General features: G+C 42.3%; 2 protein-coding genes across 2 annotated transcripts in view; both read left to right on the plus strand.

Moving 5' to 3' along the window:
• Positions 1–16,414, plus strand: part of LOC307120795 (C-type mannose receptor 2-like) — a 313,286-nt gene extending 296,872 nt beyond the window's left edge. The window contains exons 4-5 of the mRNA XM_079807971.1: positions 14,977–15,333; positions 15,498–16,414. Of these exons, the coding sequence (XP_079664097.1) occupies positions 14,977–15,333; positions 15,498–15,853 (713 nt within the window). The 3' untranslated portion in view covers positions 15,854–16,414. The remainder of the gene's footprint in view (positions 1–14,976; positions 15,334–15,497) is intronic.
• A 33,390-nt stretch (positions 16,415–49,804) lies between these two features.
• LOC307120866 (C-type mannose receptor 2-like) lies at positions 49,805–112,448 on the plus strand. The gene is made up of 5 exons (XM_079808067.1): positions 49,805–49,848; positions 50,005–50,043; positions 50,136–50,480; positions 111,097–111,444; positions 111,609–112,448. Exons 2-5 carry the CDS (start codon positions 50,007–50,009, stop codon positions 111,962–111,964), a joined length of 1,086 nt encoding a protein of 361 aa, XP_079664193.1. The 5' UTR covers positions 49,805–49,848; positions 50,005–50,006; the 3' UTR covers positions 111,965–112,448.
• Positions 112,449–144,179: the final 31,731 nt, after the last annotated feature.

Consider the following 144,179-nt stretch of genomic DNA (forward strand, 5'->3'; position numbering starts at 1 on the left):
TCTCTCCACAAATCTTCCAGATTGTGCCTATTAATTAAAGATTTAAAAACCGCCGCTGAACCAAAATGAGGTTCCTCATGGTTTCTATCTAATTTATAATCTACAGTACAATTGAAATCGCCGCCTATCACAACAATGTTATTTTGAGGACATTTGAACAATTCTTCAGAAAGCTTCCCAAAAAAAACACTTCGTTCACTTCCTATATTAGGAGCATAAATGTTAAAAAATGAAAAACGTCTCGGTTACGGATTTAACCCTCGTTCCCTGAGGAGGGAATGGAGACGTAACGTTAGTGACTAACGAATGGGGGTTTCGCTTAGAAGTCTATCAACTTCGAGTTTTGAGAAAACGCCCAATGGCGTGCCAATGCCATGGGGCATGCGGAATTTGCATACGTAGCTCCGCCTCACTGCGTGAGTATATAAGGAAGTACGAGGCAATATCGCATTATGTTACCTGCTTGAGGAGCCAAGACTGAACTCCTGCATTCCAGGTAGCACAGCTCGAAGTGGCAAGGGGACGTTACGTCTCCGTTCCCTCCTCAGGGAACGAGGGTTACATCCGTAACCGAGACGTTCCCTTTCGTTCAGTCACTACGACGTAACGTTAGTGACTAACGAATGGGGGTCCCAATATAATCCCGCCACTCAGCTGTCTTCCAGTGCCCTGCGTAAGTGTGAGTACCCTGTCGTAAGACTAGTACGGACGAAGGACTCCCACTTAACACAGGAATACCAAGGTACACTGGGAAGCATATCCCAGTGAGGGAATGCCAAGATGCCTACCCGTGGGGAGGACTTAAGAGACACATATGACCCGGAGAGGGCTGCATATGGAAGATCTCTAGGGTACCAGCCGAAGGTGGATTTTTAACCCTAGGGGTGGCGGGGACACGCCAAGGGAAGAACCCGCTCACTGCGGAGACTTACGGTGAAATACACATGTGGGGGTCGCCGGAGGGAACCATGCACATGGGGCACCTGGCCGGACATGAGGGTCTGGGCTCGAAAGGGCAGACTGAACTGATGTCGGCGTCGACAGTGCTGGAGGAGCTCAGGGCTCTCGGGGAGCTCACCTGAGGAAAATAACGCACGTATCCAGTCCGTGGAGTGGAGTGGCGAGCAAGCGAAGACACCTGAGCCTGGCCCATTACCGGCCCCTCGGGGGGGCGAGTACATAGTCGGACACTGGCTCCACTCGGAGATTGTAGAATCTGGCGAATGTGTTGGGTGTCGCCCAGCCTGCAGCTCTGCAGATGTCTGCTAGCGAGGCGCCATGCGCTAGAGCCCAAGAGGAAGCCACACTCCGGGTGGAGTGTGCCCTCACACCAAGGGGACATGGTCGGCCTTGCTGCTGGTAAGCCAAAGCAATGGTGTCCACTATCCAGTGAGACAGCCTTTGCTTTGAGAGAGCACTTCCCTTCCGCTCTCCACCATAACAGACAAAGAGCTGGTCTGAGGTCCTGAAACACTGCGTCATGTCTACGTAGGCGCGAAGGGCGCGTACTGGACAGAGCAATGCCAAGGCTGGGTCTGCCTCCTCCAAAGGCAGCGCTTGCAGGTTCACCACCTGGTCCTTAAACGGAGTGGTGGGAACCTTGGGCACATATCCAAGCCGGGGTCTCAGGATCACGTGAGAGTTAGCCGGCCCGAATTCCAGGCACGCTTCGTCAACCGAAAATGCCTGCAGGTCCCCGACCCTCTTGACTGAGGCCAATGCGGTCAGCAGAGCCGTCTTCAGAGACAGAAACTTAATATCAACCGACCGCAAAGGCTCAAAGGGAGGTCTCTGCAGAGCAGTTAACACTACTGCGAGGTCCCAAGAGGGTACGAGAGGAGAGCGAGGAGGATTCAGTCTCCTAGCTCCCCTCAGGAACCTGATGACCAGGTCGTGCTGACTTACCTTTTTGTTCTCCAAGAGATCGTGGTGGGCAGATATTGCGGCCACATATACCTTGAGGGTGGAGGGAGACAGCCTTCGCTCCAGCCCCTCTTGGAGAAACTCAAGCACGGACCCGATCGGGCATTTCCAGCGGTCTTCTTGGCGGGAAGAGCACCAGTTGACGAAGAGCCTCCACTTCAACGCATAGGCATGCCGAGTGGACTCTGCCCTAGCGGAAGTGATGGTGGCGACCACCGTAGGTAGGCCACTCAAACCTGCCGGGTCCCGTCTAGGAGCCACACGTGGAGGTTCCAAAGGTCGGGACGCGGGTGCCAATGGGTGCCCCGTCTCTGAGTAAGGAGGTCCGGTCTCAGAGGAATAGGCCAGGGAGGGGCTGTCGCAAGGAGAATGAGTTCGGGGAACCAGGTCCGGCCGTGCCAGTACGGGGCGACCAAAAGGACCTGCTCCTTGTCCTCCCTGATCTTGCACAGAAGCTGTGCGAGTAGGCTCACTGGGGGGAACGCATATTTGCGTAGGCCCCGCGGCCAACTGTGCGCCAGTGCATCCGTGCCGAGCGTGCCCTCGGTCAGGGAATAATACAGGCTGCAGTGGGAAGAGTCGTGGGAGGCAAACAGGTCTACCTGTGCGTCGCCGAACTGTTCCCAAATCAGCTGAACCGTCCGGGGATGGAGTCTCCATTCTCCCGGGAGAGGCTGAAACCGCGAGAGCTCGTCGGCTGCGTGGTTCAGGACTCCCGGAATATGGACAGCACGAAGGGACCTCAGGCGCTTCTGACTCCATAGGATGAGATGACGGGCGAGTTGAGACATGCGGCGGGAGCGTAGACCGCCCTGGTGGTTGATGTACGCTACTACGGCCGTGTTGTCTGTCCGGACAAGCACATGTTGGCCCTTCAGCAACGCTCGGAAGCGGTGCAGGGCGAACCGTACTGCCAGCAACTCGAGGCAATTGACATGCAGGAGGCGCTGGGGTCCTGTCCAGGAGCCCGCGGCTGCTTGTCCATTGCACATCGCACCCCAGCCCGTGGCAGAGGCATCCGTCGATACGACAACATGCCTGGAAACTCGTTCTAAGGGCACACCGGCCCGTAGAAAGCTGAGGTTCGACCACGGGGTGAGTGTCTGTACGCAGCCCGAGTGACTTGGACCCGGAGCGTGCCAGACTGCCATGCCCATCTCGGGACTCGATCGCGAAGCCAGTGCTGAAGTGGTCTCATATGAAGCAATCCGAGCGGCGTTACCGCGGCTGCAGATGCCATATGCCTCAGGAGCCTCTGAAATAGTTTCAGTGGAACCGCATTCTTGCTCTCGATTTGTCGGAGGCAAGTCAGCAGAGACTGCGCGCGCTCGCTCGAAAGCTGCGCGTACATGGCGACCGAGTCGATCTCCATACCGAGAAAAGAGATCCTCTGCACGGGGCAAAGTTTGCTCTTCTCCCAGTTGACCCGAAGGCCCAGACGGGTTAAGTGGTGGAGAACCAGATCTCTGTGTCCGCAAACCTGCTCTCGAGAGTGGCCTAGTATGAGCCAGTCGTCGAGGTAGTTCAGGATGCGGACCCCGTGCTGCCAAAGGGGCGCAAGGGCTGCCTCGGCGATCTTCGTGAAGACGCGAGGGGACAGAGATAACCCGAATGGGAGAACTGCGTACTGGTATGCCCGCCCCTCGAAAGCAAACCGTAGGAACGGTCTGTGTCGAGGAAGGATGGAGACATGGAAGTAGGCGTCCTTCAGGTCCATCGCTGCAAACCAATCGTACGGACGAATGCATTCGAAAAGGCGTTTCGCAGTCAACATCTTGAACGGAAGCCGGTGAAGGGATCGGTTCAAGATGCGAAGGTCCAGGATTGGCCGTAACCCACCGGTTTTCTTGGGTACAATGAAGTAGGGGCTGTAGAACCCCGACCTCATTTCGGCTGGAGGGACAGGCTCGATCGCACCCTTCGCCAGTAGAGTGGCAATCTCTGCACGCATGACGGGGGCATGGGCCCCGGTCATGGTATAGCGGACTCCCCTGTAACGGGGAGGAGCCTGCGCGAACTGAATCGCGTAGCCGAGCCTGATGGTCCGGGCAACCCAGCGGGACAGCCCCGGAAGCTGAAGCCAGGCTTCCAGACACTGCACCAACGGGGTCATACGGACAACAGACGTACCCTGGGTGGGGCAGCGAGGCAGCGTTACCGGCGCGGACAGGGGAGGCTGTTGGGCGTCCCCGGGTCGGAGCACGGTTAACGGCTGCGCCCTGACAGAGGAGACCAGGTAAGGACTCGCGTTCCACTGGGGTCTGCTCTGCCAGGGGGCTGGCGACAGAGAGGGACGAGAGTGGCGAGACCCGAGGGTGGCGCGCACTGCCGTCACCGATCTCTGGGGGCTCAGGGATGGGGTTGTCAGTTCTTTCTTTAACCACATTAGGGTGCTGCTGACCCGGGGGCCAGCAGCTGAACAAAAGATTCTCCCCCGGCCCTCCACCGGGGGAAGGAGCGGCCCTGCCGCCGTCTCCTGGAAAGAACTGCCCATCCCTGAGCTGTCCGCATCAGGAGCGCCGCTTAGCCTGGTGTTTCTTCGCGGGCTGCGGGGCTGGAGCGGACTGGGACGCCTTCCTGCGGCTGCCTCTGCGCGGCCCGGGTGGAGGCTGCTGCTTGGGTGGCGCAGAGGCGGAGGAAGCCACGGGAGGGCGTCCTCGGCGGCAAGCAGGCTGAGGCACCTGCGCTGGCGGTGGGGTGGAGGCAGCAGCTGACCGCCGGGGCAGGATGTATTTTATAGCCTCAGTCTGCTTCTGAGCGGCCGAGAACTGTTGGGCGAAGCTCTCGACCGCTCCGCCGAATAGCCCATCCTGCGATATGGGGGCGTTGAGGAAACGTGTTCGCTCAGCGTCGCGCATATCAGACAGGGTGAGCCATAGGTGTCTCTCCTGGACCACATTTGTGGACATCACCTGACCCAGGGAGCGTGCGGTCACCTTCGTCGCCCGGAGAGCGTGGTCGGTGGCGGCACGCAACTCATTGCTGAGTCCTGGATCAGCCCCTCTCTCGTGCATATCACACAGCAACTTGGCTTGGTAAGCCTGAAGAGTTGCCATGGTATGCAAAGAAGCGACGGCCTGCCCCGCAGCTCTATAGGACTTCGCCACCAGGGATGACGAAAACCTACAGACTTTGGAGGGGTGCTTTGGGTCACCACGCCAGGACGAAGCGCTCTGAGGACACAGTTGCATCGCAACAGAACGTTCGACTGGGGGGACCCCAGTGTACCCATGAGCCGCAGCTCCATCAAGAGAGGTGAAGGCGGAAGAGGCCGCCAAACGTTCACGGGAAGACAACGGGGCCCTCCAGGAACGCGCGACCTCTTCATGCACCTCGGGGAAGAAAGGTATTGGAGGAGCGGCCGGACGGGTGTCCGAACGCGCCGCCCCCAAAAACCAATCACCCAACCGCGAACGCTCGGGCCGAGGCGGAGGGTTCCACTCCAGTCCAAGCGCTGCGGCGGCCCGAGATAGCATGGCTGTCAACTCTGGGTCCGACTCGGGCAATGCTGGCGCACCCGAAGGTGGCAGCACAGCCGAATCATCATCCTCAGATGACTCCAGCCCACCTTGTGATGCGGCGATAGACATCACTTCCTCTTCCGCCGCGCCAAACGCCACAGTCGGGACAGCAGGAGCCGGCCCCGATGTAGACGCTTGAGCGCGGACCGGGTCAAGTGCCTGAGAGGGGGGTGTGGGCCGAGGAACTAGCGTCGGAGCTTTGTTCCACACCGTCACCCTCAGATCACCCTGGTCACCAGCCAAAGTGCCGCCTCCAGAGGAGACCGCAGATTGGGGGGTGGCGGAGGGGACTCTCGTTCCGGCATCAGCACGGAACTCACGGAGTCTCGATCGAAGCACTGAGATGGCCAGGTTCCCGCAGAGGGAACATGAATCATCCACGAGCGCTGCCTGAGCGTGCTGAAAGCCCAAACACGTCACACAGCGCTCGTGCCCGTCAAAAGAAAAAAGCGATCTACCGCACCCAGAAGTGCACGGACGAAACATCCTGAAAAGGACGTGTCACGTGCAAGCTCTTTTATGAGAGGAAACTTTGCAGCCGATGCCGAAGCGCCCAGGGAAACACACACCAGCTGGATGCAGACCACTGCACAGATCAGCAGGCAGGAAGTATGCGATCACTGGAACGCGCCGTCACACCAACACCGACTGGAAAGCTGCTCGTCTCGAAGAAGCTGACAGAGTCTCAGAAGGCTGTAGGAGTGAAGAGGTAGGTACTCTTGGCTCCGAAAGCAGAAACATAATGCGATATTGCCTCGTACTTCCTTATATACTCACGCAGTGAGGCGGAGCTACGTATGCAAATTCCGCATGCCCCATGGCATTGGCACGCCATTGGGCGTTTTCTCAAAACTCGAAGTTGATAGGCTTCTAAGCGAAACCCCCATTCGTTAGTCACTAACGTTACGTCGTAGTGACTGAACGAAAGGGAACTATTATTGCCTATTGTCATCTCAGCGCGCAATAGGCGTCCAGGTATTATTTCTAAAAAGTCTGGATTATTTTTTACACGTTTTGAAATTAAAAATGCAACCCCAGCACTCAAATTTGTACCATGACTGTAAATCTCCATCCATTAGCCCAAAAACCGAAAACTAATGACGTGGTCAAAAGGAATTCTGTGTGTAAGCCTTTTCAGCCTTTCTGTGAAGTTCTCCTAATTTATTGATATCTCATTTTAAATCTGACTCCATTAATAATTTTATCTGACTCCAATTCTAAGTGACTCCATAAAGTGTGCTACATTTAGAGTTTATCAGCTGATTTTACGATTAGTTGCGATTTAATTTAGATCGTTGATTTTCTTTATATCTTCCTAGTTTTTATATTCGTTCATCGAGAGACCCTAAATCGCACAGAGACATGACGCGTCCGGATTTCGCGCGCTCACGGGCACAAAACGGTTACTTCTGTGATTAGTCAGAGGGTGTAGAGTGAATATTTTACCTTTAAGTGGTTGCACATGCTCACTCAACAAAAAGTGTAATTTTAGCAATATTCACGGACTACAACTTGCTAACCCAGCGATAGTCAGAAATCGGAATATCGCGCACGCTGCGCTCCATGCTTCAGTCGTGGCGTCATCGGTTTGATCTATCATAACCCTAGATTTTGCGGTAATAAAGGACTCTACATCGATCCATACTAGAATAACGATTTCGGAACCATACATGAGAAATCAAGGTTAACATTTATTTTGGCCAGACAGGAAAAGTAAATACGTAAACAAGAATCCATGGTACACAACTGATCAGCGTAAAAACATAAAACACAATTGCAAAGCAATATGAAAATAATTTAAAAGAGTCATCATGTCTGGCACATCTACATGCAGTTTGCACGGGGGGTCTGATTGCAGAATATTCCCCCAGAGAGTTAGAACATCCAGTCTTAAATACTCCAACTAGAACAAAAGGGCTGTAAATATTTGCAACACCCCCACCTGGTTTTGGGGGAGTGGATCAGATATCTTTGAAGAGACTACTCAAAGGAGAACTGAATTCTCATTAGTTTTCCAATCTTTCTAATACTACCAGTGACTGCAGTGAAACCGAGACCATTTTACCATTCGCACTGAGACCTTTAAAAAGACATCAAACATGAAAAGGATAAAACAATAAATTTACAAATAACATCATCACTGATATATCTGCATTTGGTGACTTGAAACCAGGACAAGGAGAGGGCAAAATGGGGAGGGGGGAGGAATGTTTGTCAGGGTGTTGTCACAGTTTCTGTGAGATCTTTTCCTCAAGATTAGTGACTTTATTGTTCAATTGCTGAGGTATGTATCTCAGCTTTTGTCATAGCACCAAAACCGACTCTTACATGACTAAGGCTACCCGACCATTCATTTTTCCAGTCAGCTTCATTACAGACATTGGTATGTGTCTCTTGTAACATAACTACATCAGATTTTTTAAGATGCAAATATTTAAATAAAGTAGTTCTCTTTTGTACATCCCTACAGCCATTTATGTTTAAAGATCCGATGTTAAAGGATGTCATCAGGATTAAAAAAAGGAGAAAAGATGCACAATCCATCATGTCTCTTTAGGGCTTTTTTTTTAGTCTTTTTCTGACAGCACTCACAAATTTTTTAAGTCTGTAGCGCCTAGCCTGATCAAATTCCTCTAAAGTGGCTTTCTTCATAGCGACTAAAGAGGACTCAATAAAGAGCTTTAAGTCAGAAAAGAACATTTCAATCTCTGGCTTCCTCTGATTTTTTGTAGCATTTAAGAAATCATTAAGTTGTTCCACAGTATAATAACGAGGCTTTGCCAGTCTCTCAACAGTACTTTCCTGTGAATTAGTTTCAGACAATCCATCAGCAATGGAATCTGAACAATCACTGTCCAAATCACTATCCATTGCTTGTGATTCAGGCACGATACTGCTTGATGCCTGCATCTCAGTCAAAACATCACTCACTATAGGTCGATCTTTTTCTCTGGATTTCTCCACCTCAACAATAGCCTCCTCCACAATATCATTTGTTTCACTCTGCGTCTGTCCAGCATCGGGTATTTCAGCAACAGTCTCAGTGTTATCAACACCAACTATATACAACGGCTCTACCACGTCAGTAAGCGCGGACCTTTCAGCGCTCGGATCGGGCGCTGCGTTTCCATGAGTCACCTCAGCCGGATTCTCTGGAGCATCCAAAATCCACTCTGGATTAGGTTCAACTTCATTCCTTGCCGTTTGAGCCTCTTTAACTAGGGGACAGGCTGTTTTAATGTGCCCATATTTCCCACAAAGAAAACATTTCATGGACTCAGTGCTGATAAAGATTGTGTAATCTTTTGCAAGCACCGTGAGTTTAACAGAAACCTCCAACGTTGCAAATTCAGCACTCAGTATCATAACAGCCTGACGTCTGAATGACATAACATGTTTTAACTCAGGGGTTTTCAAACCCAGAGGAATCATCTTAATAGGCCCAACCAATTTTCCGTAACGAGCTAAAATGCCCTCAAGCGCTTTATCAGAGACAAACGGAGGTACGTTTGACAACATCACCTTTTTCGAGAGGTTAGACAAGGGTAATACAGGAATAAAAACATCCTGAACAGTCAATCCACACTCCACTAAGTGATTAACCATTTCAACTTCTTTCAGAAAAACAACCATTGCTTTATTCATCCTAGAAGCAGACATGATGTTTTGTGCACCTACTTCTTTGCCAATTGCAACCAAAACGATCTCAATAGACACTGATCCATCCGCCGGCATGCACTTGCACGCATGCCGCGCGGACAAACAGGAAAAACCATCAGAGTTTGAACCCATCTCTATCAGCTATGCTGACAGAAAAGTCAACACTCTGATTCTCTATCCTTGATATTCAATATTCAAAAGGAATAAACCAGAAAAGGAAAAAGTTGGAAACTCACTCGAGCACGCCACACACCCTCCGCTCACACGCTCCCCACAGACACTCCGCACATGCGCACGAGAGAGAGAGAGAGAGAGAGAGAGAGAGAGAGAGAGAGAGAGAGAGTGTGTGTGTGTGTGTGTGTTGTAGTTCGTTTTTTTCGCTAGTGAGAGACCAACATGCATCTTATATTGCAGCCAATCAGCTTTCGTGTAATTGGCGCGAGGATCTCTCTGATTGTACAACGGACACATCAAACGGATTTTATTCTTCAGCTGACAGTTCTTCCAGCTCCGCGATCGTGAAAGCAAAGGCGAATCTTTCCTACCTGACATCTCGCATAATGACCAAATAAAAGTATGATATGCCCGATAGCACTAAAAAAAAGTTTAAAAAGCGATGTAAACCCCGAATTCATTCGCTACTGACACATGGACCGATGTCAGACTCGATGCCGGATTCTGCACGCGTTTGCAGCCTGTCAGCGCTCGCGCGAGTGTACATTACCGAATCTAGCCTCATTACTGTTGGTCTTAAAGTGAAAGCAACCCAATATAGCCTAGCCTATTATACCCACTCCTGCCTGTGTCGTTAATATTAATCAAACAACAACAACGGGGAAAAACAAACAGTAGCCTACCTAAACTAAAGCACTGTTTGTATCTGTATATATAAGTTGTATTTATTTGTCCTGTCAAACAAGATTCATGCATTTGTTTGTTTTATGTGTTGTTTTGCCATGTGTGACTATTGTGCATCTAACATAATGATATGGTAAATGTGGCATCGTAATTATGAAAAAACAAACAAAAAAACATGCACATTTCTGAAAATGACCACCACAAAATCAGTAATTTTGATCTCACAAAAAATACACACACACACACACACACACACACACACACACACACACACACACACACAACCGGTCAAAAGTTTGAGAACGGTAAGATTTTTAAAATGTTTTTAAAGAAGTCTCTTCTGCTCACCAAGGCTGCATTTATTTGATCCAAAATACAGCAAAACATTTTTTTTTACAATTTAAAATAACTATTTTATATTTCAATATATATTTTAAAATGTAATTTATTTCTGTGATTCAAAGCTGAATTTTCAGCATCATTACTCCAGACTTTAGAGTCACATAATCCTTCAGAAATATTTTTGTTTACTTTCTATTTCAGATAAATGCTGTCTTTAGAACTTTCTATCCATCAAATAATCCTAAAAATGTTTTACACAACTGTGCTCAACACTGATAATAATCATAAATGTTTGTTGATCATCAGATCCTCATATGAGAATGATTAATGAAGAGTCATGTGACACTGAAGACTGGAGTAATGATGATTTGATCACAGGAATAAATGACACTTTACTATATATTCACATAGAGAACCGTCACAACACAACTGTCACAATATTACAGCTTTTTTGTGTTTTTAATAACATAAATGCAGCATTGGTGAGCAGAAGAGACTTCTGTAAAAACATAAAAAAATCTTACCGTTCTCAAACTTTTGACCGGTAGTGTGTTTGTATATTAATCCTGATGGGATTGAGCTATGAGGAAGTGCAAGTTTACTAATACTTTGTTCAATTTGAATAAATTAATTTGCTTTGCAAGTAATTTTGTGATTCTGCATTTCATTTTGTAAGTTTTTTTTTTTTAATTGCGTGATATAGGTCTTAAATTTAATTCATAATAGTCTTGAAAAGGTCTTAAAAAGTCTTAAATTTGACTTGGTGAAACCTGCAGATACCCTGAAACATGTACGCGAGATTGGCTTAGGCCAGTAGTTTGCAACAGCCGCGAGGCTTATTGCCACGTCTGCAAGAAGACAATTAATATAACCTGGGTGGGTGTGAATGGCGTCAAATCGCATATGTAATCAAATAGCCACTAAGCTAGGATGCGCGGACGCAGCGAGCCGCTTCCCATATCAATGTGCTGCGCTACGGATGCATCAACGACCTCAACCTCCACTGCTTTGCCCTCAACCCTGACTGCTCTCCCGATTCAAACCACTGCCAGTAGCCTAACATTAGTCCATCAACAGGTGTGTGACAGACGTCAGACAGCAGACGCCATGCCCTATCACCAACGCTACGTTACTTTGCGAGCTGAGGTGCTGTGGTGTTTAGACCTTGCAACTAAACACCACTCTTTATATTTGAACCATGGCATTGAAGAGCTGTTTCGAAATATGCAAGTTGCTTAAAGCTGGGCATACACTGTGCGATTTCTGTGCGATTTCAGCAAGGTTATCTACTCACACTGTACGAGTAGATCGCATGCGATGTAAAGCCAAAGCTCACGGTTTATATGCTCACACCATGGCTCGGATCGTCGAGCGCGACTTGTCTGCTCACTGTACGAGTGAAGATTTAGCATTTACTATTTATGTATATAAATGATTATTATTATTATTAGGGTAGGCCTACTTTTATTATTAAATTGATAATACATTTAATTTGCCCCTTTGATAATTTCATAATGTATCAATGGATAACCGACACACGCTGCATAATAAAATAATAGATAGATTAGCTTACTCCTCATTATTTAAATACATTTTGCCCAATTAAACAAGGAATTATAGGCCTATAATTAAAATGATTATCAGTCTATAATATGTCAGAACACTACAATAATATCAGTATTATCAGAAAGTAAGAGCAGCTTTATTTCAAAAACAACTTGTTTAACACGAAATGGGCCTATACTTCTCTTCTAATTAGTTTCACAATATGGGCCTCAAGAGAAATATGAAGAATATAAATTCAGACAGTTATAGGCTATACGTTATCAGCATATGTTAAAGCAGATTTATATAAATAAAGAGATATCTCTTGTCTCTGTGAGAATATGCGCCGAAAGCTTGTCAGCTTGTTGGGAAATGTTTAGATGAAGTAATGGAGACGGTGTGAACATGGCCTTTTCATGTTCCAGCGTGAGCTGGAGGGAGGTGTCTTCCGTCAGTAGCTTGCTTTCTGATTGGGTATTGTTTCGTTTCACATGATAATCTCCAGAGCGCCCACGCTTGTCCTCGGGATAGAGATATATAATATAAGTATAACTATGAATAATAATCTTAAAACAAGTATAACTATGAATAACTGCTGTTGCACAAGTTGTTACCTCATCTGTCCATGAACAAATTTAGATGAGATAAACCATTTATCACACATTTTCCCTCTGTTTTGTTTCAGATCAGCCATCAGTAGTTTACCAGTATGGAGGCCAGCCAAGACCAACTGGGATATTTTGTTCATACTTTTTGTTGCCATATCGTCATGATCTCTGCTTTGATTTGTTGTTATGAATTCAGTTCTCTATTTTTTTTTTTTTTTTTGTAATTGATTGTGACGTTGAATAAAAAATATACTGATGTACATGGACTCAAGTCTCTTATTTGGAATTTATTAAATGTATGATTTATTTTATTGCATTCATGTAAAATATTCAAAATAAAGTAATAACATATTAACATATGCATATTTTGTAAAATAAAAAGTAAAATAAATTACAGTAAAATTACTGTAAAAATATAATACTGTCAAATTAAATTACGGTAAGGGCATCATACTGTAAAATTAATTTACGGTAAGGGCATCATACTGTAAAATTAAATTACGGTAAGGGCATCATACTGTAAAATTAAATTACGGTAAGGGCATCATACTGTAAAATTAAATTACGGTAAGGGCATCATACTGTAAAACACATTTACAGGTAAGCTACTGTAAAGGGGCAATTACAGTAACTTTACAGTAAGTTACCGCAGAAATACAATAAAATGTCTAACAGTGTATATTAATAATGTCAAATTAATAGAACATTAACTATATTAATATTGTCATATTAATAGAACATTAACTATATTAATAATGTCACATTAATAGAACATTAACTATATTAATAATGTCACATTAATAGAACATTAACTATATTAATAATGTCAAATTAATAGAACATTAACTATATTAATAATGTCAAATCATTAGAACATTAACTATATTAATAATGTCACATTAATAGAACATTAACTATATTAATAATGTCACATTAATAGAGCATTAACTATATTAATAATGTCACATTAATAGAACATTAACTATATTAATAATGTCACATTAATAGAACATTAACTATATTAATAATGTCAAATTAATAGAACATTAACTATATTAATAATGTCACATTAATAGAACATTAACTATATTAATAATGTCACATTAATAGAACATTAACTATATTAATAATGTCACATTAATAGAACATTAACTATATTAATAATGTCACATTAATAGAACATTAACTATATTAATAATGTCACATTAATAGAACATTAACTATATTAATAATGTCACATTAATAGAACATTAACTATATTAATAATGTCACATTAATAGAAAATTAACTATATTAATAATGTCACATTAATAGAACATTAACTATATTAATAATGTCACATTAATAGAAAATTAACTATATTAATAATGTCAAATTAATAGAACATTAACTATATTAATAATGTCACATTAATAGAACATTAACTATATTAATAATGTCACATTAATAGAACATTAACTATATTAATAATGTCACATTAATAGAAGATTAACTATATTAATAATGTCACATTAATAGAACATTAACTATATTAATAATGTCACATTAATAGAACATTAACTATATTAATAATGTCACATTAATAGAACATTAACTATATTAATAATGTCACATTAATAGAACATTAACTATATTAATAATGTCACATTAATAGAACATTAACTATATTAATAATGTCACATTAATAGAACATTAACTATATTAATAATGTCACATTAATAGAACATTAACTATATTAATAATGTCACATTAATAGAACATTAACTATATTAATAATGTCACATTAATAGAACATTATCTCTATTAATAATGTCACATTAATAGAACATTAACTATATTAATAATGTCACATTAATTGAACATTAACTATATTAATAATGCCAAATTAATAGAACATTAACTATATTAATAATGTCACATTAATAGAACATTAACTATATTAATAATGTCACATTAATAGAACATTAACTATATTAATAATGTCACATTAATAGAACATTAACTATATTAATAATGTCACATTAATAGAACATTAACTATATTAATAATGTCACATTAATAGAACATTAACTATATTAATAATGTCACATTAATAGAACATTAACTATATTAATAATGTCACATTAATAGAACATTAACTATATTAATAATGTCACATTAATAGAACATTAACTATATTAATAATGCCACATTATTAGAACATTAACTATATTAATAATGCTAGATGAACCAGTGAAACAGGTCATTACATGATTATAGTGTCATCATCAAAACTTAATTGTCATTACAGAGTCATCATAATTTATTTTGCCATAACATGTGTTTTTTTTTTAAAGACAAAGTTGCAGCAGCAAAAAAATGTCAATAATCACTTAATAATCTCATTCTCTTCTAAAGTCTCTGAATGACACGTGTTTCTGATGCTCCACCGCTGCTCTTATTCACATCCAAACCATAAATCAGTGTAAGAATAATGAACAAACTGACTCTGAATCTGTTTCCATGTGTTTTTCTTAAAGTGAGCACAGGACTCGTCTTTGTCAATCAGACGATGAAGTGGAGAGACGCTCAGAGTTACTGCAGACAGAATCACATTGATCTGGTCAGTGTGAGGAACCAGAATGAGAATCAACAGATTCAGAAGTTCATCAATGATAGTCGCATATCTAATGATGTCTGGATCTGGATCGGCCTGTTCAGAGTCAGAGACTCATGGCAGTGGTCAGATCAGAGTAACTCCTCATTCAGAGACTGGAAGTCTGGTCAACCTGATAATTATGGAGGTGTTGAAAACTGTGCAGTGATTCAATGGGCTGCTCAGAGACAATGGAATGACATCTCTTGCAGTAACCAATTTCCTTTTGTGTGTCATGAAGGTGAGCAGATCCTCTCAAAACACACACAGTCCATCATCAGCTCCAGATATCTTAAAGTTCACGCTACATGTCTGACATGACAGATTCCTCCACAGTGTTTGTTCTGCATGTTGTTTTTGATCAGTCTCTCTCTAGTTTTTGCTTGTGGTTTGTTTTGTGTCCAGATAAACTGATTCTGATCAGAGAGAACCGGACGTGGTCTGAAGCTCTGAGATACTGCAGACAGAATCATGTGGATCTGGTCTCGGTTCATTCAGTCGAGATGCAGCGTGAGGTGATGAATGTGGTTAAAGGGGCGTCTACTGAGGAGGTGTGGTTGGGTTTACGTCACTCCTGCACTGTGGGACTCTGGTTCTGGGTGAGCGGAGAGACCGTGTGCTATCAGAACTGGGCGATAGATGATTCAGATCAATGTGAGTCTGCAGGGAGATCTGGAGCAGTTCAGTCTGGAGGAAAGCAGCGCTGGATCAGCCGTCCTGAAAACAACAAACTCAACTTCATCTGCAGCAATTATGAGTGAAGGATATGTTTGTGTTGTTCTTTCATGACTGTCATATCTTTTTTAACACTTTTTCTACTGTTTTTTACTGTTTTCATCAGATAATGTGCTTGTATCAGTACAAAGAAATTAATTTATGTAATGTAAGAGTATAAAATACTAATATGCACTATATATATGTTTTAAAGATCCCATGAAATCAAAATGAGTTTTCATCTGTGGCTTTTAGTCGTTCTCTTCTGGAAAACACTCATTATTTTCAACACAGACTGTTCAATCAAACGCTCTACAACACCTGCAACTCTTTATGAAAGGGTTGAGTCATTATCACAGGGAGATTTTGCTTGCTTTGTTCTCTTTTACTCATTTACTAGAAGGAAATACCAAAAAAAAAAAAAAAAAACTGTTCTCCCTTTTATAATCTCCAACAAAATAGCCCCGATAATGAAAGTCCATGAATAGACTCACTGGACTCGACACATCAGTCCCTTAGTCCATAGAAATAAAAAATAATAGTAACAAAAAATAATATTCATCTATCTGACTCCCCCGAAAGTCCAGTTGGAAAAATCAAGTGTCCCCAAAAAGAAGAAAAAATTAATCCACAGTCCGAAAAATGTGTATTCCAGAGTAGAACCAATAAAACAGCTCAAAAGTCTAATACACCATGACTCTGATTTATTTTCAGAGATCATTTGGACCGATGCTCTGGAGTTAAGGTAGTAAACACATGCCACCTCTCTCCACACACACACACACACACACACACACATCCCCCTTCAAAATGGCCGCCTTCTCTTCTCATGGGCTGGCCCATCATAATAAAAGTCCTAAGCAAACAACAAATGTCCCCCTAATTCCCCCTCAAACAAAATCATACATGCACACATGCACACATGCGGATAAAACAATAAACATTTAGGAATGGCACATACACACATTCATTGACTTTTGTTGTTAAACTCCTTAGTGAGCATCCTGCAGGCTTTACTGTGGCAGTGTCACAGCACTCACAGTAAACTACTCCTGCTTCAAGGATGTGGTTTAAAGCATGGCTTAAATGGCTATTTAAAAGCAAATCAAAGCAAAGCACAAGCCACGGCTGCGTTTCTCTAAAGCATCGTGAGCTAAGTTGATGTTGGTGGCAATGGTCTACGATGCTTTTGGAAACGCAGCTGTTGATTTCATGGGATCTTAGTATTCTGGTGGTGTGGTTTCTTTCTTCTCACTGCTGTACTAGTCATATCTTTACAAATTACATGTGTAGAAAATGATTGTGAGCAACTATATGTGTCTCAGTGAAATGAAATATGATTTATTCTTAAAGATAAACTAAAAGTTGAGTATAAAGTATCTTGCAACCTGTAATTCAAAGGAGGGCAACACCAGCTAAAATAAACATATTTACCAACAGCATTCTTGTGTTGTGACGTTTATGAAACACAAATATATATATAACAGAAAATGACGTAACATTTCAACTCAATAGTTTTCTACACAGTAAAGTTCTCTGTGTTAAGTGAACACTAACACTCTGTAGATTGGACCCATAGACACTGAGTAAAGTAACAGCAGTTTAAAGCTTGACTTTATTTCTGTTATTGAGAATTAACAGAGGTTTAGATGTTAATGTTTTATAAAAAATAAAAAAAAAGTTCACATCACTTGCAACAATGCAGAGATCAGTGTGAGATGCTACATCTTTTGTGTAAAACTTGAGACACACTTAGACATCAACACTCACCGTCAAACCTCAACAATGGTGACAATCAAAACATATTCAAATATAAATAGAAAAAGATTCCAGCTGCATAATTTATTTGGGTCGCAATGCATGCTGGGAGCCATGAATGAGTTGTGTGTGCTGGCATGAAGAATATCTGTTGAGTTTCATATCTGGAAAATAAGAGGGTTTTTTTCTGTAAAACATTTAAGGAAATTTTCTGTAATTATTTTTTATTTTTATTTAAATTATGGTATTTTACCCGTTTAATTTTTAGTGTTTTGTTTGGCAGCATATCTGCAGTTAATTTTTTTTTAAATTCTTTTATAGATTTTTTTTTTACATTTTGAGCTGCCTTGTTTTTAATGGTATCATTGTATAGCAGATATAGTCACTGTAATATATGATAGAAACATATGCAGAAGTATTTCAGCATAAATATTATTAGACTTTTTTAAAGTTATTGAGTTCATCATTATAGGCTATTACACATAATATTTATCCAACATCAGCAGACTTATAACCTACACTTCAGATGTGCCCAAACGTCCACACAGGATAAACACTAGCTGCTGAAGGACAGAAAAAGCTTCACACAATATATGGATAAACATTAGAGTAAAATATGCATGAGACTTATGTGTTATACAACTGTAGTGTAAAAGGGTTCATCACGCAAAGGTTTTAACCCTTTATACATCAAGGCCATCTAGTGGTAAAAATCACGAATAAGCAAAAAGAAGCTTGAGATGATAATCATGAAGTATGAACTTCATTGTAATATAACTGTTGATATCAACATATTTTACAGCACACAAAGGCTTTGCATGATTGTAAAATAAAGTGATTTAGTCATGCTAAAAACAGTTTGAGTCATAATCTAAACATTTACACTTTTAACAAGACATCCAAAAATATAACACATTTAAATAAAAGGGTTTACATTGTATAAAGGAGAAAAAATACAATACAAAAATAAATAAATTAATAAATAAACAATAAGAAAGACAGCATATACCACTTCAATTTTCAAGTAACTTCAACTCTTTGGCGAATAAAAGTCTATCTTTCATTTTTTAGTTATCAATACATTTCAGAGACTCAAATGAAAATCAGTCATAAAGACCTTCAAACAGGGTTTAAAATTATTCCATTTACTTTTAGGAATATGACATTTACCAAATAAAATCATGAGATTCATCATAAAATTGACAGATGGCTTTTGTGATTCAAAACATAAGATAATGGGGGGGGGGGGGTATAACTTATGTTCAAAATCAAATCAAATCAAATCACTTTATTTGTCACTCTACATATGCACAAGTGCAACAGTAGGTGAAATTCTTAGGTGCAGTTCCGAGCAACATGGTAGTCATGACATGACATGTACAACATTTAAAGCAGCATCAGATTACACTGATGCGCCCACAATTACTCACAGCACAGTAAACTCTACAATAAACAATAAATAATTTACACAATGTGAGTGTAGTTCTCACAGCTTTAAACAATATACACATACTTACAATATACATATACTTTAAACAATATACACTAAACATACACTAAACAATATACATTACGCTATAATAGTAATAATAATATACAATGTACAGTATAAAATATTATTCACAGATTGAAAAATTGAAATCCAAAGTGCAATAGATGCTGTATGATAAATAAATGTGTATATAATGTGTGTTTATCTACAGTGGGTTGTGCTGAGTGATATTCTGTCCAGTGTGTGTTATGATCCTGATGGGTCAAGAGTTAAGGAGTCTGATTGTTTGTGGGAAGAAGCTGTTCTGGAGTCGGCTGGTGCGTGATCTGATGCTGCGGTACCGTCTGCCTGATGGCATCAGTGAGAGCAGCCCATGGTTCGGGTGGCTAGAGTCTCTGATGATCCTCTGAGCTCTCTTCACACACCGCCTGACATAAATGTCCTGGAGGGAGGGAAGCTCACCTCCGATGATGCAGCTGGCCGTGCGCACTACCCTTTGCAGGGCTTTGCGGCTGCGGGCGGTACTGTTGCCGTACCAGGTGGTGATGCAGCCAGTCAGCAGGCTCTCTATGGTGCAGGTGTAGAACCGTGTGAGGATGTGGCGGCTCATTCCAAACCTCCTCAGCCGTCGCAGGAAGAAAAGGCGCTGATGAGCCTTCTTCACAACGGCCTCGGTGTGGACGGACCATGAGAGTTCCTCTGTGATGTGGACACCGAGGAACTTGAAGCTGCTGACTCTCTCCACCGGTGCTCCATCGATGGTGATGGGGCGGTGTTCTCTCTCATTCCTCCTGAAGTCGACCACCAGCTCCTTGGTCTTGCTGACGTTGAGGGAGAGGTTGTGCTCCTGACACCACCGTGTCAGAGTGTGCACCTCCTCTCTGTAGGCCGTTTCATCATTGTCAGTGATGAGACCTACCACCGTCGTATCGTCAGCAAACTTGATGATGGTGTTGGAGCTGTGGGTTGCCACACAGTCATGTGTGTACAAAGAGTACAGGAGTGGGCTGAGAACACAGCCCTGAGGGGCTCCAGTGTTGAGAGTCAGTGGTGAGGAGATGTTACTGCCCATTCTGACCACCTGGCGTCTGTTTGACAGGAAGTCCAGGATCCAGCTGCATAACAAGCTGTTTAAGCCGAGAGCCCGGAGTTTAATGTCAAGTATGGAGGGCACAATGGTGTTGAATGCTGAGCTGTAGTCTACAAACAGCATTCTCACATATGTGTTCCTCTTTTCCAGGTGGGAGAGAGCAGTGTGAATAGTGGATGAAATGGCATCATCAGTGGAGCGGTTTTTGCGGTATGCAAACTGCAGTGGGTCCAGTGAGGGGGGGAGAACAGAGCAGATGTGGTTTCTGACTAGTCTCTCAAAGCATTTGCTGATGATGGGGGTCAGAGCAACAGGACGCCAGTCGTTTAAGCAGAGTGTTTTTGACTGCTTAGGTACAGGAACAATGGTGGACGTTTTGAAGCATGTGGGGACCACAGACAGGGAGAGGGACAGGTTAAAAATGTCCGTGAAAACTCCAGCCAGTTGGCGCGCGCACGCTCTGATGACGCGGCCGGGAATCCCGTCTGGACCCGCAGCTTTACGGACGTTCACCCGCCGGAAGGATCGGGTTACATCCGCTTCAGATACGGAGAGTGCACTAACCTCTGTATCTTCAGCCGCGAGCTCTCTCTCCGCGAGGGCGGTGTTATTTCCCTCAAAGCGAGCATAAAAGGTGTTGAGCTCGTCCGGGAGAGAGGCAGCGGTGTTCACGGTGGAGTTTGTGTTCCCTTTATAGTCTGTGATGGTGTTAATTCCCCTCCACATGCTTCTGGAGTCGGTGGTGTTGAACTGTCCTTCAATCTTGTCCCTGTACTGGCGTTTTGCTGCTTTGATTGTTTTCCGGAGGGCATAACTTGCTTGTTTATGCTCCTCCGCATTACCAGAGTTAAAAGTGAAGGTCCGCGCATTGAGTGCCGCGCGAACATCCCCATTTATCCACGGCTTCTGGTTTGGGTACAGCCGAATTGTTTTGGTCGGAACAACGTCATCTACGCACTTCCTGATGAAACACGTTACGCTATCAGCGTAGACCTCGATGTCGTCATCAGAGGCCGACCGGAACATCTCCCAGTCCGCGTGATCAAAACAGTCCTGTAGCATAGAGTCCGATTGGTCTGACCAGCACTGGATGGTTCTGAGGGCGGGTGCTTCCTGTTTCAGTCTCTGCCTGTAAGCGGGCAAAAGTAGAATGGACGCGTGATCTGATTTGCCGAATGGTGGGCGAGGGAGGGACTTGTAACCCTCCTTGAAGGGGGAGTAGCAGTGGTCTAAAACACGGTTCCCTCGCGTGTTGATGCTAACATGTTGGTGGTATTTGGGTGCGATGCGCTTGAAGTTGGCTTTGTTAAAGTCCCCGGTCACAATAAACGCAGCCTCAGGATGCGCGGTTTCCTGCTCACTCACTGACCTATACAGTTCCTTTAGTGCCCGGTCTGTGTCGGCTTGTGGGGGAATATACACCGCTGTGATGATGACCGCGGTGAATTCCCTCGGTAGCCAGAATGGTCGGCACAGAACCATGAGAAATTCCAGATCAGGAGAGCAGAAAGACTTGATAGAGTGTACGTTCCTCTGATCACACCAGGATCGGTTGATCATAAAACACACACCCCCGCCTTTGCTTTTCCCGGAGAGATCTTTTTCTCTGTCCATCCGATGCACGGAGAACCCCGTGGTTTCGATGGCTGAGTCTGGAATCTCAGCGGACATCCAAGTTTCTGTAAGGCAGATAATGCAGCAGTCCCTCGTGTCTCGTTGGAAAGAGATCCGCGCTCTCAGCTCGCAGAGTTTATTGTCCAGAGACTGAACATTTGCCAGTAAAATACTGGGAAGCGGGGGTCGGTTTGCGCGGCGTCTTAATCTGACGAGTACGCCAGCTCTACAGCCCCTTCTCCGGCCGCGTCTCCGCGGCCGGGCCACCCAGACAAAGGGTTCCGCTGCTGTGTTTGTAAACGGCGTGTCGTCGTTGATGAATTTAAAGTCCGGTTTTCGGTGTGCGATTGCCGAACCAATGTCCAAAAGTGTCTGTCTGTCGTACGTAGTAAGGCAGACAACATCCAAGACAAAAAACACAAAAACTATAAACAGAACAAACAAAAAACTACAATGCTTCAGCAGAGCTTGCGACGTTGCGGCCGTCCTCGGCGCCATCTTGACTCATCTCATGTTTTAAGTTATTAAAACATAACTTATATTTAAGTTATGTTTTCACAAAACATAACGTCTCGGTTACGGATGTAACCCTCGTTCCCTGAGGAGGGAACGGAGACGTAACGTTAGTGACTAACGAATGGGGGTTTCGCTTAGAAGCCTATCAACTTCGAGTTTTGAGAAAACGCCCAATGGCGTGCCAATGCCATGGGGCATGCGGAATTTGCATACGTAGCTCCGCCTCACTGCGTGAGTATATAAGGAAGTACGAGGCAATATCGCATTATGTTACCTGCTTGAGGAGCCAAGACTGAACTCCTGCGTTCCAGGCAACACAGCTCGATGTGGCAAGGGGACGTTACGTCTCCGTTCCCTCCTCAGGGAACGAGGGTTACATCCGTAACCGAGACGTTCCCTTTCGTTCAGTCACTACGACGTAACGTTAGTGACTAACGAATGGGGGTCCCAATATAATCCCGCCACTCAGCTGTCTTCCAGTGCCCTGCGTAAGTGTGAGTACCCTGTCGTAAGACTAGTACGGACGAAGGACTCCCACTTAACACAGGATTACCAAGGTACACTGGGAAGCATATCCCAGTGAGGGAATGCCAAAGATGCCTACCCGTGGGGAGGACTTAAGAGACACATATGACCCGGAGGGGGTTGCATATGGAAGATCTCTAGGGTACCAGCCGAAGGTGGATTTTTAACCCTAGGGGTGGCGGGGACACGCCAAGGGAAGAAACCCGCTCACTGCGGAGACTTACGGTGAAATACACATGTGGGGGTCGCCAGAGGGAACCATGCACATGGGGCACCTGGCCGGACATGAGGGTCTGGGCTCGAAAGGGCAGACTGAACTGATGTCGGCGTCGACAGTGCTGGAGGAGCTCAGGGCTCTCGGGGAACTCACCTGAGGAAATATCGCACGTATCCAGTCCGTGGAGTGGAGTGGCGAGCAAGCGAAGACACCTGAACCTGGTCCATCACCGGCCCCTCGGGGGGGCGAGTACATAGTCGGACACTGGCTCCACTCGGAGATTATAGAATCTGGCGAATGTGTTGGGTGTCGCCCAGCCTGCAGCTCTGCAGATGTCTGCTAGCGAGGCGCCATGCGCTAGAGCCCAAGAGGAAGCCACACTCCGGGTGGAGTGTGCCTTCACACCAAGGGGACATGGTCGGCCTTGCTGCTGGTAAGCCAAAGCAATGGTGTCCACTATCCAGTGAGACAGCCTTTGCTTTGAGAGAGCACTTCCCTTCCGCTCTCCACCATAACAGACAAAGAGCTGGTCTGAGGTCCTGAAACACTGCGTCATGTCTACGTAGGCGCGAAGGGCGCGTACTGGACAGAGCAATGCCAAGGCTGGGTCTGCCTCCTCCAAAGGCAGCGCTTGCAGGTTCACCACCTGGTCCTTAAACGGAGTGGTGGGAACCTTGGGCACATATCCAGGCCGGGGTCTCAGGATCACGTGAGAGTTAGCCGGCCCGAATTCCAGGCACGCTTCGTCAACCGAAAATGCCTGCAGGTCCCCGACCCTCTTAACGGAGGCCAATGCGGTCAGCAGAGCTGTCTTCATGGACAGAAACTTAATATCAACCGACCGCAAAGGCTCAAAGGGAGGTCTCTGCAGAGCAGTTAACACTACTGCGAGGTCCCAAGAGGGTACGAGAGGAGAGCGAGGAGGATTCAGTCTCCTAGCTCCCCTCAGGAACCTGATGACCAGGTCGTGCTGACTTACCTTTTTGTCCTCCAAGAGATCATGGTGGGCAGATATTGCAGCCACATAGACTTTGAGGGTGGAGGGAGACAGCCTTCGCTCCAGCCCCTCTTGGAGAAACTCAAGCACGGACCCGATCGGGCATTTCCAAGGGTCTTCTTGGCGGGAAGAGCACCAGGTGACGAAGAGGTTCCACTTCAACGCATAGGCATGCCGAGTGGACTCTGCCCTAGCGGAAGTGATGGTGGCGACCACAGTAGGTGGTAGGCCACTCAAACCTGCCGCGTCCCGTCTAGGAGCCACACGTGGAGGTTCCAGAGGTCGGGACGTGGGTGCCAATGGGTGCCCCGTCTCTGAGTAAGGAGGTCCGGTCTCAGAGGAATAGGCCAGGGAGGGGCTGTCGCAAGGAGTATGAGTTCGGGGAACCAAGTCCGGCCGTGCCAATACGGGGCGACCAAAAGGACCTGCTCCTTGTCCTCCCTGATCTTGCACAGGAGCTGTGCGAGTAGGCTCACTGGGGGGAAAGCATATTTGCGAAGGACCCGCGGCCAGCTGTGCGCCAGTGCATCCGTGCCGAGCGTGCCCTCGGTCAGGGAATAATACAGGGCGCAGTGGGAAGAGTCGTGGGAGGCAAACAGGTCTACCTGTGCGTCGCCGAACTGTTCCCAAATCAGCTGAACCGTCCGGGGATGGAGTCTCCATTCTCCCGGGAGAGGCTGAAACCGCGAGAGCTCGTCGGCTGCGTGGTTCAGGACTCCCGGAATATGGACAGCACGAAGGGACCTCAGGCGCTTCTGACTCCATAAAATGAGATGGCGGGCGAGTTGAGACATGCGGCGGGAGCGTAGACCGCCCTGGTGGTTGATGTACGCTACTACGGCCGTGTTGTCTGTCCGGACAAGCACATGTTGACCCTTCAGCAGTGCTCGGAAGCGGTGCAGGGCGAACCGTACTGCCAGCAACTCGAGGCAATTGACATGCAGGAGGCGCTGGGGTCCTGTCCAGGAGCCCGCGGCTGCTTGTCCATTGCACATGGCACCCCAGCCCGTGGCAGAGGCATCCGTCGATACGACAACATGCCTGGAAACTCGTTCTAAGGGCACACCTGCCCGTAGAAAGCTGAGGTTCGACCACGGGGTGAGCGTCTGTAGGCAGGCCCGAGTCACTTGGACCCGGAGCGTGCCAGACTGCCATGCCCATCTCGGGACTCGATCGCGAAGCCAGTGCTGAAGCGGTCTCATATGAAGCAATCCGAGCGGCGTTACCGCGGCTGCAGATGCCATATGCCCCAGGAGCCTCTGAAATAGTTTCAGTGGAACCGCATTCTTGCTCTCGATTTGTCGGAGGCAAGTCAGCAGAGACTGCGCGCGCTCGCTCGAAAGCTGCGCGTACATGGCGACCGAGTCGATCTCCATACCGAGAAAAGAGATCCTCTGCACTGGGCAAAGTTTGCTCTTCTCCCAGTTGACCCGAAGGCCCAGACGGGTTAAGTGGTGGAGAACCAGATCTCTGTGTCCGCAAACCTGCTCTCGAGAGTGGCCTAGTATGAGCCAGTCGTCGAGGTAGTTCAGGATGCGGACCCCGTGCTGCCAAAGGGGCGCAAGGGCTGCCTCGGCGATCTTCGTGAAGACGCGAGGGGACAGAGATAACCCGAATGGGAGAACTGCGTACTGGTATGCCCGCCCCTCGAAAGCAAACCGTAGGAACGGTCTGTGTCGAGGAAGGATGGAGACATGGAAGTAGGCGTCCTTCAGGTCGATCGCTGCAAACCAATCGTGAGGACGAACGCATTCGAAAAGGCGTTTCGCAGTCAACATCTTGAACGGAAGCCGGTGAAGGGATCGGTTCAAGATGCGAAGGTCCAGGATTGGCCGTAACCCACCGGTTTTCTTGGGTACAATGAAGTAGGGGCTGTAGAACCCCGACCTCATTTCGGCTGGAGGGACAGGCTCGATCGCACCCTTCGCCAGTAGAGTGGCAATCTCCGCACGCATGACGGGGGCATGGGCCCCCCAAAAACCAATCATCCAACCGCGAACGCTCGGGCTGAGGCGGAGGGTTCCACTCCAGTCCAAGCGCTGCGGCGGCCCGAGAGAGCATGGCTGTCAACTCTGGGTCCGACTCGGGCAATGCTGGCGCACCCGAAGGTGGCACAACAGCCGAATCATCATCCTCAGATGACTCCAGCCCATCTTGTGATGCGGCGATAGACATCACTTCCTCTTCCGCCACGCCAAACGCCACAGTCGGGACAGCAGGAGCCGGCCCCGATGTAGACGGTTGAGCGTGGACCGGGTCAAGTGCCTGAGAGGGGGGTGTGGGCCGAGGAACTAGCGTCGGAGCTTTGTTCCACACCGTCACCCTCAGATCACCCTGGTCACCAGCCAAAGTGCCGCCTCCAGAGGAGACCGCAGATTGGGGGGTGGCGGAGGGGACTCTCGTTCCGGCATCAGCACGGAACTCACGGAGTCTCGATCGAAGCACTGAGATGGCCAGGTTCCCGCAGAGAGAACATGAGTCATCCACGAGCGCTGCCTGAGCGTGCTGAAAGCCCAAACACGTCACACAGCGCTCGTGCCCGTCAAAAGAAAAAAGCGATCTACCGCACCCAGAAGTGCACGGACGAAACATCCTGAAAAGGACGTGTCACGTGCAAGCTCTTTTATGAGAGGAAACTTTGCAGCCGATGCCGAAGCGCCCAGGGAAACACACACCAGCTGGATGCAGACCACTGCACAGATCAGCAGGCAGGAAGTATGCGATCACTGGAACGCGCCGTCACACCAACACCGACTGGAAAGCTGCTCGTCTCGAAGAAGCTGACAGAGTCTCAGAAGGCTGTAGGAGTGAAGAGGTAGGTACTCTTGGCTCCGAAAGCAGAAACATAATGCGATATTGCCTCGTACTTCCTTATATACTCACGCAGTGAGGCGGAGCTACGTATGCAAATTCCGCATGCCCCATGGCATTGGCACACCATTGGGCGTTTTCTCAAAACTCGAAGTTGATAGGCTTCTAAGCGAAACCCCCATTCGTTAGTCACTAACGTTACGTCGTAGTGACTGAACGAAAGGGAACTTATATATAATATATCTTGAACTCTCGGTTGATTAACCCAAACCTTGCTTAATCAAGGTTTGCTGGTTCCAAAAACGAGCCCGGGAGTAAATTCAGACAACTCAGAGTATGTTAACCCTGATCACACAAGACATTCTCAACAGAGCGACAAATCGATGATTCACCTTAGACAAACGCTAAGAAAAAGTGTGCCATTCTACTTCCTCTTCTTCTTTTGTTTAATGGTGATTTATCTAACCTGTGCACATTTCACCTATTTGGTGGTTGTGCAATCATCTTTTCGTTTCATAAGTAATCTTTAGAAAATTATATTGTTTGTTTGATGCTAATTAATTGAATGCAGATCCATGAGTGAGATGACAATCAAATAAATAATATATTTTAATTGAATTAACATTTAATTTTTAATTTATTTTTTATTATTTTTTATTATCTTTAGAATTAATATATAATATTGTATATTATGAAACTGAAACAAATTTGGCTATATCAATAACTATATTAATTATATAAAACACATTCTTCTGAATATCTCTTAAGCAAACTAACCCTGGAGCTGCTCCAGAGCAGGTTATGTTCAGAGAGTGAGTTGCCATGGTTACTTACATACCCTGAAACCGTTTTTGGAACCGAAAGTTGAGGTTATCCACTTACTTACTCTTAAACATACCCGGGTATGTCACATAACCTGTTTTCTGGAATACCCCCCAGATTGTTGATAGAGATTGGATAATGCCACAGGCAGCTTGTTAGTAGAATAATCACACATTAACAAAAAGCATAAACCTCCAACCTTTTTAAAAAATATTGAATGCTATAAAAAAAAACATATTGAGTCTGATTTAAGACAATTCCTGAGCCATTTTACTTTGAAAATCAACAAAGTCTAAAAGCTCAAAACCACCTTCATTCCTTGGACCTTGCAGAATTTCTCTTAAATGATGATGTTTATTCCTCCAAACAAATTTAGTAAATAAATCATTAATTTTCTTACAGATTGAATCTTGAACACAGAGGGATAAAGCCGGATAAACAAACCTAGATACCCCTTCTACTTTGGTTAGAAGGACCAATAGTTAATAGTGGTATAATAGTTAAGTCTCTTTGAAGCCAGTTATTAAATGTTTTGAGCTTTTTTAGGTTTAGGGGACAAATGTAATTCTTGTCTCTCCACTATATACACTTATTCCTAAATACTTCATCTTATTTTTTACTGGGATGTTACATACATTTTCCTCATTTGATTATTTTGACAAATTAAGGGTTTTCAATAAAATCCCAAAAGCAGAGATAAAATTCAATTGAAAGACCATCTGTGCCTGGCTATTTATTTTTTCATTGAACGAATAGCTGTAACCATCTCTCGCTTCCTTAATTTTTCATCACAAAGGTCTCGAAATTTAATAGAAATAGAAGGGACCGATTGCTTAAACTGACTAAAAAAATTCGGAACATTTATCCATTTCAAATACAGATTCATATAACTGAGAGTAAAAAGATTCCAAATAATTTTTAATTAATTATGGATTTGAAGTGGGTACATCATCAATTTTTAAGAGAGGAGATCATTTGTCTTTTATAATTTTGTTCATATTTGTTCATAACATTCTGTCATAAGTGCCTTTTCCTTATCCAATTGATTCTTCTTTACTTGTTTACTAAAATACAGAAAACTCCCAAACTTTAAATTTTAAAAACATGTGTCGTTTGTTTACTCCCAAAAATCTGTTGAGCTTCTTCTCGAACCTGGGTAATAAAGGCCTTGCATACTATTATTTTTAATATCACAACCAGAGAGTACCAAAATAATTTTATGATCTGAAAGAGGTGCATGACAATAAGTAACTTCAGAAACATATTGGACACATCATGGGTCGATTAACCATAAATCAATCCTTTTCTGCAAAGATCTAGAGGAGTTACTCAAAGAATAACTATTTTCATTAAAATTCAGAAATCTCCAAATATCCACTACAGAAAGATTGGTACATAGAAAATTAGTATATTTAAATTTCGAAGAAGGAATCGTATGTGGAGGGAAACGATCCAAGAAATCATCTGGGGCATCATTAAAATCACCTCCCATTATCAAAAAGGCACCTTGATATTTCCCCTTCAATACTGACATAGAGTGTGTAACCTCTTTAGACATATTTTTAGCAAATGTCCTGAAACAAATACAGAATTATCCTGTTTAACAACTGTAAGTAACCGTCTACCTTCTTTTGACGAAACCAATTCCAGTACGTCACCTTTAAACTTATTCAGAAGATTAGCGACACCTGCCGAATGATGAGAAGCATGACAACAGAAGATTTGATCTCAACACTGAGAGAGCCACCATTTAACATCAGATTCGCATGAATGAGTCTCATTCAAAAAAATAACATTTGCATTTGTACGACTAAAAAAATTAAACATAGACTTCCTTTTAGTGCTGTCTCATAAACCCCTAACATTAAGAGAAATAATCTTTAAACAACTAAAAACTAAATCAGATATAAATTATCTTATTTGGATGTCTGAACAATGTTATATAAAGAACCCTGAAACAATGCAAATGACCAACCAGTAGGTAAAGATCCACTCTAAACTTAGAAGAGTTACATCATCTGGACGAATCCGGCTTGATCACACTTGCCTTGAACCATCCTGCTCAATTTGCGACACCTTGTTTTTGTTAGTCTTGATCCTTGCAGATAGCGTCTTCATTTCCACGAAATCAGCCGTCTTTGAAAGATTTACAATAGCGACCGAGTTCTGTGCGATTTGTTGTTCCATTGCTGAAAAGCGATCCGTGAGGGCATTGACAGCACGAAGTATATCGGCATTAGAGACGTTGGATTCCTGACAGGTTTTTTTTTGTAAGAGAACTGCCTGTTGGAGTATGTTTGGATGAATCAAAGTCTCCAGATGAACCAGATGTCTTTGTTCTTTGGCATTTTGAAAATCGCATTGTGGATTATCAATATACGTCACAGTCTGCTGTATAAGGTTTTAATTAATAAAATAAAACATGCTTCTTAAAAAAATAAAATCTCATTGCCCATCATATACACAATGCAAATTTGCCCAGAAAATGCAAAATCCTCAAAAACGCCCCAGAGCTCCTATCAACACAACCGTTCAGGTCGCCATCTTGTAAGCCTATGAGATCGCTTGAGTGACGTCATTACACGTCCGCTATTGCGGCATTTTGTAAAAGCAGTGCATTCTAGATCTCTCTTTTCCAGTGAACTTGAGATGAGATCATATGTCTGATATTGCTCCGGGAGATTTGGCGTTCAGAAATGGACAAAAATAACGTAAGAACAGTTTATTTAATTTCTAAATCATTATATATGTATGAATGACATAGAATTGAGCGCTGTGTAACAGTAGAGTTGATTTATATTCTCATGTAATGTAAATGAGCGTTACAATGCGATCTTAGCGTCTGTGTAACACGTGGTCCTTTGCTTGAAAAAGAACACAGAAAAGTATTCAACTCGTATGGAAAGAGTGAAATTGCAAATCATTTTCCCTGGATGGTATAGAATGGATTTCATCAACTCATGTATTCCTGGGACTGAGATTTTGAAAAGACTGAAACTTTAAAAAAGTTTCAACTGCTTGGGTTTTGGAAAAGAAAAGAAACTATTCTGAGTGTTTATGGGAAATATTAGATTTTTGAAAATTGAGTATTCAAAGTGAAATGTAATTTTGTTTTACTGATTGTTTATTGTTGTGATTTGTGTTAAATGTTTAATGGGAAAAGTGTTCAAAGGTTGAGCTAAACTAAGGTTGAAAAGAAAAGAGAAAAAAAGACAATCTAAAACAAACCAGTAGCCTAAAAGAAGAAAAAAAAAAGATTGTTTAATTAAAATACAACTTTCCTTTTCTTACCTCAAACCTGTCGTCGAGTATTCACTGCACAGCAAAAAGGCCAGTGTTAAATTAACACAAGTTTATTTGACTCCACACTCAAGAGGAGGGGTGTCCAATTCTGCTCCTGGAGGGCCACTGTCCTGCAGAGTTTAGCTCCAACCCCAATCAAACACACCTGAACCCGCTAATCAAGGTCTTATTAGGCATACTAGAAACTTCCAGACAGGTATTGAGGCAAGTTGGAGCTAAACTCTGCAGGACAGTGGCCCTCCAGGACTGACTTTGGACACCCCTGCTCAAGAGGGTTAAAAGCAGAGGTGGAAATTCCAGGAGTCAGAAAGTTAAAGTCCTGTCATAGTCATGAACTCAGTCAGCTGATTTCACTAATTAATTTTACCACCTGTCAGAAAACTGTGCTACTTAGCAAATCCAGACCCTGTCCACACGAACACGGGTATTTTCAAAACCGCAGCTTTTTCTACGCGGTTTGGCTGTTCATCCACACGCAAACGCAGTATCCGGTTACTGAAACCAGACTTTTTTGAAAATTCCGGCCAGGGTAAAGATTTTTAGAAACTCCGGTTACAGCGTTGTCATGTGGACGGTGAAACCGGAGACTTCGGCTTGTTAAGTTGAAGTGTGTGCCGTTCTCTCCTTTGTTTGACTTCAGGTTGTGCGCCGTTATCTCTTTTATTTAGCTACATGAGTCGAGTCAATGCAATGGTGGACGTAGCTTTTAATAACTCTGCTAACAGAGCTTATCACATGTATACAGATACATGCGCAGTTATCTCATTGTATTGCAGAACAGAAGTGCCATGATTCAATAATACAAAGTGACAAGTGTGTGAAGCTATTACAGTCCACTTGGGCCTGCCCCTGTGTATACAGTTACCTGTCACTGAGTCCAGTAAAGGAACTTGTAGAAGGGTTTCACTGAGCCCATAGCATCCCTCCGTGGATGGGACCCATGTGGAAATCAGGCAGCCAATCACAGCGTGGTTTTGCGTTTTCATGTGGACAGAGATTTTTTTTAAACCGTGCTTGTGTGGACACAATTGTTTTTTAAAACGGAGGAGGAAAAATTCTGGTTATAAAAATACCCGTGTACGTGTGGACTAGGCCCCAGTTGTTTGGAACAAAATACAGAGCAGTGTGTGTGCGTGTGTGTGGCTTACCTGGGGAACACATGGCACCTGGTGCACTATGGGAAGAAGGCAAGCTGGCGGAGGCAGTGATGCTTTGGGCAATGTTCTGCTGGGTAAACTTGAGTCCTGCCATCCATGTGGATGTTACTTTGACACGTCCCACCTACCTAAGCATTGTTGAGACTATGTACAGCCTTTCATGGAAACGGTATATGTTGACTTGGCCTCAAAAAAAAAAGAAGTTTTGACAGCAATGTTAGGAAGGTGGTCATAATGTTATGCCTGATTGTTGTATTGGTGTATATTTCCCTGGCCCCAAAACGTAACTATTATCTGCAATTCTCCAGAACTACAAGATTGTATCATCATCAATATATAATAATCATCTCATGATCGTTTCTCTCACTGCTTTTCATCTTTAATAAATGTGTTTTATAATCTCTGAGTTACAGCCAGAGAAAAACTCATGTTGAGAAGTGTAACTTTTACTGTTGCAAAAAACTAACAGATGAATAAGACTGAATGAAACATAATGAAATATGACTAGAACAATAACACTCACTGTTTCTCCTGTTTCACGTCAGAGATGTAAATATTGTTCATCCTGAACGTCTAAATGTGGCGTGACATAAACAAATGAGTGATGATGATGTGTTTACATGCAAATATGTTCATGTTTGTGCAGCAGTGGCTCAGTGGTTCATGTAGGTTGTCTACAAACCGGAAGGTTGGTGGTTCAATCCCCAGTTCCACCTGACCAAGTGTCGAGGTGTCCATGAGCCAGACACAGGGCCGGCCCGTGGCATAGGTGGAATAGGCAAATGCTAGGGGCGCCACTCATCCATAGGGGCGCCAAAATGTATTACTGATACTATTTTATTCATATTAATTTGAAATATGACCAAATAAAGCGCAAAAAACATTAACTAAGTCCCCCGACCTCTTCCTGGTCCGCCTCATCAATCTTCCCTGCCGAGCTACTTGAAGTGCGTCATATAATGCGCGATCAGTTTAACTTATGGAATTTGTTGTGTCGCGTCGCCTCTCGCCGCATCTAATGTAGACCGGATTGCTTTCATTTTTTAGGGTGCTTGGCCGCTCGCGCCAGGTGTAGACATGGTGAAAGTTGCCTGATAATTTATGACGGATGGGCGAATTGTAGTGTCATAAAAAACAGAAGCCCTCTGATGCAGGCAAGATAAGGGAAACACTGCAAAAATGCTCTTCTTATGTAGTATTTTTGTCTTGTTTCTAGTCTAAATATCTAAAAATTCTTAAACCAAGATTTACTAGATAAGTAAAATAATATTTTTTCTTAAGTGAGTTTATGCTTAAAACAAGCTAAATTATCTGCCAATGGGGTGAGAAAAATAATCTTGTTTCTGATTAAAATCTTATTTCTGTCCCAAACAGAAATAAGATAATTCTTCTCACCCCATTTGGCAGATAATTGTGCTAGTTTTAAGCTAAAACTCACTTCATTTAGATTTTCCCCCCCAGAAAACAAGGAAAAAATTATCTAATGTCATTTTACTAGTAAATACATCTTGATTTAAGAATTTTTTGATGTTTAGACTGGACACAAGAAAAAAAATAAAAATAAGAAGAGCATTTTTTGCAGTGTAAAGACAGAGGTAAAGTGGTGTAATGAATGAACAGTTTATTTAATTGCATAGTAGTAAAATACTAATGTACGCTAATTAATTCCAGTTTTACCTTAAACCATATGCAAGCAGCTGTTCCGGGTTCTCCAGTGGCCACAGATAGTGTATTTTGTCAAAAAAAAATCATATCTGATTTTTAAACGCATGTAATATCACTTTTTTAATAGCCTAATGTTTTTATTCTACAGTTGTGCAGTTTTAAGGGGACATATGGACATTTTACAAAGTATTTGCCGAAATTAGTAATAATATTTATATACAGGTTTATTTAAAATAGCAACATTTTATGTAAATTTCACAGTAATTTTTAATTACTCCTCTATGGAGCGAGTCCAGACCGAATTGCCCGAGCAAAAAAAATTGTGGGCGGGGCTAAATTCGGCTGGCATCCAGGCTAAGTTTGTGCATGAATGCTAGATGCAATTACTTGTTATTTGTGTTTAGGCTGTAATGTGGCGTAGGTGCTATTTTTGTATAGTTTAACTATCATCAGCCTTTTAAAAAAATTAAATAATAATAATATCATGAACATAATGACGGGGTAGAATGGACTGGACATCATATAAAACAACAACAATACAAATTAAAAAACATTAATGCATTAAAAAAATAAAAGTACCAGTGTTTCCACAACTTAGACTGAAAACATGTAGTGCTAAACCTTGATACAAGGGGCACCAAGTAAAATCTTGCCTAGGGCAGCAAATTGGTCAGGGCCGGCCCTGGCCAGACACCTAACCCCAGCTGCTCCCGATGAGCTGCGACTTGCATGGCTGACACCGCCGTCGGTGTATGAATGGGTGAATGTGTGGCAAGATGTAAAGCGCTCTGGATGGCCATGAATGCAGTCCATTTACCATGTTTTATAAAAAAAAAACAAACAGCAGGAGTATGAAACTAAACAAAATAAGCATTTCCACAAAAAGACTAATTCTTAAAAATGAAAACTCTCTCAAATCCCAAACTCTCTCAATAGTTGAACTCACACCTTCATCTCACACACATCTCTTTCTCTTTGACGGAGCTTCAGACGGAGGGTTTTTAAAGGCTCTCAGTGACCAGTATCACCGTCTCCACTAATGAACTAAACCCTCAGTTTAAACAGCAACAGATAAAAAGTGTCCCAGAACAGAGAAACACAAACACTGGGCCTGTCCAAACACACACACTCGCAGTCTTGGCCACAGGCTGGGACGAGCAGGAGCCGAAGCAGTGGCCGCAGTCACAGGCGTGTTGAGTGGACTCTTAGTCATACTTGATGTTGCCTTCATAGTGATCGTTTCTGTAGACATTCACCAGATGAGAAAGGGGGGAAATAGACAATCCAGAAAAGGTCAAATCCACTGTAATTGCTCAGATGAGGAAAACACATAATGAGCTTTGCTTTGTCTTACAGGAAATTAAAGAAACAAGAGAAGAACTAAACAAGTTTAAATGTCTATGTTGTACCGGGTCAAACAATAGAAGATGTGTGTGTGTGTGTGTGTGTGTGTGTGATGTAAGAGGTCAGACTTTTGTAATCATTCTATACTGTAAATATCAGCTACTATATTTCTACTATACATAAGTATAGATATCAGTCACTAATAATTGCATGAACTATTCATTTGTGACCAATCACCGAAAGTAGGGACACAAGTCGGTTCTGGGACATTTTGAGTTATTCACAGATTCTGAAAGTGTAGTCTCCAAGCTTTCCAACGATGTGTAACACATGGAAATCTGATAATATTTGGAGAAGTTGTGGCCATTTGAAAGTAGGCACTCAAAAAACCTTAATAGGGAGGAAAATGACCTCCTGAGATTGTGCAGTTCTCACCTGTTCTCACCTGCTGGGAGTGACAATAGGGCTCATTTACATCTCATTTAGATAAGCCATACCCCCTGTAATGCTGCATGCTTGCAATCGGACCGCATACTCTTAATAATAAAGGATAATGTCCATTGTAATTGTCAGTAATTTATCTTTTTTGACTAAAAATTATTTAGAGGCTGAAATATGTGAGTTTTATCTTTTTATAAAACCTTTTTTGTCAAAACTCTATTTGAACTTGTGCATTGTAGATAACATGTTGCAAGACACTCCTTTAAAATCTGGCCATCATTTTTAATGTTATTATTTTAATGTTTATGAAAACAAAAAGTACATATTGATGTTAATTTTATTTGTTATTTACTGGTTTTCTACATAAAACTTGCATTTATTTTTGGCCATATGACAGAGGTTTGATATTCTATTTGTGATATTTCTGTTTTGCATAAAACTGAAGAATATTCGGTATGGAATTTCTTCCAGAAAACTTCTTGCACAAAATAAATTCAAGCACTTTCAAGGACCTGTATGTATGTTTATTTTCAGTCATGTCATTGTACTCAGCCCTCTCTTTCTGCACAAGGGAAAGAGATCTTTTTGCTTCATTACTGCTTCAGACTTTCAATCATCTGGGAGGTTTGCACTTCGTATCAGCTGCCCGTTACTGCTTTAGCACTGCCAGCAGAGATCTATGCGCAGCCAGGGTTGCCAGGTTTTCACAACAAAACCCGCACAATTTCTACTCAAAACTAGCCCAAAACAAGCCCAACCGCGTTTCAGGGTGGCTTCTCCGGTAAAATGTGCATTCCCGGGGCTAAATATCACATAATTGGGGTCGCTTCAACCTGTGGACATGAAAAACAGCACGCGGCAACAGTGTTGAAGTAGCCCAATTCCGCGGGAAAACCGTGGACTTGGCAACACTGAGCCACGCTTCCCTTGGAGGGCGGGGGCAATAACAAAAGAAACAAACGCCCCTACTCATGCTAGAATCTCTGAAAAACAAGCCAATTTCAACCTCAAAATGTAAGCTTTTAAATATACCAATGCTGCTATCTCAAACACGGAGAGGCTTCTTTGTGATCTCAACTAACAGATTCTGCAAAAAAGCGAAAAATCACCATTTTTTTAAACGCTTCTTTCTCATTTCGCTCAAAAGTTGTGCTGCCGACTTGTGTCACTGGTTCCCGTGAAGGGTCACATATTTATATACACAAGGGAACTTCTCACAACACTGCAGCCTAATTTACAACATATGTTCTAATGTCAATGAATTTTTGTTTCTGAATGACAGCATTCCGGAGGTTAGTAATTTAATAAAACACGCCCAAACAACCTCCATATAAAGGCCTTCCATAACAGCCTTTCATCACTCTCAGCAAACATACAATGCTCTCTAAAGAGTTTCATGTTTTTTAACACATATGTAACCAATCACAGTCACCCCCCTAAACCTCACTCCCATCCGGGTCACAGCACCAATGTACCCTCCTATATGTACCCTCCAAGCGGGACTCGAACCCGGGTCCGCCGGCATGAGAGTCAGACGCTCTAACAAGGAGGCTAAAGGCTGCAACCCCTAGCGTCAGTCACTAGAGCGACTCTTGAGGTTTACTCGCACTTTACTCAACGACTAGCTGGCCTCAGTTACACACACATGGATTCAGTTTTTTCATGATTTATTTGTGAAGACATTTGCACTCAGATTTCACACACAAGTTCAAGAGAGCCAATGAGGAGCAGGTTTGTTTATAGATTAGTTTTCATGGTTTACTGTCATTTTTTTGTGTTTTAACCTGAATCCGAAGTATTCCAAATAAATACTGTACTCTCATTTTCTGAAATAGACAGGAAATTACAATATTCCTCTTACTTCAGATTAATGTCTATACAATACTTATGAAAATAATTATTCCTGTATTACTTTAATGTATTCGTATTTACAAATCATTTGGTGCATTTGTTGTTATATTTCACTGGATCACATTATTAATATAAAATGTGTCTTTAATAGGCTAAACATAAAGCAAATAAAAATAGTCTTTTTGTTTTGCAAAGGAATGAGTGATTGAATTGATGAAAAAGTACTAATCTACATTAAATGAGGGGTTACATGGGAAACTGTGGTCCTGAAGTGCTTGATGATGATCCAAGATATTGCAACCCTGACCAAAAACAGTTTCCAAGTGTTCAGAAGTCATACGATATCTTCATTTGAAGAACAGAGTTGATCCTAATGTTTTAATCGCTGAAATGATGATCCCGCCGCTCCGTGAACACACACACACACACACACACTCATATCTCATTCAAATAATATACACGACTCTTTACGACATACGAGAGCCAATGCAATTTCACTATGAAATCTGACGTAACGTTGTGTGTGGATGATCTTCGGTGGATGGAGACCCTGATCGCTTTTGGGGATTTCCTTCACACAAATCAATCGTTTGGCCTCGGGACACTTGGAATATTTGTACTTTCTGAATAAATTGTGCCTGCAGTCGTATCTGCCTGTTATACCCTGTATTTTATATCATATAATACACAAATGAATAGGTTTAGGGATGGGATGGGGTTGGGTTACATGTTCAAACGTGTCTAAATAGCATAAATAAAATAAATGTAAATAATAGTAATGTTATGCTGGCTGATTACATTGAGAATCACACTCCAACATGTCATAATGGAAAAATCATAACCCAATATAATTTCATCATGACGATAACATTCTCATGACACAACTTGTCTGTATATGATGCCAAAGGTTTCTCATTGAAATCAATGGAGTACCCTGTGCGTCGATATGGTGACACCTAGGGGTGCCTTTAGCGTCTTCATTGTGGTGCGGAAGGCACTTGACCATGCTTCAGATTTTGACACCTTGGGAGTCAGAACGGGTTGGATATTGATGCAAAATTGCACTTGGTTCTTCACCCCTAATGAAGACAAGCAGTGTATGCATAAACACTACTGTGTTTATGTGATGATCTCTGAAGGGAAGAAAACAGATGTAAAATTCACTAATGAAAAAAAAAAAAAACGTGTATCATTAATGAATTATACAAAAAAAGACAAGGAGAAGGAAGATAGAGTCAGGCGCATAAGACATTCTCCAGGAAGAAAATCCCAGAAGAGACCAGCAACAATGACAGAGGTCAGAGGTCATCTCGCCTGCTCTCAAGCATCATCTGGTGGTCAATGAATAGTGATTAAACATCCTGACTGGACTATCAAACTGTTTTAAGGCCCATTCACACCAATAATGATAACTATGACTAGTCTGCAAGGATAACTATATTCACATCCATACTAGCCTAACATCTGTTTATTCTAAATAATGGAAGTGGACGTACACAACCTGCTGCTTTATATGTTCTGCAAAGACACAGAAGAACAAGATTTTGGGTACATGAGATCATTCAAAGGCGAGAATTGGGAGAATCCATCACTCAGGAAATGTTGCCTTTCAACCTCTTAAAGGCATGGTAGTAGCCTGAGAAAACCCAGACAACTTCCAGCAAATTTAGATTTGCTCTGCAAGTAGTCTGGCAAAGAGCCCATTCAAGCCCATTTCTAATCAGTCAAAATCACGCCACCAATCAGAAACGTTGGGGCGGGCTTTACACGATGACGACAGCGCATCAACGGTGAAGCAGATTTTGTACATTACAAAGATGGATGCCGCGCCGTGGATCATCACTCATTCGAATCAGCTATCGCGTCTGTTTTAAGCGATTTAAACTTTTCCTTTTCGTTAAAACCGAGCAAAGAACAACACTCGAAGAACAACATCATACGTAATCTCCTTCATCGCTCTGATTGGTTTTAGGTCTATCCAATTGCACCCAGAGGCATTTGAGCGATGTCCGTTGGTGACGCCCCTTTGGAAATGATTTGTCTATGAAGCTCTGCCAGACCATAACTCAGTTACTACTGAGAATGGTCTGGTTTTAACCAGGCTAGCATGGTAGACGATTTGTTCCAGAAATCTTAGTTTTTTTGTCATGCTGGTTTCTTCTCATCCTGATTGCAGTCACTAAGTTAAGTGGTCTAAATGTATTTAGTTGAGTTCAAAATACTCAAAATTCTAATTGGCATCGTCGTCGTGTGTGGGTGCGTGCGGGAGGTATGTACCTAGCTGTTTGGCTAACGTTGTTGCCGGTGTTTAGGCACCAGTTAAATGTGTATACTTTGTTATAGCCAGGTTATGGCCAGGATGTGCTGCTGGGTACAGGCTGGCTTTCACCCGTCCGTTAGCGATCTAGCTCTGAATGTTAGCGTTCAGGGTATGTATATCTAGTCCCTTGAGTGTCATGGGGTTGGGTGTTTTTAACTGATTTTATGAACTATTTTAGTGGAGAGATTTCCTGTGAGCACTTTGTCACTGAGGACTGCAGAGCAAATGCTCCGTAGACCCCGTTAGGACCTGCACTGCTGTTTTCCCGTGGCCTCTGACCTCTGTGGCCAGAAAATTGTTCATTGTTGTCCTCCTTCATGGTTTGAACTTATTCCAATGCAAGTTGTGAATTGAGAGTGTGTCAGAGTAAATGTGTTTTTGTAAAAAAAAAAATCTTTCTTTGTTTATTTCAGGTGCTGAAGGCCCCAGTGAGGGAAGCGATCTGCTTTTGCCCTGTGGTGGTGTTTCTCTCAGAGTGTGTTTTGCCATGTTGATTCCCTCACTGAGAGTGTGTGTGCATGCAGTGTGAGTGTTTGTGCGGAGCATAATTGGGTGAGAGGTGTGTCTTAAGATACTCACTGTCCAGCTAGCCGCCCTACTTGTAAGCCTCAGCTTGAAAGTCTTTTATTTTATTTCTTTTCGCGTTTGGTCAACAGTTTTCCAAATTTTAACTAATTGTTGTGAATACCTTTTTGTATTCATATCCACGTCTCTTGATTATTAGTGGTAAAGAACCTGTGTGCCCTATCTTGGGTCTGAATTTCCCCGTTCACAGAAACGGGGTGGCGTCGTCTGCAATAGTGTCAATTCTTGCCCTTCACCGCCCCTCACCACACACTCATGAACTCAGTCAGCTGATTTCACTAATTAATTCTACCACCTGTCTGAAAACTGTGCTACTTAGCAAATCCAGATGTTTGTAACAAAATACAGAGCAGTGCGTGTTGCGTGGCTTACCTGGGGAACACATGGCACCAGGTGCACTATGGGAAGAAGGCGTGGCGGCGGAGGCAGTGATGCTTTGGGCAATGTTCTGCTGGGAAACCTTGGGTCCTCCATCCATGTGGATGTTACTTTGACACGTACCACCTACCTAAGCATTGTTGAGATCATGTCCAGCCTTTCATGGAAACGGTATTCCCTGGTGGCTGTGGCTCTTTCAGCAGATAATGCGCCGCCACAAAGCACAAATGCTTCAGGAATGGTTTGAGGAGAACAACGAGTATGAGGCGTTGACTTGACTTCCAAAAAGAAAAGTTTTGGCTGCAATTTTAGGAATTTTAGGTCATAATGTTATGCCTGATCGGTGTATTGTGTGTATTTCCCTGGCCCCAAAACGTAACTATTTCTCTAAGCACTACAAGATTTTATCATTATCAATACATAATAATCATCTCATGATCGTTTTTCTCACTGCTTTTCATCTTTTTATAATCTCAGCCAGAGAAAAACTAAAGTTGAGAAGTGTAACTTTTACTGTTGCAAAAAACTAACAGATGAATAATGTGATGGGAGTGAACTATTGATGAATATTGATGAATGCATTTTTTTTATCCACGTTTGAATGTTATGTGATTGACTCATTGATTAAGTGATGTTTGCATTGCTCATTTTCCTAACACCGCTGTTAATAGACTAATCAGTGACCTAGTGTCATAGGCTGGCTAGGAAAAAGGTGGAGACTGTTGCCCTTTAAGACCGTGTGCTTGAGAGACTGAGGTGTGCGTCGTCTGGACTGCGTCATTACGTGCAAGTCGACATCTGGTTGAGTGTTTTAACAGGTGCTGGCGTCTGAGAAGGAACATTGAACCGTGATAACTAAATGTCTTACGGCTGTGCGGGAACGAGTGCGGGAACGAGTGAGTATTAAGCAGACGGCGACGCGGAGCGATCACGGGTGCAGCTGTTGGAAATAAGTGACTCAGCGATCGTTTGGAGAAGGCAACAGTGGGCGGTGAGCACGACGTTGACGAAGGGCAATCACAGGCGCAGCTGTTCGAGTGTATCAGCGCGGTTGCTGTTTGGGGAGCGAACCAACGAGTGCTGGTTGGAAACGACTGAGCCAGCGCGTACAGAGTCGAGTGTATCAGCGGTTGCTGTTTGGAGGAGCGAATCCACGAGTGCTGGTCGGAGACGAGAGTCAACGGTTGGTGAGACGGCGACAGAGGATTGCACAACGCTGGAAATTAACTAGACTGGGTAGTAGGAACTGCTATCCAGTCATATCGTGAGTACAACCTCAAATGAAGATCGTCTGATGAATATTGTTGATCCGTTTGCATCTAATTCATAGAGACAATTCATAATACAGATAATTATTAATACGAGACTTAAGACTTAATTTCCAGTATAACCTACTATACATTGCTTTTCTTTTCCTTTTGCTGTGTTGTGATTTATTTGGGTTGCAGTGTGTATTACATGGTGTGGGGATTTGTGTGCACCAGTGAGTTGTAGTTAGCTTTTTCTTGCATTGGACTGGAGATACTGGTAGTTGTTTCTTATGTCTTCTAGTACAATATAACCTCTGGATCTGTGGAGGCCTACATGCTGGAGACCAACCCGGGACATTTGTTCATTCTCCATAAGGACATAATACCATCCTGTGCTGAGGACTGCATCCTTTTTGATAATTGCTTTTAAATATTGAGATCATTTTATAGTCTAATAAAGTGTTTTCTGTGCTTCAATCTACCTGTTGAGTGTCAATACTGTCCAGCCCTCAGTGAGCGATTAACTTGGGTCCTGGGTCCCACTACTACAACCTAGGTGGCGTAGTCGGCTACTTGTAATTGACCGGGGGTGAATATAGAGTGCTGGGTTGTGCATAAATTAATTTAAAAAGCCCCTTTTAAATTATTATTTTGCTGCGTTGGAGAGCGCCACATCTGGCGTAGTCGGCAGGATTAACTGAACCTGTGTGAGGGACTGAGGACGTTTTGACACTCACGTGGCATATTGAACTAGGGTGCTGCAAAAATGTTAATGCCAGTTTTCCCTGGGGCTCCCTGGGTTCCCAAATTTAGTGGGACGGGTAGTGATTTGAGTTATGGGGATTGGAAGGAGCAAATGCAAGGACTTTTAGAGGCTCAAGAAATTAATGAAGCAAAAAAAGTCAAGATTTTATTAGGCGCTTTGGGTGGGAATGCAAAACGAGAAATAAGTGTTTTAGCAGAGGAAGAACGTGATAAGTTGATTAAGATTTTTGACCAATTAGATGCTCTGTATGTTGGAGAAACCCCTTTGCCTGTTCTCCGGTCGCAATTTTTTAGTTGTAGGCAGAAGTCAGATGAGTCTTTTAAAGCTTTTGTTTTACGGTTGCGAGAACTCTTTCGTAGGTTACAGCGGCGCAGCCCAGAGGGAACCCTGGTGGAAGATCAGCTGAAGGAACAGCTATTGATGGGGATGGAGGATGGACCGATGCAGAGAGCCTTGAAGACGTATGCCCGCCATCACACAGAAGGGACCTTTGCTGAACTGCATTGAGAGGCGTTATTGTTGGAGGTGGAGTATGGGCACGAAAGGTATGAGACTGCGTGTGCTGCTATAAGTCAGCGTGATACACCGAATCCACGTCCATATAGACCTGACTGGAAAGCTGAGTTAAAGCGTGAGATTTTGGAGGAAGTCAAGGGCCAGATTAAAGAGTTGACCCAGGAAGTGGTGAGAGAGTTAAGAAATTCTAACTGTGCAGCCCCTGTAAATCCTGCATCCTCACATCAGCCAGCTTTTCCTCTGCCTAGGAGGAGGGAGTATCAGTCGCTGAACCGCTGGGACCCTGATGGTAGACCTATTTGTCGACGCTGCCAACAACCAGGTCATATGGCCCGTCATTGTAGAGAGAACAGAGAGCCCAGACAAGCTTTAAACGAGAATGCCCTGTTGTAGAGGTCCAGACGACAGGGTTACATGCTCCAACCAATAATCAAGGGACCCACTCTTTTATTGATAACCACTCCTTTATTGCTGACTGTCCTATGGTGGATGTCGTCATTCAGAATGTTCCCTGTAAAGGCCTACTAGACACGGGGTCGCAGGTAACTTTAATGCGGCAGAGTATGCTAGAAGAGACTTTTCCTAGCTATAGAATGGGTGATGCCCCTCTGTTGACACTGAGAGCTGCAAATGGCCTAGAAATCCCTTATGTGGGGTATGCATTATTGGACTTTGAAGTAGCAGGCATCCAACTTCAAGGAAGAGGCGTTGTGATCGTGAAGGATGAATTTTCCACTAATCCCTTAATTATTGGAATGAATGTTATTTCCTCATGTTGGAATGCTCTTTTCCAGGGCTCTTTGTCATTTCAGAACCCGACAGAACAGCAGGTGTGGAAACGGGCCATGGCAACATGTCAACGCATTGCTGCTTGGACTACAAATGATGGGTTCCTGGGCTATGTGTGGCCAGCCAGTCGTCGAAGGAGATGGATTCCACCCCAGAGCGAGGTCATCGTGTGGGGCCGTGTTCGAATGGGCCGACAGAACCACAGTTATTGTGGATTGGTGGAACCTCTGCTAGAGCCTGATGGACTGACCGCTGCCCGGACTGTGGCTATCGTTAAGGATGGTAGGATCCCTATCAGACTGTGTAATTTAAAGCCTTATAAAGTGTCTGTAGGCCGGTATCAGAAACTTGGTCGGCTGTATGAAACATCAGGCGTGGATATCTATGGCCAAAGAGATCTTGATTTGACTCTGAGTACAGATGGGGTTGTCGATATTAGTGTGGTGGAAGCTGGAAGCCCTGAAGAGGAGGTAACTGTTGATGGGGTGAGTTCATTGACGCTTGGATCTGATTTATATGACCAACAACGTCAAGCTTTTGACGCACTTATGAGAAAGTGGAGTGGAGTGTTTTCAAAGAATGAGGACGATCTGGGGTTTCATGAGGCGGTCCAGCATAGGATCTACACCGGCACTGCACCTCCTGTCCGAGAAAAGTTCCGCCCCCTACCCCCAATGATGTATAAGGAAATGAAACTGCTGCTGGCAGGTATGTTGGAAAGAGGAGTAATTTCTGAGAGTAAGAGTCCATGGGCAGCCCCAATAGTCATGGTCAAGAAGAAAGATGGAAGTTGGCGCTTCTGTGTTGACTACAGAAAGTTGAACGCCATTACCCATAAGGATGCATTCCCTCTTCCCCGGATAGAAGAAACATTGACCACCTTAACTCAAGCTGAATTGTTTAGTACACTTGATTTAGCAAGCGGCTATTGGCAAGTAGGGGTGCATGTGGACGATCGCCCAAAGACAGCGTTCACGACTCCTCTGGGCCTATTTGAATTCCAACGTATGCCTTTTGGTCTGTGCAATGGACCTGCTACATTCCAGCGATTAATGCAGCACTGTTTGAGTGACTATATTGTTGACTTTCTGTTGGTCTATTTAGACGATGTCATTGTATATTCCAAAGATTTTGACACCCATCTTCATCATTTGGAGCGAGTATTCCAGCGGCTGGCACAGTATGGACTGAAGTTGAGGCTGGACAAGTGTCAGTTCCTCCAGCAGCAAGTAAAATTCCTGGGGCATGTAGTGGACAAGACCGGCATCAGCCCAGATCCTGGTAAAACAGTGGCAGTACAAGAGTGGCCTGTTCCAACTACAATTCGAGAGGTGAGAGCATTCTTGGGCCTAGCTGGCTATTATAGACGATTTATCGCTAACTTTGCTCGGCTGGCACAGCCTTTAAATGCCCTTTTAGTAGGAGTTCCAGTCAACAAGAAGTCAAATAATCATAGGATTGAGTGGACTGCGGAGTGTCAAGCTGCATTTGAAAACCTAAAGAGCTGTCTCACTCAGGCTCCTATTCTGGCATTTGCTGATTTCTCCCTTCCGTTCGTTCTTTATACTGATGCTAGCCACCAGGGACTGGGAGCAGTATTATCGCAGGTCCAAGATGGGAAGGAACGTGTGGTCGCCTACGCAAGCCGCAGCCTCCACCCTGCAGAACGGAATGATGCTAATTATAGCTCTTTTAAGCTGGAGTTGCTAGATCTAAAATGGGCTATGACAGAGAAATTTAAAGACTATCTGACTGGGGCTAAATGTACTGTTGTTACAGATAACAACCCGGTGGCCCACTTACAGACAGCGAGACTGGGAGCGGTGGAACAGCGCTGGGCAGCCCAACTGGCAAACTTTGACTTCACAGTGAAATATCGAGCTGGGCGTGAAAATGCTAACGCTGATAGTCTTTCCAGGTTCCCAGTGGATCGAATGGCTCCTATGGAGGTACGACGAGTTGAGGCAACAGAAGATGCCTGTGAGCCAGTCATTGACCTCCCAGATGTTGAGGAGTGGCGGAAGAGCCAAAGTGAGGATGAGGAACTTCAGCGGGTATGGAAGTATGTGGAGTCAAGTAGTACACCCTCGATCATGGAGAGAGCCAATATGTCTCTGACGGTGAAACAACTCCTTCGACATAGTGTTAAGCTTGTGATTCAAGATGGTGTTCTGTATAAGAAGATGATTGACCCCAGTACCCATGAGTTGCACCTGCAGATTATCTGTCCGGCCTCTAGACGGGAAGAAGTATGGCGACGATACCATGATGCGTCTGCACACGCAGGAGTTTCACGGACGCTTTCCAGGGTCAGACTCCACTTTTTCTGGCCGAAGATGGAGGAGAGTGTCAAGGGGTACCATCTGGGTTGTGTCGCTTGTGGCCTACAGAAAGGTATGAATGAGAAGGCCCCCCTTAATCCAATCTGTGTATCATTCCCCTTAGAAGTAGTGTCATTAGATTTCTTGACATTAGGCCGTCCAGCTGATTCGTGTCAAAATATTTTAGTCATCGTTGATTTGTTTACTCGTTATGCATGGGCTGTCCCTACGAACGATCAAACTGCTAAGTCAACAGTCAGGGCGTTGTGGGAGCAGGTCGTCCAGACTTTTGGTTGTCCGTTGAGGTTTCATTCTGATATGGGCCCAAATTTTGAATCCGCAATGATGAAAGAGTTTTGCCACTTGTACGGTACAGCTAAGAGCCGAACAACCCCTTACCATCCGGCTGGGAATGGTAGAGTAGAGAGGGTGAATAAGACATTACTGGGAATGCTGCGTACTTTAGAGAGAGACAAGCAGGACAGGTGGCCAGAATTTCTCCTTGAGTTGATGCAGGCATATAATAATACCATACATGGGGCTACAGGGTTTACACCTTCATATTTGATGTTTGGCCGTTCCTTGCGGACACCAGTAGATATGAGCCTTGGAGTAGGAATAGGACAAACCAGAAAAGATTTGACTGGGTGGGTACAAGAGCACCATAAAAAATTGAGTTGGGCTTATGCGTCAGCAAAAAGAGCCATGGATAATACTGCAACACTATCTAAACAGACCTATGATCGTAGGGCCAAAGCTACCCCATTGTTGGCAGGTCAGCGTGTTTGGGTGCGGGATCGAAATAGGCAGGGACGTGGGAAGTTGTGCAGTTGGTGGGACCCTACGCCTTATGTTGTACTGGAGACGTTGGGAAATACTGGACTGGTTTACCGGGTGAGACCAGAACAAGGGGGGAAAGAGAGAAATTTACATCGAAATGCCCTTAAACTGTGTTCTGCTCCTGAAAAAAGACATCCGCAACCTATAGTGCCTGAAGAGACTATGCGACAGTTGAATCCCATGCCTTATAGCATCTGGGTTGCCTCAGGGCCTGATCATGTAAATGAAGAGAACCAAGTTAGACGTTCTGTACGTTCGAATTTAGGGCAACGTCCTGTGCGGTATAGATGATTTTAATTAATCACAGGGACTGCTGATATTTTAGTGTGGGGGGATGTGATGGGAGTGAACTATTGATGAATATTGATGAATGCATTTTTTTTATCCACGTTTGAATGTTATGTGATTGACTCATTGATTAAGTGATGTTTGCATTGCTCATTTTCCTAACACCGCTGTTAATAGACTAATCAGTGACCTAGTGTCATAGGCTGGCTAGGAAAAAGGTGGAGACTGTTGCCCTTTAAGACCGTGTGCTTGAGAGACTGAGGTGTGCGTCGTCTGGACTGCGTCATTACGTGCAAGTCGACATCTGGTTGAGTGTTTTAACAGGTGCTGGCGTCTGAGAAGGAACATTGAACCGTGATAACTAAATGTCTTACGGCTGTGCGGGAACGAGTGCGGGAACGAGTGAGTATTAAGCAGACGGCGACGCGGAGCGATCACGGGTGCAGCTGTTGGAAATAAGTGACTCAGCGATCGTTTGGAGAAGGCAACAGTGGGCGGTGAGCACGACGTTGACGCAGGGCAATCACAGGCGCAGCTGTTCGAGTGTATCAGCGCGGTTGCTGTTGGGGGAGCGAACCAACGAGTGCTGGTTGGAAACGACTGAGCCAGCGCGTACAGAGTCGAGTGTATCAGCGGTTGCTGTTTGGAGGAGCGAATCCACGAGTGCTGGTCGGAGACGAGAGTCAACGGTTGGTGAGACGGCGACAGAGGATTGCACAACGCTGGAAATTAACTAGACTGGGTAGTAGGAACTGCTATCCAGTCATATCGTGAGTACAACCTCAAATGAAGATCGTCTGATGAATATTGTTGATCCGTTTGCATCTAATTCATAGAGACAATTCATAATACAGATAATTATTAATACGAGACTTAAGACTTAATTTCCAGTATAACCTACTATACATTGCTTTTCTTTTCCTTTTGCTGTGTTGTGATTTATTTGGGTTGCAGTGTGTATTACATGGTGTGGGGATTTGTGTGCACCAGTGAGTTGTAGTTAGCTTTTTCTTGCATTGGACTGGAGATACTGGTAGTTGTTTCTTATGTCTTCTAGTACAATATAACCTCTGGATCTGTGGAGGCCTACATGCTGGAGACCAACCCGGGACATTTGTTCATTCTCCATAAGGACATAATACCATCCTGTGCTGAGGACTGCATCCTTTTTGATAATTGCTTTTAAATATTGAGATCATTTTATAGTCTAATAAAGTGTTTTCTGTGCTTCAATCTACCTGTTGAGTGTCAATACTGTCCAGCCCTCAGTGAGCGATTAACTTGGGTCCTGGGTCCCACTACTACAACCTAGGTGGCGTAGTCGGCTACTTGTAATTGACCGGGGGTGAATATAGAGTGCTGGGTTGTGCATAAATTAATTTAAAAAGCCCCTTTTAAATTATTATTTTGCTGCGTTGGAGAGCGCCACAATAAGACTGAATGAAACATGATGAAATATGACTAGAACAATAACACTCACTGTTCTCCAGTTTCACGTCAGAGATGTAAATATTGTTCATCCTGAACGTCTAAATGTGGCGTGACATAAACAAATGAGTGATGATGATGTGTTTACATGCAAATATGTTCATTTTTAACAAACAAACAGCAGGAGTATGAACCAAAAAAAACATTCTTAAAAATGAAAACTCTCTCAAACCCCAAACTCTCTCAATAGTTGAACTCACACCTTCATCTCACACACATCTCTTTCTCTTTGACGGAGCTTCAGACGGAGGGTTTTTAAAGGCTCTCAGTGACCAGTATCACCGTCTTCACTAATGAACTCAACCCTCAGTTTAAACAGCAACAGATAAAAAGTGTCCCAGAACAGAGAAACACAAACACTGGGCCTGTCCAAACACACACACTCGCAGTCTTGGCCACTAGAGAGTGTGTGTATGAACATGATGTGTGTCCCATTGGGTCATCAGAAGTTCTACACACTCTTGTGGTCTTCATGTCCACTTGAACACTTGGACCAAATACAAGGAAAAATGTCACGCAAGCAGACAAATGATGAAGTGCAAAGATCACAAGTGTGTGTGGACAGGCCCAGACATGTCCAGATGAAGGGACGTAACACGAGTTATGCAGTCCAGCAATATCATTAAAGCAGCTGTTTAGTTATTAAAGTTAAAATATAATACATAATTGTTTGATTATGGTCCATATATACTAATACTGACTGACACAGATGCAATATGCAAATATAGAGAAACAAAGGACAAACACAAATAAGGAGGAAGTGAATATGATATAGGGGTTTCTAGAGAAATACACAAATGATGTGCTGACTGAGGGATGAGAGCAGATATAATAATCTCGTAGTTTAAAGCTGCAGACAGAAACATCAGACTCAGGACAGAAACACACGACCTCTAAAGTAAGAACAACTCACATGTTCATTCTTCACACACAATTAGACTTTGAGATGTTAATATTGTCTGAATGATTGCTAAAACTGCCAATGTTATATTTATTTTTATTACATGATCATGTTTTACTCTAAGATGAGTTTTTCAATGTGTTTCTTCCTCAGAAATGGACCGGACTCTATATGTCGTTCTTCTTCTCATTGGTGAGTGTGTTTGTTGTTTTATTTATGGTTTATAGTTTCATCAGGTTTGACCCTGTTATGAAAAGCATTAAATCAAACCCTCTCTTTCACAGCTCTCTGCTCCGTATCTGAATGTGTTCAGCGTCAGTATCACTTTATAAACGTGTTGAAGAACTGGACTGAAGCTCAGAGATACTGCAGAGAGAATTACACAGATCTGGCCACCGTTGACAACATGAACGACATGAACGAGCTGAAGAAGAGTGTGAATGTTGGAGGTGTCTGGATTGGGCTGCAGAAGACGGGTGTTGATAAATGGCAGTGGTCTTCAGGTGAACCTGCGCTCGAGCTGAACTGGGCACCTGGACAACCTGAAGGCAGTTATTGTGGAATGATGAGGAATGGAAAATTGGAGGATTTGCCCTGTAATGATACTCGTCATTTCATCTGCAACAACAGTGAGTGCAGTTATTTAAAACTACAACAACCGTTCATTTATAGACGCACCATATACCAAATACAACACTATATTATTCAATTATAAATTAAAGGCAGGGTAGGCAATTTTTCTCAAAGTTTGAGTACCATTTTCTCAAGAAAAAAAAATGAGGTGGGGCAATTCTTAATTCTTTCACTCATGTCCTCCACATCTGCAGTTATTTTTCTCTCTTTGCATTCACTGATTTCCCAAAATCATCTTGAATGCTGAATTGTAAACACAACTGAACAACTGAGAGATCATCACATAAACTGACTTCATAAATTGATGTTGATTTTCCTAAAATGTTTTTGTTAGGGTTACTATGGAGATCAGTGTTCCCTTTGGTTTGGGCTCTTGAACTTCATTTATTTTATTGTTGTTGTAATTTTCTTCCTATTGATGCAACAATTAATCACAGTTATTTGATTTAAAGAAAGTGAAGGAATAAACAGGTTGCATTTAAAACGTGACTAACTTCTAACATTTCATCAACTGCTTCTAATGTTGAGTAATAATATTTTAAAATTATATTGCTAACAATCTCTTTATTTTTATGACAATATCTTGCAATTGATCATACTTGACTCTCACACACACACACACACACACACACACACACACACACACACACACACACACACACACACACACACACACACACACACACACATACAGGTTAGCATGACTTATAAGGACAATTTCTTCAAACCAGAAAAAAAGGTGGTTTAGGGGGACTATGACTTCCTTTAATGCTAGAGCTTTCAAATAAAAATGGAAATGCTTTTAAAAAATCCTGGGTTCAAAACACAAACTCTATTATTTATTTAAACTTTATAAAACATGATACATGGCACCCTGATTTTTTGCTGACTTACAAGGACGTGTGTCCTAGAAGACAAAAACCAGGATTATGAGGACAAATGGTTTACAAGGACTATGTGATGTCACAATGACATCACAGTTCATTAGCATATACAACGAAACATGACTACACACTGCACGGCAATGACAGATGGGTTTACTGTGACTGTGAGATGTCTTTGACATGAACGTTAATTATCACTACACAAAAACGAAGTCAGAAAGGTTTGTACTCTGATATCACCCATGAAACCAAAACAGACCTTTAGCTTTAAGGTTAATTGTTTGGATTATATTATATATGCTGGGTTTAGTCCTTTTTGTTGGGTGGTTTTCACTATGACAACTAGGTTTTGGGTCACTCATTGCCGAGTTCGCAGCTGGGTTACTCTCACTGACAGTAGTAATAGTGCTCCCCGTCACAAACATGTCCAGCTAATGGGTCACATAACCCATCCACTATCAAATCTTTACAGAGAGAAAAGAGAAGACTGCACCCATATCAACATCACCGAGTGTAGTGTCATGACGCATGCCTTCTACAGCTGCCACACTTTGTTTGTATGTATGTATGTACTGTATGTATGATTGGCAGCAGTAACATTGCAAACCTTTGCATTCTACTTGTTAAAGGTCCTGTTCTTCGTGATCCCATTTGTCAAACTTTAGTTAGTGTGTAATGTTGCTGTTAGAGCATAAATAATACCTGTAAAATTATAAAGCTCAAAGTTCAATGCCAAGCGAGATATTTTATTTAACAGAAGTTCCCTTTCAAAGCCTACAGCGAACGGCCGGTGTGGACTACATCCTGGTATTTCCTGCTTTAATGACGTCGGTAGAACAGTTTGTCGACTAACCTCCGCCCACAAGAATACGCGAAAAAGGGGGCGTGGTCTTGTTGCTCCCTCGTGGAGAAGAGGAAGTGTTGCGTTCGGTTCGGTTCGGTTGCGTTTGTCGCCATCAGACGCTGTTATTTTCATCCCGGAGTCAAATCACCTTTGTTTGGCCTTCAGGGGCTGTAGTTTGAGTGCGTTCATCTCCCCGTTATGGTAAGAGGCGTGACCTTCTCGGGCAACGTGAGCTCTGCGTGCGCTAAGCTGCTGTCCAATCACAACACGGGAACCGCTGGAACAATCAGAACTCGTTACGTATTTCTGAAGGAGGGACTTCATAGAACGAGGAAATTCTCAGGCCGTTTTGAGGACAGTGAAAACAGCGGTATACAGATCAGTAAATTGTGTGAAAAATACTGTGTTTTTTTACACATGAAACATGAACACATGTTATATTGCACACTGTAAACACAATCAAAGCTTAAAAAAAAAACACGAAAAACAGGACCTTTAAGTTTGTTGTAATATTAAGACGTATAAAGCACTATATAAATAAAGATGACTTGACCTGATTTGAGATTAATTTTCACATCCTATGGGTCTAACTTTACAATCAAGCTGTTCCCACATAATCTAGGATTTATGGGGTAGCTGCGTTTTCAAATAAAGTATTTTTTCCCCTTCTTCTGTAAATCAAGATTAACCATATCTATTTACTAGACATTTTCATCAATGTTTCCAAAACTGAATTAAATACCTCCTCATTATAGTAATTCCTAATTTGATCTGCAATGTTGCCTAATTAAGATTATTTAATGTAAAGCACTGACGAGTAGGAGGCAGAGAATATTTACCAAATTCACTAGAAAATGAACAAAATGCAGGTCTTTTTGTAACAGGAAGATTTCTCATTTTTGTTTAGTTCAAGTTGAAGTACTAAAATAAGAGGTTACTCTACAATAAAAAAAAACAAAATAAAATAAAAAACATAGCAGGTCTCATACCTCGAAACAAACTCGAAATGGGCACATCTGAGATGATTTCCTCAATGCAAACGAAGGTCTTGCAAGTTTAGAACGTCATGAGGGAGAGTAAATGACAATTTACATTTTTGGGTGAACTATCCCTTTAAAGATATTCATACTGTAGTAGTGCTAGAGTGGTTGGATTAGGGCTGGTGTCAGGAGCATGTAACTGCCTCTAGATCTTTGCACGTTTTCAACAGCTAGTATAGTAGGATTTTACTGAAACATCCTTGCTGGTAATAAAGAAACAATACCTCCCCTTCATTAAAGAGTTTTCTGAGTGGTGGCAAGACTGGCAACTAAACAGTTGAGCAAGTAAAAAAAAAAGTGACAAGCAACCACATTAATAATTTGTATTTAATATTGTGAAGTGCTTTAAAACAATGTACACAGCAATACATTTGTTATCTTGCCAACAATGCAGCAGACACTACAATTAATAGATCAGTTCACCCAAAAATGAATATTCTGTCATCACTTAAGTAGTTCCAAACCTGTATGAGTTTCTTTCCTCTGTTGAACACAAAAGAAGATAGAGTGAAGAATGTTGGAAACCAGTCAGCTAACCGTAGCCATTGACTTCCATGGTAGGAAAAAAATATACATCATAAAAAGTCAATGGCTACGGTTAGCTGACTGGTTTCCAACATTCTTCACTCTATCTTCTTTTGTGTTCAACAGAGGAAAGAAACTCATACAGGTTTGGAACTACTTAAGTGATGACAGAATATTCATTTTTGGGTGAACTATCCCTTTAAAATATATGTCATACTTGAACACTATGCTGCAGACAGAAAACCATCAAAAACATCTAAAAGTAGTCAGTCAGTTAAAAAAACTTTTCAATTTCATGACCTAATGGATCAGTTCACCCAAAAATGAAAAATGTGTCATCACTTACTCACCCTCAAGTAGTTCCAAACCTGTATGAGTTTCTTTCTTCTGATGAACACAAAAGAAGATAGAGTGAAGAATGTTGGAAACCAGACAGTTGACAACATCCATTGACTTCCATGGTAGGTTGGAAAAAATAATAATATGGAAGTCAGTGGCTACCGTCAACTGTTTGACTATCAACATTCTTCACTCTATCTTCTTTCGTGTTCATCAGAAGAAAAAAACTCATACAGGTTTGGAACAACTTGAGGGTGAATAAGCCATGACAAATGTTCCATTTTAGGGTGAACTATCCCTTTAAAACAAAAAAACAACGACAACTGAGAAAGCAGCTACAATGAATACAGAAACTGTAACATCTCATTGGAAACCAGTCACATCAACAAAGAAGTAAAGTGTAAATAAGCCAGAAGACAATAAGGAGGAAACATTTAAAAATAATCAAATACGGTAAAACAGTATTACAAAATGTAATGACTAATGGCTGCAATTCATAAACAGCACTCATGCACTTTCATACTGACTTCTCCTTTTGGCTGTTATACCTCTGTTTCTCACGAAATCCCTGATGTTTTGTACCGTCCGGTATTGTAGCACATGCTCTTCAGCAGATTTGCATTGAAGACACTCAGATTTTGTGGCCAAATGCCCTTTGGCTATGTGGACTTTAAAATGTCGAATAACAGCAGCAACTTCTGCTTTTGACCACATTCTTTTCTTCCCACGATGTTCAACACGTTCAGTCCCTGAAAACAAGAAAACATTGCAGTGTAAAATGTTTAATATTTTTTAAAAACTGTTACACGTTACAATTTGGTTCACAAAATGTTACATAACGCATGTACTTTAATAATACATGCATTTCTATGACATTTTATGAACAAAAATAAACTAGAATCAACATGAACTGTTTTTACCACAACAGAGCCAAGTCTGAAAGTTTAAAGATTTTTAAAGTGACACAGAGGACGTGATGCATTACAAGATTCAGAGGGAAGCGCAGCGCAGGGTTTATTTATTTATAAAAAAAAGACATCTTTGTTTGTACATCCCACGTATTGAGAAAATCCCTGAAAACAGAGTAATCCAAATTGCGAATTAATGACTCTTATGAGCAGATTCTATTTGGTGAATCAAAAACATACAGTGTTACCCGTGTAGTCCGATTCCTGAACGAATAATTAGGCAATATTTTGCTGACTGTGTTACTGTGCTGATACCTTGGCATGGCAGGTTTAGGACTGCCGTGGTCAGCTGACTCCTAGAGTTTTTGATATTCTTCATATTCGGTTTGGGGGTCAGTAGGGATGGGTGATATCTTATCGTTTGCGATACACCAGTAAAAATTCTTCCCAAGATTAAAAATGTGTCTTCCCGCGATAACGATAAAGCCTAGTTGATGACGTGACCCATCCGCATCGCACGTGCAGAGAGCGAAAACAACTATGGCGGAAGAGAGGAGGAGTTTATAGCTAAACGAGGGGCTACCTCTACTATCTGGAACCTGTACACACAGATGTATTTTCACTCGCTGAGCACATCATTTCTGTTCATCTCAATGAATGCACAGTGTATTTGACGCACAGTAAACACTAGTGTGAGGCGAGCGACTGAGAGCGCTCAGTGTTTCACACACACTCAACGAGAGAGTGAGACAACGTGATTAATATTCATGAACCCAGCAGCTCATCAATCCTTAGTGTGGTCTATTTTATAAGTAGTAGAATTCTACTATTATCTTATCAGTATTATGTTTAGTTTATTTTTTTTTTTTTTTGGTTTGAATGACCAACATGTCTTAAGCTCCGCCACCAGTCCTGAGTTCAGTTAAAATGACATATGCATTCATACGTTTTCATTCGCACATGATTGCATGATACGTTTTAGTTCAAATTACTTTAGTTCTATCATTAAATCATTATTTGCAACTTTTTTGTAATCTGAAGACATGGTTGTAGGGCTGGGCGATATATCGCATGACATTGTTAGGCGCATCTCGTCAGTAAAGCCGGTTCCTTGATTAGTAGTAAATCGCCATAAACCTGCTTTCAGAGAGAGCGGCATTTACTACACAGAGCCGTAGTTCACTGACAAGCTGAGCCATATCGCATTAATTATCGAGGACGTATCGCCTAAATGAACTGGTGCGATCACGGCGGCCGCGGGACCTGGGGGTAAGAACAGCGAGGTGACAGAACGGAGCGAGGAACATGAGGAGCGACAGAGACGAGAGAGTGGAGAGAGGAGAAAAAAAATAAAAAATTCTGGTCCGGTTCCCAGACACACTGCCGCTCGGTCCTCAGCCAGCCGAGAGGCTCTTCCTCGCGGTGCCATGCGGTGGTACTGGACGGCCGGTGGACGGCTCGACACTCCTCCGCCCCCTGGCGGCCGGTGGTGGCTCCTCCTTCTGAGGGCGGCCGGAAGGGAGTCCCCGTCCCGCGCTCCCTGCTCCTCCCCAAACTGGCGGACGGCAGCGCTCCGGCTCCTCCCCAATATGGCGGACGGCAGCAGGCTTCAGCTCCGGGCAAGCGCTTGGGACTCCTTCGCCCCCTCGCGGACGGCAGCCACCCCACCTCGACCCAGGGGCACGGCAGCGAGCTCTCCGTCCCACCGACCTTCATCCGCTCCAGCACCACTGCTTCGGGCAGCCGCTCGCGGACTTCTCTCCTCCGCGCTGCCCGAACTCCGCGGCACCGCGATCCCCCTCAGCTGCGAGGGCTCTTCGACAGCGTGTCCCTCCTTCCTCCCGGGCTTCGGCACCACTGTAGTAAAACTTCGTGTGGGAAGAAGGAGGCGGGAACCGGCGGACATTCAAAATAACTTTTAATTAAACAAACACCAAATAAAATGGCGGCGACAGCCCCTCACGGTCGGCTGCCGCCTACATACAAACAAACACCAAATGAAAATAAAGGCTGCAGCCCCTCACGGACGACTGCAGCGGATAACACAACTAAAATAAAACATAACACAAATTCCAGGCCTGGTCCTCTCTCGTCCCTCACTGTCGTCGCTCCTCCTTTATAGTCCCTCACTCCTCCGCGAGGGCCGAGATCGCTGCGGCGCGCAGCTGGCGCTCATCCTCCCTGATGAGCGCCGCCTCGTCCCGCCCTCACGGTCCCTCGGCCTCGCTGCTCGCCACAAGTACAATTTTCTTGTATGTAAATTTTGGGACTGGTACCTACACCTATAGCACATTTTGCAATAGATATACAAAATACCTTCAATTTGAATTTCATCAAGTGACTTTCCCTTGATGTGTCCAAGACAACCTTTGTCCATTGCTAAAAGAAGTTTGGAGATTTTCGCAAGCTGAATTGTCGCCTCAGGCAGTCTGTAATGATCACGGTGTACACGTACATCATGTCCAAGGAAGTCAGCCAGCTGATCTAACTCGTTGTCTTTGAGGTTTAAAATTTGTGAAAGGGTTGCGACATGTTTCCTGAGCTGGGTTGAGCGTAGATATTCTGTTTTTTTGGCTCCACACTTTTCTGCATGAAGTCTCAAGCTGTCTTGACCTCTGTAGTAACTTGAACATTTTGGTCTAGCAAAGAGAAAGATATTGGCATCCTGCACACCACATTCAAATCTTCTGCTGACTAATAGATTCAGAGATTCCACCATGCGTGGTGTTAAGAGGACAGCGACTTTTCGTCCACGTTTGCCCCTAATTTCTACACGAGTGAAATGTTCACAGAGCTTCTTTTCAAACTGGGTTAAACCCAAGGACACATCAACATGGAGTGGGCTTTTGTCTCTTTCAATGAAGTTCTTCAAGCGCATTTTGGACACCTCTCCTGCACGCCTTCGATTAAAAACTATAGCCTGAGCAAGAGTGGCTTTTGCAAGGTCAGCGTAACTTTGGGGAGATGCTTCTTTCTTCAGTTTGTCAAATGCATCCTTTGCAGCCTGTTCCAGGTGAGTGTGAAGAAGTTGAACATCCTGGGTAAAAGGCAAGGTCGATGGTTTGTTGAATTTTTTCTCACTAAGTGTGTTCAGGGCAGAGTGTGATACAAGCTCACACCACTTTGTGGCGTAAAGTGACTTGAAAGCTTCAGTTGATTTGATCAAGCCCTCATTTTCAGTCATCAAGGCCCTACAGTGAATTATGTCAGCTATTTTCTGCAGAGAATGGCCTATTTTTAAAGCAAGACTTGGTGCTGTGTACGAGTTGTTTCCTTCATCAAAAGCAGAAACTTTTTTCACAGCTTTGACAACTTTGTGAAAATTACCAGGCTAAACAGAGTCTTCAATGGTGTATATCGAATCACCACGCAAAACGTCTCGGTTACGTATGTAACCCTCGTTCCCTGAAGGAGGGAACGGAGACGTACGTCGGAACTGACCGACAAATTGGGATCTGATCTCAGAGACCAATCTACTTCGAGTGTATTAAAAACGAGCCAATGGAGATTGGCATGCGATCCACGCATTCCACGCACCGCCCCGCAGCGCGGGTATAAATAAGGAAGTGGAATGCTTGATCATTGCTTTTTTCTGCTGAGGAGCCGAACTAGTGACTCGGCCCCCTAGCGGAAGCACAGCACCTGGCGACGGGACGTACGTCTCCGTTCCCTCCTTCAGGGAACGAGGGTTACATACGTAACCGAGACGTTCCCTTTCAGTCGACGTACGTCGGAACTGACCGACGAATTGGGATCCCTACCAAAACGCCAGGGCGCTGGCCCTTCCAGCGTCCTGCTTGAGCGCACTGGACCGTCTTAGATGGTACGGAAGTCAGGGCTCCAAGCAGGGAGGTCAGTCACTGCTGTTTCTGCAAGACCCACTCAGTGTGACTATTGGATAACGCTGGGAAAGCGTGCCCGTCTCGGGAGATGGTACGCTGCGGGGCCACGTCCTTCGTAGAAGGCTAGGTGGCAGAATACACATAAGGACTAACCTGGCAGGGTAGTGCAACATATGGCAGTCTCTGGGGTGGTTCCAGCCTGGTCCCAGGGGGGAAAGAACACGCCCAGAGACGACAGAGCGGGCTCTGTCAAGGGAAAGACACAGGGCTAGCCGAGTAGGGTAGCTGGTACCGTGGAAGAATACACATATGGGGTAGCCGTGAGGGGACCGCTACATATGGAACCCAGCCTACACACACGTTTCACAAGCATACGGGTGCAGGCCTGGCGTCAGACGGCCGCAACGTCTGGCACCGCAGGGGTGACGGGGGAGCTTGACAGGGTTAGCCGTTTCCGGGGAACACAACTGGAGAAAAATAGACGCACGTATACGGCCCAGAGGGCGGGAGTGGCGTTGCAAGCCGACACTTAGAACGGGCACTTAGCGCTACTGGCCACTGGGGGCGAGGATGCGGGAAGATACCGGCTCTACACGGAGGCTATAGAATCTAGCAAACGTGTTAGGTGTCGCCCAGCCCGCAGCTCTACAATATCTGTCAGCGAGGCGCCTTGAGCCAGCGCCCAGGAAGAAGCAACACTCCTTGTTGAGTGTGCTCGCAACCCGAACGGGCAAGGCACGTCTTGGGACTGGTAAGCCAAGACGATAGCATCCACTATCCAGTGGGCTAACCTCTGCTTGGAGACAGCCTTTCCCTTCTGCTGGCCTCCGTAACAGACAAAGAGTTGCTCTGAGGTCCGAAAGCTTTGAGTCCGGTCGACGTAAGCGCGGAGAGCGCGGACGGGACATAAAGCCTGGGCTGGGTCTGCCTCCTCCGAGGGCAGCGCTTGCAGGTTCACTACCTGGTCCCGGAAGGGAGTGGTAGGAACCTTGGGCACGTATCCAGGCCGGGGTCTCAGGACAACGTGAGAGTTGGCCGGCCCGAATTCTAGGCACGATTCGTTGACCGAAAGTGCATGCAGGTCCCCTACCCTCTTGATGGAGGCCAATGCCGTCAGAAGCACTGTCTTCATTGACAGGATTTTAAGCTCCACAGACTGCAAAGGCTCAAAGGGAGGGCTCTGAAGTGCTCTGAGCACTAGAGCTAAGTCCCAAGAGGGTAACGAGTTTGGACGAGGAGGGTTTAGCCTTCGCTCCAGCCCATCTTGCAGGAAAGAAAGCACGACACTAACCGAACACCTTCGGGGGTCTTTCCGGTGGGAAGAGCACCATTCAACGAACAGGTTCCACTTCAAGCGTAGAGGCGCCTCGTAGAGGGGGCTCTAGCAGAAGAGATGGTGTCCACCACTGCCTGTGGTAGACCACCTAGAACCTCCGCGTCCCGTCCAGGGACCAGACATGGAGTTTCCAGAGGTCTGGACGCGGGTGCCATAGAGTGCCCCGTCCCTGATAAAGAAGGTCCCTCCTCAGGGGGATCGGCCAAGGAGGGGCTGTCGCGAGGAGAGTTAGTTCTGGGAACCAGGTCCGGTTGGGCCAGTAGGGCGCAACTAACAAGACCTGCTCCTCGTCCTCCCTGACCTTGCACAGGGTCTGTGCAAGAAGGCTCACTGGGGGAAACGCATATTTGCGCAGGTCCCGGGGCCAGCTGTGCGCCAGTGCATCCGTGCCGAGGGTGCCCCCGGTCAGGGAATAGTACCACTGGCAATGGGTCGAGTCCGGAGAGGCAAACAGGTCTACCTGTGCGGCTCCGAAGAGGTCCCATATGAGCTGGACCGCCTGGGGATGGAGTCGCCACTCCCCCGGAGGTGTCGACTGGCGAGAGAGCTCGTCGGCTGTCTGGTTCAGCGCACCTGGGATGTGAATGGCACGAAGCGACCTCAGATGCTTCTGACTCCAAAGGAGGAGGTGGCGGGCGAGTTGGAACATGCAACGGGAGCGTAGACCACCCTGACGGTTGATGTATGCAACGGCCGCAGTGCTGTCCGTACGGACCAGTACATGCTTGCCACGTAGCGGCCCCTTGAGGCGGCGCAGTGCCAAGTGTACCGCTAACTCGAGGCAATTGATATGCCAATGCAATTGAGGTCCCGTCCACAGACCTGAAACTGCATGCCCGTTGTACGTGGCCCCCCAGCCCGTGGAGGAGGCATCCGTGAAGAGCACAGCATGCCTGGACACTTGTTCTAAGGGCACCCTGGCCCGGAGAACGAAGCGTCGGACCATGGGCTGAAAGTTTGGCGGCAGTAAGGAGTCACTGGGACCCGGTACTGGCCGCTCTGCCACGCCCACCTCGGGACTCGGCCATGGAGCAAGTGTTGAAGCGGTCTCATATGAAGCAATCCGAGCGGCGTTACCGCGGCTGCAGATGCCATATGCCCCAGGAGCCTCTGAAAAAATTTCAGTGGGACCGCTGTCCTGCTCTTGAACGAATTCAAGCAGTTCAACACCGACCGGACCCGCTCTTCCGTGAGGCGCGCAGTCTGGCTGACCGAATCCAGCTCCATACCGAGATAAGAGATCCTCTGCGTGGGACAGAGTTTGCTCTTCTCTCGGTTGACCCGAAGGCCCAACAGGCTGAGGTGACTGAGCACCATGTGCCTGTGTTCGCACAACTGCTCCCGAGACTGGGCGAGTATAAGCCAGTCGTCGAGAAAGTTGAGGATGCGAACGCCGCGTTCTCTGAGCGGAACAATGGCTGCCTCTGCGACTTTCGTGAAGACGCGAGGCGACAGGGACAGCCCGAAGGGCAAGACTTTGTACTGACATGCCTTCCCCTCGAACGCAAAACGTAGGAACGTCTGTGTCGAGGAAGGATAGAGACATGAAAGTACGCGTCCTTCAGGTCGATCGCTGCAAACCAATCTTGGGGACGGATGCATTCGAAAATGCATTTCTGCGTTAGCATCCGGAACGGGAGCTTGTGCAGGGCCCGATTCAGGATACGCAGGTCCAAGATTGGCCGTAACCCACCCCCTTTCTTGGGTACAATGAAGTAGGGGCTGTAGAACCCCGCCTTCATATCGGCTGGAGGAACCGGCTCGATCGCGTCCTTCGCCAGCAGGACATCGATCTCTGACCGCAAGACCTGGGCATCGCTGCTCCGCACGGAGGTGAAGAGGATGCCCCTGTACTTGGTAGGCCGGCGAGCGAACTGAATCGCGTAGCCGAGTCTGATGGTACGGATGAGCCAGCGAGACGGCCTGGGGAGCTGAAGCCAAGCCCCCAGAGACCGTACAAGCGGGACCAACGGCACCACAGACGTACCCGGGGTGGGGCAGCGAAGTGGAATAGACAGACCCGACTCGGGAGGCCCGGAGGCGGCCCGGAGTGTTGTCCGAATATTCCAGGGTGGGGCAGAGTGTGGGTGAGAAGGCCCGGGGGCGTTCTCTGTGCCCACACTGCTGCCCCCTGGCGAGGGGGAGAGGGGAGGAAAGGAGTGGCAAGGCCCGGGGGCGTCGCGCACTGCCAACCTGGCCCTCTTGTGGCCCAGGGAGAGAGGAAACTGCTCTGAAAATGTGGGTACCGCTGGACTCCGGAGAGCCAGCGGCAGAGTATTGACACCAATCAGGGCCCCCGGTCCTCCTCCGGGGGGGGGTGAGGGAGGGGTGCGGACACCAACTCCCTCGGAGCAGCTCCTGTTCTCCCTGGGCTGCCCATCTCAGGGCCGCTTGCCCTTACGCTTGCTTGTAGACTAGCAAGCCCTGAGTGGGTTGGGCGCCTCCCTCACGTCCGGCACCCTGCTTCCCAGATGGAGGCTGCTGCCTGGGTTTCGCAGGGGCGGAGGCGGACGCAGGGGGGGCGCCCTCGGCGACAAGCAGGCAGAGGTGCTGCGAATTAGGATTTTTTTTTTAATTTTTAAACCACCTCTGTCTGCTTCTAGGCCATCGAGAACTGCTGGGCAAAGTACTCGACGGCGTCGCCGAAGAGGCCAGCCTGACAGACAGGGGCGTTAAGGAACCGAACTTAGTCGGACTCACGCATATCTGCCAGGTTTAGCCCCAGGTTCCTGGACCACTAGTGTGGACATCGCCTGACCCAGGGAGCGTGCAGTGACTTCCGTCGCCCAGAGAGCGAGGTCCACCACCGCACGCAGTTCCTGCATAACCCCTGGGTCGGGACTACCCTCGTACATGCAGGACAGAGGGTAGTGAGAGAGGGAAAAATTTATACAGATTTCAGCCCTTTTAGTGTTCGATATTTTGACACCAAATAGTTCCATACTGCTAATTTTTCCAATGCCCATCCGGGAAAAAAGGCACGGGGGTAGGCAAGGCGATTTAAGCGTTGCACTACGCCTCAGCCACCCGGGAAAGCATGGCTGTTAACTCTGAATCTGATTCAGCAAGAGCACACACCATTATAGTGGGAACTCAGCATCATCATTTCCAGTGCATAACAGCTCTCTCTCCGATGCAGCAATTGACATCTGTCCTCTGCCAGAGCCACAAATGAAACATTAGGTCTCCTTGTTTTAAAAGGACCAGCAATCCCATCTGTAAGCTACCAGCAGGCATGTGAAACAGTGAACGTGGCCGTCAAACTCGACGGCACACGGTGCGCTGAACGCTCAAGCCCTATGAAAAGGCAGGACGAACACCGCACCGACGTGGTCATGTTCTCATGAGAGAACATGAACCACCCACGAACAAAGTCTCGGCATGCTCATGATGCGATAGAGGAGTGGGGGCCGGAAGAGATGTACCCGGCGGGGATGCCCCACTGTAATCCTCAGGTCCACCAAAGCTTATTAGCTAAAGTAGTCCTTTTCTGATGCACCAGAAAAGAACTAGATCAGGGAATAAGGAAAGGGACTCAACCCCATTTGAGGTTTCATAGTCTGGACCGCGCATCTAGAGAGTGCCGAGTGACGCGCTGGGTTGCCGTGGCAACCCCCGCTGTCAGCCGGCGCTCGACGGCACACGGCGCGCTGAACGCTCGAGCCCTTATGAGAAAGGTGAGACGAACAACGCGCCGACGTGGCCATGCTCTCCTGAGAGAGCATGGATCACCCACGAACGCAATCACACATGTTTATATGTGAGAGAGATCGTGGCCGTCAAATGAGGACAGGAAACAACCGCATCCAGAAACACACGGTTTGAATGACGCAGGGTCAAACCGTGTTGCTCTTTTAGAAAAGGAAAACCGCTCTTTCAGTGCTGAAGCACTCAGGGAGATGACCGCGGCTCACGCAGTTCAGATAGTGCAAGCCTGCGTGAGCACTCAGAAATGGAAACGCCCAGCCAACCAACAAAACCAGCTCTTTATCTCCTCTGAAGCAGCCACCCGCTGAAAAGCGCCGTCACACCCGCACTGGAACAGCAATCCTTCTCACGAGACTCGAATAACACTCTTCGTAGACACAGCAATGACGCTGTTCGGCTCCGAAAAAAAAGGCAATGATCAAGCATTCCACTTCCTTATTTATACCCGCGCTGCGGGCTGGTGCGTGGAATGCGTGGATCGCATGCCAATCTCCATTGGCTCGTTTTTAATACACTCGAAGTAGATTGGTCTCTGAGATCAGATCCCAATTCGTCGGTCAGTTCCGACGTACGTCGAACGTGACCGACTGAAAGGGAACCAACAACACACGTGCAAGTTCTCTTAACTTTTGACGAATATACTCATATTTTGTAGTGTCTGCTCCATGCTTGTTGTACAGAGATTCTGCCAGCTGCAAAATTCCAAAGTCATTACGAACAACTGTTGTTATATCATCCTGTCTCATTGGGTCAAGAAGCTTCCAAACCCCTTGAGAGATGCTTTCAGAGAACACAGACTGAGCAGTTGTGGCCAAGCCCAAGACTTTGGGCTTTGTAGATTCACCAGAAGCCCGTTCTGGCATGAAGTGGCATCTGCGAGAGTGTCGCCACAATTCTTTGCGAGAAAACATTCCTTTGCAATAGACACAATGAATAAATTTTGACTGATTAGAAGTTCTTTTTAATTTAATTTGCCCTGTTCCATTTTTGATGACATCTACATTGTGCTGAAAGTTACCACGATTCCGTAACTTCTCCAGAAGTCGTCGTCTTTTTAGTGAACGTTTTGGATAACTGAGAGCCTCTATCACTTCTGCTTCTGTCTTGTGTGTCTCTAGATGTCTGCTGGCAAGTTTAGACTGAGGTTTTTGACAAACGTAACAGTAGTTAATCCCATTAACACCTGCTTTGTCATCTGTTGCTTCATCTGTTGTTTCATTAGTGTTTTTTGTTCTAGTATGAATTGCTTCAATATTCCTTGAGAGGGGACCCTGGGACAGAAAAGAGACATCCACAGAACTATCTGAATCTGATTCAGAGTCGCTGTCTGGTACATAATCCTTGTCTTCATGCATGTTCTCTTCTGATTCATTATCATCCTCTATATATATATATATATATATATATATATATATATATATATATATATATATATATATATATACTGTATATATATATATGTATTGTTTTTTTTTGTTTTTTACAAATACAACTTTCCGTATCAGCTTTTTTTTTTAAGTTGCCAGCTTTTATTATAAAGTCTAAAAGGCAGCATTTACACTAATGTACAGATGTTAGTCCTGGCTTCAAAAATTAGCTCACTCATCTTTGCATTTGAAACCAATCCATTTAAGAGCAGACATTCCCGATCCCAAGCATACTGTGCATTTGTCCAGGCATGACACCGTTGTATGGACCAAGTCATGTTCGTGACACTATAGGAAGAGGAGTGGGATATAATGTATTTTAGCTTCTTCTAACTATACATTTTTATAACAAAAGTATGTACACATAAGAAATATTATATCAAGTATATACTTCGTTTCTATTTTGCAGATTTAAAATTAACACGCTTGGATTTGCCAAAATGTGGGCCACAGAGGTATTGACAGCAATTGTAACTGCAACTGGGTTTTCAGTTCTCTCACAAAACAACACTATACCTGTTCTGCACTTGCTTCTGCCAGACAGGGCAGTTTGTCTGCAACATCTGTATTCATCTGTAGAGAAGATAATGAAAATAAACACAGTTAAGACATTTACTGTAGCTAAAGCAGCTGCAACTGTTTTCACACACTCATGCCCCAGTGTTTCCTCTATAACTAATACACTACAGTGTCCTAGTAAACCAGTCTGTCCTCACAATGCAGTGTGTTTTCAGGTTCACACAGTGCTTGACTCAACATCAAGTCTCCATGTCAACTTTCTACTTTGCAGATGTAAAATAAGCACACTTAACTATAATGAACATACTTCAATATTTCAAAAATCTACCTGGTATAAATATTAATGTCTCTCACAAAACAACACTATACCTGTTCTGCACTTGCTTCTGCCAGACAGGGCAGTTTGTCTGCAACATCTGTATTCATCTGTAGAGGAGATAATGAAAATAAATACATCTTAAACACCTTTGCCTTCAACAAACAACTTTCTGTTTCTATACTATTTTTCTATGGTCATAATGTAAAATGAACAAACCTAGATATTCAAATACTCATATAAGCACAGACACTACAATTGAATGTAACCTACATTTTTTACTGTTTTCATTTTTTATATATATGTTTAAGTTATTATATATATTTATTATTTAAAATATGAATTGAATAAACCCTTTTTTTATTCAACAGGGTTGAAGCAACTGTAAAACTCCATCCATTAGCCCAAAAACCGAAAACTAATGACGTGGTCAAAAGGAATTCTGCGTGTAAGCCTTTTCAGCCTTTCGGTGAAGTTCTTTTAATTTATTGATATCTCATTTTAAATCTGACTCCATTAATAATTTTATCTGACTCCAATTCTAAGTGACTCCATAAAGTGTGCTACATTTAGGGTTTATCAGCTGATTTTATGATTAGTTGCGATTTAATTTAGATCGTTGATTTTCTTTATATCTTCCTAGTTTTTATATTCGTTCATCGAGAGACCCTAAATCGCTTAGAGACATGACGCGTCCGGATATCGCGTGCTCACGGGCACAAAACGGTTACTTCTGTGATTAGTCAGAGGATGTAGGGTGAATATTTTACCTTTAAGTGGTTGCACATGCTCACTCAACAAAAAGTGTAATTTTAGTAATATCTACGGACTACAACTTGCTAACCCAGCGATAGTCAGAAATCGGAATATCGCGCACGCTGCGCTCCATGCTTCAGTCGTGGCGTCATCGGTGTGATCTATCATAACACTAGATTTTGCGGTAATAAAGGAATCTACATCGATCCATACTAGAATAACGATTTCGGAACCATACAAGAGAAATCAAGGTTAACATTTATTTTGGCCAGACAGGAAAAGTAAATATCGTAAACAAGAATCCATGGTACACAACTGATCAGCGTAAAAACATAAAACACAATTGCAAAGCAATATGAAAATAATTTAAAAGAGTCATCATGTCTGGCACATCTACATGCAGTTTGCACGGGGGGTCTGATTGCAGAATATTCCCCCAGAGAGTTAGGACATCCAGCCTTAAATACTCCAACCAGAACAAAAGGGCTGTAAATATTTGCAACACCCCCACCTGGTTTTGGGGGAGTGGATCAGATATCTTTGAAGAGACTACTCAAAGGAGAACTGAATTCTCATTAGTTTTCCAATCTTTCTAATACTACCATTGACTGCAGTGAAACTGAGACCATTTTACCATTCGCACTGAGACCTTTAAAAAGACATCAAACATGAAAAGGATTAAACAATAGATTTACAAATAACATCATCACTGATATATCTGCATTTGGTGACTTGAAACCAGGACAAGGAGAGGGCAAAATGGGGAGGGGGGAGGAATGTTTGTCAGGGTGTTGTCACAGTTTCTGTGAAATCTTTTCCTCAAGATTAGTGCCTTTTATTGTTCAATTGCTGAGGTATGTATCTCAGCTTTTGTCTTAGCACCAAAACCGACTCTTACAGACGGCCCCTGGCCAATTGGGACAAATTCATATTAGTTCCCAAGGGGACATACTTGGACATTCCTTGTTTCCATATTTTGGATGTAATTTCCGAAGTGTTCCTGGTGCTGATCCTGGAGTTAACAGCACAAATCAATGAGTGCCGGATTCAAGCAGTCACCTGAAATAACAACATTAAGACAGGCTGAACATGAAGATGAAAACACTGCTGAAATACACCTCAGCGGCACAGTCCCTTTAGGTGTAGGCGTACTGTGCTGATTGGATGCTGAAGCACTTAGGCAGGGTATCTGTTATCCCGTTGGTCAGGTTTGTTTCCACCTGCCGATGATTGTGTGGGTTTTCAGTCTGTAGAATGACTTGTTGTCCCAAGTCAGTTGCGTTAGTAAGCATGAGCAGAAAGTGTCAGTGGAAAGTGTCTTTACACTTTGATGAAACATCTGTGTCCTCCCCAGGATTCTTATCAATAGCTGACCCTTAGAGAAATCCTCGGTTACCTTCAAGCAGAAGGTTTGGTATGCCGGGCAGGTCAGATCTCCATGGGTGAAGGAATCATTTCACTGATGATGCTCCATTGTGTGCGAGACACCTGAACAAATTCTGAATAACCATGCAATAATTGAACACTGATGACTTTGTGGTTATTGTGAGATGGAAAAAGAGAGTTGTTGGATAATCACAAGAACATCAAAATAACACATGATAAACTCCTGTCAGAAGTGCGAGTGGTAAAAACGGTCTCATTTCTCAGTGTCATATATTTAGTGAGCAAGTCTCATTTGATCGCCAGATTCTTCAATACCACTAGTGATATTGAAGTGGAATTTAAACATGGTCTGGATGAATTGAAGGAAGGGTATCAAAACCGTCAATATAACAGTAGGTTTACCAGCAGTATGCATAATTAAAATATATCACATAATTAAACATGGAAATACACAATTGAATAATTGCCATTATAAAATTGTTTGTATCAGTTGTTTTGAATGCAAATCATTATTGAATTCTTATGTTTCAATCAGATTACTTAGAGAATGAGATTTAAAATCTTTAGTTAAACTTTGGCACTCATCTTCTGCGCATTTGATGTACAGGCGGAGTCACACTCAATGATGCAGGTCTGACTGAGAATAGTTTACTTAATTTATAGAAATGCCTGCATCCCAGTCTTTAGATATATGTTATTGTCATTAGTCATATGTTGGAAACCAGGGGCCCTTCCAGTTTTCAACAATGCTAAGGACTGGACATATTAAACATTTTGTCCATCAGTTTACTGATCAATTAATTGTCCATTAATTAATGTGTGACAAAGCCATGCACAAGTTTTATGCATCTTGCAGTGTTTACATACAGGAAGTTGACATGGCTGTAAGCCGTAAAATTATTCAAACCAAATAAAAGGTCATTATGAAAATAAAATTGTTCAAACCAAATAAAAAGGGAATTATGAAAAATAATTCATTTTGTCCTGTATGTATGAAGATTAATAGTGTATGATAAATTTGCATTATGTGTATGATTTTGGCCTGGATAGTCCCATGATCTATGCCAGGAAAAATGTGTTGTGCGGTGATAGAATTAAGGATGTGTGTTGTGTATGGATGTGTATAGGAGATGGGTGGTGTCTATCCTACCATAATCTGTGTTGTATAATTTTATTCCAGTTTTTATACTGGGAAGCCATTTAACTATGTGTGCTGTGAGGTGTGAATGGCTTCATGAAGTCTCTTCCCTCCCATCTCCGAGATGTTAAGTTGTGTGTGTGTGTCCTGACTTCAGACCCAGTGGAATCTGGATCTGAAGGGTGGCAGCCATTCACCTGAAAGGAAAACAAGCACAGAGCGAAATACAGTTTATCTTGAACCTTTACACAAATTTAATTAAGATAGATGAGGCTATCTTATTTTTTCTTTACTGGTCTTAGCCAGATAGATTGTTGTAGATGGCTTTAACCTGTTACGGTTTTATGCCATTAGGAGAAAATTTGTTGTAGTTTACAAAGACATGTATCATTATCTTGATCATGTTTCTGTGAAGAAAAGGTTAGATAAACTGATTTATAATGGTCAGATCTGACTATGTGTAAATGCAGTCAGACCAGTTGCACCTTAAGTTGCTGTTGCAGTTGTGTTTACACAATCTGCTGCATTGTGATTTTATCACACCCAGGTCCCCTGGGGCAATCTCATTAAATGATGCTGTTTATACAAGTCAGATCTGTTGTTTAGAGCATCAGGTCACCAGGTGTTTATGGTGTCATTTGAACTCTTGACCCTTTGGATCTCTGTGTGTCCCCTGTAGAGTGAATGCCTTTAGTTAACATAACACACAACTTTCATCACATTCCCAGTAAAATGACTTCCCCAATCAGGTCCCCTGTAATCTGACGCAACCAGAGAGGAATTCGCTAACACTTGCGAGTTTCTTTGCAATGGAAAACTTGTACCTCCCCTTTCTCATTGGGTTGCAGATCAATGAAATGTAAATTATTAGGCCTTGCCTGAATTCAACCTATTCAAGTTACAACAATCAGGTTACTCATTTAACTGGGCATTGTAATTTTTCTCATTTAAATTATTGCACAAATAGAAGGTACAGAAGTTCTTTCTCTTTAGGTTTTTTCCCTCTTCAGTTTCTTCCTTCACAATTCTTTCCTTAACCATTTATATTCTCCTTCCCATCATTTCAACACTAATAATGCTCTTGCCTCCCTACTTGCACATCCCATCTTTCTACATTCTAATCCTTCTCATACTTTCCCAACCTTCTTTCCTCTTCTAAATAATGCTGAATTTATCCTGAGATTAAAACCATTTCTGGCATTTATAATATAATTTACACTATAATCATAATATAAATCATATTATATTAAAATAGTATGAATTAAATAATCATTTTATTTGCTGGTCTCAAGAGGATCTCTGCTGAGTCATTTGTCCATAATAATCTGTTATCATCTCACTGATCTTTAGATTGGCCCTGCAGCTGCTGCTGTGCTGGCCTGATCATTGGGTGCACAGCAATAAGACCAAACTGGAAGCCAGTTATAAACTTAGTTGCTGTGAACACTCAATAAACTGCAAACACTGAGAGCACAGATCAAATTATTGCTCAATTCAAAGATTTTTGTGACTACACAATATGGAATTGGGCACAATTTTCTTGTTTTAGGCTGAGAAGTTATCAATTGCATTCTTTGGAGAATCTATTTGCATATGAAAAGGAAGGTTTGACAAACACAGGTCTGATGGAGAAAGCCAAAGATTATCTTTGGTCTGTTAATTTTCTCAGTCTCTTCTGAGACATTAATAAACACACAAAAGTGCAGTGATTGCAAAGTCTGAAGTAAGACCATAGTAAAACGCTATATTTTATAAGACATTTATAATTGTGACATCAGACCTGAACCAGTTTTGTCCACCTTCACATTTTACACACAAAGGATTCCAGTGAGATCGTTTCAATGTTATTTTAGCTCATCTACTCACAAGATTTCATTCACAAGTTAACGTGACCATTTGTTCTTTTTCTTTGTCGCGTTGTTGGCAGCAAAGCAAATTACCAAATGTAACTGGACATTTTCCTCAGAATTCAAGGTTTTAATTTACAGAGCTCTCTTGAGTACAGAAACAAAATTTCCTCTCTTGCTGCGTGTGCAAACAAGGAGAATTTTAAAGCAAGGGATATCATTTCTACTCTACGCTGTTGCTTTCATGTCCCTGATAAGCAATATGGTTGTCTTCTTTTCACGCCCCATCAGATTTATACAGTATTCAGTACTATACACTCCCAACATTTCTAAAAGGCAAATAAGAATGGACTTACCATAACAGCTGAAGAAAGAGAAGAAGATCAAACCTCTCGCTTGTGGCATCCCAATATTTAGCTGAAAAGACACTCGCCGCCACCGGGAGATCACGTCGGGGTCACCAACTGTAAAACTCCATCCATTAGCCCAAAAACCGAAAACTAATGACGTGGTCAAAAGGAATTCTGCGTGTAAGCCTTTTCAGCCTTTCGGTGAAGTTCTTTTAATTTATTGATATCTCATTTTAAATCTGACTCCATTAATAATTTTATCTGACTCCAATTCTAAGTGACTCCATAAAGTGTGCTACATTTAGGGTTTATCAGCTGATTTTATGATTAGTTGCGATTTAATTTAGATCGTTGATTTTCTTTATATCTTCCTAGTTTTTATATTCGTTCATCGAGAGACCCTAAATCGCTTAGAGACATGACGCGTCCGGATATCGCGTGCTCACGGGCACAAAACGGTTACTTCTGTGATTAGTCAGAGGATGTAGGGTGAATATTTTACCTTTAAGTGGTTGCACATGCTCACTCAACAAAAAGTGTAATTTTAGTAATATCTACGGACTACAACTTGCTAACCCAGCGATAGTCAGAAATCGGAATATCGCGCACGCTGCGCTCCATGCTTCAGTCGTGGCGTCATCGGTGTGATCTATCATAACCCTAGATTTTGCGGTAATAAAGGACTCTACATCGATCCATACTAGAATAACGATTTCGGAACCATACAAGAGAAATCAAGGTTAACATTTATTTTGGCCAGACAGGAAAAGTAAATATCGTAAACAAGAATCCATGGTACACAACTGATCAGCGTAAAAACATAAAACACAATTGCAAAGCAATATGAAAATAATTTAAAAGAGTCATCATGTCTGGCACATCTACATGCAGTTTGCACGGGGGGTCTGATTGCAGAATATTCCCCCAGAGAGTTAGGACATCCAGCCTTAAATACTCCAACCAGAACAAAAGGGCTGTAAATATTTGCAACACCCCCACCTGGTTTTGGGGGAGTGGATCAGATATCTTTGAAGAGACTACTCAAAGGAGAACTGAATTCTCATTAGTTTTCCAATCTTTCTAATACTACCATTGACTGCAGTGAAACTGAGACCATTTTACCATTCGCACTGAGACCTTTAAAAAGACATCAAACATGAAAAGGATTAAACAATAGATTTACAAATAACATCATCACTGATATATCTGCATTTGGTGACTTGAAACCAGGACAAGGAGAGGGCAAAATGGGGAGGGGGGAGGAATGTTTGTCAGGGTGTTGTCACAGTTTCTGTGAAATCTTTTCCTCAAGATTAGTGCCTTTTATTGTTCAATTGCTGAGGTATGTATCTCAGCTTTTGTCTTAGCACCAAAACCGACTCTTACACAACCTTAGTTTAAAAATATGAACAATGCTTGTTTTAGGGATTTAACAAATAAGGAAAACTGAGTAAGAACAATACAAGATCAGCTAAAAAATCAATAAACACATTTTCAGACCACTGTAGCAATGTTTGATGTAAAGGAAGTCATTCTTCATGTAAATATTATTCAGACGTCTGAGCTGTGACAGTAATGTTAGTCAGTAAAATAATGAATATAAAGACAGATGTGTACATAACAATAATCCTACATTGTCCTAAGATTATCTAGATACTCTAAAATACTTTGAGGAAAAGCCCTGTTACATTTTGGGGGAGAATATTCTTTACAGCACGGCCATTCTGATGGTCCGTAATTGTAGGTCACTTCTTCCCCAGGAAATATATCAGAAATAGCAAAAAGGCACAAGTGTGGACTGTTATTGACAGTCACAACCTTCATTTTGCAGTTCGGTTTGTGACTGTCATTAACCAGCCTTCCCAGGCTTCCATCATCCTCAGATGCATCCATGCTGCATAAAAAAGGTCTATATCATTATAAATAAAATGACAAATAGAAGAACATGACAATGATGTTTGAAAATGAACATGTACGAACTTCTTCTGGAGGAGGAAACAAAAAAAATTACCCTAAACATGTTGAGCATTGGCCCTGTCCCAAATGGCATCCTAAAGCCTCACAGTCTTCCTCGACAGAATTGCAAATAGAGGATGCATCTCAGCCGCAAAGAAGGCACTCGTGAGACCCTACAGTCTTGTAGACTTAACGGACATGCCCACACTGCAGCCATTGTTAAGCCCTTAATGTGAACATGAAGAGTGCCATTTGGGACAGGGCCTATATTGCAAGTTTTTGTCATTATCCTATGCATGTGTTAGAATGCATTCAATGTATTACAATCAAGGATAAAAAATAATTACCACCAGATTTGTCCTTTCCAAGGAAAATCAAAAAGAAACACTCCAGAGGATTCTTGTTCCTGTGTGAGTAGGCCTCTATACTGAACCACAAAATCCCCTTTTAAAATGAATTGCTTGGTGAACACTCCTCGTCCTGAAAAAAATAAATAAAATGATATATACAATAATCGATACCCAGCCCTAATGTACACACATATTTATATTTTACAGTATATTAGATGAACAACCCAGTGATCTAATATACTGACATGCAACTGTTTACATTTAATTAAGATATAAACTGTCTGGACTCTATCGCATTTTTCTTTGATCGAGGACGTTTGACTGACATGTAATTAGGGTTGGGTACCGAAATCAGTACTTTTAAGGGCACCGACTGAATTACATCGGTACTACAGAGTACCGATTCACACTAAATCAATAGGTGCCAAATTTCAGTACCTGAGAACGCATCTGGTGATATCAGGGGCGTAGGAATGACTTTGACATTGGGGGGGACATTTTGGCCAAGTATGAATCAAAGTCCGTCCCACCACCATAATAGAAACAGTATGGTGACGTGGTACAACATGTATGGAATCACAAACAGCAAACAAATAAACAAAATCATCCAATCTGTTTATTATTAGACAAATATTGTTGAGAAACATAAAAGTGTACAAGCCCCCCTGTAATTGCGGGCAGAAAGGAGAGTGGCACTTTACAAGGCAAATATTTTATTTGTAACCCAAAAAAATTAAAAAATACAAGTCACATACGTCTTTGGAAACAGGCAGGGTTTCTAAGGTAGGTATGGGATATAAGTTACAAGGAGCTAAAAATAATAAATAAATAATAACAAAAATAAAATAGCAGATTAGATAAATCCTGCAAATGTATTTTGCATTGGAATCCTACCCAATATGATAATGTATAATGTAACAAGAAAACAACATTCTGCATGTAAAACAAATAAGTGCTCATTTAATGTATTAGGAACTAGAACTATTACATATCTATCACTATTATCTATATCAATAACATTTTCTTTTTCTATTAAAGTGTATAACAGTAAAACAAAGCTTATTATCTTAGCTAATGACTATGGAGCCTTAATGCATCTATATATTCATATACCAATTTGACTTAAAACCTAATGCAGAAGGACATAATCTCTAGCAACATGTTGCATGAATATTTATACAGGTGTGGTGTTATATTGTAGGTGTTGTAATGGTGCATAAATTGACGCTTAAGTCTACAGATGAGTATACTATCCCCCTCTAATGCCAGTGTCCCACCTGCTCCCCATGCTCCTTCCCCCCAGACAGTGTCCAACTTTAGCTCGGTATCAGCATTTTGTCCTCAAAGCTCCATAGAAATATCCTGAAGACAACAATCTCATAGGAAGGTCTTTAAATGTGTCTGTCATTCTCTTACTCTTCTGAGATCCTCCTGTTCTGCTCTTAAGGGGGTGAGGTAAATGGTGCCTTAGGCATGCCCTATTGCTTAGGCTAGAAAGCCAAAATATTTTTTTCTCTTGTCATTCAAAGCAATAAAGTGCTTGCAAATTGACTTTTTGTCCAACAAGTCCAGTTTGTCCTGATGGATATGACAGACAGCAACATGGTTAAGTCTGTTTTGAGTCATTGTAGAGCGGAGCCAAGTCTTGAGCCTGCGGAGGGCACTAAAACTTCTCTCTGCCTCAGAGGAAGAAACTGGGACTACCAAAAGCAACCTGACCAGGGTTTCCACTTGCCCAAATAATCCACGTACCTCCACAGGCAATCTACGAATGATCCCTGCAGCTTCTGCACTGTTACTAAATGAGTAGTTCAGTCGGAACATAGAAAGCTGGACTGAAAGTGACTCTCTGTTCAACTCTGAATATTTATCAATCACTGGAGCATCAACCTCTCCACTCAGTAGTGTCTCTTCCAATTTTTGCAAAGTTAGAAAACCATCCTGGTTAAACCGCTCAGTGAACTGTGCATCTACAGTATCTAGGACTTTAAAGAATTCCACTCTGTAGTGGTCCTTTGCAGATTTAGGCTGATGTGCTTCAGCTCCTCCAGAGAAGCATCTTGGGGGTGGTCTGCTCTGTGGAACTGTAATGGGCTTAATACCTAAAGACTGAACCATGGCCATAGCCTCTTCAAACAAAGTTTGGAAGCTTTCCTCATTTCTGTTGGCCATGAGTGAGGTCCTGACAACTTCAACAGCAGCCTTCATGCCAGCAACTGTAGCAGTTCTCTTCTGAAAAGAGATGTTCAGGCATTCAAGCTCATGAACCACTGGTGAGGCAAGTTTTAGACCCAACACTGTTTTGCCTTTACGAAACTGACCTAGCAAGCCATTAGCAGTAGATGCTGTGTTTGAGGCACCAGAAGCCATCTCCTCCAAGCTAGCAAGCACTGATCCATACTGTGATAAAACAGCTGTGATGGCTTTGTTCCGTACCGTCCATCTTGTTGGACAGAGTGGTTTTATTTTGGTGTAACATGTATTCTCTGCATGTACAATCGCTGCATGAATTGCTTTAAACTTCCCTGACTGAGATAACAGGACTCCCAACTGGTGGACCCAATCCAAGGAGTCTCTGATTAAACTGGAGGCCAAGCAAGCTTTCTGTGCTATTAAATTAGTACAGTGGGCACCACAGTGAACGAAGAGTGCTAGTGGCTGCTCTTGTTTTATCATTGCCTGTGCCCCAAAATGCTTACCGGACATATTAGCAGCCCCGTCATAAGTTTGACCCCGTAAACCATGGATTGGTAAATTTAATCTCAGCAGCACATCCTTAGCAACTTCAGCTAGACTCTTTCCTGTTGTATCTGAGACACCGTACAAACCAATGAATTCTTCATGGGGAATCAGGTCATTGTCAACATAACGCAGGCATATACTTTATTGTTCTTGCCCAGATATGTCTTGTGTTCCATCAATGATAATTGCATACTGAAGAATGGGTAGATTCCTGATTGTGTCAGCTATTCCACGAACAATACTATTGCTCATTTTGGACAGAATTTCATTCTGGATCCCTGGGCTAATGTATTTTTTCTTGGGCCTCTGCAACCATTTGTTTAAAAGGACATCATCCTCTGCTTTGTCTTTCAAGAGCTGATACAAATTACTATTTTCATCCTCATGCCCTCTCAAGGCCTGTCCCTGTCGTGCTAAATATTTGATAGAACTGACTATTTTCCCAAGACAGTGCCTATTGTCTGCTTGTTGCTGTGCCAAAGCACTGGACAATTGGGCATCTACAGGATGATTTTCTTGTGCAGTCACAGAGACAGCATGGCAGTGTGTATGACTACTTGCATGTGCTTTAAATTTTTCAATCGCTCTTTTCCAATTTTTAAATCCTGTATTTATAAAGGCAGGCTCTGCTTTTGCTGCAAAAGGTGTGGGTTTTTCTTGATACACTTTCTTGCAATAGAAACACAAAACCCCTTTTTTCAATGCATCATAATGCAGCCAGGGAAATTCCTTGTACCACCTCTCTTGGAAATGTAAAACTCTATAAGACAGCACTTGAGTCTGTATACATTTTGGGTGTGGCTGATATGGCTCTATCCTCTGACTTGAATCTTCAATGTCACTCAACTCTCTGTCCCTGTTTCTGCCTCTGTCATGCATGCTCTGAACTCCCTAAAGCAAAAAAGTCACAATCTCACTCAAAGCCATGAGACTACACTTACATCAAGCTTATAAAGGGCTAATCTCCTACATCTCTCTTACCTGTCGGTCTGCTTCTGTCTCTCTCTTTCTTTTTCTGCCTGTCTCAATGATGATCCTCCTGCATGATGTACAACACTAGCATTCAGGTAACACCATAACCAGTAACTCAAAAAAAGAGTACAGTATCAGAACTGGACTTGACAAAGTAATAACGCCAAAAAAAATTATACGGTTTTGTCACAGATTGAACATTTAATATGTAAGATTTCAAAGCAATGCTTTGTAGATACTGACACACTGACATCTCTGTTTACAGCAGACAAAATGTTATCACTTAAGCCTTTTTAAGACCTCACCTCGGGCCCTGTACTATCCTCTCCTGTCTCCACACTGCTGCTGCCTTCCTGCTCCTAAAAATACAATATGGTTGCTGTGATGCATGTCTAAGGTAAAGCTCCTGAACCAATGAAGAGCCAATTTCAAAACTACAAAATGAAAATCCAACAATTAATAACTGGATTCCAGCATGTGATATGCAAGATGGTGATTTCCTGGGGCAGATGATGCGTGCTAGCCTGGATGCCAGCCGAACTTAGCCCCGCCCACAACATTTTTACTCGGGCAGTTCGGTCTGGACTTGATCGGTAGAGAAGTAATTATGCCCAAACAGAAACTGCTCGGACCAATGAAATTACAGGGCGGGCTTTAGACGATGATGGACAGATGATAAACAGCAACGTAATCATTCACGTCATCAAAGGCACTTGGGTTGAGTTTGTTCTAATCCTAAACAGAGAACTTCGTATATGCGTTCACCTTTACTATTTCTCTCAGAAATGATGATCGTGTTGGTAAGTACTCTGTGTATCCTTAAATTCTTTTTTTACAACACCGGCAAAGATCGTTCACACTAATCTTGTTCTTCTAACGTTAGGATACTTATTCCAGCGTGCAGGTACAGGATTGCCAAGTTTTTACAACAAAACCCGCCCAATTGCTAACGTTTCAATTTCAACCCGCGGACATGGCAACACGGTGCAGTTGAGTTTTGTTGACATTTGACAACTAACGTTATGTGTCGCTCCGTTGCTCTGATTGGTTGTAGGTCTATCCAATTGAGGTCTTTCCTGGTTCAGTTGAAACACGCCCCATAATCACAGCCCAACGGAGCAGTATCAGACTCAAATTCAGACTAGAATTGAGTATGACTACGTCAGGCTAGATGCGTGCAGCAGGCACTAATGAATCATTAACCCTTGCGCATCCGTACGGACATTTTTGGCTTTTTCAGTTTAGTTTTTTTTGATAACTTTGCCTGTGTTAATGCTAACTGCGTAAAATTTGCCACAGGTGTGTGTTTTTATAAGAAATTTGAACATTTCACCCCCATTTCCTTTAACAAATCTATTTTGCACTAGGTACACAAAATACTTCCTCTCAGCACCTTTTGGACAAAAATGTCCCAAATTTGGATTTTTTTTAAATCCCATTGAAATTTAAATATAAAATGATGCAATCTTTGTTAATTTTTTTGGTACTATTTTGTACCAGATGGTGCCATTTTTTTCAGGTTTGGCCTATAAATACAATACTCACTTTATTCCTATCAATTGGATAAATTATGTAGCTATGTGTGGGTGTGTTAGTGGATGTCAGAGTGTGATTTGTATGTGTGTAATAAAAATGTGTGTGTGTGTGTGTGTGTGTGTATGCGTGTGCTTGTAATATTTGAGAGAGAAAAACTCAACTGTACTGCAAATCACATATCCAAATACTGTGTGTATCAGCGGAGTTTTGCTGGCATCTAATGGGGAAACTTTGGCACTGCGGCCAAACAAACAGAAAGCAAATTTTTTGAGATATCAACCTCAAATTTGGAACAACTTTTTTTTTTTTAGATTTATGGCTTTTTAGTTTTAGAGTTTACCATGTTTCATAAAACATATATTTTATATAAAATATACATAAATACATTTCATAAACTTAAATCTATAACTTTTTTTTGTTTCACTTTTTAAACTTTTAGTTTGGCTTCAACAATAATCTGCCATGTGTCTTCTTTAAAATGAGTCCAAACAGTGACAGTTTTTTGACATGGATATTTTTGTCCTCTATGGACCGATGTGTAACTTTTTTAAATTGATGCACAAGGGTTAAAAGTACTATGTATGTTAACATTTAGTTGGTTGGAAGTCAGAGTCCCTGCTACTTAAGTCAAAGAGCTTGAATATGTGCTTGAAAACAATTATTAAGTGGACTCAAGGCTTATGATAAACTAAGCATATTGTATTACTTCTGTTTATTGACTGAGGAATTGGCATTGAACAGGCAGCAACTCAATCTCCATTCTTGCGTTTAATCCATTACAATTATGAATACATTTTAAAACCTCACCTCACACCCTGCAGTGCCACCTGCCTCTCCTTTTCTCTCTTCCATGGCTGCATCATGGTTCTCCTAATAAATTAACAATTGTAGCCTACAATTAAAAGTTATTGCAAACAAAGTAATAGTGGACTTATATATGATCAGTTATATTTATCTTGACTTGGGCTCTGTATGTATATCACATATTCATCATTAATTATTTTTAAGACCTCACCTCACACCCTCCACCTGTTACTTCATCTGCTAACCCTTCATGTGCCACTCCTTCCTCACCTGCCTCTTCCCTGCTGGTACCAGCCTTCTCCTGATGATTATATATATATATATATATATATATATATATATATATATATATATATATATATATATATATATATATATATATATATATATATATATATATTAATGTAAATATAGGCTTGGTAAATGATAGGTTAGATGTTGTCCTGTCCTTGTGTCAAATGTGTTGTATAATTAACGTTACTTACACTAACCTTACTCTTTGTAAAAAACTTCAGCAACGTTATTTCCTTTGGTTTTATTTTTTTCCGGGGTGGCATTATGCTGAAATGAGATGGCAGAACATTTTACTTTTGATAAGGTTAACACAGAGAAATCGATTGCCAGCGATATGACTAGCTATCTAACGTAACGTAACCTCTCGCAAAGCATAACACACGTTCCATTCAAAATTCCATTGTTGATTTAATGTCATATATGCACCGTTGTATCCATAATTCAATTTTAAAAAGCTTGCTAATTTCAACCGCTTGTCTGAGACTATTTCACCTCATACAACGTTGAGTGGTATTCCAGTTGAAAGCTGGTGCACACCGGTAACGAATTTGTATGTTCCTACTGTAATGAAAACCTCTGTCTACCAATCAGATTCTCAGAGTCCGAAAAGTGAAGAATATGAAGCTGGTGATTGGCGAATGGTAATTATTCAAACATAGCATGAAATGGGACCTATCACTCTGGCTTCGACTTGCTGGCAAAACCGAATATCATCTTTGTTGCACTCGCGCTTTCAAAATAAAAGTTCCAAATGTACAGTTTTTGTCCCGGCGGTACATAGGCTAATTTTTGGGTGGGACACATGCAGCATTTTCCAATATTGGGGGGGACACGTTTGTGAATATTAAACCACAAAATGACTATTTGAATACGAATCCTGCGTGTCTGTTTGAATAATGGCGCAGACGCATGGTTTAATTTACTTCACACACACTGAATCGCGCAAACATACGGTCGCGTGTTTCCATCTCTGCCATCTAATACGAGGACATGAATGCATCTTCATGAACTTTATCTCTAGAGCCACTCTGAGAATCACTTCACTTTTATTTGAGAAAAATTATATGATGTGAATGTATGTCATGTTGAACAGTACGTTTAGACTGAGGTGCCAGAACTAACGATCTATATCGATGTAGTTACACCTCTAGATCGTACATGTCTTCAAATGTACTAATGATCTGTACTCGGACATTACAAAACAGGACAGATGCTTCGAGCATTTGGTGTACCTTTAAATCTGTTAATGTATCTCTGCTCAAGATTTGGCTTGTCAGTTTTGAACTTGATGTGCTCTTCTGCATCTTGCACAGGCTTAAGCCTGCGTCGCCTCGAGCCACTCTCCATTTCTTTTATCTGAAAAGTTGAAGGTATAGTATGTTAAAAACAGAATAAAAAACACTGCTTATATACATAAATCTAATATGTTACACATCCATACAGTCCCTATCCAACTTATTTGGCACTACAGAAGTTATTACCTATTTTCTTTGAATTTGCAAGACTTCTGATTCATTAACACCATTATGAGTAAAACACAATGCTAATCTGTTATTGCTGTATTTTATAGTAAGGCTGACCGGAGATTAAAAGTAAGTGCAATTAATTTCATGATGTTTCACAAGTTAATATGCTCAATTTGAAAGTAATCAAATTGTACTGTAATAGTCCATATGTTACTAATAATTAGCATTATCAGTTTAAATTTAACCTAGGATAGGTTACAGTTAAATTTACCCATTCAAGTAAAAAAAAAAAACTAGGGCTGTAATCAACCAAAGAAAATCTTGGTCGACTGAAGTCCTGAAATTTTCGACTAAAAATCGACTAAAAATGACGTTAGGAAAAAAAACGTTAAATTAATTAGCTGCGCACTGTGCGCAGTACTTGGTAGCCTTGTTGTCTGCATAAATGAATTATAAATAAACATAAAAAACTAGTAGGCTATTTGCAGTATATTAAATAGTTTTTGAGCTGATTATTTTGCACTGAAATGAGTCTGACACACGAGTCTGTGGCTCTGACAGCGCTGCATCACGTGCACCTGCGCAATATCATAGCCTATGATTTCCCAAAATATAGTACTATTGTCAACTAGATATCATCACAAGAACTTTTGAGGAATATGCAACATAATTTAGACAATTGTTTTTGTCATATGCATTATAATAACTGACAGACAGTATAATTTCAGCCGCTCTGTGCAGCTCGAACAGGAGCTGAGCTCAGCTTCGCGGCTGAGACACGAATAGACTATTAACTTAAAGCTTTTACTCTTAAACACAAAAGGCACGTCCACTTTAATAAAAAATGAATATTTATTAAACAAGCCAGATCAAGAGCAGAAAAAACGCTCACAATTAAATAAATAATATATGTTCCAGAAAACTAGCCTTCTTCAATCTGTCTCTCTTCTCCAGTGGGTTGGGCTAATCCAAAAGTGAAAACAATGGGGGTGTTTTGAAGACTAAGGCTGCGTTCGAAACCGCATACTTCCCTACTATATAGTATGTAAAAAGCAGTAGGCGAGCGAAAAGTATGTACGAATCCACAGGATTTATAAAAGAGTAGGCGAGAACTACCGGGGTTTTGGACTATTTCTTGCGAGATTCAGACGTGCGTATACTACTGTTGCGCTCGAATCTGCCTACTTACCTACTATATAGTAGGCGAAAACAGTACGTGAAAGGAGTAGTATGTTCGAAACCTCAGTAATCATAAAAGAGTATGCGAGAAATCCCCGGATGGCTTACTGATTCCGCCCAGATTGTGAAGTACCCATCGTCGGATACTTTTCTATCCCTGCCTTCCCATGAGGCCACAGGAAAGGATACGTCAGGCGGAGAAAAGCCAATCAAATGTGAGTATTACTAACGTCTCGGTTACGTATGGTAACCCTCGTTCCCTGAAGGAGGGAACGGAGACGTACGTCGGTAATAACCGACGAATTGGGATCACTTCAGAGAGCCCCTATCAGCTTCGAGAACTTAAGAACAGGCCAATGAACAATTGGCGTGCGAGATTTGCATCTCGCGCTCCGCCCCGCGCCGCGGGTATAAACAGGAAGCGAGAGCATCGCACTGACGTTTTTCACTGAGGAGCCTAACCAGAGACCGGCCAGGCAGTGATGGAAGGAACTGTGGCGACGGGACGTACGTCTCCGTTCCCTCCTTCAGGGAACGAGGGTTACCATACGTAACCGAGACGTTCCCTTTCAGTCGGTCACTACGACGTACGTCGGTAATAACCGACGAATTGGGATCCCTATGGAAAACGCCACAGTTACTACCACTTCCAGCGCCCAGCGAGAGCCCCTCAGACCCCGTTCTGAAGCGGGCGGGAAGATTCACGCCAGAAGAGTCATACTGCTGTTCCGCAAGACCCATTCAGCAGACTTGATTGGATAACGCTGGGAAAGCGTGCCCGAAGGACGCTGCGGGAGCCACATCATGCCCGGAGGGAGTTACCATGTGGAGAACACGTATGGGCTGGCCGTGGGCAGCACAACATACGGAAGTCCCAGGGGAGGCCCCGGCCTAATGCAGGCGGGGGACGACACCGTACTGAGACGGCAGAGAACTCTGCCAAGGGAAAGACACGAGCTCGCCGTAGGGAGCTGTACCGTGGAAATACACGTATGGGACCGCCGTAGGGGTCACGACATACGGAACCCAGCCTGACACAAGTTCCACCAATGCATACGAGTGCCAGACCTGGCGTCGGACGCTCCGCAACATCCGACTGCCGAGGGGTGCGGAGGACTCAACAGGGTTCGCCAATCCTGGGGAACTCGACTGGAGAAAATAAGCGCACGTATCCGTTCCAGGGGAAGGGAATGGCGCAGCAAGCCGACACTAGAACGGGCACTTCAGTGAAGCTGACTATGGGAAGCGAGCACACGAGAAGCCACCGGCTCTACACGCAGGCTATAAAACCTAGCGAACGTGTTGGGTGTCGCCCAGCCCGCAGCTCTACAAATGTCTGTCAGCGAGGCGCCACGAGCCAGCGCCCAGGAAGAGGCTACACCCCTGGTGGAGTGAGCTCTAACCCCGAGCGGGCAGGGCACGTCTTGGGATTCATACGCCAAGACGATGGCATCCACTATCCAGTGGGCCATCCTCTGCTTGGAGACAGCCTTTCCCTTCTGCTGTCCTCCGTAACAGACGAAGAGCTGCTCTGAGGTCCTGAAGCTTTGCGTTCTGTCCACGTAAGTCCGGAGAGCACGGACGGGACAGAGCAAAGCTAGGGCTGGGTCTGCCTCCTCCGAAGGCAGCGCTTGCAGGCTCACCACTTGGTCCCGGAAGGGAGTAGTGGGAACCTTGGGCACATATCCAGGCCGGGGTCTCAGGGTTACCTGAGAATCACCCGGCCCGAATTCCAGGCACGATTCGTCGACCGAAAATGCCTGCAGGTCCCCTACCCTCTTAACTGAGGCCAATGCAATCAGGAGTATTGTCTTTAGAGACAAGATCTTAAGCTCTACTGACTGTAAAGGCTCGAAGGGCGCCCTCTGAAGTGCGGTCAGCACCAGAGTCAAGTCCCAAGAGGGTATAGAAGAAGGGCGAGGAGGATTTAGTCTCGCTCCCCTTAGGAACCTGACGATCAGATCATGCTTGCCTAAGGACTCACCATTAACGAGGTCATGGCTTGCGGCGATGGCGGCAACATATACCTTGAGGGTGGAGGGAGACAGCCTTCTCTCCAACCCGTCTTGAAGAAAAGATAGCACAGATCCGATCGAACATTTCCGGGGGTCTTCTCGGCGAGAAGAGCACCAGTCGACGAACAGGTTCCACTTCAACGCATATAGCCGTCTCGTAGAGGGGGCTCTGGCGGAAGCGATGGTGTCGACTACCGCTTGCGGTAGGTCACCTAGACCCTCCGCATCCCGTCCAGGGACCAGACATGGAGTTTCCAGAGGTCTGGACGCGGGTGCCATAGGGTGCCCCGTCTCTGAGACAGAAGGTCCTGCCTCAGAGGAATGGGAGGTGCTGTCGCGAGGAGCACTAGTTCCGGGAACCACGTCCTGTTGGGCCAGTACGGAGCTACCAAGAGGAGTTGCTCCTCGTCCTCCCTGACCTTGCACAGAGTCTGTGCAAGAAGGCTCACTGGGGGAAACGCATATTTGCGCAGAGCCCGGGGCCAGCTGTGTGCCAGTGCATCCGTGCCGAGGGTCCCCTCGGACAGGGAATAGAACAACTGGCAGTGGGTCGTGTCGTGGGCGGCAAACAGATCGATCTGTGCGGCCCCAAAGCGACTCCAGATCAGCTGGACCACCTGGGGGTGGAGTCGCCACTCTCCGGGAAGCACTGGCAACCGTGACAGCTCGTCGGCCGCACGGTTGAGCAGGCCCGGAATGTGGATAGCACGAAGGGACCTCAGATGCTTCTGACTCCACAGGAGGAGATGGCGGGCGAGTTGGGACAAACGGCGGGAGCGTAGACCACCTTGTTTGTTGATGTACGCAACGGCCGTCGTGCTGTCCGTCCGGACCAGAACGTGCTTGTCTTTGAGCGACCCTTTGAGGCGGCTGAGAGCAAGACGAACTGCCAGCAACTCTAGGCAATTGATATGCCATTGCAGTTGGGGCCCCGTCCACAGACCCGATACTGCAAGCCCGTTGTACGTGGCACCCCAACCCGTGGGTGAGGCATCCGTGGAGACAACATGATGCCTGGACACTTGTTCTAGAGGCACTCCTGCCCGTAGAAACGAAGGGTCCGACCACGGGGAGAGGGTTTGGCGGCATCTCGGCGTCACTTGGACACGGAGGGACCCGCTGTGCCACGCCCATCTCGGGACTCGGTCGTGTAGCCAGTGCTGAAGCGGTCTCATATGGAGCAGCCCTAGCGGCGTTACTGCGGCTGCTGCTGCCATATGCCCCAGGAGCCTCTGAAAATGTTTCAGTGGAACCGCTGTACTGCGTTTGAGCGTACTCAAGCAGCTCAGCACCGACTGGACGCGCTCCTCTGTGAGGCGCGCAGTCATGGCGACCGAGTCGATCTCCATCCCGAGAAAAGAGATCCTCTGTACGGGACAGAGTTTGCTCTTCTCCCAGTTGACCCGAAGACCCAACTGGCTGAGGTGCCGGAGCACCATGTCCCTGTGTTCGCACAACTGCTCCCGCGACTGGGCAAGAATCAGCCAGTCGTCGAGATAGTTGAGGATGCGAACACCACGCTCTCTCATGGGAGCAATGGCCGCCTCCGCGACTTTCGTGAAGACACAGGGCGACAGGGACAACCCGAAGGGTAGGACTTTGTACTGGTATGCCCGTCCGTCGAAAGCAAAGCGTAGAAACGGTCTGTGTCGAGGGAGAATCGAGACATGAAAGTACGCGTCCTTCAGGTCGATCGCTGCAAACCAATCCTGGGGACGGATGCATCTGAAGATGCGTTTCTGGGTTAACATTCGGAACGGCATCCTGTGGAGGGAGCGGTTCAGGTAACGCAGGTCCAGGATCGGTCGTAACCCGCCACCTTTCTTGGGTACAATGAAGTACGGGCTGTAGAACCCGGACTTCATATCGGCTGGAGGGACCGGCTCTATCGCGTCCTTCGCCAATAGGACAGCGATCTCCGCCTGAAGCACGGGGGCGCCCTCCTTCGGTATAGAAGTGAAGTGGACACCCCTGAACTTCGGGGGACGCCGGGCGAACTGAATCGCATAGCCGAGTCTGATGGTGCGGATGATCCAGCGAGACGGGCTGGGGAGCGCTAGCCAGGCCCCCAGAGACCGAGCAAGCGGGATCATCGGCACCACGGACGTACCCGGAGCGGGGCAGCGCAGCGGAACGCAGGGGCCCCAGGACGACATGGGAGTGGTCCGTGCAGGGGTCTGGGTCTGACACACGACCTGCATCCGCTGAGGGGACGGGCGAGCGTGGGGAGGCACTTTGTGTGCGTCCGCACAACCGACGCCCCCTGTTGGCGAGGAGAGAGGTGTCTGAGGGGTACGAGGCATGGTAGCGTCGCATACCGCCAGACGTGCTCTCTTGGCACCCAGAGATGTTAGAAACTGCTCTTTTATTGAGAATTTGGGTGCCACTGGCACTGGGGCCAGTGGCGGAACAGAAAGAAAAATGGGGTTCCCCCGGCCCTCCACCGGGGGAAGGAGTGGTGCTGCAGCCATCTCCTGAAGAGCAGTTTCCTCCATCTCTGGGCGGCCCGTCTCAGGGTCTCTTCCGACGGCGCTTGCCACCTGGCTTGGCAGCGGCCTGAGCGGGCTGGACGTTCTTCCCGCGACCGGCTCCACGCCCACGGCCGGTGGAAGGCTGCTGCTGGGCTGGGGCGGGAGCGGGGGCGGCCGCAGGAGGACGTCCTCGGCGACGGGCAGGCGGAGGTGCTGCAGCCGGCGGCTGGGTGGAGGCAGCCGCGGGCCGCCGGTGCAGGATGTGTTTGATGGCCTCCGTCTGCTTCTGGGCGGCCGAGAATTGCTGGGCGAAATTCTCGACCGCGTCGCCGAACAACCCGGCCGACGATATGGGGGAGTCCAGGAACCGGTTCTTGTCAGTCTCCCTCATGTCAGGTTGAGCCAGAGATGCCGTTCCTGGACCACTAAGGTGGACATCGCCTGACCCACGGAACGGGCGGTAACTTTCGTCGCCCGGAGGGCGAGGTCCGTCGCCGCCCGGAGCTCCCGGAGGAGCTCTGGGTCAGACCTACCCTCGTGCATGTCCATGAATGCCTGGGCTTGGTGCACCTGAAGCAACGCCATGGCATGCAAGGCAGACGCGGCCTGTCCGCAGGACCTGTAGGCCTTCGCAGTTAGACTGGACGAAAACCCACAGGCTTTGGACGGGAGACGAGGATCACCACGCCACTCGGAGGCGGTCGCCGGACGCAGCTGCATCGCGACGGCGCGTTCGACTGGCGGGATCCTCTCGTAACCCTTGGCCTGTCCACCGTCAAGGGTAGTGAGGAGGGAGGAGCCTCCAGGTCTGTTTCTGGCACTGAAGGGTGTCGTCCACGACCTGGAAAGCTCCTCATGCACCTCCGGGAAGAATGGCACTGGGGCGGGACGCTGAGAACCAGCGCGACCCCCCCCCAGAAACCAATCATCCAACCTAGAAGGCTCGGGACGTGGTGGAGGGTTCCACACAAGCCCGACCTTTTCGGCGGCCCGGGAAAGCATAGCCGTCAACTCAGGGTCCGACTCGGCCGTTGCCACTCTCCCAGAGGGAGGCAGTACAGCCGAATCTTCATCCTCCGAGGACTGGAACTCCCCCTCCGATGCTGCGATCGACATCTGCTCGTCTGCGGGCGCTCCGAAAGAGATGACTGGGCGCCCGTGGGCGGGACCAGCGATCTCTTCCGATGGCGCCACCGGCAGCGGTGCTTGTGAGGGTTCAGGGACCTGCGTAGGAACACTAGGCGGGTTTGTCCTGAACGTAATCCTCAAGTCACCCCGGTCATCCGTCGAAGTAGGTCTATCCTGTTTAGGGATAGCTCTAGATCGAGGTATGGGGAGGGGGACTCCGCCTTCCCGAAGGTAGGTGAGTCTTGACCTAAGCACCGCAATAGTCATGTTCCCGCAGTGAGAACACGAGCTATTCACAAACGCTGCCTCAGCGTGCTGTAAGCCCAGGCACGTGATGCAGTGAGTGTGGCCGTCAGCGGGCGAGAGGGAACGACCGCATCCAGAAACGCACGGGTGGAATGACATCTTGAAAAAGACGCAGTGTCACACCCGTGTTGCTCTTTTTGTGAGGAAACGCTCTTTTAAGAGAGTGCTGAAGCACCCAGGGAAACCGCGGCAACACACAGGGAATAGTGCAGCCTGTGTTTGCACTCAATTTGGGAAACGCCCACCGAAACCAACAGGTTTGCTGTGATAACAGCAGTTGTTTCACTTGCAGCTGAGTTCGCGGTCCCGCTGGAAAGCGCTGTCACACCAACACACACGATTCCTCTTCTCTGTAGAAGTTCTTCGCTGAATAATCTGTAGACTTCAAACGCCGGTTAGGCTCCGAAGTGAATGACGTCAGTGCGATGCTCTCGCTTCCTGTTTATACCCGCGGCGCGGGGCGGAGCGCGAGATGCAAATCTCGCACGCCAATTGTTCATTGGCCTGTTCTTAAGTTCTCGAAGCTGATAGGGGCTCTCTGAAGTGATCCCAATTCGTCGGCTATTACCGACGTACGTCGTAGTGACCGACTGAAAGGGAACTAAAATCACGGTTCCTTGTGTTAAAATCGCATTTGTTGAACTACTGTAGAGTAAACTGTTAAATTGTTGAAGGTGTAAAGACGACAGACAGTACAGTTGTTATTGGGCTGTAAAAACACGTTTTATTATGTATGAGCTCCAGTAACGCACACACGTCTCCAAAGTGGATTTACATAAACGATATACTTAAAGATAAAGATGTTTGCTAAATGTTTATTTAACATCTGACAGGAACATTTTCGATAAGTATTGCAGATGACATCACAGCATGAAATAGACATCTGATCAGAGTGATGTGTGTGTGCTATAATGTAGTTCTGTTGTCAAGACTGTTTACTTTACATGAACGTCAGTAATGTTAATAAATCTACATAAAGTAACTAAACATAAGTTATCTTTTTTCTTTTGTCCATTAGTACTGTCGATGAATTGAGGAACATTAACACATCAGCAACTACCTCAACATTTAAATGTAGTATTGAGCACATAAAATGTTATGCTTTTATCAAGGTGTTGTTTAAGATCCAGGTAACGTGAAAGTTGTCTGATGTTACAGGGCCAGAAGAGCACGTGTGTGTTTATCTGGTGGAGACTGGAGAGAGGCTGATGAAGGAAGGCTGTCAAAGGCTTTGAGTATACTACAGAAATGAATAAAACATCAATTTAAATATTAAGTTGTATTTTATTTTAATTTCAAACAGAGTTATTTAAGCACTTTTCTGATTCTTGATGTCTGTTCATTTGCTGCAGAGCTTCGGTGGTTGAGCTTTGCTCAAGGAAACCTTCTGCTTATCAGTTCAGTGCTTTAGCCCACTACACCACAAAAGTCATAAAGCTACAATACAAATAGCATGTAATTGTAAAAATATTAAATCAAATATGTAGGGGTGTGCATTGGCACTGCCCTCACAATTCGATTCGATTACGATTCACCAGGTAACGATTCGATTCAATTCGATTCTACGATGCATTGCGATGCATCAAAATTCTGCTGCACACAACAAGGCAAATTTGTATCAGTCATGAGGCAATACAAGCAGTCAGATATTGAACAACAGATTTTATTGGCTGGTATGTGTGTATTATTATTGAATGAGAACCATTTGAAATTAAAATAATAACAGACAACTTTTTCCAGCAGTGAACATAAGTGTTTTTTTACACACAGTAAAATAGTAGCTCTAACAGGGCACTTCCTGAACTCCTGTGCAAATATTAATCAGAAATCACAGTCACACTATTGTAACAACAACCACCGCCCAGACACCCAGCAATACAAATATTCAGTGCAACACACACAGTAACCACTTATTACTGTGAAACTTTTTTCAAGTAGTAAAGTCAAGTGCAAATATTCTCAACAAAACAGCAGCTTAGCAGCTAAGACAATGACAATTATATACCTGATCCTACCAGTCACATCAGCTGCATAAAACAAAATATCAAGATGTGAAATACATTGTAATGTAAACCAAAAACTTTTTTCAAGTAGTAAAGTCAAGTGCAAATATTCTCAACAAAACAGCAGCTTAGCAGCTTTAAGACAATGACAATTATATACCTGATCCTACCAGTCACATCAGCTGCATAAAACAAAATATCAAGATGTGAAATACATTGTAATGTAAACCAAAAACTTTTTTCAAGTAGTAAAGTCAAGTGCAAATATTCTCAACAAAACAGCAGCTTAGCAGCTTTAAGACAATGACAATTATATACCTGATCCTACCAGTCACATCAGCTGCATAAAACAAAATATCAAGATGTGAAATACATTGTAATGTAAACCAAAAATAAAGTGTGTAGGCTTAGCCTACCAAATTTGTGCAAACAACTTCTTCTGTCTGAGTTCAACATCACCATCATCAACAATCCGTTTCAGAGTGAGGAAATAAAAATATATAGTTTGACCTAAGCCTAGATCATAACTTCTTACTGTTCAGCATTTGGGAATTTCAAGGTTCTTGTGTAAGAACACAAGCTGATCGACATGGTCCGGTTTGAGAGCGCTTCTTTTTGCAGTGATAACATCTCCTGCAGTGGAGAACACTCTCTGCTGACACACTTGTCCCTGGGATGCACAAGTATCTCTTTGCCAACCTAGAGAGGAGAGGAAATGTGCCCTTATGGCGATGCCACCAGTCTAAGGGATCCTCAGAGAGAGGCACAGCTGGGGATCTACAGTACAAGTCCATTTCCTCCTGAGCACTGGCATCGGCGGTCTTACTTTGTACAGCAGGTTCACTGATGTCATTGAAAGCAGGTCCCAGCAAACTCACAAGCAGTGATGAGGCCCTTCTTTTGGGAGCGGAGGGGCCTGCTGAGTCTGACACATTGTCATCCACGGACAGCAACTCTTCCTTGGTTCCTGAACTTCCTGTTCCGCCAGGCGCTTCATCTGCTTCTGTCCTACGTCTCCTCTCATACTGTGTTTGAACAAAATAAATAAGAGCAAAAAACACAGCAGTTAGCAGCACTTTCTCAGCCAATGCTGCAGCTCACATGACAACAGATAAATATTTTTCTCAGTCTTAACATGTTTTTAATGACTATGTAGCTGCTTATTTAACGTTACATTGTTATTATTACAATTTAATTAAAAGTTATTCCATTCCAAGTTTTACAAGTAAAAATGTAATTACCTCCAGGGATGCAGCCTCTGAAGTCACTCCTGCGGAGAGATCCAATCTCTCCTCTTCTGTCAGGAAAGGTAACCCCTTAAAGCAAGGATCCAGGGCAGAGGATGTATGAAGTAACTTCTTCTCTGCCTCACTGTTGTACCTCTTAAGGAGATCTGTTTTGATGGCATTCTTCACATCGCGGATCATCGATTGGTCTCCAGTAGTGTCTGACATGCTCTGGAGGAGTTGGGCATATACTGGTGTAATGAGGCTGACTGTAGGACTGCTCTCCTCTGACATAAAAACAGTGGCATCCTTCACTGGTTTTAATGTCTTCACTACTTCCTCCACGTTTGCCAGATCTGCTCTGCTGAGTGTGACGATGTCACTTTCATCTACATTTAGGGCAGGCGACAACAGGGTGGCATGCACTGCAGCTTGCAGTTGCAAAAACCTCTCCATCATATCATGAGCACTATTCCACCTTGTGGCGACATCAGTTATCAGTTTAAGTGGACTTGTCAGTTTAAGAACAACTCTCTGGTTTTCTTCAAACAGGTGCTTTGCCTTTGTGCTGCGGTGGAAGTATGCTGAGATACGTCGGACTCTGCCCAGAAGCCTGGAGACCGACGGCAGTTTAAGCGCGCGCTGCGCAGCGAGGTTCAACGTATGCGCGAAGCATTTAACATGAGGGAACTTCCCAATTTCAGCAGCACTTATCATGTTAGCGGCGTTGTCCGTCACCAGCACAACACTTTTATCTGTTAGCTGCCATTCCTCCACAACATCCAAGAGTAGCCTCGCCATATGAGCACCAGTGTGGCTCTCATAAACTGCTCTTGTCTGCAGCACATGTGATACAATCTGCCAATCCTCGCTAATATAATGTGCAGTTATGGTTACATAGGACTCTGTTGCGACTGAAGTCCACGCGTCACTTGTAATGGCTACACGACTGGCTTTACACATTGATTCCATTACCTTTGCTTTGGTTTCTTTGTACAATGCGGGAAGCGCAGAATCAGTGAAGGTAGCTCTTGTCGGTAGCTTATACCGGGGCTCAATTGTTTTAAGCATGTGGCGAAACCCCGCATTTTCTACCACAGAATAGGGTCGTAGATCCTTCGCTATGAAACATGCCACCGATCGTGTGATCCTCTTTGCTCTCTCTGAGTTGTGTGGCAACGTTGACACTAGTGACTCGTCAATTCTTGGCTGGGATGTGTCGACTTTTTGTGTTATTGTTGTTGAAGCCAACTCAGGATGCCAACGATCAACATGGTTCGTGAAGTTTGTTGTATTGCCAACATGCTTGATTTTAGTGTGGCAAGTTTTACACACCGCGTAAGTCTTGTCTAGTTTCCCATTAAATTCGTAGAATCCGAAATGTTCCCAGATGTCCGCTTTCCATGCTTTGGGTGCGTTTTTAAGTACCCGTCTATCGCGGTCATCTCCCTCCGCCTCAGCCATTTTGATTGTTGTTGTTATGACCCCGGAAGTAATTGAAACCTCACAACTTTATTGTCCAACTCAAGGCCAGAAAATAAACGATGATATAATTGATTATGGCACTTTCCCGCATCGATGCTGAATCGTGCATGCCCCGCATTGCGATGCATCGCCGAATCGATTATTGTTGACACCCCTACAAATATGGCAAGAAATGGGATGCTGACAACATGAATTGTAAAATGTTTTAAGTAGTCATGCTGATGGAGAGCAGGCAGACGGATGTTTGGAGCAGACACATCAGCAGTCAGATTGTCCCGCACATGTTCTCCCACTCTTGCTTCAGGGTTGTGGGGTTCAGAAGGGACATGATGGACGGCTGGGACAGGCGACGGTGTTCACGGTGGTCAACTGCTTCATCAATATAAAGCCACAGAAGCACAGCTGTGTTGAGAAGGCAGCAGATGTGGGCTTCACCGTCTGTAAATGCGTGATGGTTTGTTAGAACAATACGTTTGAATAAAGCTTTGTTTCATGTGTTGGTGACTTATTCATTTGTGATGTTTACTTTTATTCACTCTTTTACTCATTAATTCATGTTTCCTATTGTTGTCAGTAAATAAAATATTTTGCTTGACTGAAAATTGGTATTCACATCGGCTGCATTTGTCTAGTGTGTATTCATGCATCGCTATGTCATATGACAACAAGTTGCATTTTGCTTGTTTTACTAAAACAATATAATTTTCAGTAAAAAAGAAAAAGTATATATAATTAAGTATTGGTCAGCATTTGTTATTATTATGGCAAGCGTTTTAGTGGGCTGGCAATGCAATTCATTCTGGGGTAATCTTAATTTTGAATAGTGATAACTTACATTTTTCGAGTATAAAATCAACAGTTTTCTCCAAAGGTGAGATCTTGAGCAGCTGAAAGACGTCTCTGTGCAAACACTGAGGGAAACCGCACAGGTCAGGCTGTGGAGTTACTGATGCTTTGAGCTCTTACTGCACCTGTCACTCATATCTTTTATTTTATAATTACATGGTTGTATCTTAAACAATCATAATGATAAAACAAATATCATGGGTTTGCATATATACAAAGAAAAAACAATAACAAAGTTAGATATCTTTGAATAATTCATCATAATGCAATAAAAATGTTTTTTTCATAAGCTTGAGGGATGAAACAGGAGTTAAATTTAACAAGAAAAAGGAAAATATAAAGGAGATTTAGGCCAATTTTGCTTGTGGATGAATTGTTTGGCATATAAAATAAAGAAATTACAAAATATTAAAGAGATCACGATTTTCGGTTTTGGTAAGGATAAAACTGGATCAGATTAGTAGGGTTAATATCACAAAATAAATGGGCAGCTGTTTCTTCAACAAGAACACAAAATTAGCAAGTTTAGTCAATATTAAGATATTTATAGATCGATTAATTAAACCTGTCACTCGTTTTTCAAGTCGTTGCGCTTGAGATAACGTCGTAGGTCACATGATAACGTCAACATGGCGCATAAAGTGCGGATCGCATTCATACTTAACGAGATCAGGCAATATAGTACCTACTCTTTTAGCGCTCGTTAAGTAAGTACTTATTGAAAATGAGTACCTACTCAATGAGTATGCGGTTTCGAACGCAGCCAGACTGTTACCTGTGAAACAGGGGTGCTCTGAAAACACCCCCATTAGCAATTAGTGCTTTCCACCTGATGAAATGAACGCGGCGCGGCAAAACTGATGAAATGAACGCGGCAAAACGGACAGTACAGATCCACTTTTGCGGCACGACTGAAGCGTGGTGTTGTGACGCTTCCCCTCATGTGTATGTTGATGGGCGTTCCTCAAGTTTACCGCTATGGGCGTGCGTTTGAGCCAGCGGGGAATGAAAAACAAAGGACCGACGAGAGACTTCTCTTCGCCAGTTGGTTGGGCTAATCCAAAAGAAGTGAAAACAATGGGGGTGTTCTGAAGGCAGACTGATACCTGTGAAACAGGGGTGCTCTGAAAACACCCCCATTAGCAATTAGTGCTTTCCACCTGATTAAATGAACGCGGCGCAGCAAAACTGATTAAATGAACGCGGCAAAAACTAATTAAATGAACGCTGCAAAAAATCGACCAATCAAAATTTTGGTCGAGCCAGAACGTATCGACCAATAATCGACTAATCGACTGGGAGATTACAGCCCTAAAAAAAACAGACATTAAAAGTTAAACAATGAATCAGTTTTATTATTAAACAAGTTTAAATGTATACTGCCCAATGATTTTAAATACTTTTCCTGCTGAGATGTATGTTTGTCGAAAGTTCTCGACGCACTTGTAAGTGCATTTGAATCGTGCAAATGGCCTGTAAAACCATTATCATAATTTGTGATTAAACCCAGTAATCATCACAAAGTCGTCGAATTTATCTCATCCGATTAACTATTGTTTGTTTGTATTTTGCTTTTTTGTTATGTTTTTACAAAAGATAATGCATTTTATAATAAAATGTCGATCTTTGGCCTCTTTATTTGTCGCCATAGACTTTTCAACGAACTTACAGAGAGGTTTATTTAACCCTGTTACAACGGACATTCAAGGCAATTTGAGGCTTTATAAAAAAGCATATTTCTTCAATAATGTGAAAATTCCTCTGAAACTCGTAGTTGTTAATACTTAATCTTAATAATTCTAACTTTTCATTAATAATAAATGCATTATTCAGTTTCAGGGGTGGCATGACGAGACTCGTGCTCGACTGCGTGAATATTTAACGACTGCCAACAACAGAACACTAAGCTATGACTAGTTTAAATATAGACATGACTCATTTCCACGAATCAATATATAAAACTTATAATACTTAATGTACTTACCTACTAGGCTGCTGTCACATAGCCGCAATGGCGCGCTAAGCGCGCCGTAGTAAGAGCTCTTATGTGCGCTGTCTGTTTTGTGTTCGTTTGTGTTTTAAATACACTTGCCACTTTAAGTTATGGTCGCGAGACATTGTTGAGGATACGTGAGGAAGCTTGTGGATTGTCTTTCGTCAATACTGGTTTAAGATGTGCTGACTTCGACGCGTGCCCCACTCGAGGCAAGCGAGGCCAGGAGTCGGGCCGTGGAGGTCAGGAGCAGAGAGAAAGAACTGGGCGGAGGTATCGCTACACATGCCGTGTCCTTGAGCCCCTGAGCGAGGACATAACAGGCTACCAGCGGAAGAAGCGCAGACACCGAGGGAAGCGAGGGGGGCTGCTTGTGAAACTGCGCAGCAGCCAGTCGAGGATCCCGCTGCCGGCTATCTACCTGGCGAATGTTCAGTCATTACCGAAAAAATCGGATGATCTGCTGAGTCGTATCAGGTCCCAGCGTGAGGCCAGGGACTGCTCTGTGTTTTGCCTGACAGAGACGTGGTTACACAGCGGCGTGCCGGATTCCTCTTTCCAGCCGCCGGGTTTCTCGGTTCACCGTTTGGACAGGGTGAAGGAGCGCACCGGGAAATCGAAGGGTGGAGGTGTGTGTTTTTTAGGGAATGAACTTTGGTGCACGGACTGTGTTACTGTGAACAAAACCTGCAATGTTAACTTGGAATGTCTTATTTTGAAATGCCGGCCCTTTTATCTCCCACGGGAGTTTTCGGTAATATTCCTGTGTGGTGTTTATATACATCCGCGGGCGGACATTTCTGCTGCCTTGAGTGAATTAAGTGACATTGTACACAAACTTGAAAATTCCCATGTTAACGCCGCGGTTGTAGTAGCTGGTGATTTTAATAAGTGTCATTTTAAAAATGTTTGCCCTAACTTCTATCAGCATGTTAGACAACCAACTAGAGGAGCACACATCCTGGATCACTGTTATAGTAATGTAAAATCTTCTTATCAATCTAGTCTTAGACCAGCTTTTGGGAAATCAGATCACTCTTCTGTGTTACTTCTCCCTATATATATACAGAGGAGTAAACAATTAAAACCTTTGTCATGTATTGTTCAGTGCTGGACAAAGGAGAGTGAAATGAAATTACAGGGATGCTTTGATGCTACTGATTGGTCTGTGTTCCATTCAGAAAATCTGGATGAGTATTGTGATGCAGTGACTGGGTATATCGATTTTTGCATTGATTGTTGTGTTCCAAAAAAATAAATAAAACGGCATGCTAGTCAGAATCCGTGGTATAATGCGGATGTAAAAAGGAAAATACAACAACGGGCTGAGGCTTTTAAATCTGGTAACGCTCTTGCTTATAAGCTGTCCAGATATTCTTTGGAGCGCGCAATTAAAGCTGCTAAACGAGGCTATGGAGTAAAGATAGAGGGTCATTTTATGGAAGCGGACCCTCGACGCATGTGGCAAGGATTAAATTCTATCATTGATTGGAAACCTAAAGGAGGATCTATTATTAATGTTGATCCATCCTTGCCAAATGTATTAAATGAGTTTTATTGTCGTTTTGAAACTGGATATGTTGAACCCGTTGTTTTTTCAGCTTGTAATGAGCAGAGTTTTATAATCATTCAGGAGGACGTCCGGAGGATCTTGTCCAAGACTAAGGTTAGGAAGGCACCTGGTCTGGATTGTATTCCTCCCCGGGTCCTTAAATTGTGCTCTGAGCAACTTGCTCCTGTTTTAACTGATCTTTTTAACATGTCACTAGAGAAGTGTACTGTTCCAGTTAGTTTTAAAAGATCAATCATAATTCCAGTGCCCAAGAAGACTGTGACATGTTTAAATGACTGTCGGCCAGTGGCCCTCACATCTGTCTTGATGAAAACCTTTGAGCGGTTGGTGTTGAATTTTATTAGAGAGCAAATCCCTATGTCTATGGATTCATTACAGTTTGCATTTAGGAAAAATAGAGGTGTTGATGATGCCATTTCCTTCGCTTTGAACTCTGTCTATAAGCATCTTGATGTACATAAATCATATGCAAGAATGCTATTTATAGACTATAGTTCAGCTTTTAACTCAATGGTCCCCACAAAGCTCTTTCACAAATTGAAATGCCTTGGACTCGACGATGCCATTTGTAAATGGATTTTAAACTTTCTTACTTGTCGACCACAAAGGGTCAAAATTAATGGCTGTATTTCAAATGAGTTGTATGTTAGCACTGGTTCACCACAGGGGTGTATTTTGAGTCCCCTGTTGTTTACATTGTATACTCACGACCTCGAAGCATCTTAAGATAATAATGTGATAATCAAATATGCAGATGATACAACTATCATTGGGCTGATTAGTTCAAACGATGAATCTCAGTATCGCGAGGAGGTGGAGAAGGTTGTTAAATGGAGTAAAAAAAATAATTTGCTCTTGAACACCTCGAAAACATGTGAACTTGTTATTGATTTTGGTCACAACAGGAATCAGTTGCCTATTACTATCTATGACTCTGATGTGCAGATTGTTGAGAGCTGTACATTTTTAGGTGTGACTCTTTCTCATGATTTGAACTGGAGCTCAAATACGACTAGTATTGCAAAGAAAGCGAGACAGCGCCTCTTCTTTTTACGCAGGCTTCGTGAGTTTACTCAGAATACAAAAATTCTCTTGAATTTTTACTATTGTGTAATTGAGAGTGTTCTAACTAATTGTATTACCTTGTGGTATGGTAATCTCACCTTGAAAGAGAAGAAGGCTTTGAACAAAGTGGTTCGCTCAGCCAGCAGGATCATTGGCTGCACTTTGCCGCTTCTGGAGGTCACATATAATGCTAGACTCTTGAATCGAGCTTTAAAAATTTTTAAGGAGGCCTCAGGCCATCCTGCAGGGGTCTTTTTTGAGATGCTTCCCTCAGGGAGAAGGTACCGTTCGTTAAAATGTTCTACTGACCGACATTTAAACAGTTTCTTTCCTCAAGCTGTAATCGCTTTAAACAAAGCACTCTGAATGGGGTCTTTTAAAATTAAGAGAGGATTTTATCGTATAGTATTTTACTGTCTGGGTTTTTTATGTGGCATCGGCTTGTCTGTTTTATGTGGTGCTGTGTTTTGTATGTTATTTATATGTTTGTACTTTGAGCTTCTTGCACATCTTTTCCAATGTGGTTTTATACTGCAAATGGCAAATAAAGTGAACTGAACTGAACTGAACTGCTCTGCCGCTCTCCAGCCAGGCGTCTCTACTGCGCGTGCGCGTCTTTAACCAATCAGACAATCGCGCGCCATTTTCAAACCGTCCACGCCCATTAATGTGTAAATGTGTGTACGCTAGCAGTGGCAGATCCCGCCGATAGGCGGAGTGATGAGATACACACAAACACACCAGAAAACTGGTATACCTACTTAAAGGGACATTCAATAAAAAAGCAGGAGGATGTTCCTGAGGTTCATACAGATGATTTCACACTGTTTGAATTACAAGGACATGTCCTAGGTCCTTATAATCCCAAATGTCCTTATAATGCTGGTGTGTAAACTGGTGAAATGTCCTTGCAATCCACCAAAACCAACACACACACACACACACACACACACACGTTTGTTTTTGTGAAATGTGAGGACATTCCATAGGCGTAATGTTTTTTATACCGTACAAACCGTATTTTCTATCCCCTTACACTGCCCCTGCCCCTAAACCTAGCCCTCACAGGAGACTGTGCAGTTCACTTTCTGTGAAAAAAAACTTGTTCTGTGTGATTTATAAGCATTTTGAAAAGTGAGGACATGGGGAACGTCCTCATATTTCACCCTCTTTTTGTAATACCTATGTCATACCCATGTCATTATACACATTTGTGTCCTGATATTTCACAAAAACATGCCCACACACACACACACACACACACACACACACACATGGGGGGTGTTTAAGAGCGGCTGGTATTTAATGACCTTGGTCATAAAGGCTTCCTCCATGCTAGAGTCAAAGGTGCATGAATGAACACCTCACTGAGCTCCTCATTAACCACAGTCACATCTGGTGTGTTAGCAGACAGATGTGAGAAAGCATCAGAGTTACCATTGCCATGCTGGAACATGGATGCTTTTACACTAGAGTGTTTATATGTTTTTACTGAAGGTGAGAGATGTTTTGATACGTCTCTCACTATAAGGTCCACTATTCTGTCGTGGCGTGCGATGTACATTCCCTTGTAAGCATGGCAGCCGTTCAGAATGTGTGGCAGTGTCTCAGTGATCTGTTCTGTGGTGTGATGTAGACAGTGAGGGACCTGGGTTGTAGGAAACCAGATGGAAAGGTTGAGTCTGGTAGGAAGAACTTGTAATCTAGCTTTTACTGTGAAGGTGACGATGTCCTCACTGAGTGCAGTGTTCTTCAGAAACGAGTGAGAGACAGAGTGATCAGCACAGGAGAGACAGGCCAGTTTCCCCTGAAGGCTCAGTCCAGTCCAGTGCGGTTTTTGGTGATGTTGGTGTAAGTCCAGGAGAGTTCGCCGGGCACCTGTCGATGTTAGCGGGTAGCTGTGGCCACCATATGTGGCTGTTGCCTTGACATAGATCAGGGGATCAGTGATGATATCCTCTGAGACCCTCACAGTCCCAGAGTCAGACCGCGCCCACTCCAGTTCTACTCCAGTTCGGACACAAAGGTCGTTCAGGTCCGGCCAGTCTGACCAGACACCAAAGCCAGCTGAATGGGTGTCCAGTTTCCCACTTGGTTTCCTTTTGAAACCAAGGAAATGAGGCTCCAAGGGCACCTTACGTCTCCTGAGGTCCAGGAGCAGGGAGGATCGAGCCAGCTCCCTGACTTCTCTGTCATCATTGTCTAGCATGTTCAGAAGGTGGGAAATCCGCATGCTGGTGTAAATCCAGATCACATTTGGTGCTCCCAACCCTCCTTCCCATTGGGGGTGAAAAATAACATCACGGGTGCTATGTGTGTTAAGTCCAAACCACTTTCTCACTAAGCTCACTGTTGTACTGTTCATGTCCATCAGCACTTTCTGCTGGATATGGACATTGGAGAACAGATGTTGTACTTTAGACAGCGCCACCTGTCTGATAGCCTCTAACTTCATGGTCAGAGGCAGTGGACATTTGTCTATCAAGTCCAACCGGGATATGAACCCTGACCAGATGATGTTTACCTGCTCTTTCCATTCCCCTGCGATATTAATGTTGTGTCCTAGATAAGTGTATGTCTCATGAAGAGAGAATACACGTATAGGTTTAGTTGCTACTGTGAACTCTGGACATTTATCAGTTTTTTAGCGATACCACCTGTTCCCTCCACTCCTCCTCTCATACAGAACGGCACATTTTGTGTCCTTGATCTCCAGGCCTGACCATGTCAGAAAAGAATCTGTCCTGGCCAGCATGTTTTTAATTACGCTCTTGTCTCTGGAGGCGATCTGGACGTCATCTGCATAGCCTTGTACTGGGATAGGTGATATCACACCAGGGGGGGCACATTGACACATCCACTATAACCATTGGTTGGTGGCAAATATAAAGTTAACCCTTAATCGTCCCTTGGGGTCCAGCTGACCCCACTGGACTTTTCCTCCATTTTTTAAAAGTGTTCCCTTCATCTCAGGGCCATGAGACTCGGTGACTTTTCCTAAATAATCTATCTAAACATGCACAAAAAATCTGGTTTTGATTTGGTTGTTCTAAAGGTGTGTAAAAAATTTTTTACCGTTTAAGTCCCTCGGGGTCAGATTGACCCCACATTGAAAATGAATGGGAAAGTGTAAAAAATAATTTTTTTTCACTTTTTTTGTCAATTTTTTTTTACTAAATCCAGTATAAATCAGAAAATTTCCACATTTATATCAAGGTCTGGTCCTAGAGCATTTCTGTCTCATACACACACGCACACGCACACACACACACACACACACACACACACACACACACACACACACACACACACACACACACACACACACACACACGTGTGTGACTGCAACAGAGAGCATTTTTATAGAAACTGGCAAATAAAATCAACAAAACTGGCATAAATCTGAAAGATTTTCATACATAAATGAAGTACTAATACTAGAGCACAAATGCAACATGGAACAAGCATGTTCACTCACACGCACACACACACAAACACAAACACAAACACAGGTGTCTGGAGCATTTTTGTGGATTTTGGCAATGAATGGGAAAATGTAAAAAATGCTTTTTTTTCACTTTGTAAAAAAAAAAATCTAGAGCATAAACACAAAGTGGAACGAACTTTCTGTCTCATACACACACGCACACACACACACACACACACACACACACACACACACACACACACACACACACACACACACACACACACACACACACACACACACACACACACACACACACACACACACACACACACACACACACAACACACACATGTGTGTAACTGCAACAGAGAGCATTTTTATAGAAACTGGCAAATAAAATCAACAAAACTGGCATAAATCTGAAAAAATTCCATACATAAATGAAGGACAAATACTAGAGCACAAATGCAACATGGAACAATCATGAGAAAGAGAGGGAAAAGGGCAAATAAAAGAAAGATGAAAGGCAGCTTAACTTTTGCATAACTTCCCTCTGGACCTCTAGTGGATAATGTGGTCATTGCACTTTCTCTCTTTAACTATAATTCCTAAAGTTTTTCCACAAACCTACAGATGGCGGTATTCTATCCCTAACACATAGAGCAATGTCCAAAAACTATTTATATTGATTTAAGATCATCATTCAAGTGATTTTTTCATAAAAAAATGATTTTTAATGAGCCAATTTATGACATAGTTAAGTATTTGTGCAGTAAATAGGTAAAAAAACTACCAAATACCCACAAAAACACAGCATAAATGTATAGTTGAGAAGTAAATAAAAAAAATGATATATAGCTTTCCATGTAAAAAAATTATATTTCCTTATGCAATCGCTCTGTAAAAGTTTCATGGGGCACAAAGGGACTCAAACGTAAACCCTACTTGAGGGGCGATTAAGGGTTAATCGCACTCCAAGGGCAGCCCGTTTTAATGCCTATCTGAAGAGATGTTGGGCGAGTGAGCTGTTCTCCACAGATTACTGCAATAAAGGAACCTCTATATACATCCTTCACTATGTCGATGAACAGTTGAGGTAGCTGTATTTCCTCCAATGAGCTGATCATGACATTATGAGATAAAGTTCCAAATGCATCTCTAAAGTCTAAAAAGATTGAGTACAGTTTACATGATTCATACTTAAAGTCATCTATCCCTGTTTTTAGGCAGAACACATGCTCGTTCATACCTTGCCTATTGATGTATGCCTTTTGCTTGGTGGAGAGGATGTCAGCTTCCACCAACCAAGGGAGAACTCTGGCCAGTATGCATTTCATGAACACCTTATAGATGGTAGGGAGGAGGGATATATCCCTCCATGTCGATGGATCATCAGGGATGTTGTCTTTTTTTGGAATACGATGAATTAGTGCTCCTTTCCATGAATCTGGTACTCTCTTATTTTCCAAACAGACATTAAAGACAGTTGTTAAAATCTGACATGACTGCATAGTTTTAAAAGTCTCATATGTCACACCATCTTTACCACTGGCTTTGTTGTTAGGGAGGTGATTTAAAACAGTCTCTACTTCCTTATTTGTGAAGTGCGTTGTTTCAGGGAAAAAAGTTGGCTTTAACGGCGGCACGTTTAAATGCCAGGGTGGGAGTGGGAGATCCTCATCACGTCTCTGATTTTGGCATTTATTATCATAATAAGTTTGTATAGCTGTAATGTTGGTAGAACAGGGAGGAGGGTCGGGATATTCACTGTTGTTTAAGACATGGATCGCTTTAGATCTTCTATGCTGCCACAAATATGCAAGTTTGTTCCGGCTCACCTTTTTGTTCTGCCGGCTGTGGGTCGCTCCTGTCTGCAGTGACGGCAAGACGTTTTCCTGTGAAAAAAACCTCATTCTGTGATTTATAAGCATTTTGAAAAGTGGTACATGGGTAACGTCCTCATATTTCACCCTCTTTTTGTAATACCCATGTCATTATACACATTTGTGTCCTGATATTTCACAAAAACATGCCCACACACACACACACACACACACACTTCAACATTCAGCATCAAAACATTCAGTTCTTTTCTAGTCACTAGAGCTCTTGTGTAAGTGAATTATATATATATATATAAAAAAAATAAAAAAATATATATAACTTATATAGCACAAGTAAACACAACCAACGTTGACCACTGTGCTTTACATAAGATACACAGAAAACATGAAAGAAAAACACAATGCAATATAAATATTATAAAAATTTAGAGAAATGCCTGGTCCAGGAGATATAACTTTACTTTGAGTTTGAACTCATGTAGGGAGGTCAAAGATCTCAGGGATATGGGAAGGCTATTCCACAGCCTAGGACCGACAACTGCAAAGGCACGATCGCCTCTCGACTTCAATCGCGAGTGAGGCTGGGACAGATGAGAATAAAGATAAAGATAAATTAGACGGGGCAAGACCATTTAAGGCTTTGAAAACAAACAGCAATATTTTCAAATCTACCCTATAGCGCACCGGCAACCAGTTAAGCGCAATAAGATTGGCGTGATGTGTTCACGTTTGCGGACCCCAGTTAAGAATCTGGCAGCAGCGTTTTGGACCATTTGAAGCCTTCTAATAGAAAACTGGGGTAATCCTGCATATAGGGAATTACAGTAATCCAGGCGGGACAGAACGAAGGCATGTAGAACTCCTTCAAGCTCAATCGATGATAAAAAAGACTTGGCTCTGGAAAACAACTTTAGGTGATAAAAACAAGATTATATAATCATGTTAAAAATGTTAAAAATCGTAGCTTCATCGGAATGGTCCGAAACTTGGTGACTTTATTGGTACTTGGTATATGAACACCCCAAAAAATTGGGGGCAGGATTTGAAAAGTCTAAGTAGTCGTAAAAAAAAATAGTCACACTCCGTCACAATAGAACATTAACTATATTAATAATGTCAAATTAATAGAACATTAACTATATTAATAATGTCACATTAATATAACATTAACTATATTAATAATGTCACATTAATAGAACATTAACTATATTAATAATGTCACATTAATAGAACATTAACTATATTAATAATGTCACATTAATAGAACATTAACTATATTAATAATGTCACATTAATAGAGCATTAACTATATTAATAATGTCAAATTAATAGAACATTAACTATATTAATAATGTCACATTAATAGAACATTAACTATATTAATAATGTCAAATTAATAGAACATTAACTATATTAATAATGTCACATTAATAGAGCATTAACTATATTAATAATGTCACATTAATAGAACATTAACTATATTAATAATGTCAAATTAATAGAACATTAACTGTATTAATAATGTCACATTAATAGAACATTAACTATATTAATAATGTCACATTAATAGAAGTCAAGTCAAGTCAACTTTATTTATATAGCGCTTTTAACAATGTAGATTGTTTCAAAGCAGCTTTACAGTGTTAAACAGGAAAATAATGCAGCATAATTTTATTCAGCTGTATAGCCATTCTGGAAAAATTTCAAGTATCATACAGTGACAGTGTGGGCTTTAGATCAATAATTTGATCAGTAATTTAGTTTAAATGGTTAATTTAGTTTATTATTTAGATGTATTTCAATGTTTAGTTGAAAAATTTAGTGTCCCCAACTGAGCACGCCAAGCCAGAGGCAACAGTGGCAAGGAAACCAAAACCCCATTAGGTGACCTAATGGAGAAAAATAAACCTTGGGAGAAACCAGGCTCAGTCGGGGTGCCAGTTCTCCTCTGGCCAATTAACAAACAGCGTATTATTATTATTATTCTGGCAGTTTTACAGCTCGGAGGTCGTAATAGATCAGAATATTCGAGGGACCGGGGGCAACATGCTGGAGACGGGTTTATTGAGGATGATGTTGATTAAATAATTATTAAAGTGCAATATTCGAATGATCGGAGGCAACACGCAGGAGACGGGTTTATTGAGATGCCGTGTCGATGAGGCAGTTTCAGGGGGAGTCTAATCACGGTCTCCCAGACACTTCGGGGTCCTGTGTTGGTCTTCTCTGGGCGCAGGTCCACCATCTGATCTGGATACGGCCCGGATCCAGCTGACTGCAGTAAACCTCGGGATAAAACAGAGAGACTAACATTAGCGTAGATGCCATTCTTCTGATGATGTAACGAGTACATCAGGTGTTATGGGAAGTGTTCCCGGTTCCGGCTGACCTAGTTAATGCAGCCTAACAATCATTTCATTGAAAAAGTGTTTTATGTGTATGCCACAGTAAAGAGATGTGTTTTTAGTCTAGATTTAAACTGACAGAGTGTGTCTGCTTCCCGAACAATGTTAGGAAGACTGTTCCAGAGTTTAGGTGCTAAATAGGAAAACGATCGACCGCCTGCAGTTGATTTGGATATTCTCGGTATGATCAACTGGCCAGAATTTTGAGACCGCAGTAGACGTGATGGAGTATAATATGTTAAGAGCTCGCTCAAGTATTGGGGAGCTAAACCATTTAGTGCTTTGTAAGTAATAAGTAAGATTTTAAAATTTATGCGATGTTTAATAGGCAGCCAGTGCAGTGTTGACAGAACTGGGCTAATATGGTCATACTTCCTGGTTCTAGTAAGAACTCGAGCTGCTGCGTTTTGGACCAGCTGGAGTTTATTTATTAAGCGAGCAGGGCAACCACCCAGTAGAGCATTACAATAATCTAACCTTGAGGTCATGAACGCATGAACTAACTGTTCAGCATTTTGCATTGAGAGCATGTGCCGTAATTTAGATATATTTTTAAGATGGTAGAAAACAGTTTTACAGATGCTAGAAACGTGGCTTTCAAACGAAAGATTGGTATCAAAGAGCACACCCAGGTTCCTCACTGACGACGAGGACTTGACAGAACAGCCATCAAGTGTTAGACAGTATTCTAGGTTACTACTTGTGGAGCTTTTTTGTCCAATAATTAAAAATTCAGTTTTTTCTGAATTGAGTTGCAGGAAATTACCAGTCATCCAATGTTTTATATCAGCTATGCATTCCGTTAATCTTGTGAATTGGTAAGTTTCTTTAGGGCGTGAAGAAATATAGAGCTGAGTATCGTCAGCATAACAATGAAAACTAACGCCATGCTTCCTAATGATATCTCCCAGTGGTAGCATGTACAGGGTGAAGAGTAGCGGTCCTAGCACTGAGCCTTGCGGTACTCCATACTGAACTTGCGATCGGTGTGACATATCTTCATTTACTACTACAAACTGATAACGGTCGCATAGGTATGATTTAAACCATGATAATGCAATTCCACTAATACCTACATAATTTTCGAGTCTATTCAAAAGAATGTTGTGGTCGATAGTATCAAATGCAGCGCTAAGATCGAGTAACACTAATAGAGAGATACAGCCACGATCGGATGATAAGAGCAAATCATTTGTAACTCTGACGAGAGCAGTCTCAGTGCTATGATACGGTCTATATCCTGACTGGAAATCCTCACAGATACCATTTCTTTCTAAAAAGGAACATAATTGTGAAGACACTGCCTTTTCAAGTATTTTTGACAGGAAGGGTAGATTTGAGATTGGTCTATAATTGACTAAATCTGTAGGATCAAGTTGCGGTTTTTTAATAAGTGGTTTAATAATTGCCAACTTAAAAGTTTTCGGTACATATCCTAATGACAAAGATGAATTAATGATATTAAGAAGAGGATCTATGACCTCTGGTAGCATCTCTTTTAATAGCCTAGTTGGTATAGGGTCGAGCATACATGTTGTCGATTTAGATGATTTAACGAGTTTAGCCAATTCTTCTTCTCCTATAGCAGTGAATGAGTGTAATTTTTCCTCAGTGACACTACAATGCTCTGTCTGATGTGATACTGTAGTAGACGGCTGCATGGTTAAAAAATTTTTCCTAATATTATCAATCTTACATGTGAAGAAGTTCATAAAGTCATTACTGCTGTGCTGTTTACAATCATCAGAAGTTGAAGCTTTATTTTTGGTTAATTTAGCCACTGTATCGAATAAATACCTTGGGTTGTGTTTGTTTTCTTCCAAGAGAGTTGAGAAATAAGCAGATCTAGCAGTTTTTACAGCCTTTCTGTATGTGATCATGTGCTCTTTCCACGAATTACGAAATACCTCTAATTTTGTTTTCTTCCAGCTGCGCTCCATTTTTCTGGCTGCTGTTTTAAGGGCCCGGGTGTGCTCGTTGTACCACGGCGTTGGACTATTTTCTTTAATCTTCTTTAAGCGCAGAGGAGCAACTGTGTCTAAAGTACTGCAAAAGAGAGAGTCAATAGTTTCTGTTGCAACATCGAGTTCTTCTATACTATCTGGGATGCTGAGCAGATGATACTGATGAGGGAGATTATTTAAAAAGCAATCTTTAGTAGCGGCAGTGATTGTCCTGCCATTTTTAAAGCGAGGGGGCGGCTTTGCAACCTTAGCTAAATTAAGTATACATGATACTAAGTAATGATCTGAGATGTCATCGCTCTGCTGCAGAATTTCAACGGTATCAACATTTATTCCATGTGACAATATTAGGTCTAAAGTATGATTATGGCGATGAGTGGCTCCTGACACGTGTTGCCTAACTCCAATAGAGTTTAGTGTGTCTTTAAATGCTAATCCCAATACGTCTTTTCCGTTGTCAACATGGATATTAAAATCACCAACAATTAGTACTTTATCTACGGCCAGTACTAACTCTGATAGAAAATCAGCAAATTCTTTGATAAAGTCTGTATTATGCCCTGGTGGCCTGTATACAGTAGCTAACACAAATGTTGAACGGGTTTTATCATGTACACTACATAGCGTTACATAAAGCACCAAAACTTCGAAGGAATTATATTTGAAACTAGACTTCTGAGTAATACTGAAGATATTATTATAAATTACAGCAACCCCTCCCCCTTTACCTTTCAGACGCGGCTCATGTTTATAACAATAATCTTGGGGGGTGGACTCATTTAAGGTAATGTAGTCGTCAGGTTTTAGCCAGGTTTCTGTCAAACAGAGCACATCTAGATTATTATCTGTAATAATATCATTAACAATAAGCGCTTTTGGGGAAAGGGATCTAATATTCAGCAACCCAAGCTTTATCAATTGTTCATCTGTATTATATATTTTGTTTATTTGTTGGACGTCAATTAAATTTTTACTGTTGAATGGTTTTGATGTTTTTTTGTATTTACTAATTCGGGGAACAGACACAGTCTCCATATGATAATATCTAGGTGAAGGAGTCTCTATGTGCTGGGATTTATCTGACTCCGGTAACGTGAGACAGCTAGCAGACGGTCGGTTTAGCCAGTTTGTCTGCTTCCTGACCTGGGCCCTAGTGAGTCAAGGTTTAGCTCTAAGACTATGTGCCAGATTACTAGAGAGAAGAGCGGCACCACCCCAAGAGGGATGGATGCCATCCTTCTTCAACAGGTCAGGTCTGCCCCAAAAACTTTTCCAATTGTCTATGAACCCTATGTTATTTTGCAGACACCACTTAGACAACCAGCCATTGAGTGATGATAGTCTGCTAACTATCTCATCACTCCTTTTTTTTTTTTTTTAAATAGAACATTAACTATATTAATAGAATTATTAATATATAGTTCTATTAATTAATAGAATTAATTAATAGAACATTAACTATATTAATAATGTCACATGAATAGAACATTAACTATATTAATAATGTCAAATTAATAGAACATTAACTATATTAATAATGTCAAATTAATAGAACATTAACTATATTAATAATGTCACATTAATAGAGCATTAACTATATTAATAATGTCAAATTAATAGAACATTAACTATATTAATAATGTCACATTAATAGAACATTAACTATATTAATAATGTCAAATTAATAGAACATTAACTGTATTAATAATGTCACATTAATAGAACATTAACTATATTAATAATGTCACATTAATAGAACATTAACTCTATTAATAATGTCACATTAATAGAACATTAACTCTATTAATAATGTCACATTAATAGAACATTAACTATATTAATAATGTCACATTAATAGAACATTAACTATATTAATAATGTCACATTAATAGAACATTAACTCTATTAATAATGTCACATTAATAGAACATTAACTATATTAATAATGTCACATTAATAGAACATTAACTCTATTAATAATGTCACATTAATAGAACATTAACTCTATTAATAATGTCACATTAATAGAACATTAACTCTATTAATAATGTCACATTAATAGAACATTAACTATATTAATAATGTCACATTAATAGAACATTAACTATATTAATAATGTCAAATTAATAGAACATTAACTATATTAATAATGTCAAATTAATAGAACATTAACTATATCAATAATGTCACATTAATAGAACATTAACTATATTATTAATGTGACATTAATAGAACATCAATAATCACTTAATTATCTCATTAACTTCTAAAGTCTTTAAATGACACGTGTTTCTGATGCTCCACCGCTGCTCTTATTCACATCTAAACCATAAATCAGTGTAAGAATAATGAACAAACTGACTCTGAATCTGTTTCCATGTGTTTTTCTTAAAGCGAACACAGGACTCGTCTTTGACAAACAGATGAAGAACTGGAGAGAAGCTCAGAGTTACTGCAGACAGAATCACATTGATCTGGTCAGTGTGAGGAACCAGAATGAGAGTCAACAGATTCAGAAGATTATTAGTAATAATCAAGCATCTGAATCACAAGTCTGGATCGGCCTGTTCAGAGACTCATGGCAGTGGTCAGATCAGAGTGACTCCTCATTCAGAGACTGGAAGTCTGGTGAACCTAATAATGTTGGAGGAAATGAAAACTGTGCAGTGATTGACTGGGGGGCTCAGAGACAATGGAATGACATCTCTTGCGTCAAACAATTTCCTTTTGTGTGTCATGAAGGTGAGCAGATCCTCTCAAAACACACACAGTACATCATCAGCTCCAGATATCTTAAAGTTCACGCTACATGTCTGACATGACAGATTCCTCCACAGTGTTTGTTCTGCATGTTGTTTTTGATCAGTCTCTCTCTAGTTTTTGCTTGTGGTTTGTTTTGTGTCCAGATAAACTGATTCTGATCAGAGAGAACCGGACGTGGTCTGAAGCTCTGAGATACTGCAGACAGAATCATGTGGATCTGGTCTCGGTTCATTCAGTCGAGATGCAGCGTGAGGTGATGAATGTGGTTAAAGGGGCGTCTACTGAGGAGGTGTGGTTGGGTTTACGTCACTCCTGCACTGTGGGACTCTGGTTCTGGGTGAGCGGAGAGACCGTGTGCTATCAGAACTGGGCAATAGATGATTCAGATCAATGTGAGTCTGCAGTGAGATCTGGAGCAGTTCAGTCTGGAGGAGATCAGCGCTGGATCAGCCGTCCTGAAAACAACACACTCAACTTCATCTGCAGAAATTATGAGTGAAGGATATGTTTGTGTTGCTCTTTCATGACTGGCATATCTTTTTTAACACTTTTTCTACTGTTTTCATCAGTACAAAGAAATTAATTTCTGTAACTACTCCTGTTTCAAGGATGTGGTTTAAAGCATGGCTTAAATATTTAAAAGCAAATCAAAGCAAAGCACAAGCCACGGCTGTGTTTCTCTAAAGCATCGTGAGCTAAGTTGATGTTGGTGGCAATGGTCTACGATACTTTTGGAAACGCAGCCAATGATTTCATGGGATCTTGGTATTCTGGTGGTGTGGCTTCTTTCTTCTCACTGCTGTACTAGTCATATCTTTACAAATGACATGTGTAGAAAATGATTGTGAGCATCTATATGTGTCTCAGGGAAATTAAATATGGTTTATTCTTAAAGATAAACTAAAAGTTGAGTATAAATTATCTTGCAACCTGTAATTCAAAGGAGGGCAACACCAGCTCAAATAAACATATTTACCAACAGCATTCTTGTGTTGTGACGTTTATAAAACACAAATATATATACAACAGAAAATTATGTAAACTTTCTTTCAACCCAAATAGTTTTCTACACAGTAAAGTTCTCTGTGTTAAATGAACACTAACACTCTGTAGATTGGCCCATATATACACTGAGTAAAGTTACTGCAGTTTAAAGCTTGACTTTATTTCTGTTATTGAGAATTAACAGAGGTTTAGATGTTAATGTTTTATTGAATGTTTCATTTGAAGTCATTATTATGGAGATCAGTGTTTGCTTTAGTTGGGCTCTTGAGCTAAATTTTGTTTGTTTTGTTTGATTTTATGGCAGTCAAATCACTGCATTTCTGTATTTTAGGACTGATGTAAATCATTATAAAGTTAAAACATTAAATTATATAAAATAAATAAAAAAGTTCACATCACTTGCAACAATGCAGAGATCAGTCTGAGATGCTTCATCTTTTGTGTAAAACTTGAGACACACTTAGACATTAACACTCACCATACAAACCTCAACAATGGTGACAATCAAAACATATTCAAATATAAATAGAAAAAGATTCCAGCTGCATAATTTATTTGGGTCGCAATGCATGCTGGGAGCCATGAATGAGTTGTGTGTGCTGGCATGAAGAATATCTGTTGAGTTTCATATCTGGAAAATAAGAGGCTTTTTTTCTGTAAAACATTTAAGGAAATTTTCTGTAATTATTTTTTATTTTTATTTAAATTATGGTATTTTACCGGTTTAATTTTTAGTGTTTTGTTTGGCAGCATATCTGCAGTTAATTTTTTTTAATTATTATTTTATAGATTTTTTTTTTACATTTTGAGCTGCCTTATTTTTAATGGTATCATTGTATAGCAGATATAGTCACTGTAATATATGATAGAAACATGCAGAAGTATTTCAGCATAAATATTATTAGACTTTTTTAAAGTTATTGAGTTCATCATTATAAGCTATAGCACATAATATTTATCCATCATCAGCAGACTTATAACTATGGAGTCAGAATAGACTCATTAATAATTCACGCAAAAAACACGATGCACACACGCGTAGCTCATTTCACATGCACGAAACCAAATTCACATGCACAAAAAACAATTCACGTGCATGAAAAAAATATATACATTCACAAAAAGTGATTCATGTACGCAAAATATATATATATATATATTCATAAAATACATTTCACAAATGCAAAACACAATTCGTAGATCTACAGCTGTGCAAAAAAAACTTTTGAGTGTTTAATATTTACGAGTTTGTCCTTGAATGTGAATATGCAAATCGTTACTCACGTGTGAATTGCCTTGGATTTGTGTGTGTGTTTTTGAGACTTCCCTGGCAGCGCTGCACTCTCACCCAGGTCAGTCGTACTCTTTAGCCAATCAGATTCGAGCTTACCTTTCAACCAATCATAAGCCACTAAGTGTGCTCAAGGAGCACAGCATTGCGCACCTTTTGCGCAATATGATTGAATTAGAAACGGGAATGAAGCCTCAACCTCACTCAAAGAAGTAGAAGAAGCATCATCCAGCATGGCGAACGAAGATCGGGATGCACGTGTAAGTGATGTCAATTGTTTTTGAAAGTATTTTATTGTGACTGAAAACACATGAGAACATTGTTGTTAACGAAGCATGCAATTTGCTGATGTTAACTTAGCCTATTGTTTAGTATAATTAGTGGAATACACTTTTCCATTGGTCATGTTATATGATAAATCTAGATGCCACGTTACATTTCATTTTTTACAACGAACACAGATCTAACAGTGACTAATCAATAGTATACAGTTAGATATTGTAACGGTTTCATCAGCTGAAACATGAGTAAAGTAATCAAATACAATGGCTACATTTACATGGACAGCAGTAATCTAATTATTGACCTTACTCTGAATAAGGCAATAATCTGATTAAGGTGTTTACATGAGTTGCTTTTAGAATATTCTGTTCATGTTCCCGTTTTACATGTTACAGAACATAGTTTGATTAATGGTACGTCATTACGTCCCCATGCCACGCTACGCTGTCCGGGGTCCAATCATAGCGCGACTTTCGTAAGTCTGTTCAAATCAATGGGCTCAGGCAACCCACTGTAACTTTACCTGCGGGTGTCGCTGTTGGACAGTGTGACTTTATAAAAACGAGTGATTTTTATACTTTTTTTTTATGATATTATGATATTATATATATATATAGTTTTATTTTTTGTAATATTAAATATTGTCTTTCAGGTTTTTTTAAGAGACACTGCCCATCTTGCCTCCTTCTTGACAGCCTACATTTCGAATAATAGTTTTGATAAATTATGAAAATGTGATGAAAAGGTTTCAAAATCGTGATTGTTTGGATTGTTTTTTTTTTCTGCCATGGAGCCACAAGCGTTCACTGAATGGCATATGGCTCGCAAGCCTAGGTTCCCGACCGCTGTTGTAAGTCAGACAAATATGAATCTGGGATTACAGATACAAAATGATCGTATTTTACTTTTAAAATGAGCATTATTGCAACACAAAGAAAAAAAATATAGAGGAGGCCGTGTCCGAGTGAGCAGAGTTTTTACGGTCTATGAGCAAGACACGCAGTCACGCACCATAGCAACGTCATGGCAACGACATTTCAGACTGAAAGGTACGTAAAAGATAAACGGGAATTTAAGCGCATTGTTTTGTACGTGCGGTTATATTAATTATAATTCAAATTCTGTTTTATTTGTCACAATATTATTGATGATTGTTTAGAGGGGCACTTTATATACTTTTGATACGAGCCCCCAAAGCCCTCCCCTCTGCACTTGCCTGGTGTGTGTGTGTGTGTGTGTGACCTGTCACAAAACGCGGCGGAAACTCCTTCACGACGTTAATAGTTAGATTAAGGTGTGTACATGTCTACAATGCACTTAGATAATGCGACTAAAACAGGCATACTCCACATGTCTTAATTCGATTTTTGTTTAATTCGAGTATGGCTTTAACCGGATTAAGGTAATTAGAAATCGCTGTTTACATGGTAGTTTCTTAATCAGAGTATGGTCTTAATCAGATTAATATCGGAGTATTGTTGTCCATGTAAACGTACTGAATGACAACAGCATGATATGGCATCAGCATTGTACGGTGTTCCTGTCATTAGCTATATTTACATGGACACTCTTTGCTTCAATTTGAATTAATTCATAAAAAGTTGTTCTGGACATGTCCAAATGTAATTGTAGGCACATCTATAATAACAAAAGCATTTTAATTTAATTTTAATAAGAACTTGAGCAAGCAGTCATATATAAAATTTAAATAAACACATTGAAATTGTTTCTTTTATTAGACTGAATGGTTAACAGTGGGAAGCGACAATAATGGCAGAAGCTTTCTTTGCTTAACTTTTTTAAAGTAAACTCAGCATTACTTATTAAGTGACTAAAGCCAATATAATTTATAACACATAATTGTTGATTTAACATGAACTCATATAGTTTTTATTTTACAGCCTTTATCGTCAGAAGTTGAGTCAGCTGCAAGGGCTCTTATTGATGTGTTAGCCAGGGGCCTGGCTCCATCTTCCTCAAGTGGCTCTGATACATTAAGGAGGGCTAATACTTCAAGAGAAAATGTGCGATTGAGTGGGACAAGTGCCCTTACTCCTTTGCCCACTCTGCCAGAACCAGAGAATAGGGTGAGACAGGCAATGAAAAGGTAATTTTATTCATTTACCATATAAACATTTAGCAATAGCATTATTAAAATATTTGAAAAGATTGTAATGACACATTAAAACACCTTAGAATAATAACTTTTTTGTCACTCTCACCGTAGGCAATTCCCAAGTATGTTTAGGGCTGAAAATGATCAGCCTAGGGGGAAAAAACGTTTCTCATTGGCCAAACCTGTCAATGTGAAAGACAGATTTTCAAATATATGTGCTCTCCGAACCAACCCTGTATACTCCAAAAGGAGATGAAGATGTAGAACTTGTACATGCTGGGCTTGGGAAAAGGCTGCTAAGTGTTCCGGACACTTTTAAACACAGTGAGGTATTTTCAAACATAACATGAGTAACTGTTAAGTAATGATGCAAGTAATATTTTTTCCATGACTTTAATGATGAATGTGGTGTTGCTTGTTTAAGATTGTCACTCTGCTTGAGGAGGAATTTCCTAAATTAAAAACTCTTCAGGGGGGCTGGATGTTTTACAAATCTACAGGTATTAAAAAAAAAATACAGGTAAAAAAATGGATGTGAAAATCAGAAATGGCTTTTAAGTTTGATCCTCTTCTGATTATACTCTCAGGTGGTGGTGGGAGGCGTAAGTTGAATTTAATTCCCACTGATTCTGATGGATACTCAACTCGGCTCCTGAAGTCAGTGTCAAATAATGGAAAGAACATGCTCTATGTTGTTCCACTACAAGAGCAGCTTTCCATTGAACCATTACCATTTGATTCTGTGGAGTTTGCAAAGATGCCACTGTCAAACTGTATGAAATGTGGCCGGAAAATACCATTGCCATTGTTGCCCTTACACATCGAAGAGTGCAAAACAACTGAGACTGTAGGTTCTATTTGTATTGTTTTTATTTGTATTCATAATGCTTTCTTAATGTTTCCACAGTTCAAATCTATTTCTATTATTTTGTTAGGAGTCTGTAAATGATGTGACTGTGATTGATGATGATGATGATGATGGAAATGTTAGTGGAGACATTGACAAGCCAAGCCCACTTCAAACAGATTTAGAACAATCTTCCCAGGTATTTGATCAAAAATAATTTTTCTGATGAATGCAAAACATGCACCCAAGTATCTGTGGTCCCTTGTAAACTGTTCTGTGAGAATATTTCTAGATTCAATGAGATATGTAACTTTTAATACTTTCAGTATACTATTCTAGTGTAGCAAATGTGCAGTTATTCAACTAATTTATACTGATAAATGTTTAGTAAGCTAGCAAATTTCTTGTGCCAAAAATAAATTAACTTATAAGGTTTTCTACATTTGCTATTTTTACAGATTTGTCCTATTTGCCAGATTTCTTTCCCAACCGAGGTCTTGCCTTATCATGCAAGCATGTGTGGTGAAGGGTAAAGTTATCCTACTATAGAACATTTATTCTTTAGACCCTTACTTAATACCTTAAAGAATTAGTCCACCCAAATATATGTCTCTAGACCTTCATTCTATATCAGCTGTTGGCAACAAATATACAATAAAAATGTTTATAAAATGTGCTTATGGGCAAAAAGGAGAATACTCCATATTATTAAAGAATTTTTTTGTTAAACACATGGAACAACAGAAAAGAAGATGAACAACAAAATCAATAGCTCAATCAACAGCTGACATGGAATGTAGGTGAAAAAGATTCGAAAAAATAAATGTTTGGGTGGACTAATCTTTTACTTCATCCAGTAGATAACAGACATATTTAGCTGTAAACTAGACTTTATTTGATGGTTTATAATGGATGTTTCTTTGTCTTAGTTTTTTGTAATGTGCAAGAATTTCTTAATTTTTATGTGCCATTTCTATTTTAGAGAGAGGGCTTTCAGTGGCAGTGATTCTCCAAGCACTTCAACAAGAGAAGAACTGCCAGGACCCTCAACTGCACAATCATCCACATCACTATCAGCAGGTTATGCACCACAATTTCTGCTTGGTTAGCGCTGTTGTACTGCTATGATACAAGTGCAAAAACAAAGTTTTTAGCCCTAGATTTCTTGTAAAACTACTGTATGTTTGTATAATGTTTTTTTCAAACACGTATTTGTCACGTATTTCTTTTTCAGCTTGGAAATACGAAACTGACCCTCAGAAAGCATCTCGAATGTTCTGTGCGGAATTGCTTTCCCAAAATTCGGACTGTCCATCTATGTCACTAGTGATCAACCAGTTTGATACTGTGGATGAGCAGGACAGTACACTGATTTCATTTTATAAAATGAACAGTGCTAACTGGTCAGCTCCATTGAAATGTAGATTGACAGGTATTGTGCAATGAAATTATTTGCAACCGTTTTTTGTATAATTTGTAAAACGTACTTTAGATTCCTATTAAGGTTTTTTCTTTTCTTTTTCTTTTTATAAATTAATTTATTTTAGGAGATGCAGCTGTTGGCAAAGGAGTCAACCGTCATATCTTTTCAATGATTATGCAAAAACTGAAGACTGGCTTCTCTTTAAATTTGGGTATGTAATCAGTTCTATTCCATTGCACACATACTAATATACAGCTCTGGAAAATTAGCATTTTTTATCTGGATTTTCAGTCACATTGCTGTTCAAGCAGCTTGGCTTTATTGTATGGCTCTTGCTTACATTCCAGCAATAGGGTGATGAGCCATTAAATAAAGCCAAGCTGCTTGAATTTGTTTGGCAGGAGCAGCATAGTCACCCAAAACCAGTTTGGCTGATTGATAAGGAAGCATGAAGGCGCTCGAAAGCTGCGATTGAAAATCAGGGTTATTCCACCAAAAATGTATTTCTGAACTCTTCCGGGTTAAATGATTAGTATTTTGTGGTTTCAAAAATGAATTTAAAGTTGTTTTCTTTGAACTCTGAAAGCATAGCGGCTTATTTTCTGCAAATAAATGCTCTAAATGACAATATTTTTATTTTGAATTTAGAAAAAAATGTCAGTAGTTTATAGAATAAATAAATGGTTTATGCAAATGGATACATATAAATTATAAATCCAGAGAAACTGCTAATTTTGCAGTGGTCCATTGATATTTTTCCAGAGCTGTCAAAGTTTGGAAACATTACAATGAAGTATCTTCTACTCACCAAGGCTGCATTTATTTAATCCAAAGTAGTGTTAAAACAGGGTAATTGTGAAATACCATTACAATTTTAATATTTAATATGTAGTAAAGTGTAATTTATTCCTGGGATCAAAGCTGAATTTATCATCATTACTCCAGTGTCACATGATCCTTCACAAATCATTCTCATATGAGGTTTTGATGCTCAACAAACACTTGTGTTGAACACATTTTTGTGGAAGCAATGATACCATTCAAACAATCAATACATTTTGAGCCTCTCTATGGAGAACCTGCAATATACAAGATAGTCAGATGATAGTACTAGTTTGCATCTGCAACAGTTTCAGTGTGAATTAACCATTTTGGCCACACCTTTACAGACACAGAAGTAGCTACAATGATAATTAATCTGATGTATGTATTTCAGTGGTGTCATCAACAACTGTTACCTCCAATGTTACTTAAATTCTTGATGTGAACATCATAAAAGCAACTGAAATGGCTCATTTCCTTATCTTACTCAGGTTGGTTCAGTCTAATGGTGGAAAATAGCTTTTGTGTGTGGATTCAAGATTCAAGATTCAAGATTCAAGAGTTTTATTTGTCACATACACAGTTATATACACAATATACAACTGGCAGTGAAATGTAAACAGGTCCGCTCCATGGACAGTGCAAATAACAGTTACAAGAAATTAAATAGAAATAGAATAAAGTTAGAATAAAAAGTATTAACATAAGTAGAATTATAAATAAATCAAGTAAAAGATAAAAATAGGAAATAAGATAAAAATAAAAATATAAAAAATATGTGGATGATAAGTGAGATAAACTGTAGACTTAAAAATAAGTGGTTAACATAAAATATATAATATGTATATATAAAGAAGTATAATGTGCAAGGTTTATTACAGGTTGTTACGCAGTAACAATAGGGACGTAAAGTAAAGTGCAGTGCAATTGCAGTATGTGGATGTTAATGTTGAAAGACCGTATGTTTATGCGTGTGCGGGGGTGAAGTGAGTCACGTGACTGAGTTCAGGAGTCTGATGGCCTGGGGGAAGAAACTCCTCCTGAGTCTTTCAGTCTTTGCCATCAGGCTACGGAAGCGCTTACCAGATGGCAGCAGGGTGAAGTGAGAGTTTGCAGGGTGATTAATGTCTCTGATGATTTTAGTAGCTCTACCTCTGCAGCGTTTGGTGTAGATGTCCTGCAGAGACGGGAGAGCTGAGCCTGAGATGCGCTCGGATAAGCGCACCACTCTTTGCAGGGCTTTGCAGTCGTGACTGGTGCTGTTCCCGTACCACGCTGTGATGCACTGAGTCAGGACACTTTCTATCGCCCCTCGATAGAAAGTTTTCAGGATGGCTGGTGAAACCCTGAATTTCCTCAGCTGGCGCAGGTGGTACAGTCTTTGCCTGGCTTTTTTCACCTGTGTCTGGATGTGTGTAGTCCAGGTCAGATCCTCGGAGATGTTCACACCCAGGTATTTGAAGCTGCTCACTCTCTCTACCGGTGTCCCGCTGATCATGAGAGGGGAGTATGACCGATGCTGTCTCTTCCTGAAGTCCACAATCAGTTCTTTGGTCTTGTTAACATTCAGAGAGAGACAGTTGTCCTGGCACCATGATGTCAGTTGCTCCACTTCGTCCAAGTATGCCGTCTCATTGTTGTTGGAGATGAGACCCAGGACAACAGTATCATCAGCAAACTTGACGATGGAGGTGGAGCTGTGTGTGGACAAACAGTCATGGGTGTAGAGAGAGTAGAGCAGGGGACTCAGCACACAGCCCTGTGGAGCTCCAACACTCAGGGTGATGGAGGTGGAGGTGAACGGGCCTACTCTCACCGCCTGGGGTCTGCCAGTGAGGAAATCTTCAATCCAGAGGCAGAGAGAAGAATTCAGGCCTAGATCCAGGAGTTTGTGTGTTAGCTTAATGGGAACTATGGTGTTAAAGGCTGAGCTATAGTCAATAAATAGCAGCCTGACATAGTTCCCACTTTTGCTGTCGATGTGAGTGAGGCAGGAGTGAAGGACGTGAGAAATGGCATCTTCAGTCGATCTATTGGGACGATAGGCAAACTGAAGAGGGTCCAAAGTGTCAGGAATGGAGGAGCAAATGTTGTTTTTAATGAGTCTCTCAAAGACCTTCATGACTAAAGATGTGAGAGCCACTGGACGATAGTCATTTAGGCAAGAGGGTTTACTGATCTTAGGTACAGGGATGATGGAGGATCGTTTGAAGGAGGTGGGGACAACAGATGTAGCAAGGGACTCGTTGAATATGGATGTAAAGAGCCCTGCGAGCTGATCAGCACAGGACCGCAGAACACGACCTGAAATACCATCCGGCCCAGCAGCTTTCCTGACATCCACACGTTTGAGTGCCCTCCGAACCTCGTCCTCCGAGACAGAGATCACGTGACCGTTGCTGCTCTGAGGGACTCTCTCTGACGCGTCACTCGCCGGAGTCGCGCTGCCGCGATTACCATCAAAGCGAGCGTAGAAAGAGTTTAACTCGTTCACCAGTAACGGATCAGCTCTCACCTCTGCAGAGGATTTAGTTCCAAAAGCACAGATGGTCCTCAGTCCCTGCCACATCCGCCGGGAGTCGTTGAGTTGGAAATGAGATTCCACTCTGTCTTTATAGCGGAGTTTTGCGGCTTTAACGGCGCGCCGGAGAGCGTAACATGAAGCTTTGTACTCCCTCATATCCCCCGTTAGGAGACCGGCATTGTAAGCGGTGGTGCGCGAGTTTACTGCAGTGCGAATTGAACTGTCCACCCACGGTTTCTGATTAGGGAAGGACGTTATAGTTATTGTTTGTGTGGCTTGCTCTGTCAGTGTGTTAATAAAGCAGAGCGCCACTTCTGTGAACTCGCTGACGTCTTCAGAACTCGCGCGGAACATGTCCCAGTCGACGTCATCAAGAGCTGCCTGTAGCGTGATCTCTGAATGGGATGACCAGCGTTTGACTTCCCTCCTCACCGGGGGCTCTTGAACGAGCCTTTGTTTATATTCCGGTGTGAGGAAAATGGCGGCATGGTCCGATTTGCCAAAAGCTGGCTGTGAACGAGCTTTGTAGGCGTTCTTAAACGGAGAGTAGCAATGATCCAGTGTGTTTGCTCCTCGTGTGGGACAGGAGACATGCTGGTGAAAGTTTGGCAATACTTTCTTAAGGTTTGCTTTGTTAAAATCACCCGCGACGATGAAAGCAGCGTCGGGGTGTTTGTTTATGAAGCCGCTGGTCACATCATGGAGGGCAGATAAAGCCAGCCCCGTGTCTGCTTGTGGTGGAATATAAACGGCAGTGCAGATGACCGAGGAAAACTCCCTCGGCAGGTAGAAAGGCCGGCACATGAGAGTTAAATGTTCCAAGTGAGGCGAGCAGGATCGCGAAAGAATGGAGATGTTCCTTGGATCGCACCATTTCTTGTTTATCATGAAACACACTCCACCGCCTTTAGATTTCCCGGCCTCGGCTGTTCTGTCCATCCGAAAAACAGAGAAGTTCTCGGACGGAACTAAATTCAATTTAGTTCAGTAAAAATTTGCATAAAGCAGCGACCATTATGAGTTTTAAAGAACTACTAAAGATAATTAATACAAAGTTTCATGTTTCCCTTAAGGTTCTACTGCCACAACCCTTTTTGAGGGGGAAAAAAACCACCGTGTCCCTTCTGCATCTGTTGTACTGCGTGACAGTAACCTATTTCAAATGGCTGGCCGAATGTTAGGTCATTCTTTTGTACATGGTGGTCCTTGTCTTTCTGGACTGAGCTTACCGGTGGTAATCCTCCTAACTGGAGGTAGTGCAGACAGTGCGGCTTCAGCTTTGACGCTGCAGGATTGCCCTGACTTGGATCACAGAGAAACCATTAGTTTGGTGAGTACTTGCACTGTGTTGGGGTACTTTAGTATGAGATTTTTTTTTTCTTTTTGTATAAATGTCCATTAATCTTTTTTTTAAATTATTATTATTAATTTGAAAGCATTTTAAATGTTATGTTCTTGCAGCTCAAGAAAACAGAACTCAGTGAAGAGGAAGTGACTAGACTGACTGATCTTTGCCTTTTCTGGGATCTCCCTGTTCCGTCTTCCACTAATCGAGACTGGCTGTTTCAACAGCTGTTGTCACATGCCGTAAGTTTTGCTATTTTGTTTTATAATGACACTGTGACAAGATTTATTAAAAAAGTTTCTATTTAACCAAAACCTAGTACTAAGTTGTTTTTTTTTCTCAGCATGTTGCTAAAACATGCTAGTATCACCCTAGCAATTACCTAGAATATGAGCAATGACTACCATATACAAGATTAGGCAGTTGAAAATGACATGCTATTATGGTAGATTTTTATACGCACCTGACTCAAGTTAATTTGGGGGGCATCTCCAGTCACCAAAGCGTCTACTTATCGACACTTAAAAAATGTATCCTCTAGCGCACATTTCCTAAAAGACACCCTGCTAAGAGTCAGGTGACCTCTCGCCCCTTAACTGTATTAATGATTATTTTGAGGTCTATATAATTAATACATAAATCTACTAAATTAATATTGTTGCCTTAGCTTTCTGTTTCTGAAAAAAAAAAATGTTTTACGAAATAGAAATGAATTATTTAACCTTTTATTATGCTGTATTAAAAATTAAACTGTCTTTGTACGTTTTGTTTTCAGGTACTTGGACGTGTTAAAAGCCAGATTAAAGATTTGAGAAAGGGTATCAAGGAAACTGATATCTGGCCACTTCTATCCCAAAGACCCGATATTCACCACATTATTTTCCCAAGGGAGTCAGTTGTGGACATTACATCACAGGTAATTATACTTGTAATTGGAAAAGGATTCATAAAAACAATACAGGAAAAAACAGTCAATCTTATGTATAGTGAGTACAGAATTATGCACATATTATATTCAGATCTTTTTTTTCCAGGCACATCTTACCAATTCCAAACCACATTAATCTTAATAACTACTATAACTACTACTATAATTTTGTATTTAATCATTTATAGGTGATATATAATTGTTCATGAAGGTTGGAAATGAAAAACACCTTTTATTTAGGTGTGCAGAAATATTAGGCATTAGGTCTTCTTTTACATATATGAAGCCAAAAAAGAGATTTAACTCAGACTGAGAAGCCAAAAATTATTAAATGGCCATGAGAAGGATACAGTACTAATGCAGAACTAGACATTACAGTTAAGGCATGACCATTGGTCAGTGAAATGCTCATTTGGTCAGGAGGGTCAGACAAGGACAGGTGGTGAAGAAAAGACATGTTAACTGCAAAAGTGTGAAGAACTTTAGTCTCCAGTGCCATCATTTTCCAGAACTGAACCTACCTGGAGTCTCTAGAAGTGCAAGGTGTCAGGATCTCAGAGACTGAAGTTAGGTAAAGAATCCTAATAAGAAATGAACCCCACTTAGTAAGAATCACAAACTGAAGTGTTGTAAAGTACATGAAGACTGTTATATGTTACACTATATAAATAATTAAATACAAAAAGATTAGTAGTTAGGATTAATGTGGTTTGGAATTGGTAAAATGTGCCTTAAAATATGCAATCAGGAAATCAACGTGCACAATAATTCCACACACACTGTACAACAGATTATATCACTATAGATTAAACAATAAATCGTTGTATATAGCAGTCATTGTTTTGCCACACACAATGAACGGGGTGGGGTCATGGATTGCAAATAAAAATTAGCTTTTATATTTTGACATATGAGGTTGTTACAATATATATAATATACAAAACTTCAGCCTTACCTATTGAATCCCTGCTGCTGAAATTACTCATTGCCTACTTTCTTGGATTTGTGACATCACATAGTTGAATATATCAGTGCAAGAATGAATCCACAGCAATTTTCAAATAGTCACACCTGAGCCCGACTCAATTGGTATAGAATACAAGTTATGTGAAGATGCCAGCTAATCAGAACACAAGCCTAACTGGAAGTGTGCCCCCAAAACGGGTACAAAAACAAGCAGGTATAAAACCAGGATAGAAAATGGCTGTATTTTTAAATAACCCTTTTTTGTATATATTTTTTTAATTATTAGCGGATCTTGAGGAAGATGATAAAATAAAAAAATAAATAAATTCATGTCCCTATTAACATTCATTTTCACACCCCCTTAGACACTCCTTCAGAAAATTGCATGGCCAAAGCCAGTAGATGATGAGGACAGTGATGACTCCATTGCTGTCGAGACAATGAGCATCATCGCAAGCTATATGCGAAGTTTCATTGAGGAAGGTCTGGTTTTATTTGTTACACAAGTTTCAAATATTCAGTAGAGTTTAAAATACCTGTTCCATTTAATATCATTTACATGAAGCAACTAGAATAAATGTTTATAACTAAATGTATGATATTGAAATTATGAAATTCTCTTTCATAGCAACGCCAAAGATGCTGAGTGACCTTATGAGGTTCTGGGTAGGACGGGAGGTGCCAGAAGAGAACCTGGTTTTGGATGTGGTGACTACCAAATACCCTGTGGCACACACGTGTTTTAACACGTTGCGTCTTCCCTGTCACTATCAGAGCTATGCGGCATTCAAAATGGATATGCTTATGTGCCTACAGTCGGTAGATAGTGGATTTGGTCTCATTTAATGAGCAAGTGATAACATGGGGCAGTGTGTTAGAAATTGAGTAAATGTTTAAACCCAAGTTTAACAAGAGTTTAAAATTTTTTTTTACAATGTTTTAAACGTTTGTACAACAGTTAAACCATACATAAAATATGTAAACAGACCTTGATTACCACTGATAATTTTTGGGTGACTTTTCTATTGGCATACAAATAGCATTTGTTGAAAACTTGAGTAATACCTGTTGGTATATACATACCACGTGTTCGTGTTAAAAACAGTACACCAATCTTGAACGTTGATAACATGTTTAATAATACCTGTTAGTATATACACACCACATGTATGTACAAAAAGTATACTAATGTTGAAAACACATTTGGTACCTGTTGGTATGTGTGTTTTAAAATAAAGAACTTATTTCAACTAATCACATGAATAGTCATTTGGTAAATATGCTAAATTAAATGTCCACACATACAGAGTGGTGTACAAAAAGTCAAGAAAGTGGTGTACAAAAAAAGTTGGATTTGCTTTACAGATTAACTTAATCTCTCTACATACTGCACAGTGCTTAGATAGAGGTCCACTCCAAAAGACTCAGAATGTTGCAGTGGGTTGATGTTTTCTTTAAGTTGTGTCATTTCTTCATTTGTCAATGAAATGTCCAACAAAGGAACATGCACCCCAAGGTGTGGGTCATCAGAGTATCCGCTGTCCTCCCATTCAATGTTTGGAATGGCTACATTCTGAAGAAGTTTCATAGGTAATTTTAATTGGTTGTACATGTTAACATTTACCTTCATTTTACATGGATGCCAAATTTACCTCTGGATCCATAACTGGATTTTGGAACTGCCCCACTTGCCACAGCTGGTTTGGTGTCAGATTTTGCTCTGTCCTTATGGGATGGTTGTCCCACCCCTCACAAAACACATCCAAGCTGGCCTGGATGCGTGGCAGGAAGACATAATGACAGCTGAATAGATGCAAGGCATTGCTGATATCCAGCAGGTGACTGTCTTCCAATGTGTGGAGAACATTGTAGTAGACACTCGTCACCCCTACGAATACATCACGCCAGAGACGCTCTATTCTGTATAGATAAAAACAAACAAAAAAGAGAGCACATATACATATACCCTAGAAGAATCAGCATTGATGTAGCACTATTTATAACTTTAAAATAGGTTAAAGTCTACTGGCCTGTCATGTAACAAGCTGAAAAAAGTGTAGCTCAAACTTGTTGTAATGTAAACCTTCAGTTTCGATTGTATGAACAAAATTTGCATCATCTCCTGATCTACAGTAAATGGTAAGACATCAATTTTTTATATTATTAATATTTTATGAGTGATGACACTCCATTTTGTCAGTAACCAACCTGTCAATTTCTCTCATGGTGATACATTGGTATCTGTAACTGAAAACTAGATTTTAAATGCTGTAAAGTATACTAGGTGGCACTGGAGCTTTTAGACAACAAAAAACAGTTACACTTGCAACTGATGATGGATGAACTCTACTATATAGTAGGGTGGAAAACCTAGTACATGAAAAGTATGCTCTGTATGAATTCCTAAAACAGCTTAAAAGCACCCAGAAAACCTAGTACTTCCGCTGAGGTTTTTAAACAGTCTATGGTTCTGAGCTGCACATTTGATGAACACTTCACTATCCCATGATGCGACGGGTTAAGATTTATGAATTGCAGTAAAGCAGTGCAAATGACGCCATAACTCACGATATCGTGGAATGTCAAAATTGTATTCATACTACACACATTTATACAATATAGCAAATTGTAACAATCATGAAGTACTTAATAGAAGTACCTAATCAGAAAGAATGTGTTTTCAGACACAGCCTTACCAAATGCACCTTTAAAGCTGTCAAGAGCACCAACATAAAAGTGACATTACCTCTGATTATGAACACTTTTACCAGCAATGAAGCTGTTGTCATCAGTGCCACGAACTGAAAACATTAGTTCTGCAATTCCCACATTTTCACCGCCATGATCACCCCTCACTCTGCAACAAAAACATCACACATTTTGCTGGGTTTCAATGATACACAATTAACTATTTAAATTATATGTTATGGATAACTTTAGCAGATTATGCAGAAAAGTACAGAAATATGGGACAAAATAATAGAAAAAAGGCAACTTAATGGGACAGTTCACCCAAAAATGAAAATTCTGTCATCATTTAGTCACGCTCAAGATGTTCCAAACCTGTATGAGTTTCTTTGCTCTGCTGACCACAAAAGAAGATATTTTGAAGAATATGTGTAACCAAGCGGATAGAGCAACTATTTACTACATTAGTACTTTTTCCCCCTACTATGGTAGTCAATGGTTCCTTGGATCAGCTTGGTTACAAATTGGTTACAAGATATTCTTCAAAATATCTTCTTTTGTTTTCAGCAGAGCAAATGAACGCTTACATCTTGAGCGTGCCTAAATGATGACAGAATTTTCATTTTGGGGTGAACTATCCCTTTAATATAATACCTCTGTGGAAACCCGTGTGTATTCACCGCCTCCCTGAAAAAGGCCAAATGGGTGTCCGAGCGGTTGTTGTCTGAAACCTTGAGGTACATAATCTGTAGAATATAATTTAACATATACATATGAGGATATACTGTAGTAAACAAAAGATTGTTTCTGCAACAACAGATGACAGCACATGTACAAATAATACATTTATCACGTCTATGTTGTTGGGTTCTAACCAACCCGAAATACACCTATCAGGCATAACATTATGACAGGTCAAGTGATTAACACAGATTTTCTCTTCATCACGGCACCTGTTAGTGGGTGGGATATATTAGGCAGCAAGTGAACATTTTGTCCTCAGAGTTGATGTGTTAGAAGCAGGAAAAATGGGCAAGCTTAAGGATTTGAGCAAGTTTGACAAGGGCCAGATTGGGATGGCTAAACAACTGGGTCAGAGCATCTCCAAAAACTGCAGCTCTAGTGGGGTGTTCCCGGTCTGCAGTGGTCAGTCTCTATCAAAAGTGCTTGATAGATGCACGTGGGGAGCGAAGGCTGGCCCGTGTGGTCCGATCAAACAGACGAGCTACTGGAGCTCAATCTGCTCAAGAAGTTAATGCTGGTTCTGATAGAAAAGGGTCAGAATACACAGAGCATCTCAGTTTGTGGAGTATGGGGAGACATAGCCGCTGACCAGTCAGGGTGCCCATGCTGACCCCTGACCCCGCCGAAAGCACCAACAGTGGCACGTGAGCATCAGAACTGGACCACGGAGCAATGGAAGAAGGTGGCCTGGTCTGATGAATCATGTGTTCTTTTACATCACGTGGATGGCCGGGTGCGTGTGCGTGGCTTACCTGGGGAACACATGGCCCCAGGATGCACTATGGGAAGAAGGCGTGGCGGCGGAGGCAGTGATGCTTTGGGCAATGTTCTGCTGGGAAACCTTGGGTCCTCCATCCATGTGGATGTTACTTTGACACGCTTCACCTACCTAAGCATTGTTGCAGACCATGTTCAGCCTTTCATGGAAACGGTATTCCCTGGTGGCTGTGGCTCTTCCAGCAGGATAATGTGCCCTGGATCAGTGGATCAGGAACGGTTCAGGAATGGTTTGAGGAGCACAGCAACGAGTGTGAGGTGTTGACTTGGCCTCCAAATTCCTTATATCACATCCAATGAGCTATAATAGCAAAATGCTTACCTGAAGTGTTCTTTATAATACAATTTTCAGGTTTCACATTATTCATAACATAAAATAATTGTAAAAATGTATAACTCGGTACAAAATAAATACTAGAGAGTGAGCCAATAAGTGGTATTCTGCTGACATTTACTGGTTTAAATTGTAATTTCTAGTCTATCAGTGTGCCAAATTTTACAACCTTTTTAGCATGCGGTTATTTGGGCTGCCAAAAGTCAAGAGTGGAAAAAGAATCACACCTTTGGTGCATGGCTCCTAATAATAATAATAATAATAACTTACAATTACAATGGTGTTTCAATGCTATGTGTGTGAACCATTAAAAAACATTTAGTTTTACCTTTCTTGAATAACCATCTATTCCTCCAAAGATTACCATGTTGTACCTGATAAAAAAATATATAAAAAATACAAATAAAATAAAAACACTTAAAAATACATGGCAACAGCATGTGGTTATTTCAGAAGTTTCAAGTTTTCAGTATAATTTCATAGAGGTCAAGTCATATGGCAACAAAATAGACTGAACATTAAAATCAGAACGTTTATAATGACTAGTTGTTATTTTAGCAATGTTAATTAATACTAAGTTTAGAGTTGTTAAAGATAGCTTGCAAACATACCTGATGAGTTTATGGTTGGTGTCTATGTGCACCATGTATTTGGGGTGAGGAACACTATATGTTCTCCGAGCAATGCATCTCAGGTTGGTCATTCTGGAGAGAACACCGACACTGTCCACACGATGCATCGATGCACACACCCTATCCCACTGTACGCGGTGACCCTGTGCCAGTAGAGCCCCTCGAACCATACGGTATCCTGCATCTGGCATGGAGTTCTTAACCTCCGTGACAAGAGCATCAAGCTCTTCATCTGTAGATGTGCTGTACAAAGCTCTGACAGATAAATTGTTTTCAGCCATCCGCCTGAACAGTGTTGCACGAGACACACCAAGTAGAGTTGCAATAGTCTTGACTGGAAGCCCAAGTTCAATTAGATGTGCAAGATTGCTCGTTGAAATTGAAATTCTTGGACGTCCACGTCCATGTCCAGGCTCCAGCTCCATTGTAACAGATACCTCCTCCAATGCCTCCATATCCCTCAGATGGTGTATGAGGTTGCTTAGGTTTGTAAGGGCTAGCATGACATCTTTTGATACATGTATAATTTCAGACAGGGCACTAATAAATACTTGTTCCTGTCTGCAAATAAACTGCAGGTAATCAATGTTCAGTGGCTGTCTCTCCAAGACAGCAACTAAACGATCATGAAGACGTTGAAGAATATACTGCTTTAGAGATTCCTAAATTATTAAAAAAAGAATAGATGTATTTCAATGTACAGACAATATATTTCCATGTCAAACAAAAATGTTTCTAAATATCTGTTGTTGTATGTCTGAACTACATTGTTTCATTGTAGTGGTAGTCAATAAACTACACATTTGTTTAATGCTTTGTTACTGTAAAATCATGTTCATACTGACCTAACAAACATCAATTTATAAAATCAGATTCATTAGAATGATCATTTTACAATAGGCTACTCAAAATGGTATCACATTTTTATTTTTACATCCTGATTTCATACAGTTATTTAGAAATCAAAACTAACTGTGACAACTTTATTGACAAATGTGTAAACCATAAACGGTGTATACTCAGACTTTTAGGAAATAAAGTAAACTTACACGTGCATCCCGATCTTCGTTCGCCATGCTGGATGATGCTTCTTCTACTTCTTTGAGTGAGGTTGAGGCTTCATTCCCGTTTCTAATTCAATCATAATGCGCAAAAGGTGCGCAATGCTGTGCTCCTTGAGCACACTTAGTGGCTTATGATTGGTTGAAAGGTAAGCTCGAATCTGATTGGCTAAAGAGTACGAGTGCAGCGCTGCCAGGGAAGTCTCAAAAACACACACACAAATCCAAGGCAATTCACACGTGAGTAACGATTTGCATATTCACATTCAAGGACAAACTCGTAAATATTAAACACTCAAAAGTTTTTTTTGCACAGCTGTAGATCTACGAATTGTGTTTTGCATTTGTGAAATGTATTTTATGAATATATATTTTTTTTTTGCGTACGTGAATCACTTTTTGTGAATGTATATATTTTTTTCATGCACGTGAATTGTTTTTTGTGCATGTGAATTTGGTTTTGTGCATGTGAAATGAGCTACGCGTGTGTGCATTGTGTTTTTTGCGTGAATTATTAATGAGACTAATCTGTCTCCATAGAAAGCGCTATGCTGAGTGCTGCTCTCCGGGATTCCCGTCTCTGAGATCCGGTCCGAGGAGGCCACTGGCATTCTGCAGTCCCTGGGACTGGATGCCTCTTCAGGAGGCGAGTGTCCAGAGGCTCTGTTATCGAACAGACAGGGATGGCCCGGCTGAAGTGCCCGTTAAAAAAGGCACCAAGCTAGGCCTCCTTGGTGGCGGTAGTGGCTGGCTGGGGCGCCCTAGGGCCCCCTAGCCACATTCCCTTAAAGGAGCCCCCTTCTTTCGAATGGGTTGGATCCAGGCCTTTGAGCGGCCTGGGTAGAACTTCTCTAAGTGTTCGAAGCTTCCTAGGCTTATAGCTTGGGCTATGACCGTAGGGAATGCTGTCACTGACAGCCTTATGTGACCAGAGGGGGAGTGGTTCAGGCATTTCAATTGAATTTGCTTGTTCTGACAGTTGTCACTGCCAGTAGGCATGCACTCCCCTCGGCATGGCGCCGTTGGTATTTCGTTCCCCGTAGCGTCAAGCTGACGCAGCGCGAGTTCCCTTTCGAAAGGGAACGTCTCCAGTTACGTATGTAACCTAGGTTCCCTGAGAACAGGGAACGAGATGCTGCGTCGCTTTGCCATGCCTCAGGGTTTGCCTGCCAAACAGTCCCTTCAGACGAAGGGCGGTGTCATGTTGGCAAGGCGGCCTTTTATACTTCCTGGTCGCACCTTGATGACATCATAGGCTGTCGCCGGTCAATAGGATTGCCGTGATTCGATAGTAGTTCAGACACCTGTCACGCTGGAGGCGTTCCCCCATAGCGTCAAGCTGACGCAGCGTCTCGTTCCCTGTTCTCAGGGAACCTAGGTTACATCCGTAACCGGAGACGTTTTTGAGCCAATATTTTTTTTACTCAACTACTAAGTTTATTAACCAGAATAAGCCAATAATTAAGCCTAACTACCATTAATACAGTACTAATAAAGGCAATTTGACCCCCTGTAATCATTTAATAATGGTTAAATGATTACAGAAATGTTATTCATTTTAGAGTTTTAAAGTGAAGTTTTGTTTAACGTAATCCTTTGAACCGAGTTTGCAGCAGAAGTCACAAACAGCGAAATGTTAGTGATAACTCAATAAGTGCCATAATTAATGAGGATACAACTTTCACTTTAGAATAGGGGGTCAAATTGCCTTTATTAGTACTGTATTAATGGTAGTTAGGCTTAATTATTGGCTTATTCTGGTCAATAAACTTAAATATCACTGAATAAGTGCCATAATTAATGAGGATTAAACTTTCACTTTAGAATAGGGGGTCAAATTGTCTTTATTACACTATTTTAGCAATTTATAACGGCAAAATCAGCAGTAATTAAACATAATTACTAGCTTATTGTTCAGTTAACTTAACAGAAAATACAGACATATAATTACATAGCTACAAAAAAATAATATATGGCTTATTAAAGGGTTAGTTCACCCAAAAATGAAAATTCTGTCATTAATTACTCACCCTCATGTCGTTGGACACCCGTAAGACCTCCGTTCATATTCGGAACACAAATGAAGATATTTTAGTTGAAAGCTGATGGCTCTGAAAGGCTTCAGACAGGCCTCCATTGGCATTCAGTACATTGACACTTCCAAGATCCATAAAAGGCACTTAAAACGTCGTTACAAAGTCTATCTCACCACAGTGGCTCTACAATAATCATACAATGCGACGACAATAGTTTTTGTGCGCAAAAAAAAATCAAAATAACACCTTTTTCCAACTTGTTCTCGACTTCCGTGTGTGCCTCCACGACGCATGCGCGAGAATATGACGCAGATCCGGCGTTCGGACACATGACCCAGAAGCGATTTGTTTACGAGCAGAGGAAGACGCGCGTATCTAAGCTGTTGGATTCTACATTGATCGTGCTTTAGGTCTCGGCGTAGTGCTCAAAATGGGGCTTAAGTGTGTATTTCATGGATTCCCGAACACCGGCGCTACGTCATATTCTCGCGCATGCGTCGTGGAGACACACACGGAAGTCGAGAACAAGTTGGATAAAGGTGTTATTTTGATTTTTTTTTGCGCACAAAAACTATTGTCGTCACATTATATGATTATTGTAGAGCCACTGTGGTGAGATAGACTTTGTAACGACGTTTTAAGTGCCTTTCATGGATCTTGGAAGTGTCAATGTACTGAATGCCAATGGAGGCCTATCTGAAGCCTTTCTCAGCCATCAGCTTTCAACTAAAATATCTTCATTTGTGTTCCGAATATGAACGGAGGTCTTACGGGTGTCCAACGACATGAGGGTGAGTAATTAATGACAGAATTTTCATTTTTGGGTGAACTAACCCTTTAAGTTGTAAATAATGTCTAATATGCCCTTACTGTAATGTTAAGTTAATCATTAATAACTATTGTGTCCATGCTTAACTAATGCATAATTGTGAACAAGCAAATCATTAATTACTAGTTTAAATAATGCATAATTACGAACCCTTTAAATGTAAAGTTAATCATTAATTACTAGTGTGTTCGTGCTTAACTAATGCTTAGTTGTGAACAAGTTAACCCTTAATTAATGCTTAACTAATGCATTATTCTGGACCCTTAAAATAAAGTGTTACCGAAAAAACTTTTGGAGCAATATTTGTTTGTTAAATTAAAGTTTTTGTTTTTTGACAGTGAGTTATTATTCTGGACCCTTAAAATAAAGTGTTACCGAAAAAACTTTTGGAGCAATATTTGTTTGTTAAATTAAAGTTTTTGTTTTTTGACAGTGAGTTATTATTCTGGACCCTTAAAATAAAGTGTTACCGAAAAAACTTTTGGAGCAATATTTGTTTGTTAAATTAAAGTTTTTGTTTTTTGACAGTGAGTTATTATTCTGGACCCTTAAAATAAAGTGTTACCGAAAAAACTTTTGGAGCAATATTTGTTTGTTAAATTAAAGTTTTTGTTTTTTGACAGTGAGTTAACCATTTGTTTGATCAATTTATCCTCTCAAATCAACTCTTGACTTGTCTTTCCTATAATAAAATCCATAGATGGGTGATTCTTCAATTAGGGGAACTTTTATGTCCCCAGGTTATACATTCATGTTAAAATTACTAAATTTTAAAATAAATAGTTTAGTTAATTCAAATAATGTTCATTGCACCACCAAAAAAATGTTATACACTAAAATCTGTTTGATTTCCATTTTTAAAACTGTTTTCATCACTAATATTTGGCTACTCAGGCCTTGTCTCCAACCCAGACTTTAAAACTTATCTGCTCTGAAAATGTGATAAAATGTTATCAGTTCATTAAAAAATCACAATATATGTTTAAACAGTAACTTAAAAAGGCACTTGATGCATAATTCTGGTTCATATCTGTGCAATTTGTGAATATTTTTAACAATTTAGAATTGTCCATAACAATACTGTCATTACCGCGACAGTCTATGATTACAACAAGGATTTTTTTGAGGGTAAGACTTGTTTATGCCGTAACCATGGAAATGAAGACTAGCAGGGGAGCACATGTCAGCCATGGAAGAACAGTGATATTTGATGTCTGAAAAAGTAAGTAATTTAATCATGAATTCCTTCTGATCATGGAGTAGACTTATTCAGCGTCATTACCATAAATGCTGTAGCAGCAATATTTTGATAAATATATATTTATATTCACATGATTTATGTGTATTTAAAGTTCTTTTTGTACTAGCTGTTGAATGATGTTAACAAATCCATGACCTAGCATCTTTTTTCCTGAAAAAAATAAAAAATGTCATTACCGCATCACGTCATTACCAACACACAACTTGTTGTGATGGTAATGACAAGTGATGGTGGTAATGACATATTCTGTGTCACTATCTATATCATATTATGTGTTTATAAATTAAGTTAAAGAAGCATAATAGTGTGATTTTACAATGGAACTGCCTTACTTCCTAAAACACATTTTTCTTATTTTTTAACCAGAATGGCTCCCAAGAAATCAACTGAAAGGTCTAGACTCTAGAGATTATAGAAAAAAGGCTGGAGTTGATCTTCAGGACACTTTGCTCATTGAGAGACTACACTATGCCTGTCATTTAAACTAGGGCCCAGTATCTCTTTCTCTCCACATCCCATCCATCTCCCTTTATCATCTCTAATTCACATTTTGAATGTTCAAATACATGCACTCAAAAAAATGATACGTGGGTTTTACTTAATTTTTTATGTCAACAGGTTCCACGTAATTGGGTTATGTTGAATTTAATTAAAATTGTATATTTCAGTAAACTTAAGTTTTTTTACGTAAGGTTAATTCAATGCCGTTTAGTTAAATCAGTTTAACATTATTAATTTTTTCCAAAACTACTCAATTTAATTATTCTAAAATTAATATTAAAAACAAACCAAATCAAGTAATACAGTTTAATTGATTTTTTTTATTTAGTCAAATACTATTTTTTACAACATTTACAAAACCTTTTACATGGTCTTATTGGCTAGCCAGAAGATGGTTTTGTTACATCCATGGCATGCCCAAAGTAGTTGTTTTTATTATTAAAATAGCTTTAATTGTTATTAGCAGGTCCTCATCCCAAGCACATGCTCTACTTCACCACAATGGTAACCTCCAAAAACACTAACATAACAAAACATTTTAAATACCAACATAACAAAACATTAAGCATTAAAAAGTCTCTCCATTTTCTCATCTTGTTAAAAAGGCATCAAATAGCACTTTATTTAAACATTTACTCTCCGAATTCAGCCCCTTTGCAAAGCATGATGGGAAGTGAAAGTCTTGTTTGATTGGGTTACTTAATTGAAACGTGTTATTTCAAAATGGAAACATCAAGTTATGTCAAAGAGTAACGGTTTTAAGTCAGTTTAACATGAATCAATTACATTTGAACCAGAAACCTGATATAATTGTGTTAAATCAAGATGAATTGCTTAAATAAAGTGAACAGCATCATAAAATAATTTTTTGAGTGTGTTTGAAAGCAAACACGTTTCATTATGCATTGTTAGTTTTAACCCAATGCAACCCAAACATAATATTTCACCTAATGGTAATAGTCATAGTTTATGAAGGATGTTTATGCTGTTTTATCCCATTGTAACAATTGATTCTCTAAAACATTGTATGGTTTCTTCATGATTGAAATAAACATGTTCAAGTTGATGGTTGTGTCATATTTATATATATCTCCTCACATCTGTCCATTTCTTTCAACAACACTCACCAGAAGTCATTATTTAAGCCTTTAAATTTGCTTTATGTATCAGTGCACTTTTCATTTATGTCATTACCAAAACACTATGTCATTACCAGAACAGTATGTCATTACCGCCACGTTGCTTAATTTACAGCAAACATATATTTAAAACTGTTTTATGTTCAATCTTCAGGTGCTACATGAAAAGCCTAATGAAATACTCATCCACCTATTCAAAGAAAAACGTCTAAAATTAATTTTCCAGAAATTAAACAAAAGTGTGCTTTGATGAACACAGAAAAACACATTTTGATGGTAAGAACAAGAAAATATATGTAATTCGCTGAATGGAAACATTTAGTTTTTTATACGTATTGTTGAAGGTTAACAATGTTTGCAAGATAAATGAGTTTAAATTATCTCCTTGATACATTCTTTGCATTATGATACTTTTTGATGTTGTGATGGTAATGACGTTTTGCAGTGCCAGTTGGCAAATAGATATAAAATACTCAAATTATATTTAAGCTCAGTCGTGGCCATTATTATATCTTTACATCAAAGCATGTAAACATTGTCTTGACATAATTCTGACAAAATTCAACCAAATTTCATTCATCAAAATGTAAGATGGCAAAATAGCCCCCAATTGAAGAATCACCCAGATATTAAACACTTCAAGCATATCACAATTCAAGCTATACAAATTCAGTTCACGTCAACGAAAGCAAAATATTCGAGCTGTAATTTATTTATCATCAGCTCATTTCAAGATCAAATGCCGCAATATGCGAAAGAGCGACCTAAGCACTGCAAGAGCATCTGAGACTTAGGCTACTTTCAGTTTCACTGGCAGCCGTTTGCGTGTTTTTCTTGCATTTTCTTGTGGTGCCCCCTCAGCACTCAGTGCCCTAGCGCAGCGTGTGATGGGAGCGGCGGCTCTGAGTGATCGGATTTAAATCCGACTCGAAAGAATCTCAAAAAACATTTACTCATGATCCCTTCAAAATGTTATAGATATCTGATCAGAGAAAACAAATTAAGTGAACAGGTGTAAAAAGGTCTTAACTCTTGCAGCTGCGCTGAAGGAACGCTCGCTGCTGCTGCTGCTGCTACTGCTGCTGCTGCTGCTGCTGCTACTGCTGCTGCTGCTACTGCTACTGCTACTGCTGCTGCTGCTACTGTTGCTACTGCTGCTGCTGCTACTGCTGCTACTGCTGCTGCTGCTGCTACTGCTACTGCTGCTACTGCTGCTGCTGCTGCTACTGCTACTGCTACTGCTACTACTGCTGCTACTGCTACTGCTACTGCTACTACTGCTGCTGCTTCTGCTACTGCTGCTGCTACTGCTACTGCTACTGCTGCTGCTGCTGCTGCTACTGCTGCTGCTGCTGCTGCTGCTGCTGCTACTGCTGCTACTGCTGCTGATACTGCTACTGCTACTGCTACTGCTGCTGCTGCTGCTGCTACTGCTGCTGATACTGCTACTGCTGCTGCTACTGCTGCTGCTGCTGTTACTGCTGCTGCTGCTACTGCTGCTGCTGCTGCTTCTGCTGCTACTGCTGCTACTGCTACTGCTGCTGTTGCTACTGCTGCTGCTGCTGCTGCTGCTGCTGCTGCTACTGCTGCTACTGCTGCTGATACTGCTACTGCTACTGCTGCTGCTGCTGCTGCTACTGCTGCTGATACTGCTACTGCTGCTGCTACTGCTGCTGCTGCTGTTACTGCTGCTGCTGCTACTGCTGCTGCTGCTGCTTCTGCTGCTACTGCTGCTACTGCTACTGCTGCTGCTGCTACTGCTGCTGCTGCTGCTTCTGCTGGTACTGCTGCTACTGCTACTGCTGCTACTGCTGCTGCTGCTACTGCTGCTGCTGCTGCTGCTACTGCTGCTTCTGCTGCTACTTCTACTGCTGCTGCTGCTACTGCTGCTACTGCTGATACTGATACTGCTGCTGCTACTGCTGCTGCTACTGCTGCTACTGCTGCTGCTACTGCTGATACTGCTGCTGCTACTGCTACTGCTACTGCTGCTACTACTACTGCTGCTGCTGCTACTGCTGCTGCTGATACTGCTGCTACTGCTGCTGATACTGCTACTGCTACTGCTGCTGCTGCTGCTGCTTCTGCTGCTACTGCTGCTACTGCTACTGCTGCTACTGCTGCTGCTGCTGCTGCTACTGCTGCTTCTGCTGCTACTTCTACTGCTGCTGCTGCTACTGCTGCTACTGCTGATACTGATACTGCTGCTGCTACTGCTGCTGCTACTGCTGCTACTGCTGCTGCTACTGCTGATACTGCTGCTGCTACTGCTACTGCTACTGCTGCTACTACTACTGCTACTGCTGCTGCTGCTGCTGCTGCTGCTGCTGCTGCTGCTACTGCTGCTACTACTTCTGCTGCTGCTGCTGCTACTGCTGCTGCTGCTGCTGCTGCTACTGCTGCTACTACTTCTGCTGCTACTGCTGCTGCTGCTGCTGCTGATACTGAGGGTGCTGATCCACTGGTCCGTGCAACACTTCTGTCGCGCCGCACTCCACTTTATTCCTATGGGTAACGTCAAGCGACTTTAACGCGCCCGCAAAGCATTCCGGGAAGGCGGCGCTGCATTTGAACAAATGCCACGCGTCAAAAAAGCTGGCCGGAGCTCAACTTTATGCAAATTAATCCGTTGAACGCGACGCGACTATCCAATAGAAGTAGAGCACATGGAGACGGAGGGAAGTCTCTCGCTGGTCCTTTGTTTTTCATCTCCCGCTGGCTCAAACGCACACCCATAGCGGTAAACTTGAGGAATGCCCATCAACATACATATGAAGGGAAGCGTCACAACACCGCGCTTCAGTCGTGCCGCGAAAGTGGATCTGTATCGTTACTGCTACTATTACTGCTGCTGCTGCTACTGCTGCTGCTACTACTGCTGCTGCTACTGCTGCTGCTGCTACTGCTGCTGCTGCTACTAGCATGGTAGCATGGACTCGTGTTGTTTCCACCAGTGCAGCACATCTCAGTTTCTTTTAATTAATTCATGTCTATTTACATAAGTTCTATTCTTGTATTTGTATTTGCAATCTAGTCATGGCCAATAACGTTTAATATTTATTCATCATACATTTACATTACATTTACATTTAGTCATTTAGCAGACGCTTTTATCCAAAGCGACTTACAAATGAGGGCAATAGAAGCAGCTAGAGCAGTCGAAGGGCAACAATATCAGCAATATGCAAGTGCTGTAACAAGTCTCAGTTAGTCTAGCACAGAACAGAATTTTTTTTAATTTTTTTTTTTATAAATTAGACAGACAGACAATGAATAGAATGATAAGTGTTATTCTTGATCGGTCAGGTGTTGCTGGAAAAGATGTGTCTTTAGACGTTTTTTGAAAATGGCTACAGACTCGCCCGCACGAATTGAGATAGCCAGGTCATTCCACCAGGTGGGAATGGTCCAGGAAAAGGTCCAGGAAAAGGTCCGTGACAGCGATTTCATGCCTCTCTGATATGGCACCACAAGGCGTCGTTCACTGGCAGAACGCAAGTTCCTGGAGGGTGTGTAAGTCTGAACAAGCGAGTTTAGGTATATTGGTGCAGAGCCAGTGGATGTTTTGAAGGCGAGCACCAGTGCCTTGAATTTAATGCGAGCGGCTATTGGTAGCCAGTGCAGACTGATGAGGAGAGGCGTGACGTGAGCTCTCTTCGGCTCACTAAAGACCAACCTCGCTGCTGCATTCTGGATCAGTTGCAAGGGTTTGATAGTGCATGCCGGAAGGCCCGCAAGAAGAGCATTACAGTAGTCAAGTCTGGAGAGAACAAGAGCTTGTACCAGTAGTTGTGTGGCATGATCTGATAGGAAGGGTCTAATCTTCCTAATGTTGAATAGTGCAAATCTGCAGGACCGGGTTGTTGCAGTAATGTGGTCAGTGAATTTTAGCTGATCATCAATCACAACCCCAAGGTTCCTGGCTGTCCTGGACGGAGTTATGGTTGATGATCCTAGCTGAATGGAGAGATTGTGATGCAGTGCTGGTTTGGCTGAGACCACAAGCAGTTCTGTCTTTGCAAGTTTGAGTTGCAGGTGATGTTCCTTCATTCAGGCTGAAATGTCTGTTAGACAGGCAGCAATACGAACACCAACCGATGGATCATCAGGTTGAAATGAGAAGAAGAGTTGAGTGTCGTCGGCATAGCAGTGATAGGAAAAGCCATGTTTCTGAATGACCAATCCCAGTGATGAAATGTAGATGGAGAAGAGAAGTGGTCCAAGCACTGAGCCCTGGGGAACTCCAGTAGCTAGATGATGTGACTTAGACACTTCACCTCTCCATGACACCCTGAAGGACCTACCTGAGAGGTAAGACTTGAACCACTGGAGAGCGGTTCCTGAGATGCCCATCTTCATGAGAGTTGCCAGGAGGATCTGGTGATTAACTGTGGCAAAAGCAGCAGACAAATCCAGTAAGATAAGTACTGTGGATTTGGAGGCTGCTCTTGCCTGTCTCAGTGCCTCCGTAACTGAGAGCAGGGCAGTTTCAGTTGAGTGGCCGCTTTTGAAACCGGATTGGTTGATGTCCAGGAGGTTGTTCTGTTCAAGAAACGTAGAGAGCTGATTAAACACAGCCCGCTCAAGTGTCTTTGCAATGAAAGGTAGAAGGGATATCGGTCTGTAGTTTTCTAAAAGTGCTGGGTTTAGAGAGGGTTTTTTAAGCAGTGGGGTTACCCGAGCCAGCTTAAATGCTGTGGGGAAGGTCCCGGTGTGAAGAGAGGTGTTGACAATGTGAGTGAGTGCAGGAGTAACAGAAGAAGAAATGGCCTGAAGGAGGTGAGTGGGGATAGGATCAAGCGGACATGTAGTGGGATGATTGGAAATTATGAGTTTGGAGACATCTGCTTCAGAGAGCAGAGAGAAGGAGGGGAGCATGGGTGTGATTGCCGTTGAGATGTGTGTGTCGGTTTGTGGTGTGGAGAATTGGCTGCTGATGGAAGAGGTTTTGTTTGTAAAGAATGATGCAAAGTCATCAGCTGTAAGGTTTGACGAAGGAGGGGGGGGGGGGACAAAGGAGCGAAGAGAATGATTTGAAAAGTGCACGAGAGTTGGAGCAGTTGTTGATTTTGTTGTGGTAGTATGTAGTTTTAGCAGTGGAGACATTAGTAGAGAAAGAAGCGAGAAGAGACTGATACAGGGTTAGGTCAGTAGCGTTTTTAGTTTTGCGCCACTTCCTCTCTGCCGCCCGGAGTCCAGAGCGATGTTCACGGTGAACATCAGACAGCCAGGGGGCAGAGGGGGTGGTGCGGGCTGGCCTGGATGAAAGGGGACAGAGGTTGTCTAAGCAAGATGTTAGAGTGGAGCAAAGACTGTCAGTAGCACTGTTAGTGTCTAGTGCTGAGAACTGAGCAGGTGGAGGGAGTGAGGATGAAACCATAGTGGATAGACGCGAGGGAGAGAGCGAGCGTAGATTACGCCGAAAGGTGATCTGCGGAGGAGTGTGTGTTGTGTCCGGAGTCAGTATGAGGTTGAGAGTGATGAGAAAGTGATCTGAGGTGTGCAGTGGAGTAACTAAAGTGTTGTCTGTGGAGCAACAGCGTGTGTAGATCAGGTCCAGATGGTTACCTGATTTGTGAGTAGCTGTAGTAGATACTCGCTTAAGGTCAAATGAGGTCAGAAGAGTGATGAAGTCAGCAGCCTGGGGTTTATCAAGGTGGATGTTGAAGTCACCAAGCAGTACCAGAGGAGTGCCATCCTCAGGGAAGTGAGAGAGTGAAATATCCAACTCCTCCAAGAAGTTCCCCAGTTGACCTGGAGGGCGATAAATAACTACAACATGGATTTTAGCCGGGTGAGTGATAGTGATTGAGTGTGATTCAAATGAGCAGTTGCCAGATAGAGAAGGAATGGGCTCAAATTTCCAATCATATGAGATGAGCAAACCAGTACCTCCACCCCTCCCAATCGGGCGTGGGGTGTGTGAAAAAGTGAAATTATTTGAGAGAGCTGCAGGAGTGGCAATGTCTTCTGGTTTGATCCAGGTTTCAGTTAGAGCCATGAGACTGAGACATGAATGAGCGGAAATAGATGGAATGAAGTCTGCTTTGTTTACAGCAGACTGGCAATTCCACAGACCAATTGGAATGGACATTAATGTAGCAGAGGAAATAGGTACACTTTACAGATTATTCGGATTACGTCGCCTAGAATGTACTGAGCGTGACTTACGGGTGTATGTGATAATAGTAGCAATTTGGAAGCACATGGTGAATACGGGTTAGAGAAATAAACAGATGAAAACACAAAGTGGACAAAGTAGAAGGAAAGCTATACTCAAGTGCCTTGTCGTGTCCTTGCTCGAGTGGAGTCGCGCAGAGTAGAGTCGATGGTCTTTACACTCTTCGATCTTCACACGAGGAGGCTGAACGCTCCCGCTGACGCTTCCGCGCCAGTGTTAACCAGCGTATTAAATAGATGCTAATCACCACATTCAGAACAGGTGAGGACGCTTTTGTAATTCTCCAGACAATCAAGGTAACAGCCTGTCAATGGCTCAGCTCCAAAGCGAAACTATCACTCACTAGTGTGCGAATATCCCGCAATAATATTTGAGTGCTGATGGCAAAACCAGCACTGGTTATAATTCAAATACAATTATCTTAACCAGTAAAATTATAAATCCAAAAATAACTACAGAATCGAAATGTATCCACTTGATAGCGTTTAATGCGCTGAGCAAATCCAGCAAACTGAGTAATTAGAAAAAACACTTACACACGGCTTCTATGCGTTCTTTCACTCTCTGCGTGCTTCTTCATACTGTTGAACTTGACAGTATATTCTCTCTTGTTATTTCATAGGGAGCTTCAAAGAAGATTTATCAGTAACAGAGTATTACCCTGTGTTTATCAGTATCCAATTATGTTTGTTGGGTAAAAAAGAAATGATATATCGATATCGTGATTTTTTTTGGCCACAATAACCGTGGTGTGAAAAATCTAATATTGTGACACCCCTAATTCAGGCATTGAAAAATTTGTATCAGAAAAAAAGTCAAATGTATTCTGAAACAGTATAAAACTATATGCTTTTTAAATGTGAAACTTTTTTGGTAAAACACTGCAATCAGGGTTGTTTTTATTAAAAATCTTTTCACATAAGCCTACATTTGAAGAGTGGTTCCCCATTAAAACATTAAACAACATTAAAAATGCTAAAAG

This window comes from Gobio gobio (assembly GCF_949357685.1).
Source record: "Gobio gobio genome assembly, chromosome: 2".
NCBI classification, from domain to species: Eukaryota; Metazoa; Chordata; class Actinopteri; order Cypriniformes; family Gobionidae; genus Gobio; species Gobio gobio.

Excerpts from the sequence above, each read along its gene's own strand:
- LOC307120866 (XM_079808067.1), top strand. The coding sequence starts at position 50,007 with ATGGACCGGACTCTATATGTCGTTCTTCTTCTCATTG. Across the intron at positions 50,481-111,096 it reads TCATTTCATCTGCAACAACA|CGAACACAGGACTCGTCTTT; the intron begins GTGAGTGCAGTT and ends TTTTTCTTAAAG. Across the intron at positions 111,445-111,608 it reads TCCTTTTGTGTGTCATGAAG|ATAAACTGATTCTGATCAGA; the intron begins GTGAGCAGATCC and ends TTTTGTGTCCAG.